At 36.0% G+C, this 144,179-nt stretch overlaps 1 protein-coding gene and 1 pseudogene across 1 annotated transcript; both read right to left on the bottom strand.

Moving 5' to 3' along the window:
- Window positions 1–5,262: 5,262 nt before the first annotated feature.
- On the bottom strand, window positions 5,263–5,381 carry LOC149805514 (5S ribosomal RNA; annotated as a pseudogene).
- A 20,682-nt stretch (window positions 5,382–26,063) lies between these two features.
- On the bottom strand, window positions 26,064–125,657 carry LOC149805513 (major vault protein-like). Its single transcript, XM_089950118.1, has 13 exons — window positions 125,578–125,657; window positions 116,695–116,854; window positions 114,035–114,230; window positions 111,460–111,583; window positions 109,350–109,576; window positions 94,449–94,574; window positions 84,419–84,529; window positions 83,138–83,263; window positions 76,035–76,423; window positions 63,037–63,234; window positions 58,186–58,327; window positions 44,200–44,411; window positions 26,064–27,014 (listed from the first exon to the last, which is right to left on the bottom strand). Exons 2-13 carry the CDS (start codon window positions 116,835–116,837, stop codon window positions 26,447–26,449), a joined length of 2,562 nt encoding a protein of 853 aa, XP_089806244.1. The 5' UTR covers window positions 116,838–116,854; window positions 125,578–125,657; the 3' UTR covers window positions 26,064–26,446.
- Between the last annotated feature and the right edge of the window lie 18,522 nt (window positions 125,658–144,179).

The following is a 144,179-nucleotide window of genomic DNA, read 5'->3' as shown; positions in this document are numbered from 1 at the left end:
AGTTGCATATTTGGATAAGTCACCTTTGGGTTTGTCTTTATTAGATATTACGTAAATATCTACATTGTCTATTCACTAAGACCTATTTAAAACGTTGGACGACGATGTCGTTAGTGGTATATTCGTGCACGACTTTATACGGAGGCAGACTACCAGCGGACTTTGACAAAGCATCGAGTACAGCAATTACTTCCGGGCCGCTTATTGGGGGATCTGTTAACGTCTGTGTTGGTAATGTTGAATATTAGATCGGTGGAGTGTTTGCAATCTGTTATTATATCGTGAAAATTATATTGGCAGGGCTAGCTCGTACGAATCAAAATAAACAACCCCAAGCGTATCAACTGCATATGCAATCCAGTGAGTACCTGGACTAGAACATACATCGAGATTAACGATACCAGTTTCAACACGGTTTGGTTTCTCCTGTAATTCATCAAGCATAAAAACACCTCTAAACGTTTTGAGTTTTGATTTCTTAGCAGTATCAAGTAAATCAAAACTGGACATGGGAAGCATATTTAGAGAAGTGTCCCGGGCAGACTTAGACTAAATCCTCTTGCGGATTGACTGTACCATGAGTGGCGGGCTCCTAACAATCTTAGACCCCGCCCTTTTTCTAGTAAGTCCTCCGTAGGAAGCTTTATTTCGGTCTGAAATTTTGGTCTGTTCACCCTTCCAGCTACTTCAGTTGCCACCACCGTTTGCCGCCGATGTACAATGCACCACGTTATTGGTTAGTTGGCATTACATACTAAGGGAGGCAACACATGAAATCCAATAGATGTCGCTAAGAAAAAGCACCGATATAGATGTTCAGGCCTCAAAGGTGTAGATAGGGTTGTCGGAACCTTGGCAAGCGAAGATGAGACCAACTGTGCGAGGCACCATCTGTGCTAGAGCGTTAGAAATTTCGTGCAGGGCAGTATCATCCCAAGGCAAGAGTAACGCATGGAAACCGTTTAGACAGCGACGAAACTGACTGGGAACTGACTATTGCTTGGGACTGATTTGATGATAATCTTACCGTGGCGTGACGCTGCTTTGCAAGCATGCGTCGGCGATTTAAATTTAAGGTCTGTAACCTATGGATAAACATGTGTTTTATTCTGACTGGGAATAATACTATAAAAGTGAGTGTTCTGAAGGATCTGATGTCATGGCTGAAAAGAAGAGGGATTTTACTTACCGTCTGCATACAGTCGAAATAAATTTATTAATTACTAGCGAGCTGCACGACAGTCCACGATATTAACAGCAATTGCTAGGGGCCCTGAGTGGCCGTGTGGTCTAAAGCGCTCTCCGTTACGGATCACTGTAATCTCACATCTGTCTGCGTGGGTTCGAGTCTCGGATTCGACCAATGTGGATATGTGAGAAAGCTTGTCAGTAGCTTCTCGATGGTCGGTGGTTATTTCCGGGTATTTCCCGGGTTCTTCCTCCACCATTAATACTGGCCGCCATGTATAGCATATCGTGTGCTGAAAAATGGCGTTAAATCCTACAACAACAACAACAACAACAGCAATTGCTTAAAAAATACAGTGAGCTGAGCGCGAGTTTGAGGCAAAAAGCGTCAAACAATTTTGAGAAAGCTTTTGATTGGGTTGCTTCAAATTGATGAATAACGCTACATTCGGTAAACAGATGGATACTATGAACAAGAAAAAAATAGTAAGAAGGTGTAAAAATGCATTCCGATTTGTTGCAGAGCATTGTGAAAAACAAGAAAAATAAAAATTAACAAAACTGATCTATGGTCGATACACAGTTAACGTTATCCAAAGGACAACGTGTGTGGTTCAAGTGAAAAAGAAAGTTCATGGAATTTTTATGGATGAGCTAGCCGGTACACCAATTAGAGAGTTATATGATTTAACATCCAAACTCAATTAATTACAAGACTAAATAGATGAAAAAAGAGTCTCTTTGGGAGTACAAATAGATTAACACTCACTGCAGCATAGTTCCTGTATTACGACAGGCTTTCTCTATGTAATATCACTTCATAATATCATACACTTTCTTGTAGAACAGAGGGGTAGCACAATCAGATAGGCGTGTATGTGTAATTTTCAATATTAACTTCCATATACCTTCGACAGACAAATCCGGTTTGACTGTATATTTAGACGAGAGTTAGTGGTTACTAGATCGCCAAGAATGTGTATCTACTAATCATAACATGCATATAGTCACCACTGAGTTCCATCTTTTTGGAGATGTGAGCTCAGTCCAGATGGCATCGGGGTTGATACATACAGGCAAGGCGAATGGTTCTGTAACTCGCAGACCCAGGTTCGAATCTCAGCACGGAACGAATTATAATCCATTAATCGTTATGATAATATACTTTTTCCAGCATATAAGCTCTGATCGAATAAATAGCTCATAATCAACCTATCATAATTCAGACTTATAGATATGATAAAAAGCAATGGCGATCTTTGATGATCTGATACTTTTGCTCATCTTATCTGTTGTCTTCTTTTCTCTCTTCCTTTATATTTAATAAACGGTCGAACTAAGCTCCGACTTGGAAAAAGAAAGAACAAAATAAGAGGGAGATTAAGGTTTTAAACACTAAATTTTCTCAAATTTATTAGTAGTTTAGCCTTAACACTGTTTCCGAACGAGGGCCGACAAGAGTGGGATGGGGGTGGGCAACCGGTGATATATCCCTGGGGCCCCGGCCGCACAACACTTTTTAATTTTATAAAAGAAAAATTATGTTTGAGTAAGAACTAGGAGAGGCCCATGTGTTTCTTACCCCAGGGCCATTGATCGCTCTTTACGGCCCTGTGCCGAACTACGTGTATATTTTCTATGATTTATTTACACATGGAAAAAATGTACATATCAACGTTTAAATTAATAACTAATTGTAAAAGTAATTGATGTTTGCTAAATTAGAGAAAGTTTCTCGCACTAGTGATAATTGTTTAGTTTTAGTAATATGCACCCCCCTCCCCACGCAGATGCAAATATTTATGAGTAACATGCCAGTCTAAAGCTACTTTCATTGCATTTTATTAAAGTCTTACCCCTAGGGAGTGAGGAGTAATGATAATTGTTTTGAAGATTATTAATTCTAATGGTTCCGTTGCAACGAGATCGTTACTTCTCAGCATCTGATCTTATTTTATAATTTTTAAAAAACGTCAATGGAAGGAATCAACTGTACATTTTAAATAAAATCGACACTTTTGGTGTTAACGGTCCCGCGCTTTTAGCCTACAGTATGCACTCCTTTCATGGATTTATGAGGATTGTAAGTGTTTGTCAGCGACTTTCTGACCTTGTGGCATGTGTACTTCCAAAGTATTTATCCCTGGTTAAGAAAGAAAACAAATATGTAACTGTGTTCTGTGAATCAGCTTTATTTCTCTGAACGTGACTCAAAATAATTTACCATCATCAATCGCATTCCCAAAAATCTAAGCAGAATTGAATTATAACAATTAAATAACAGTTTCTGAATGTTTTGTTGAAGACAAGTTCTTTCTCTCTCAGTATAAAAGATAGAATGCAAAGGTGTCTCCCGACAAAATATATGTCTTCTATCATGATCAAGTAGCATATACGATACATGATACATTCAATGAGCGTAATACAGGCGTTCATGGTGTCACTATGAAACTAATTTCAAATTATAAGGGAATCCGAAAAGGTTCAGAGGCTTTTTAAGAACTGCTCTCATTTCAAGTATCAACAGAAAACTATGATCTGGTGCTGATTTATGGAATCAGTAAGATGTATAAATTAGACTAAATTTCATGAAGAATATCTAAAATGTTGAAAGATTTAAAGAGTATCTGAAATTAAGTAAAAACCAGGAATCTATATTTGGAAATCTCCCCTTAAGCAACATAGGTCTTGGTCAGAAAATGGATGAGTGACAAATATGTGTATCTGAGGGCAGTTTCGCTTCATTTGGATTAGAACTTTTAATCAGTATACACTTTAGTTACATGAACACAACTACACACACACACGCGCGCGCGCATTGTTCGATATATTAAATTCCTTGAACATGGTGGCATAACTTATCAATGTGATGATAGAATTACCGTCATAACAGCGTGTACCTGAACAGAGCAAATTACGATTCAGCAACATCCTTAGTGTTCATCTACGTATCCAGGCTAGACAACATCAGAAAACCTATTGGACAAAAAAGAACGCTTTAAAGACACAAATATATTTGGACTGAAATAGTGTTAGGCTGAGAAAATATCTATATCACATAGGCAAGTACTAAACAGGCAGAGAAAATGAAGGAAACGCAATGCTTCAACGACTGAACAATATCGAGACTAGTTGTCACCCATTTTCTGACCAAGACCTATGTTGCTTAAGGGGAGATTTCCACGTTGAAATTGACTTAAAATGCAGATTCAGGACATTATTGTTGTTTTTGTTATTATTATTATTATTATTATTATTCCTCTTTCTCTCCTATCATTTGCTTAAAATAAGCGACACCGGCCTATAAGCTAACTTTAAAATAGGATAATATCAGATTTGTAAAGAATATCTTTTTGCAGCTTGGATAAGTTAACATTGTGGAAATACAGAAGATGGAAGCAGGGAATATCTATCCAAACTTACTGTAATCAAAACAGAATTTTACAACCAAATTTATTTTGCCAATGGCCCATATTTGAAGTATTCGCTACGGAATACCAAGTTTCCCACTGGGAGACTGAGGCCCTGCTGTAAAAGAAATCAATCAATCAATAAATTAATATAAAAAAATTCCCAAAATTCATACATTCCATATTTATCAATCAATTAGTGAATAAGAAATACCACAAATAAGTATCCTAAATGAAAGACATCGATCACATATTTTGCAACTCTTCGCTAGAGGCTACACAAGGAATATATAAGAAACTCGAAGGAAGGATTTCGACGTCAAAGGAGGCAGCTTTTTGTGGTTGCAAAAGTAGAGGAAACTGGAAAAATTGAACCGAATTTGTTAATAAGAAATATTGATCACCTATGATCGCATATGACAGTAGTAAGGATCGAAACCAAAAGCAGAGAAGTGCGAAGCAACGTTTGCGATATTCAGGTCCTATACTTGATTTTTTTTAGGATCAGAATTATTGAAGAAAGTTAAGGAAAAAGAGAAAATGAAAGTCGAGAAATTACTCTATTTATAATTTATATTGAAGAAAGTAAATTTAGATACAATAAAAGAAAGAAAGAAAAACTTTAACTGTTTTTAGTTATAAAATAAGAAAAGAAAAAAATTAGAGTCTACAGCACCCGGTATTCCCATGCGGTCACCCATCCAAGTACTAAGCGGGCCCGACGTTGTTTAACTTTGGTGATCGGACGAGAACCGGTATTTTCAACGTGGTATGGCATCATATATTAAGAGACAGGGGAGAGCTCTGCTTAAGACAATACATCGCTGCAGTTTCAATCTGTAAAGAAGCAAGGGCCTATTTGATTGCCGATGTCACTTACATGTGGGTTGCGATATTTGTGCAGTCATTTGAATAGTAGTGCAATGGCGAGTTCCGTGTCACATTTCTTCAAGGTTATCGTTTCCTGTCGTCAGTCAGCTTCATTAACGAAAAATAATGTTATACTCGCAATTATTTCTGAGAAAATAAATCATATTTCTCTCGACTTCATGCAGGTATATCTCGATGAAAGGTCGGTCAAGTTTGCATGGCAGGCTAGTAAGCACAGGGGCTCACATCGTTGCTTACAATTTAACTGACAGTCATACATTTTATACTATATGTACGACTGATAGTTTAATTGTAAGCAATGATAAGAGCCCCCTATGCCTAGTAAGCAGCTACCCTATGCCGATACCGCATGGTGTCGGCGATTTCCAACGTTTTGATAAGCAAAACAAGTATGTTCATACACCCCAATACAAATGTCCAAATATCAAAAATTGTTATTTTGGGACTATTATGAATTCATTCAAGGACATTCTGGATTACATCATTGCCATACGTCAAGATTGTTAGCACATCAGCACATTCAGAATTGGACTTCATTCAGAAAACCACTGGCATTCATTTGGAATACTACCCTTTTGGACTTGTCATATAACTTTTATGGACTATTTGTGATTTCATTAATAATGCTGAAAAGTATTTAAATTTTCACTTTGTATTCTAGGAAAATAAATTAAATCGGTTGATTTAGACTGGCTAAGTTCGCATTAAGGTGTTTTTGTTTATATGAGCCAAGATCACATTATGTCTTTTATTGGTTTAGATGGGCTAAGTTCACATTATGGTATATTGGTTTAGATGGGCTAAGTTCACATTAAGGTGTTTGGCTAAGTTTCCATTAAGATGTTTTGATTTAGACTGTCTTAGTTTGCATTAAAGTGTATTGGCTTATATTGGCAAATTTCACAATGGAATTTGATTTAGATGGGCTAAGTTCACATTATGGTGTTCTGGCAAAAGACTGCTTAGTTTTGTTAGGCAATGAGAGTAGTCTTGCTCAATGGTACAATAGGGCAACCAGCTTGATAGAAATCTATCATGTTAACCATGGGACTGATGTACATTTTAGCAGTGTAATTTACAGTCTGTTTAAACCATTCCGAACCAACCAACCCAACCCCCCCATCTCTCTCTCTCCTCTCTCTCTCCGTTTGTCTGTCTATCTCGGTATATATATATATATATATATATATATATATATATATATATATATGTATGTATATATATATATATATATATATATATATATATATATATATATATATATATATATATGACAGAAATGGTATTTTCAATCTTTCAACTTTGTTCTGATTTTCTGGTTGAATGCTAAAGGTAAGTTTAAATATATATATAAGGAGTTTGCAAATTTTATAAAAGTCAGCTTGCCTAGCACGTAGTAGGTTAATATGAGACAATGTAGAATTTAAGAAAATGTCATTATATGTATTGAAACGTTTGTTTCCTTTGTGTGTGTGTGTGTGTGTGTGTGTGTGTGTGTGCGTGCATGCATGGATGGATGAATGTATATCACAAAAGACACACACATATCTTAAAACACCTTAGCCACCCAAGATATATATGATCCGTTTTCACGAGATAAACTTGGTAAAATTCAGTATGGTATAATTATCGAGTACGATCAGTAAAGTTTTTTCCCTTGTTTGCAATTGTCATAGGATAACGCGTTAAAAATAAAATTACATAGGAGTACGATTATTGTTCATAGCTGATAAAGTTATGCGAGCTTCGTTGCATACTCTCTCTCTCTCTCGTGTGTGTGTGTGTGTGTGTGTGTGTGTGTGTGAGAGAGAGAGAGAGAGAGAGAGAGAGAGATTTGGATTTTTAACGTAGCTTTAACAATTTTTCAGTCATATCACTACGATGTCTGCAGTGTGGCAGTTTATAGTGACGAGCACTGGGGCATCATGCCGCATACATGTAGTATGATGTCACACCCAGTCACATTATCCTGACACCAGGCCGATCAGTCCTAACACTAACCGAGAACTACCCAAAAGGATCGCTCTTAGCAGATCTGATTGGATGACAAAGAAGGTTGGACTTAATAACAATCTTTCTCCATTTTAGCGAAAAGTTTCATATTTTGAAATATAATATTAAGTTGGATACATATGAAGTTAATGATCGATGAAAATGGGCATTGTTTCAAACTGGTTTTTCATTTTTTTAGCAAACAAAAAAAAAACAACCTTTAACTATGAATCATTTTGGGAACACTGAGCAATTAAACTTGAATATATTTCTTTCCATTTGGTCCAGATGATCAAAAGCCAAGACATCAGGTTGTCAGCATTGCGTTTGATCATATTTATTTTTTAGTTTTAAGTGTTATGTATAAGAAGATTGATGATTCCTAACCAAATCATAAACTACCGGGATAAAATATATGGTAAACAATAAGAGAATAAGCAAGAAAGGTAAAAAAATAAATATTTCACAGCGTATGTGTATCGACTCCATGAAACACAAGTAAAATATTGCAGTTATCTCTGATCACTTTAGGTATTTGTGTATATCGCTGAGTAACATAAATCACGTCTTTGTTTTTTTGTCTTCCTCGAGAAAATATTCTTGCTGAATTTGATTGTTTGTCCACCATTATATCATCGTACACTACTAAATTATTGATAAATCCATCAAGGTCATCTACAGATGGGGCTTCATCAATATCGGTGATAAAATCCATAATATCATTACTATCTTCGTCCAACAATTTTGCATTTTCATTAAATATTTTAAGTACCTCATAACAAATCTGATCATCAACTGACGGATCTACTAAATACAACTTATCCCATTCGAGCCATCTCATGATCAAATAAGTAATAATTACGTTTTACCTGACCCGGATGGACCTATCATAATTGCTTTGATAGAATTTGTTAGTGCTGGATGATGTTTTACTGGCTCTTGCTTTCGTGTCGCTGAGAAATCAATGACATCCATGTTATACAAATAAAATTATTAATATGGATTTATTTTGTTCTTGATGCAGAGCATCCACCCCCAAAAGTGGACTAACAGGAATAATAACATAAAATAAAAAGCGTGCCCTTACAGACGAATGTGTGAAATGTGATACAAATAAATATAAATTTATTTCGTCTCGTATGAAGATAGGTGGTGGTATCGCTACTTCATTATGAACATTACCAGGAACGAAATGGGTTAAATAACAAGGAGAACAACATCTTCGTGGAAATAATTAATATTGTCCTGGAACCCGACTTGATATCCGACTTGACGAGAAAGATCAACCAAGACCTGGAGAGTATCCAATAAATGCTATTGATCAAGTATGTCATGTTCATGGTGTAGCTTATAGAAGTAAAGATTTACAACAACGACACATTGCAGATGTGAAGTTGATTCATTCATTAATGCCATAAAAAAAAAATCTTTCAGAGAATCATTAGCTAATTGGTTGGTAAGATCTGCGATGAAAGGTAAACTAGTATTAGTAATCAACCGATTAAAAAATAATGGAATGGATTTATTATAGCCCATAAGGATAATGGGGGGGGGGGGTTAGAGCAGCGATTAGTAAACACGCTGATGCAGCAAATGTTACACATTATGTTGCTGCAAATTGGTTGGCACGACAGGCAATATAGCAAATTTATCCACCACCAACTAAAAAAATTCAGTATGCACATTTTGATGTCATCACTTAGAATGAAGTTCGTCAAGCAGATATTTTATTTTTACCACACGATATTATTAAAATTGGCAGACGTCAATCACGTATATACCAATACGCGTTGACTGTCGTTGACGTTACAGGTAGATATAAGGAAGCAGAACCACTATCAACTAAATCAGCAGCTGAAGTTGTATCTGCTTTTGAACGAATTCGACAACGAGGACCATTGGTACAGGTTGATCATGGCATATAATTTCTTGTTGCATTATCATCTCTGATGTAAAACATAACGTCGAAATCAGACGAGGACATACCACAATTCATCGCGATCAGGCAACTGTTTAACGATTAAATCGAACACTTGCTGAGTGGTTATTTCGATATCAATATGCGAAAGAAATAATTCAGAAAGATATGAGATCTATGGAATGGTTTGCAAGATTACCAAGTGTGATAGCTGCGTTAAATAATGAAATTACTAGTGCAATTTCTATGAAACCCATGAAACCCATTAATGCTATTACCAAACAAAGAACCCACGAATACAACGAAATGACTTTTCAAAACAACCAGTACTAGGTTATGTTACTGTAAGATATTTATATGAATCTAGTGAACTTGAAGGTGGTTAAAAAAAAGAGCGACTGATCCTATTTGGCGTGTGACGACACATAAAATGTCCAGCGCGATTTACGGGTAGACCTGCAATCAACAGATTAGATTCAACTGCTCCTCAACGTGGATTTGTACGTGAACAATTATAAGTAATTCCTGAAGACACACAATTACCACCGCGTTCACTTTTGTAAACTAGCACCTCGACGTCGATTACATTCAAGAAAAATCAGCTTCACATTTTCGCGTGTGTGACCAATACTACTATTAATTCTATATACGGTAAATTGTGTTGGATTATTATTTGAATACTGCCACAACATTAATGTGTTACAGTTCGCACAATGATTATTCTGTCGTTGTTTCAATGTCATGATAAATTAGCATCAAGATCAAAGTCGCGCTTATTTTTTTTTTGTCACACTGTTTATAACTAACCAGTTTTTTTCTTCTTGCTATATCATGGTTAGTTTTCTGAATATGATTATTATTTTCTGTTAAGTCTATGATAACCCTCCGCAGCTGAGACATTCTTCTGACTCGAGACACTGCGAGATAGACTAAGTTTGACCATTCGATACGATCATCGACGATCCAAACATTTGTATCAGAGATGGTTAATCCTTGTGTTGAATGAATTGTCAGTGCGTATCCTAGCGTCCATGGAGCTTTGTCCATAGTTAAAGCGCTCTCAGCAACACTGGTAGGAACTAAACAATATCATTTAACACAAGATTTTGTTACTCTGACGATCTTGGTATATTAACGTCGATATTCTGTCGTCGCGTATCTGCTGGTCGATAACACAACGATACATGTAGATTTTGAAAATATTTCTTTATGTAACAAAAAAAACCCCCAAACTGTCATTGATGTGTATCACGAACTATTTTTCTACATACAACTAGCATATCATTTGGTCTCCATAAATTCCAAAAATTGTTTATAGGAGTTTCTGAAATTATTTGACGCATTATTTCACGTTGAGTTTTATTCGGTTTTAGTCTGATTAATTTCGTAAACACTCTTAATTCTGGATCAAGCTCTCTATGATGATCAGTTATTTCTTCATAATAATCCATGCGTTTTTTTTTTCCAGCCATTTATGTGGAGACAATCCAACAAAAGGTGGTGGTTGACCATGATCGCCACACATTATTACAGCAGTATATTTTGTCAAGCAATCAAGAAATATTCTCAACGTTTCTACGAAACCGTGCATGTTTCATCCCAATCAATAATCATTGGAATATATTTATCGCCCATTTGTTCATGAGTTCATTTATCTCCCTTGCATCGAAATAATTTATGATAAGTGCATGATTTAACATTTCTTTCTTTCTCTTCTCTTGCGAGTCTGCGTGTAGGTGTTAATACTACTATATTAAAATTCCGAAATAACTGAATCACACGAGTTGTTTTATCAGAATCTCCAGGCCCATTGAGATAAAGTCTTATTTCTGGTCACAGGATTATATGATATTTGATTTTTTGGGTAATAAATATCCTTAATTTCAACGTCGGCGGATTCAGAATAATTAAGTATATTTTCTTGTTTTATTCTCCATTCACTCCATGATGCATAAGTGCCGATATGTAGTTGTTCTAGCAATCCTGTATTTTTTATTGATATAAAATGAATCCCTAGCTACTCTGACAGCAAACTCAGAAACTTTATTTATCATCGATATTAGATTTATCAAAACGCAAGCGAGCATTGAAGATCTTAAATGAATAAAGTGCGGTGACTCACCATTAGTATAACTCACAATTGTACATAATTTAGTTCCGTCCGATAAATTAACATTACTTCGACTTATAAATGTGTTTATATTCGTTGTATCAGCAATTATAAAATCGAGTTCAGCATCATCTATAATTAATCTTGTACAATATTGTTTATGATCATACGATCCTCCTTGGATTAATTTACCGGTTATTTTTCTGCCAAGATCTTCTGCGGCTATGTTCACAATCAGTCATATCAGGATTTTAATCATCATAATATTTATTTTGCTGTGGTAAACAAACTTGTTTCTGCGAACTATATGATATAATTGCTTCACTTACAACCAACGATATCAGTATTTTTACATCGAACATATATCGTAATAATACTGTTGACGCACACATTTGTTCTGAAAAATGTTTGCCAAACCAGACATAACAAATCGGACGAAAATTTTCGGCAAACTGAGTTGACTCGACACAAGCGAGTCCTGTCAGCTCAAAATCTGGTAATCTTCCATTTATCGATACTCTGGCCATCTCGTGTGTTGGATGTCCAAATCGCTCAAAATACTTACAACACTCTCCCATTCCATGAAAACTTCCGGGATAACATGCAACCATATTAACCGAGATAACATCCTTATAATCGTATCTGGTATTCCATAATCCACCGTGTCCGTATTCGACACAACTCGATATTATATCACTGAGAAAATCAAACCTTGTAGGCTTCCACGAATTTTTATCTCTAGCAAAATGAGCCGCGACAGATGGAACTGTAAATAAATACTGAGTAGCTTTTCATGCATGACATAGTCATGGGTGTATTTTGACGCAATATCTTTCTTCGTGCAGACATTCTGTGCTAGAAATATCTCCATTAGGTCTTATAAATTGTTCATAGTTTCCATCATCGGAACTCTGAAATAACCATACCGATACAGGATTGTTCTTACTTATTTCGTTAATAAAATCAAATAGATCTCCTTGGTAAAAATTTAACATTTCGATTTCGTAGAAATATTGTTACTGCATTAGTCCATGCATGCGCATTATGATCAATAATTTAAATCGAAGCGCCTTTCGATTTATACTTTGATTCGTACAAAACCTGTCAGGTTATCGTTTTTACCATTATTCGAAAAAAATTTACATTTCTTTCCTAGCTCAGAGACCACTTTCATTGACGTCCCGTTATATTTTACTATTTTTGCCGAATCATTTATTATTTTACGTCTTTTATCCATTAAACCATTTCCACGAGTCGAAATTGTAAAATGTTCCGTTACTCGTTCGCTTACACAATTTATCCATGACAATTTCATCGGTTTTAGATCATGAACGCGGCGTGTATCTTTCAGCGGATATATTACATAAATAACAGCTGTTACAGGATATTGCTATTTCATAATACGATTTGTACATACCAGTCAATATTCCTGGTTTGGATATTTTGCTTAATACGGCTATTTTTTCATCATGAAGGAAATGAACAGGTTTGTCACTGATAATCTAAGTATCGTCAACTTCCTTAATAAACTTTACTCTGAAAAATATCTTTGATTGTCGAAATAATTAATACTATTCGCCGCTCGTTGGTCGTTCGTTGTAGCACCGATAACATCGGTGTTGAGTATAATTTTGAATGTTGACTACACATGAGATTCACCATTACAAATACTTTCAATCAGAGTTTCCGTCGGATCAACCAGAGCTCGTCTTCGTGGGTCAGGGGTTCTTCTATCAAGATCGAACCTATATTCAGAAGGTTTAATCTTAATCCCTGATAATCTTAAATTCATCCATATTATACTCAAGACAAATACATATTTAAATTGAATATTCAGATATGTATAATTCAAACAAAGAATAAATGCAAACGGCTTCTGATATGTTCTACAGCTCCCTGTAACAAAAACAAAGCTTGTGTAAACGAATTATGTGGATTTCACTTACAAAGTGTACGGAGTGGGAATTTAGGACCTAAACCATGTTTGAAATGTGGTGATTGTGTTATAAGAAACATGCAGATATGTGTGCAATGTAGTAAAAAATACAGAGAACTGAAAAGATATTATGATATATAAAAAAACACTGATAATAACGACACAGTCATAAAAATCGCTGAGGATTATCTCGACAAATTTTCAAAATAATCATTTAGACAAATAATTATTTAAACAAATAATGATATTATATAAATGGGGCAAAATGAATTTGTAAAACATCATATCATCAAGAATTATGAAGCATCTGCTGATGGTGTAATCACTAACTGTCAACTAAAACACCATTTGGTAATGTCAATAATACTGGTTATCTCATGATCAATACTAAGAGGAATAAACATTATTCCAGTCATAGGTTTACCTACGAATGTTTTCGCGGGGCTATCGAAGACGGTCTTGTGATCGATCATATTAACTGGCAAAAGTTCGATCACTCATTAGATAATTTACTAACCATTACACAAAGTCAGAACAGCAAATTTGGAGAAACCAGTAAATATTCACAAATTTCAAAACTTGTTAAGTCTGTAAATACAGACACTGGCGAACACATAATAATTCAGCCAAAGCACGCAACTGGAAAATCTTTTGCTATTTCAACGCATTCGTAAATTATGTTGCAGATAATATTACCAGATCTGCTTTTCGAAGAAATATAAACAAACAATAACTTTTCATTATTATTGAAGGGAGATAGCTCTATCAAACTAAGCTGTCTCCGGTAGAAGAATTGAGTTGTTATCTCGTTTGTTACTGCGTCACTGACTCTTTTTTTGTTGTGGTAATCGTAACTATTCACACACACACACACACACACACACATATATATATATATATATATATATATATATATATATATATATATATATTCAGGAATTTAACCATCTGTGTGATAATTAGAATTAGTGAAGAAATATAATTTTGTAATAGTTCCAATTGGTGAAAGGATATTTCCATCTTAATTTCGTCTCCGTTGACGAAGACAAAGTAGAAAACCAGTCGCCCGCTTTGTACTGCAGCAGTTATTTTTGGATCTCTGTTATACAGAAATACATGTATTTTAAACCTTATTTAGTCAAAGGCAGAAATATATACGATATATGAATATTTTAATACGATGTGTTCTGGAAAATGGAAACTAAATCAACGCTGTAGTTATTATAATGATCATTTGTCGGAAATCCAGCATATGTAACTTCATAATAATTTCTGAAACATATATATGTAAAGTTTGAACATAGCACAGTGGTAGCGTCGCTGATTCTCATGCTCGAGTGTTGAGGTTCTAATCCCGTAACTGGCAAACTGTCGACGGTGGAGATGTTTTGCGATTTTTCATTAAAAGATGGGGGCTCTAAGTCCCAAAAGGATTTCATGTATACCTCATCAACACGCTAAACAACGTGGTGAGTGCGTTTCGCACTCTCCCCGGGTATTGATACGGGGTGGGGGTGGTGTGTGCATGAAATTGATAGGCCTAGACAATCCTCTTAATCTCTAAAATTTCGTTTCGTTTAGGGATTCGCTGGAGGGGGGTCTATGCAGTTGGAGCCTCCAAAAATAAACCGTAGCGTCATGTGAGCTCTCTATCTCACTGAAGGGTACCAAACATAAAAGCATTCATAAAGAATGCCAGCCAAAAGGAAAGGCCTCGTTGGGTGCCAAGAAGACCGTGAGAAAAACCTCACAATCGGACCATATGGTAAGGCTCAAAGACAAATATGAAGGTGCCCCATGAATGATAACCGCTACGCTTTATTTTTGTTAAAATCACACACAGACACACATATGTGTGTGTATATATATATATATATATATATATATATATATATATATATATATATATATATATATATATATATATATATATATATATATATAATTCTGCGCTGTAATTCATCATTGATTTTTTGAATTTGATATTACCTGTTGGAATTCAACAACTTTCCAATCAGAAGTTCCGTCATATTTTTTTGTATATGTAAATACAAGCGAATTATTTGCTGTTAATCCACCGAATGATTTTGATCTGATATTTGGCCAGCTGTAATAAACTCTGATTTGTGCTAACGATATATCTTTTGCTGAAATCGCAAATGGAAAGTTAACATTAAATTCAGGATTATTGGAGCTTACCGATATGGGTTTTTTTACGGTCCTGTATTAACGACATTCATTCGGAGTTGACATTATTATTATTATTATTATTATCTAAATCCTGATTATCTAAATCATGCGTGGATTCTATCACAGTCATTAGTTTCTTGTAAATTTTTTAATCTTCTCCGTGAATTAAAAATCTAATATTGTTCCATCACTAAGACTTGTTGAAATTAATGAAGATAATTTGGAGTATGCTAGCGTCGCTGTGTGTAATTTTATTACAAAATCTTGCAATTTCGCATTTGTGCATGTTCATTTTTTTCCTTCTCAATACTGTTAAGAAAGCCAGCAATTGTTGTTGCAGCTGAAACACAAATTGTTACAACTGCTGGTGATGTCATTGTTATTGTTGATAATAATACAGCGGTTCCAGCAGTAACAGCAGATGCAGACTACACAATTATGCCAACAACTACACGTCTGTGATACCATTTTTTAAATACTTTTGCAGCATAATCATCAACGATATTTTTTAGTTTTGTTAGCCATTCACGTGCTTGATTATATCTAAAACGTTGAACGTTAATCGAAATGCTCAGTATATTTTAATTAGGTGTGAATTTGACGACTAATTAAAGACACCAATAGTAAATCAAGCAGTTCTTTTTTCTTCTGGTTCCACCGTAAATGTTAGGTCGTCATTTTTCTCTAACATCAACATAAATCCAGGAGATCCACCTGACGGATTCAGGAGTGGATAACAACATGAAATCGTGGAAGATATTGTAAATGTCGTCACGCCAAGTAATGACAGCCTGTATATACCGGTAACCTCAGCGCGATGTTTGATAGATTTATTAAGTGGTGACCATAATGCTTGTCCAGACACTACTGTATATACTACACTGTCGGTAATTCCTTTTTATGTCGGAGAGTTTAATATCGATGACTGGTGGACTTCATTAATGGATCTATTTATGTCTCTGCTATATTCATAAACAATTGTACATGATTAGAATAATCAGTTCTAAATGAAGTCATTTCATTATTAACTGAAACTAACGAGCTATTCATTGAAAGGCAGTATTTCTTCATTACAACGTCATTGTCTGATTCTAGTTTTCCAAGATCAGTATTTTATATATTAGACATATTGAGAGAACCAGTCATTGTATCATCGCATTTTTGTACTCGACCACAAATATTATCTAATATCACTGGGTTTAATTTTTCCGTTATCATCAGCTGTGCTATTTTCATTTACTCCATTAATTTTAACGATAATATATTTCAATGAAAGATTGCCTGTTTTTAATTTTGTTTGGTTATCTTGAAATACATCAACTTCGTTTGGATCTACATTTGCAAGATTTAATCATTCTGATATTTCATCACTAATCTGTTTACTCACATTTTCATGAGTTATTCCGTCGGTTTTTTGATTTTGTATAAAGATCTTCCGTAAATATCAACCATTTTAATTTAAGATCTGTTTCAAACGACGCGTCTACTTGTATAATCGTGAACGTTTTTATGAGGTGGTAATGTTGATGATGACACAGCGTGGAGTACAGAAATTACTTCAAGGCCACATTTAGGCGGATTTGTTATCGTCTGTATTGGTAATGTTGAATACCAGACTGGAGTTTATTGTGTAATTCATAAATTCTTGGAGCCAACCCATACGAATCAAAATAAATAATCCCACATGGTTCAACTGCGTATGCCACCTAATGAGTACCAGGACCAGAACTATTATCGAGATTAATAATACCAGTTTCAACATTGTACTGCCGTTTTGGTAACTGATCACGCATAAAAACACCTCTGAAATTTTTTATATTTAATTTTTAGCAGCATTGAGTAAATCAAATTTTACATCGGACGAATTAACGAAGTGTCCCTGGAAGTTTTAGACCTTTTCTTATCGATAAGGAGTTCCTGGTAATCTTGGACCTCTCACACTTTAAAAAAAAAATCCTTTTCCTGTTGCTTTATCTATTCCTCAGTTAGCAAGTTTGCCAGTAGAAGCTCCAGCAACACCAAATGCAACTGCTTTTGCAACAGCTGGGGCTGCAGAGGCTATTAAACATTGTATAGCTGCAAGAAGTAGAAATATTCCAAAGGTTTTAATAGAGTCTTTAACTAAACCAGCTGAAAGAGTAAGTCCAACACCGGAATTTTAATTTTTGGCGCTATTGAAGTGTCTTGAGTTTGATTTCACTTAATGATAACTTATTTTGACCACCTTTGGGTTCTACTTTTAGTGAAAATTTTAATCCACATTTTTTATTTGCTGATGCTTGAATAATTTTTATCTGACCAGGAGTCAGACTAACACTAACATGATTTTTAGACATTTTTAGAAGTAATATGTTATTTACAATTGTAAAGCGGTTTACATGTTTTCTATCGTTGCGTCAATAACTCTCATTCATCTGCCAGTGCCTTCAAGTAACATTGCTTTATCGGTGAGTATAACCGCAATTGCTCTATAATTAACACCAACTGCTAGGTTTACGCGAGCTTTAAAATGAATATCAACGACATATTGTTTGAATAAACCTTTATGATCCAATGAAAAATAATAAATTGGAGACAATTTTGTAGAATCTGATATTTGTCATCCAGTATCCATAATTTGATCACGTCCCATAAACGTCATTAAACGATGATATGCACATGATACATAGTTCTTTTCAAAATTTAACGTTATATCTTCAGATGGTTCTTGATGTCCATTTATCCGTAAAGAAACTTCCCTAACATTAAAACTGTCAAATATCATATGACTACGTTCTTGATTATTTAGTTGATCATCATTCTATAAAGCAATTAAAATATGCCTTGGTGCAGAAACTCCCTGCTGTGATGCTATATCCATGTAAATAACCCAGCAATATTGCTTAGAGTGCTATCTGTAGTTACTGTCAACCATGATAGCAATGATTCATAAAACTAATGTATCTTTATTCTTCAGCAATTGATGGAGTCTTTAGTGGCATCCACAGCGAAAGTTTCAATAATATTACTTTACCAACAGCAGCAGCAGTTGGTCGCTAAATAGCATCATTATCATTACCCTTTCCCACAAGTACAACTGTATGTTTTGCTCCAAAGACAACTTTTCTGACTTTTCATTCAAAATCCAAAGATACGAGATAATGGAATTGCATATGAAAATCTTCTACGACCATCTTTGAACATTGATTTACGTATAGCAAATATTAGGTTATAACTGTCGTTGGCGCTCTGTAACATACATTTTTTAGCGGCGGGTCTGGCTATCGCTTCATTTGTTTGTGGATCAACCGCAGTGTCTCGTGGAACTTTTACTTTTAAATATGGTCTGTGATCAGGATGATCAGTGTTATCTTTGGCAATCGTGATTTACGGTCCAGCTGATCTTGTATAATCATCTGAATATCTTGCTAAATTTATTATTGTTGTAGCAGCATCAACGTATTTTTGAATTATTTAAATAATTCTTCCGTCAGTCATTTGCGTAGCGCTGTCAAACAATGCCATAATACCATTGTTAACAAAACCAACTATAACATCAGCTCCATGTGCTGTATTAAGAGGGTCATCTGTTACACGTTCTCCTACTTCAATAAAAGGTTTAGCAGGCAAAAAATATCTGCTTGTATCTTGAACTTATATCTCAAATATCACGCTGATTTGGTATACATGCTTTATAAGAATACTATTGATAATCACGTACAGATTCATCTTTAAGAATTGGTGCGTCCGTATCAAACGCTGGATCGGATATATACTTAAACATTATATTATAACTATCTTCGTCTAACACGAGGACCACTCCCTGAAGAAGAAAAAAGCTTGTATTGACCGGCATAATTTCATTAGTCAACATTGTAGGAACAACTTCATTAGCAGCCAATTCTGCTAGTTTTTGATGTGCAGCTTGATTTACTATTTCACTAACATTTGCAGGCATAATTTCAGTGCTAGGTAATTTTACTGGTTGTGGTATGCATACTAATCGAGCTAATCTTTCTTTTATTGATGAAATGCTTTACCAGCAGGATTAACAACAGAACCTAATGCTTTTTCACCAGCAGCTTCAATAGCTTTCATACCTAATTATTTTGCAATCGGTACTGCTTTTCGAGCCATCCTTCTGAATAAACCCGTAACGATAACATCAAGTCCATCTCAATAAATCGCTTTGTACATTGGTAATCGTGAATTTACTACCATAACTAGTACAGGTCCACGTTGAGCAGTGTGTATAATCATTTTTTTAAATTACAAGTTGATTGAGTAGATTTCAGTCGCTGTAATAATCATCGACAATTTCATTAATGAGAGTGATATACATTATTATCCATAACACCGTCTGTAAATAATCTTCGGCAAATAAAAGATATTTCATTAATAATTTCTGGAAAATTATTTCCTGCACGTTTTTCCCATCAGAGTTTCTAATCGATTAACATCAGCAAAAACACTGTCTGGACAAATTCCTTGAGTAACAAAACCACTTCCAGTAGCACCAGGAGGTGTGCTAGATTCTCTTTGTCTAACATCATTTTAAATTGATTAAAATTCGTGTCATCTTCAGCAAGTTTATTATTATATATGGAATATATATCTTTAACCCAATTATTTTTTGTTTTCCAAGATCCAATATATTTAGGTTTTGCATATTTTTCTGTCTGATTGTATCACAGTGCGGAAATATCTACTGTGTCTATGTATTTTGATTTCATGATATTGTCTAAACCACTAGTTGTAAATTTATTCTTAGTATCAATTAGTAGAAATTGTGATTTAGGAGACTGTAGCTTAAAAGATTGTAGTTGAGGTTGTTTTTCAACTTTTTGTTTTAAAAATTTGTGGCTCAGGTTGAGAAATTTGTGGCTTAGGAATGTTGGGGTTTTGTGGCTCAGGTTGAGAAATTTGTGGCTCAGGTTGAGATTGTTGTTCATGTAAAAATTATTTTTTCAATATATTCTCTATATTTTGGGTCATCATTTCTAGCATGTATTTAATATATACGATACATCCATTTAAGAAAATTATCAATATTTACGCTAACATATCCAGGTTTTAAACATTCAGACTTTCGAATAAAACTCAACACTGCAGTACTAGGTAATTTTTCCTCTGTAACAATTTCTTTATTAGTAGATTCTTCACTAAAATATTTTCGAAATGTATTAATCAATACCCTATTTTTTCTTACTTATGTGAGAAGACCTTCAGTAGCTCCTGAAACTCTTTCAGTAACTTTTATAACAGGTTTAAAATTCTGCATATTCAACTTGTGGTTTTTGACGTTCATGCAGTTTTCATTTGAGAGCACGAACAGGAATATATATTTGATTGCTTCTAATCTTTCTCTAGCTCATATACTGTGCAAGATTCCATTATTAATATAATAGTGATTTAATTACTCTCACATTTATAGCAGCAGAGAGGGTGCTAGTACAAATGAGTGTCACAGTGGGTAAACAAAATTTTGAAAAACACACGACAAAGATACAGTAACAACAAAAAAAATAAAATAAAAAATAACCCAAGTACATAAACTCTCGGTTTTAGTTAGAGGCTTCAGTTTGATGTTATTGACCTTTTATTTTCATTTTTTTCGTATGAGGTTCTATGTTCATAAATGGACTTTAAAGCAAGTGGCCTGTTCACCTTCTCTGCTGCTTGCTCAGCCGCTCTAAAACTCGTGGCATCCTTAACTATGATAATGACGATGCACTTACTATTCTCGCTGATCAGTAAGAAGCTGCGGTAATGACATCTCTCAGGTCCACCCCTTCATCTCGGATACACAAGGAATTGAAGGTCAGGTCCTTTGATAATGCGGTAAATGTGGTTTACCGTATGTTGCCTCCAGACTCTTGCGCCAAACCATCGGTAACGATCTCCTGGGTACCAACTCAACCAGACCTCTTACTTCACCCACGACTGGGGAAATATCAGGAGGTTTTAGCAAGGCCAAACTATAGCTGGTTTGATCCTCGCTCAATGAAGAGGCTTCATGTTTCTTCTTCCAGTTACCAGGTACATTTCCAGAAGTGGCATATCAACCTCCTCTTTTGGACGCCGATGTGACCAAAGTGAATATGATGCTGTGGCCATTATCGGCGGACTTTCTGCACATCCGCAATAATGCTGCAGTAGACTCATCGAAGGTCTTTTTTAACCACAGTAAAGACCTGCTACTCTAAGAGTCGAGGTTCTCTTTGGAGGCCTCATTCGTACCGTGGCTTCTCCAGACTTACTGGATCACCGACATTACTCTTTTATCTCTACTCCCGGTCCAACGTAATCGACCAGGAAACGAGATCAGGCAAATCGCCACAGGGGCCATCTAAAATTCTTTCAAGAATACACAACCCCAGTCCAATCCTCAAACTCCTGCTAGACCACATCCTCCATCATGAGGTCCATGTCGCCCAGGTTGCCGCAGATCCAAGAGGAAGTTTTCTAATCTTCCTTCCTTTCTAATAGGGAGGACAGCCCTAGCTAATTAACCCATCTCCTGCCGTGCATCCCCTTTCCGCATGTCCCATAAGATGCTCATCTATGCCTCTTCTCAAGGGCTTGGTCAAGCAGGAACAACTCACAATATCAAGGACTCACATTTTTTCCCCCATTCCAATATGGTGAAACAGGGAAGTGGTGCACACCCTTTTGCAGAAAGGAGCAGTCGAAAGGGCCTTGAGAGATCAGTCTCGCTCCTACTCACCAATCTTCCGGGTCACCAAGAAATGGCAGCCGTTCGATTGGGCTGACTTGACCGACCTTCAGGATGCTCACCTGCATATCCCGATTTTTTCCCTCCACACTGCCGATAACTCTGTTTTTGCCAAGATCTGAGTTTTCAATTCCAGGTTATGCCATTCAGAATCTCTTCTTCATCTAGAGTCTTCACCCAGATCATGAGAACTAAAACAGCCTACCTCTAAATATGGGAACATCGATTCTCTAGAATTTCGACGACTGACTGATTCACAATGTCCATGTTTAGTTCCTTCATCAGGATCTATTCCGCTCTTGGTCCACCATAACTAAATTGTATCTCGTACCCAACCTCTACAAGTCAGAACTTGATCCATCTTAGGACTTTATGTCAGGATGAACTTTCTCACGAACCAACTTGTGTTCCTCTGAATCAGGTAGATCGAACCCTGGCTCTCCTGGAGACACTACAAGCATAATCCTGTTATATGCTTGCCTTTATCTTACCCTGCTCTGAACCTGGAAAGCCACTGCTGATTGTTTCCTTACACTGTCTCCATATGCATCCTCTAAAGTTCATACTTCTTTCAAGGTGAAAACCACACACAGATTCTTTATCAACCCCAATCCCTTTAGGACCGGATTTTCACCACCATGTGCTTTGGCGAATAAACTGATTCAGATTCCTGGTAGGGGTTCCCATGCACTCACTCAATCCCACTCCAATCTGTTCGCTGATGACTCAGAGTCCGGTTGGGGTACTCAATTAGAGCCATAATTCTCCATGGTTCTTGGACTCGGGACAAAATGTCCCTCCACTTCAACATCCTAGAAATGAAAGCAGTATTTCCATCATTGACAGAATAAGGGGCCAAAGTGTTATTGCCTCCTCAGACAAAACATCTCTCACAACATATCTAAGATGTCACAGAAGCACACATCCCCTTCTCTTGCATGTAGGTCTGAAACATCTTCCTCTTGGTAGCCTCTGAGAATTTTGCATACCAAGTATGCCACATTTCATGCAAGATAAACATACTCACGGACGGCCTGTCCAGAACAGACCAAGCCATCCTCACAGAATGATCTCTTCACCACTCAATAATAGCATCCCTGTTCTCCCTCTGGGGAAGACTCCTTGTGGACCTGTTTGTGACCAGGATCAACAATAAATTTTCCTGTCCTGGATCAGAGAGCATGGGTAGTAGATGCATTCAGCTTCGAGTGGGATTGCCTAATCGATTATGCACAAAGAACTTCCACTGATCAGATCATCCTCAATGCCCCATTGTGGCCCTAGCAATCATGGTTCAATGATCTCATAGACCTGTTGATTGACTGACCCAGGTCTCTGCCTCATAGGAGAGATCTCCTGTCCCAACAATGGGGATACCTCATCCACAACAACCTACACATTCTCTACCTTCATGCCTGGCTTGTCTCAAGTGATCTCTCTGCCAGGAAGAGTTTTCGGGCAGAGTTGGCAGTTGCATCAATCAGGCCAGGAGAGCTTCTACATTCAATAACTATGATGCCTGGTGGAGAATCTTTTGTGATCCATAGGTTGGAGGATGATCACCGCATCAGAGGGTTGATCACACCCATTAGGGAGGTAAAGCACTGTAACACATTATGTTTTTGTTTCTCTCTGAGGCCCATTGTTACAGCACAATATCTTGATTGGAGACCCATCAACCTTCTATGGCTGAACCTATCCTTCTTTGGCAAGTACAACTCAATATCTGTTTTTAATCAGTGATGAGAACATCAGCCTACCCACCTGATAAATTCAACTACACAATAGCAGCATGATATATATTTTGTTGCTATCAAAATGTAGTTGGGGGGATTGTAAAACTAATTTTAATTATGCAAAACCTACCTGGCACCTCTACCGAGTGCTCTCTTCCCACCCTGCTCTGATGTCTTGAATAATCATTATTTGTGAAAAGATGAAAAGTAATATCATTTAATTTTTCTTCACTCTGTGGAAGAATGTATTCACACTGAAAGGACAGCGAGTTTTCAGCATGAAAATAGATTAGCTATGCAATATGGGCAATGTTTTTGTACAGTAACTGAAGACAGAACTTGAATTATATATTCAATGAAAAATAAGATTCAAAAAGCTACCAATTCCAATGTTATAACCACTAAAAGTTAAGAGCATGGCGGTATTCATTCTTGATGATATAGATAGGCAAGCTAATGTTGTATTCTCTTGTACACTGTTTTCAAAACAACTATGTTTAGACTTTACTTTTACTCCCTCTAAACTAGAAAGTAAATGTCAAGAAATTATATAAATGCTTTTATTTATTAAATGTACTTGGGTTTCGTTTTTTGTGTACAACGATACCCAAGGGTGATTTATGTATCCACTATAAAGTACAATATTTTCAAACAGTGAGTTCGGTTCAACCTATGCCGCATGTGCAAAGTGCTTTCAATGGGAAAAACCGAATGCTTCCAGCACACAGACAATGTATGACGACTTTGTCTGTGTATAAATGCCTTACCGTAAGATTAAATCTTCACATTACGGAATGTCTTGTCAGTGAGCAGTCTACTTTAAGGACTTGCACATCTTCAGCTGTAGAGCTGACCCAAGTGATCACAGAATGACCAGAGTGACCGGAGCAATCCGAGTTGTCAGAGTGATTGGAGTGTAAACATAATATAGGTCAGATTGCTAGGATTTCAAAATATGAATCCATCATTGATTTAACCAAGGATATTTTAATACTCTCCAACCATCTGTCTCTCCATTACCACATCCAATACTCCACTAGTCGGGAATTCATGAAAATCTGTAGTCATATTGCCCTTGGAGTAACACGAGACTGTAACAAATGTGCAATTCTTGACCCACCCCAGGTCGCTGGGTGGGGGTATGAAAGATCAGATAGACAAAGATTTCAATTACAATGTCATTTTCAAATGTCTTCTAATCAAACTTTATAGATGTGGTCATAGCACCAAGGCACATCATTTAAGTGGCAGAGATTGCATTATGAGTAAGGGTCACTGTCAGGATTTGTGGTTAGCATCAGAAAATTGGGAAGGTATGGAGGTGGGTTGGAATTTATACTGATAAATTTCTTTCCTTTAGAATTTGCAAAATATTTTAGGCTATAGACAATTATCAATACTATTGCATAGATTATTTTTGTTTTATTCATCAGTAACATTAATAAACAGAATACATAACATAATAAGTATATTTTAAAAAACTGAGGTAACAAAACAATTTGACATTGTATACTGAAGAAAACTAACAATTTTATGATTAAATGCACAATAAAAAATAATGTATTTGCTAAGCTGATGCTGCATTTTTTTATGTTTCTTATATTTCCTGTCTTTGCCAAGGAATAAAGATATGCAGAATAAAGTTCTATATGTTTGTAGAACTTAACATTTGTTGATGCAACTAAGGAATTTTATTATTATTAAATACAATTATATATATATATATATATATATATATATATATATATATATATATATATATATATATATATATATATAATCGACAAAAAAATGTATAATATATTCTGCAAGAAATCTTAAATCAAACAGGATAGTATTCATAGTTAGGTCTATATGCATACCACACTACCCAGTAGTGGTGTGACATTAAGTAATACTGATTTACAATCAAACAAATTTAAAATCACCTATATTGGTTGTCTATGGGCACTATTTTCATATAAGACTAACTAGATCTCAGAAGAAAATGATGCCAAATTTAATGATTTTAATCCAAGTAGTTAAGGAGAAATAATGACAACAAATATCCAATAATGGACAGAAAATGAATGCTGGATAATTGCATAAGTTCTTCTAGTCTTTGACCAACAGGACTAAATCTTTATTATGTCATTTTATTATAATGTCTTTTTCATCCCCATATATCTTGTTGAAAGCCTCAACAATGGCCCAAACAAAGTTTTCCAAACTCCCATTATCTGGTCCAATAATATTCCTAAAACAATCTTTTTTTCTACAATCATCATGTTGAAAATTAAATGTCAGCTATTTATACCTACTAAAATGTTCCTTTTAGGTTAATATCAAACTATTTTCATCATAAGTCAAGTTTCTGAGATTTACTCATAATTATGAGGATGTTTAATTGGCATCAATCCCCCAACAAGCCCTGAGGCTGTGTTAAACAGGTTGATTGGATTGTTACCATCTGTGATGAGTGTGGATTTTAGGCCAAGTGCCTGCAACATCTTCACCTGCATCTCAGGTCCAGCACTTGCTATGGCCTGCAATGTGCTGGCTCCAATTGCATCAACTATATTTCTGAACTTCTCAGTCTCAATTTCTGTCATTTCTCTGCTTTTGTTTATTTCAAGCTTGTTCTGCTCTCTGACATAATTCAGTTCTGCCTCTCTTGCTTTTTGTAACCTGTCCAGTTCAGACTCTGCCTCAATTTTCATGGCCTGTGCCTTAAGCTTCGCTTGCTCAACAGCTGCCTCACCCTCAATCCTCGCTGACTCAGCCCGAGACTGTGCTTCTGCTTTGGCTTGACCTGTGCTTTCCACAGCATTGCTAAGGGCCTGCAGCTCCAGCAGACCTTTACGAGCCTTCTCTGCTTCAGCCTCATCACTGATCTTCTGTCGCTCCAAGCGACCTTTAGCTTCTTGTTCCAGTCTTTCAGCCTCATGTCTAAGTGAAACAAATTATTGCATTAGAAAATATGTGCAATTTAGCTAGAGACATGTATAATCGAAATATCTTTCATTTGGGGAACTGATGAGTCAGTAGTAATGCCTCAGTTCAATACAAATGAGACTTGCTGCTCCCATCTTCAATTCAAAATGGGTAACTGTTACAAAACTAATGACAGCCTAATCAATGGTCCGTATGCACATCTGCATAAGATGACCATGATACGTATCAAGTTATAATAACAGAAATAGGTCAATAACTGCATGATTAGTTGAGTTTACAAGATTCTGTCATATAAATGCATCTAGATGTAACTTAAGTGAACAAAAAGAATCGTAAGAATTATCTCTGTTCCAGCATCCCAACTCAATCTCATGATGGAGATAAATCTATAGTAAAAGAAAGAGCACAGCTCTGCCGAAAATATAATACCATGATTTGTCAACAGGAATATCTTCTCATGATGATCATAATCTTAACTAAATATAACAGAAATCCACTAAATACTGCCAGAATTCGCATTCAGAAAATTCTGTCATACAATGTATACCACTTAAACAACAGGGGCAATAACTCTTACCAAAAATGAAACAAGCACAAAAATGTCATAGCAAGTTTCACAGCAATCCATAAAAACCTACAAGATTTTCAAGATGACCATTGTGGCAGCCATTTTGGATGTATGATTGTCACCATTTTGATTATGCACTATGTATCATAATAAGGCCCTATCCCAATAATGACTTTCCATTTTGGTTGAATATCTAGAGTTTTAAGATTGCTGCAAAAGTGGCCATATTGGATATCAGATTAGCACCATTTTCATTGAGGTCCAACTATACATTATAAAATGTATTTTGGTGAAAGCAAAATGCTGACATAAGAAGCAGTGATAACAAGATTATCAAGATGCCCATTGTGGTGGCCATATTGGAGGTCAGTTTAGCACCATTTTCATGTTTGACCAACTTTTTTTTAACACCTCCCTTGTGGAAACAACTATAATTGCACCCAGTTACATACCAATTCCAGTTTGTGCAGTCTGGTACTGAAACCTTTCAAAGATTAACAGCAGGACTCAAAATTACACTAATCCACTATCCCACAGTTAGTCATTTTGCAGACAGATCACCAAAACCCACCCATCACTAATCCAGTTAAGCAGTGAAAATTACTGTTGCTTGCTATTGTTAACAGTTAAGATGTGGACACTAGTTATTTCCTTTAATTGGTTAACTGATCTGTTCATTATATTAACTGCCCCACTAATAGCCTGTTTTGACAAAGTACATTTAATGATTGCAGCACAAATTGACAGATGTTAAACTACTCAAGTATATCAGTGATTAATGTTAAAATAGTCTTTGTTCACATGGAACTAACCTGGTGTATAGCCACTAAACATGATTGTATTACTGATTATAAAAAACTGTATAGGGTAACAAGCTAGTACTGACCTATCAGAAAAGGTAGAGTTAGCCAACTCAACAAAATATCCAGAATTATAATGAACAATATGTTTTAATATTTATATTGTTACTGATAAACATTCAAGCATTGTGTAGTGACTATTGTCAACATATGAAAATATTTGCAAGGTATGCAGTTGCTACTGAAAAAGCAGAAATTATATGATAAGAGAGTGCAATCACAAATATGATCAAGAGAATATGGTTAAAATTAAGTACTAAAAATGCTGGGAAAATGAACAGGAATGGCTGAAATTTATCCCCTGAGAGTCTGATGTTCTGAATATTCTGCAAAAAGTTTTTTTTTAAAAACTAAGAAACTGTAATAGGTACCTCATTTGTGAGTGTTGTTGGTGAAAAACAGATCTGACTGTTTTCAGTTAATGTTATTAAACAAAGATGCTGAATTAGAAACTGAACTAGCTTGTTTTATTTTAGCAGAATCAGTGAAATTTAGGCAAAATCAAAAAAAAATTATTTTGTTAATCCTCAGAGTTAGTCAAAATAAAACCTTGCCTAATTTTGAGCCATGTAATAGCAAACTAAATTATATTTTAATACCTGAAGATCCCTAATATAAAAAACCAACAGGATAAGGATCTGGATTTTTGGGTATTTTTGTTTTTAAAAATACATTACATGTAACCAAAGCCTATATGTGTAACCAGTATGTAACCAGATGCAGGTTTTAGTATTATCCACAATACAGGTATTAAACAAACTCTTTGAGATGACAACACTCACATGAATGCCTATCTTTTTGAATAAAGGGTAACACAGTCTTCATTTTTTAGCAAATTTACATCAACTCAGGATCATATGTGTTACTTATCAAGATTATTTCTGATTACAAGCAAGCTATGCACTTTTGTCCCAACTTACGAATTAGGCTTATGAAGTAACAAGCATGATATTTTGACAACAACGGGGTGCAGCAGTTTTAATATACTGCCATGGTAACAAATTATATAGTAGATAAATTTGTTCATAGCAGATTACTCAAATGCTTTAATAACATTTTTAAAAAACAACTAATATGAAATTTTAAAGCAATTATGGTTCATTGTTCTTCTATGACCAAGTGTCAAACAAAGGAAAACAACATACCACTTAAAGAAAACAATGCACATTTCCTCTGTGGATTGATTTTTTGATTATTATAAGTGACTTAAATAACATGATTAAATATTATTAGAAGTGATTTAAACAATAAGATTAAATATATAATGAAGGAAAATCACATAACCTAAAAACAGTATCATTTAAATATGAAAATATCATAAAGAATAAGTGTTATGAACATCAGTTGACATAGTAACAACAACCATTTCTTAAATTCTTTTAATGATACAAATTAAGACTTGAGTCATTTTCCTTAATAGAAATTATCAATTTATTTTGCTATGTCAATTAGAAATATATTTGTTTTAAAGTACCAGCTTTCAATCATATATTGAAACTCAATATACCATAAAAAATGTCTGTTCTATTCAATTCAAATGAGATATGAATGTTGCATCAACTTTCAAAGACTTGTTAACAGTATAAACTCTATAACTGTAACTTCATATATATGAATGCACATGATAACTGATGGTAATACATTGTGAAAAGTTTCTTTCCATTGAAATAATTCAGCTTAGACTGGCCTTTAATTTGTACACTGCAAGAGGTTGCCATATGTATGCATGACATTCCTACAAATTTACAGATAATGAAGGAAAACTGTATAACTTTAACTTTGAAAATGTTAATTTTGGTGGCCAATACAGTAAACCATCAGGAAAGTAAATGTAAATACACAAAAGTTCACTGACAATTTATAACAAATAGGTTAAAAAGACAAATAAATAAAACAATTGTAATAAACTGCTATCAACACTACTCTTTCTGTACACCTAGCTGCTGGTGGTATGCCTGAAAATACACCAGGGTATACGTGTACATCACATACATCCATACACTGCCAACTTGTTTCTGTTTGACTTTTTGGAGTACTGCATGCAATTACCCATGTGCCAAATCTAGCCTTACAGTGTCAAAAACACAGGCTGTACAGTAGGAACAATGTTTCTTTGTTTGCACTTGGATCAGTTTCCAATCAACATTTGGGCATCATTAATGTGGGAGTCAAGAGAGGTGAACTTCTAAGTTTTCTTCAGGCAAAGATTCATGAGGAAGTGAAAAAAATATTTCCAACATTTCTAGCTAGGTCTTCCAACCAGTTACTTGGAACTAGCATGATTGCTGTAGTCAAAACCAAGCACATGGATGTGGTGATGGTCGACTACTTGTCAATAAGATATCTCAATCCATCCTTTTGTCTATAAAAGGCTATCTCCATTCCAGTTGATGTAGAGCTAGCTGTTGGACAGAAAATGGAGCTGTAAAAAGAAAATTTAGACTTTAGAAAAAAATACTTTAATGTATTTCCACCTGCCATTCTTCTGTGTTGAGTAGCATTTACTCCTGAAGAAACATTTTTGTTGTATGTAAAATCTATCTCCTAAGAATTCAAAAGCCTATCTACTATGTTTACATCTTTACTTCTTGCATAATATCTAATCATAAACTATGTCCTCATATTTGTAGATGAGTCAGTTATGAAACATAAACTGTATGAAATGTATATGATTGTACTTCAATAACATTATTGATATGATTAGCCAATTTCTGTCATCAATTAGCAAGGATTGTATTTTTTTGTTTTACTTTAAGAGTATTGATGTGTTCATGTATATTTAAGTATATCCAAGAATGTCTGAAATTAAGTTGGCCTTGAAAGACAGTCAACTTGAAGAAAAGCCACCCTATTTATCTTGCACTGCAAAGAAAACCTCAAATACAATACCTAATATAACTCGATAATAAATGTGTCTTGTTAACATGTGGAGAAGCTTATCTCTTCAGAAAAAGGAATGCAAATATTATCAACTATATGTGAATATCTAACTGTAAAACAATGTATCAATTATGATAGAACATGTTATTCATTGATTCTGGATTGAAAAACACAATTTATAAAATTATTATTATTCCTTTTAATGTACGGATACTTTACAGATGCACACAAATCATTGTCCTATTGTCTACCAATAATTTTACTAGAAATAAAGCATAATCCCTGAAAATAAACCGAACAAAATTATTAATGATTAATATAAACTGCTGCATATTTTTGCCTGTTCAGGTTATCCACACACACACACACACACACACACACAACATATACAAGTAGAAAAAAGAGATAGGAATGTGCAAATGCAGATATACATAAACATGAAGAAAAAAAATTAAATCTCAACAAATAAACTTGCCAATTTAGAGTCCTTCCTAAAAGTTGAAAGAAAGCTGCCATGCTGGCAGAATAGGCTGCCTCTTCTATGTAGCCTGCTGCAAGAAGTTCTTGGTGAAAAATATGTCCATGTGACATCTCCATTGGAGTCCTTAGTGCTTTTACTACTCTAGATGCCAGAGCTTGACCTCTGTGTTCATCAAATGATTCCCATGAGGATAAGGAGTCCAGTAAAAGCCTGCATTTCATGTGGGCTCATTTCTGTCTATTGCTACTCACTTCCATGCTGCTTGGATGCATAGCTCTTGGTCTGATCTGCTAGTAAGTGGAATAAGTCCTCATCACACAGCAAATAAAAATAATCCAGTAGTATGGCACCTTCCAGGAGAGTTGCTGGTCCATTGGGCTCAATAAACTCTCCATTTACAGCTCGTGACAAAAACTCATCATCAGAACAGCTGGACTTATTGTCCAGGCTGATTGCTCTACCTCTCTCTCTCTTTAGGCTGCTATCTCTCTCATCATGAAGATCATGACATTCTCTATCTCTGCCCTTTCCTAAATCAGTATCTGACACCTGATCTAGCAATGGTGGAATATGGCTAGTGTCTTCACTATCAGTCTGAAACACTCAACTCATTGTCTCTGCATTCCATTAACATTTCTACATTCAAGAAATAGAATGCCTACTTGTGTTAATTACCATAGTTCAATTCACTTGCTACATAAATCAAACTTGTCATTTCTTGTGTAGTCTTGAAAAGACAAGTATAAAAATTACATTATTTAAATATATATGTAAAAGCCTTTAATATGCACATGTATATTGAGCAGGATCAGTGAGACCATGAATAAGTAGAGAAAACATGCTTTTGTGAAAATGAGTTCACTGTGTTTGAAAATTCAATAAGCATCCAGAACTGCAAATATTTTCAACCTCTAAATACTCTAAACTCTGACATTTGCATTGTTGCTTATAAAACATCTCCACTGATATTCATCGATGATGAATTCAGGCATCAGAGTCAATATATAAATAAACTATATTTTTCTTTCCAACTGAGTGCACAGCCAATAAGAAAAATGGCACCACCGATGTGTGCATCTATTTTCACAAATAAGGATTTTCTCAATATGACCACTCACACTTTCCTGCTTCATTACAACAATCCAGATAGGACTGCAAATATATGATGTACTCGTAATAATATTATGCACAGGATAGCTATTACTTGCTTTGCTGCTTTTTCATATTTTCACATAACTTAATCATGTAAGAAGATGACTTTAAGCTTGACTTTACGGCGATTTTTGAATCCCATAACACAACATTGTCGAATCCCATAACACAACATTGTCCTGTAAGTTTCTGATATAAAAGTTCTTAATTTTAAAATAAATCTTTGATAATGTAATATTTAGATTTTGTTGTCCATGAACTGGATATCTTTCTTAATTTATATGCCCAATGAATCATGAAAACAGACTAATGAAGAGGTACTTCCAGACATAGCAATGTCTGCCATTATTAGACCAGCAAGTTTGCTCTTACAGTTTCAGACTGATTTTATGATGAAAATAATACATGAATGTCAGTTAAGAAAACAAATATACTTTGAAACCCTATTATATCATGCTCTATTATAGCAAGAATTTGGATATAACACAATCATGGCCAGGCTCCCAAAATTTCATGTTTTTTCATAAGTACAAACAATAATGTTTAAAAAGTTCATTATCATTTAGGAGAATAGATCGTGTATGAATTCAAATATAATAATAATAATAATAATAATAATAATAATAATAATAATAATAATAATGCTTTATTTATAGAGGGTGACTCATTAGTCAAGGACTATTCTCCCGTGAGGCCCTCTTAAGGAGAGTATAACAATGCACATTAAATGAAGATAGCAATAATTAGTGTTTATTTTAACATGTTTAGTATTAAAATACTAAATTCCATTATCTATTAGAAACATATATGCTCATGATATCTTTTCTTAAATACTCTAATATTTTCAGCAGATTTTACATGTAGTGGAAGCTTATTCCATAGAACTGTACCAGAGTACTGAAAACTCTTTTTAAATTGCTCTGTTCTTGGTTTTGGTATTAGAAGGTTTCCATGTGATATTGATCTCAACTGGTATTGTGTTGAAAAGGCCTGAATAAGTCCTGAAGATACTCTGGTGCAGTTCCATGTAGACATTTATATAAAAGAACTGCCTTGTGAAAATCTATCCTGTCATATATTGTGAACCATTTGAGTTCTGTAAATAATGCTTTTGAGGGATGATCAACAGATGCATCTAAAATTACATGTGCTGCTCGTTTCTGAAGTTTATAAATCCTGTCAAGCTCAGATTTAGCACAGTTTCCCCATACATTAGAACAATAATCCATTGTTGGAAGAATATATGACTTGTAGTATAGACTGCGAGTTTCCATAGGTAAATATTTCTTGATTCTGCTGAGAAGGGCAATTTTGGATGACAGTGTTTTACAAAGCTTATCAATATGGTCATTCCATAATAAATTATTATCTACAGACACACCTACAAACCATTCATGTTTTACATTTTCTAATGGATGATTATTTATTGCAAGAGATAGTTTTGGGTTCCCTGACTTGTGAAGCTTTTGTGATGTCCCCAGAATCATACATTTTGTTTTACCTTCATTAATTACCATCCTATTTTGTTGTGCCCAGTTTTAGACTCTAACAAGGTCTGAGTTTAATCTCATTTGGATAACTTCAGTATCAGAACTAGATGTATACAAGGTTGCATCATCTGCAAACAAATCTGTATTTGTGGATTCATTATTTAATGGTAGATCATTGATATAGATAAGGAAGAGGAGAAGGCCCAAAACTGAGCCTTGAGGGACTCCTGAATGAATAGTGCGAGTTTGAGAGCTAATATTGCCAATGCTTACTTGTTGAGACCTTTGGTTTAGGTATGACCTAAACCAGTTTAAAGAAGGATTGTCAAACCTGTAACAGTTCAACTTTTGCAGCAGAATTTCATGATCAACAAGATCAAAGGCTTTCTTGAAGTCAAGGAAAACAATCCCAGTAATATGTCCATTATCCATTTCCTTCAGCCAAAGATCAATTAATTTGGTAAGTTCTGTTTGGCACCAGTGGTACTTTCTAAATCCTGATTGCGCTTTTTGAAATAGAGAGTATGTTTCAAAAAATTTAAAGACCTGAATGGCTACATGCTTTTCAAATAGTTTTGACAATACAGGTAGAATTGATATTGGTCTGTAATTTCCTGGATCCTCCTTGTCTCCTTTCTTAAAGATAGGTGTAACCTTTGCACATTTCAGTGTTTCTGGAAAATTACCACTCATTATACTTAAATTTATGATATGCATTAGTGACTTTGTTATTACTGGTGCAGCAATTTTAAGAATTCGTGGACCAATACCATCCAATCCAGAGGATTTATTAATATTAACCTTAATTAGCATATTAAAAACATCAGCTTCACTAACATTAGCTACTGAAAAATAATTATCATCAGGAATTTTAGCTCTTATAAATAACAGAAGAGCATCAAGTTCAATTGGAATGTTAGTCTGGTTCTGAATACTGTTACTGGAGATGCTTATGAAGAAATTGTTGAACATTTCCACAATGTCTTGTACAGATGTTGCTATATCATCATTTTGCTTATTTCTAGGGGGAAGACAACTGTTCTTGGGTGGGTTCAGCTCTTTTAGATGCTTCCACAATGTTTTGGTACTCTTACTTTCATTAATAGCATGTTTATAGTAGTTCTCTTTTGCCTCATCTATCAGGTGCTTAGTTTTACTTTTCCACTTTCTATAGCTTTTCATGTCTTTTTTCTTGTGGAAATTATCTCTTAGGTGCCTTGCCTCATTGATCTCAGGGGTAATCCACTTGGGTGTAATTTGGTGTTTAACCCTTTTTGTTTTAACTGGGGCATTCTTGTCTAAGGCTGCATTGAACATCTGATACCATTTGTCCAAGGTAGTGTTGACATCAGCTATAGTGCAGACTGATTGGAAGGGTTTGCAAACTAAATCATTTAAGAACATTTCCTCATCAAACTGTTTGAAGTCCCTGTATTGTATTTCAATCTGTTGGCCATTTTTAGATGATTTCGGAACATGTCTAGTTATACAGACTGGGTAGTGGTCACTCAGTGCATATACTGGCACCTTAATTTCACTTATGTTTTCAGGTTTATTAGTACAGACATGATCAATGATAGTAGCACTTTTATCCGTTACTCTAGTTGGGGTATTGATTAACTGAGTAAAGCTGTAAGTTTCAAAGCTACTTATCCATGTTAATGGTGGAGTTTTCATGTAGTCAATGTTAAAATCACCTAATATGATAATTTCTAAATCTTCCTTTAGTAATGCTCTTTGAATTTGAACCTCAAATCTATCAATCCAATCAGCTGTGGAACTATGTGGCTTGTAAACCGAACATAAGAGTATTGGCTTTGATTGGGCAAGGGTTACTTCGATCAAGATACTCTCTACCCCAATAGTCTCTAGATCAACACGTCTGTTATAACTAATGGAACTGTCTACATAGAGAAGAATACCCCCACCCCCCATGGATTCCCTATCTTTTCTTTCAAAGTTGAACCCCTGTATTTGGAGAGCCAAATCATCAGTATCATCAGAAAGAAAGGTTTCACATAGACCTAGAATACTGACTGATCTAGTTTGCTGTAGTATTAACTTTATCTCATTCAGTTTAGGGAGGACGTGTTGAATATTTAGGTTGATTACATGCAGACCTCTTTTGAGGAGGCCAAAAACATGACAATTTTGATCAGAGGATCTTCAGACAAGGCTATTGCAATGTATTGTTTTTAGACTTGACCGATTTCTTTACATTGCCTTGATTTTATTTACATAAAAATATGAAGAAGATAACATACAAGATCCATCTGTTGTACCATGACCACATGTAGTGGATATTTGAGAATGTTCAATATGAGACTGATTTACATATATACAAGAAGACACTGACATATTAGACACTTGGGGGGCCTCAGAGGGAGAAGTAACTTGAACAGTATCACATAGTTGTTTACATGTTAACAAGCTGCACTTTGTACACAAATCAGATAGTGCCTGAAACCTGTTTATAGAATTATAATTATTACTTTGAAAAGTATATACATATTCTAATGCATTTTGTTGCTGGATATGTGTTGCATAGGCCTGTACATCATAGCCTTCTACCTTTTGGCATGTGCACAACTTTTGCTTATGTCCTAGTTCGTTACAAAGATGGCAACAAATCTGTTTTCCATGCAGACACCGCTGTGTTACATGACCGTGCTCTCCACAATACAAGCAGTTGTCTGACTCATGCCTAACCCCTTTTATAAGTCTTATGTACTGGTCTATATTCCTAAGGATCATGGCAGTACCTCTGTTGGACAAGTGGATTTGGTCTCGCTGGTATAATTATTGGTTCACTCGATTGTCTTTGAAGAAGGTCCAGTATTGCGGAACAAAGAGTATTTGATCTTAGATTTTTTTTAACATTTCAGCTCATAAGTGTTAATCTTATTATTACTGATCACAAACAATAAGCCATTAAGTCTTTTTTTGTTCAAAGTCTTCAAAGCATTCTATGTATAATCGTTATTCCAACAATAGCCAACAGATATTTGCTCATTAACCTGGCACGCAGCCAAGCACCAAACAATGTGGTGGTTGATAAAAGATTCTCACCTGAATTTATAAATCATATAAGTAATTGCTAATCATCAAAGTCTATCTTGCAGCTATATGTTGTTGAAATTAAACATATAAAAACTGAAAGCCACCAACATGTGTGTGTGACTTGGCAGTGTTGTTAAACAATCACCATGCAATCAGTTGACCAGTAAATAGTGTTGTTCACTCACTGTAGATTCATAATAATTTTTGCTGTAGTTGTCCAAACAAACAGATGTCAAAGTGTTGCATGGAATTGTAAAGCTTTATTGTTAAAGAAAAACTTGAACCCCTGGACATCATTAAGTCTGGTGTTAAACAAACATAATTAGCTTGAAATTTAGGTTTTCATGAATCAATCAATCAAGGATGGAAGAGCAGCTGAAAATCAATCAGTTTTTCACAATACAATAAAGCAATGCTGTTCAACCCGTGACCTGATTTTAAATGGCCCACCAGAGCTTGAGCAGCTAGCTATACAGTCATTGCTTTTCAGTTTTCTGCTGCGGCCCTTGGCTTAAAAAAAACTAATTATGTGGCCCATGGTGTCAAAAAGGTTGGACAGCACTGCAATAAAGTATTCTGATTCACAGCAGAGAAATTCTAGCGGTATGAAATTTATACCTACACCATTTATTGACCCAAGGATGTACATGTTCACACATACTGAACCCTAGATGTGCTTCATCTTTCCTTATGTAATTTTGTTATTTGTTTTTGGCATTGAATTCAAACACCTAATGATCTATGACAAAAATTACTAAATATTACTTCTGTGTACATATGATGATGTGCTGCCATTAAGTAAAACAAGTATATTTTCTAACACTATGGAAAATTTTGATTAAATAAAGACAAAAATTTAAAATTAGTCTGATATACACTTGTATATTGACAACTTACATTTGTGTAACACAATCCATAATGAGATAATTACTGTATATGGATATAAAAAATCCATGAATTCGAGTATAGGTCACAAGTCAGAAAATTCTTCTATTAGTCATATCCCATTAGAAAACAAAACATGAAAAAAGAAGTCCTTTTTTATCTATATTCCATTGCCAACAAAAAAACACGTCACTAAATAATGATATCCATTGTCAGTACTAAGTGGATGCATAGCTGTTGTTTACACGCTACATTAGTCTGATAAATCACCCCACCCCCCAAATCTGTATTGATACTGATAAATGATATGTCAATCTGACCTGTTGATAAATGATATGTCAATGTGACCTGTTCATTAAAATGTGCAATTTTGCTGCATGCAAATCTCTTTCTGTAACAAACCTGCATACACTTTAGACACATACTGGTAATTGGTAACAGCCATATCAAGCGTGAAATTCAAAATGGACACAGGACAGATGGTTGTGCTATTCCAGGTGGATTTACAAGTCATCAAACATGATTTGCTCCAGAAATATAATGTACATGTCACCAAAAGAACCCTTCAGCTGACGGTAGCTAGATAGCCATGAGAAATACTAGTAAGTGTATAAAATGTGCACTGATGTATGCAGCCAAATTTGGATGCACATAATTGCAGCTTTTAATGACCAGTGATATCAGCGCCATACCCGAAAATCAGTCACATCACGGGTGAAGGGCTGATTTATTGACCTAATGCTACATGTACATAAACTGGTCTAGATTTTGATCTGTGTGAGAAAACTATTGTCTTGCTTAGGCTATCAAGGGATAAAGCTAATGAAATGTTAATAACATAACAAATTTCACAAACATCTTTGCAAAATATACCACCTTCAAGTAACTTGATGGCCAAATATCCAGTTTCAAAAAGGATTGTTAATTTGTGTTTGTACTACTTTTGTTAGCCATTGTAAGCATAAAGTAAGTTTTCCCCTGCAAAATGGATACTTTAGCAGCACAAAAAAATGTGTTCCAATCACTTTGGAAAATGCAACAATGGATCAGATTCCATTGCTTTTATTCACATTTGGTGCTGAATTCCTTTGATGAAGGGTGCACGTGTTAATGAAATCTCAGCCAAAGGCCAAATTTGAAGGACCAAACAAATGCCTCCTTGTTATTGTAGCAGCAACAACAAATAACTGAAGAACAAAGTATGGCTCAGAACTGGCAGCTGACAGACATAAACAATTAGAAAACAAAAGATTTGTTCAATTTGAGACCTTGATCTTCTGTTGACATATAAGTTTATTTTACATTGACATAAACTGTACCATGACAAATTTGGAAGTCTTCATTCATAAAGGCGATCTATTTGTTGTGGTTCTTCTTTTTTTCCTCTTTGTTAAGCATGGGTATCTTTTAATAAAGCATAATCAAAACAATTGGCTTGTTAAAGGTTGTTTTCATGCATGTTGGAGATTTCAATGTGGCTAGGTGATAATTGTTAATAACATAACTTGTGTGATTTCTTTGACAGGTGTGTTTGGAAATAAAAGGCAGCCACCTGGTTTCATAAATAGTGCACTAGATGTACTGACTATTTAGCACCCACAATCAATGTTTATCATCTGCAAAGAGGTTGATTAACTGTATGTGAAGGAGCAAATGTCTGGCGATCTATGAAGAATACATTAGTTTGAGACTAGATAACAATTAGATTTATGGGGACAGGCACGTATCGAATCGCCATACTGCCATGATCGGTAATGTCTTTTCGAGGGAAGAATTTAATTCTTAATTAAGCATTCGTTTATTTAGCCAATAGAAGACTGGTGGAGACAAAAGTTAACTTTAATTCCATAGTGTAAATGTCAAAATTGAAAGATCGCAGAACACTGTTACTCAAACTACATGGTCAAGTTGACCACGACTTGGGCGCCTGTGGAAAAAGGCGGCAGATATATTTGATTCTGATTGGTTACACTAAATAAGGGGCATGTTTCCCACACTGAATTTCCTAGTATTAATATCGCCACATAGAATATTTTAATTAGTCTAAGCTTTTCTGCAAGAGAACACAATTGTAAACTGTTGTCCAAGAGGATTATTGTTGAGGAAAACCGACAAGCAAATTTGGCAGCAGAAGTGAGGAACATTGAAAGCAAAGGGAGAGAATAGCTTCTGCCACGTATTATTTCTGAGACGTATCCTGTGACGTATTATCTCTGAGACGTATAGTGAGATGTACTTATCCTGAGATCCAGGTATCTGTGAATCTACATGCTACACATAGAGTTGAGGACTGAAAGAGGCAAAATAGAGGGAGTTCAAAGGAACAGCTACATTTGAAGTGGAGTGAACGGAGAAGCAGGTTATGCAATTGTACAAGGCATTGACTTTGATTGTTCACTCGATCCTATGATGAACTAAATCTATCAGTAAAACAGATCAGCTACTTTATTTAATTATTTTTGTGTTCTTTGTAAATTCGGTGAATGTTTTATTTCTAGAAGCAGAGTATATTCCTGATGTAATGAATTCTCACAATTGTTTTATGTAATTGATTAAATTGTTGTTTACATGTACGGGGGCTCGTGTTGGTCAGTTCCATATCTCTGCTCAGATCTCTATCTATTCCACCTATAAGTTTCACCACTTATATTTATTCCACCAACCCACAAACCTCTTGCAAGAAGAGGGGACTTTGTATAAGGTTTCTACAAAGTGGATCATGGGTATGCTGACCCACGGTCCACTTTGTTAAAACCTTACACTGTAGAACAATAATTATGCCTCATCTGTGGTCCATAATGCCCCAGGGATAATGGGTTTGTTTTGTTACATTATGCCAGTGAATTTACAAAATGTACTGACTCTTTCATGCTTTGTTTCATGAGAAAAAGCAGGGTTCATGGTTTCTAATTATAGCCATAAATATCACACCTGTTTGAAGTAGTTCCACGCATAATGATGTCTACACTGACAATCAATCTTATTTTGTTAAATGAATGAATGTAGTCAGAAAAGAAACTCTGATAAATAATTATCCAATACAGCACATTTTGATAAGCAACAACCCTTGGAAAAATAACATGATAAAATATAAATAGGATACCTACCACTATCAAAATTTACTTCAATGTATATACTGGCAGCTATCATCATGAAACTTAATATTGTTAGTACTGATAATATTTCTGATGGATAAGTATATCAAGCATTATGCAACAACTGAGGAGGCACTACCTCGTTCGTGGAGGGACTGTCCCTTGCCAAAATTATCTCCAAAGAGGCCAGTGTTCAAAAATATAATTTCTATAAAATAAATTATAGTTGAACAATGTCCAAATATTACAAGGCATTTAAATATTATTTTTAAAAGAACATTATGGTGTCTGAAAACATACCATGGATTTGATATACAATCTCTATGGTTTCATTACATGTGAATTTCTTGTTTAAGATGGTTTGATTTAAGATGGTAACTGTTCCAGTGAAGCACGAAGTTTTACGACCACTTTTATAACCACAATGCCACTATTTTGGTGCATACGTCAGTTTCTTCAGCTAACTAACTTGGTTGGATAGAGCACAGTTTAGTAACTAATACAATGACATTTTGTGGACCCAATCATTGTGCTATAGTGGGCTTATACTGTATATATATTTAGAAAGTATTTAACTGATTCTCATTTTCAAACACAAATTGTTATTTAATATCAACATTTTAAGTTCTGAAACACAAGTTTGTATGTTTTCTTCATGAAATAATAACTAATGATAACTTGCAGAAATCAGACAGTGAAAGTAAAAGATAGCTTGCTGGGGAACAGGTTCACATGTATTCCTACACTATTACTTCTTTTTAACGGAGCAGTAAGTATTTACATATTACATGTGTGAGAGGCTATCAAAAACTAGAAATGTTTTGAAAACTGACCCAAACACAAAACATAACCGACTAAAAAAAACAAAGGTGACACTACATGCCCCACCAATGGCATGGTGGGGCATTACAAATCTAAAGGGCATACGAAAAGAAACGCAATATTCACAATGGGACCAGACTGTAATGGTCAAAAGACCAAAAGTATACTGGGACTGCCATATAAAATTATCACCCAAACAATACATCCAAGAAGTTCAAGAAAAAGACTCTTGAACTGCATGTAGATGGGTGCACATCTGTAATCAGCTCATTTATTCAGTGGAACCTATCAAGACCAAAAGCTTAATAAACCAAAATCCCCTTGAAACTAAATCATGTTTCTTATTCCAGATATTTCTTTGATACTAATTTATATAAACTGTAACCTTTTAAAATAACATTTATCTACTCTGCAAGTCAAATTAAATTATCAGTCCCATATTTAAACTTTAAACTAAAATAAACTCCATAAAACTAAAACATAACCAGAACACAATGGTGAATCACATTTCAGCAGCTTAAGTAATGAGTAGAACAAAACCTTAATTCAGAAACACATAGAAATGCAATGAAATTCTAATTATCACATCCATTTATAATACAGATTGGCATCTGATGTTTTGTCAAAATGTATTACATGTACCATGTACTTGCATGTGAGAGGAGACTTGATCATATTTCATTTTTTTTGGTGTAAATAGAAAACCTTAATAAATGTTAAAAACACTCAATGCCAACATTTTAATTTGGTCACAATTACACATCAATCTTGACAAGATTTTACCATAATATCTGATGAATACAAATTTAATCTTGTATTTTTTGAAATGATACAAATATCAAATATACCTATCTGACAAAAACATTCAAACACACATGTCCAATAAAAATATGAAATACACGTCTGATAAAAATACGAAATACATGTCTGATGAACAAGTTTATATAATTCATGATCATCAATGAACTGGTCTTGTTCAAGGCTTCATGGGTCCTGAGTGGCCAAGTGTCTAAAGTGCTCACCATTCTGGATCAATGCCATCTCACTACTGTCTGTGTGGGTTCGAGTCTCTGGCTCAGCTACCGTGGTTACGTGAGAAAGCTTGCCAGTAGCTTCTTGTGGGTTGGTGTTTCTTCCTGGGTTTTTCCAGGGTTCTCCCTCCACCAGTTATACTAGAAGCCATGTATCTATCTTGTGCTGAAAAATGGCATTAAACCCTACAACAACAACAAAATCATAGCTTCATAAGCTGAGGTGAATTCACTTTGGTTCAAGTTTGACAGCTTTAGTGATGTCATAGTTGCTGCAAAACACAAATTTTAGTGTTTTGTTTTATTTGTTTGTTTTACAGCACATGAATATTATCTACTGCCAAGGCAACAGGAGTAAAGTGCTTTGCAGGGACACAGTGACAGCAACCTGGGCTGATCCAATGGTAAGATCTGAACCTGCACCAGTTTGGTCAGGAGTACAGCATTCTCACTGCCAAGCCAACATGGCTCCCAGTGTCTTTGCTTTTAAATAATGAAGCATATATAAGATTTTTAGTCCAATTAAAACATAATTATAGCACAATGATGCTAAAGAAAATACTGTTTGTTTGTCTTGTAATTTATTCATCCTATAAATTTTCAAACAACATCATATTAAGAAAAAACATTTATTTACCATCTACTTTTAGGTATATAGAACATCTTCTAACTTAAAAATATTCAAATTTTATATACCAAAGAAATGATAATTCTTTTTAACCTTTGCTCTAATTATTTGTACACTGGAAGAGGTAATTAATAAAAGATTACCCAAAATTACAGACAATACAGTTGATGAATTCCCAGTACAAGAGATTAAATTGTATTCAAAATGATCAATGTCACCATAGTTACCTGGCAGCAGCTTCCTGTGAATTGGTAGTGATCTCGATAGCCAGCTGTACAGATTTCTGCAGGGCATCCCGGGTCCGCTGGTCAACTGGTTCCACAGACTGGATATCAATGCTGGTGATGTTGAGATTATTCTGGGGAAAAAATAATTTGTCATGCACTTTTTTCCTGTCTTCGAGCCCAAACACTGAGGAATGGATAATTCTGGCAGAGTTCTGAAAAAAAGAACATAAAAAATATTAGACTGATAACAAATTAAGGTTTATTTTACATTTACAACAGTTATAAATGAAGCTTTTAGTTTTTTTATTAAAAAAACATTTACATCCAAAACATTCAAGAAATCAAATGTGAAAGGTTTCAAACAAATTTTGGCTCAGAATTGTGCAGATTTTGTTCATAATAACCTGGCCACTGTATATATAAACAAATACACATATACAAACACACTTACATACTGCATAATAATAGTATTTAAATTTAAATGTGATCACTTGTTCCAAAATTTACTATTTTGCTTTCAAATATATATTTCAAAATATAAAAATAAATTCACTAACTTAAAAAAGGCCCACATGGGCTTGAAAATGATCACCTGGGAAACAGCTGCCTAAGAGTCAATATATATAAAAGCACTTGTTCATGAAATCTGAGTCAGTAGGATATACTTCCTGTTGAAAGGGGTATGCACTGTAAGAGTAATTTATGGCCCATTATCAAATCCAGAAGAAACGTATGTAGACAAAATATGCCACTCTCTCTTCCTTCAATATGTATTTGATTTTTTATCCAAGAGCACTTTTAATAAAGGAACTTGGCAATTAAATTGCCTATGGTTTTTATCTATGTTGTGGAACCTATATTTGTGGATTATAAATATGTATCTTAAAAAGATCCATTCATGCCTATTGCCAAAAATTATATATCCTAAATTATGCATTTGAACACAATATGCATAACAATGATTGCACATGATTGTCATATTCTTGCCAGAATCACACAAGAGAAAGGGTAGTTTTTTGTATTTGTTGATCATTTTTTTTTATAAAAATGAAGTGAATGTACTTACTGTACATTAATAATGGGCTGAATGTTGATACTGTTTATAGAGATGAAGTAAATATGTTCAAAATGTCAGTGACAAATGCCATTTTATTTATGATTCATTTTGGGGAAAAACTTATGGTAGTTTACATTATTAATAATCCTGACAAAAATATTCTTTCTGATATTGACTGATAATAAAATTGATATATTTCTATCAATTTGATAAAGACAGAGAGAGTACAAGTACAATAGCTGTAAACTATACAGCGTGAGGCACTAAAGCATGGTTTTTATTACTTCACAAACTGAAGATATCAGCTTTTGATACATTTATTGTCAATACAATCAGTGAACTGGCACTAGTTTCTTATTACAAATTAAATGGGTTTCTAGAATGGATTGTAAAAAAAAAAAATTTACCATAAAGACAGACTAATACAAATATGTTTGTCCCAGAGCTCGATGCCTCCCCTACCCATGTTATCACTGACATTTTTACTATGTCATACCCAATTAGAAATCAAAATGTTGTTTTTGTAGAAAATAGTGCATTCGTGTCCCAGGAATACTGAAATTTTAATTTCAAGGACTTTTAAATCAAGTATGATGCATTATAAATATGCAGATATACACCATAGCATTTTATCGCTATGAAGTCTGTATTCCCGAACCTTTGTACTTCAAATAAGCTAGGTTATATGACAATGCAATTCAAGCTGACATAGCAACTTGTTTCTTCTAGTAAGCATGTAAACATAGAACTAAACTTTGAAAAGATATACACCAGTTATGTATTATTGTTTGAGCAATTTTAAACAGAATTATTAGCATAATCTGTGGTGTGAAAAATGCCCAAAATGTTTCTTGTATGCATCAATAAGGAGTTCATGCATAAGTAGAATTTACATACATTCACAAGTCTGAATACCCAGTTAAGAGGACAGGTGAGTGCACACACACACACAGACACACACAGTCCAGGGACACCTTAAAAGGTGTTGTTCACTCAAGGATAAGGAGATTTTTCCACCAGTAGTGAGGCTCACAATCAAAATATTTCTTTATAATCTGATTTGAAAAAATGGAATAGCTATGGTAATCCATCGTGCCAGATTTTGACAATCCACAAGAACATATACAACAAAAATATGTGCATTTTAAGTTATAACATAAAAGAAGATGGGTAGATGACATTCAACATCCAGCAACTGAACACTGGCAAAGATAAGAAAGATGGACCCCAAATGGCTCTGTCCCATCAAGTTTCTTTTCTACTGGGGTGTCCTAGTCACCCCCGTCCCTGACCAGTTACGTTGCTATATAATAACTCATCAGAGGAAATAATATGGGTTGATTCATTTGTTCAACTGATCACTTTGTTAAGTCAGTGTGAGGTTTATATACCCCTTTGTTGCCTTTGTTGCTGGTGATGCCAATGCAGCTGGTATAGCTACTTGTAAAGTCATGTATCTAGTATTGTCTTGACTTACAGCTGTAGCATCTGGGTTCCAAATAAACCATTGTCCACAGTAGCCAGGTTTAGGATACACAGAGAAATATGATTGAAAGAGGGATATAAATAAAGAAATGATTAGCAAACTCTTACGATTTTTTATTTTGATTTATAGAAACTTAGTTCTATCACATTAATTTCTGTAATGCAAAACATAATACTGCCATGCTGTTGTATTAGACAAAGAGCACTTTAATTTATGATGAGATTGATCTTAATTTCTTTAAAAGATTTTTTCGCTGTCACTGTAAGTTATTCTGCTACCAAATTGTGTGATCTTGACACGTCATGCTAAAGATTGGCAATGTTTTAAATTTGGCATCGCAGCACACATATTGGTAATTCATTTTACTGTGTAGTAGTTGCATTGCAGAGTGATTACATCATAATTTGTGACACAATCCGAAGCTGGGGCAGCATTTTGAGGGTAGTAATTTCCTCAAATAAGTGGAATATTCAAGTATAATGACTATGGGGCTGAAACATCTTAGTCTGCATGGGAGGGAAAATAATAATAAATTAAGTTAAAAATGCCTGTATTTCCATTTAGAACAAGATGTTGATCCCTACCAGCTACAGAGTATGGACTGGTATATCCAATAAAGTTCTCCATCTTTCCTAAAAATAGTGCTACTGGAGAGCCCTAGATCAGATTTAATAATCAGATTTAATAATCTCTATTGTCTGATATTTAACACAATCTATGTTCTTTTCCACCAAATACTGGACCAAAATATTTTTTATTTCTTGCTTTGCTAAAGAAGCATTTGCCTCAGAGAGATCATACTGTATGGCTAGCTGGAGTAATTCATCATTTTTCAAGGTGTCTAACCTTTCCTTGGCAGGATTTAAAATAAAGTTCACCATTTTTAAGGACACTGTGAAAACTTGTTGGTTTCACTATTGATTTCTGAAATATGTGAAATACCTTGCACTTAGAAAATTCTGAACAAAGACAAATTTAATTAAAAAAACAAAGTTTTCTGAAATTTTTTAAAGAAATTCATATTCCGGATGAACTCTTCTGTTACATCTATACGATCTTAAACTAAGTAACAGAAAAGAGCAAAAACCAACATGTTTTGTACAATTCAAAAAATAATTTCTTTCCCTGGAATACAAAGTGAAAATTTAAGAACAACTTATAGTATTGTGAATTAAATCCCAAACAGTCCTAAAATTTCTATCACAAGTCCAAATGTAAAACATTCCAACTGAATTCCAGTGGGAATCCAATTAAATTACAATATTGAATCTCTTGATATGCATGTTGTCTTGAATGTGGTTATCTGCCAATGGCCTGAAGTGTGATGATGTGCTTAGTCATTTGATAGATCACAATATAATCCAAAAATCTTGTCTGAATTCACTATAATTCCAAATTAATGTTGCAATCCAAGAATACTACTGATGAGCACTTCGTATTTCCAGTGAATAATAATCTGAATTAAGATGCTAATGCAAGAATGTGTGTGTGTGTGTGTGTGTATTATTAGGATTTTTAACATAGCTTTAGCAATTTTTCAGTCATATCGCTACCAAGTCTGCAGTGTGGCAGTTTAAAGTGATGTCTAGCACTGGGGCATCAATTGCTGCCAACATGTAGCATGATGTCCCACCCAGTCACATTATCCTGACACCAGACCGACCAGTCCTAACACTAACCTCTTAATGCTGAGCGCCTAGCGAGACAGCTGTTAATACCATTTTTGTAAGTGTTTGGTATGACTCAGCCGGGGTTTGAACCCACGACCTTCCGCTTCCGAGGCGGACGCTCTAACCAGTAAGCCACTGGAGCGGTCAATGCAAGAATGAGTACGTTTGTAAGTAAACAACATTATATAAGAAGCTAAGACACAAAAACAGAACCAGAATTAGGGTAAAAAGTTAATTTCTAGAACATTCTAAGTTGACAACAAGACAAGGTTTTTTACAAAAATTATAGCAAAAGAACATGACAAACATCAAGCACAACAGGTTTTTCCATGGTGAAATTCCAATGTCCTAGACTCAAATTAAGATAAATATGTTAACTTCCATTAATAATCTCCTAATATGTAATCTATTTAATCTATTCTCATAGAGAAATATTAGCTATGTGTTTATGTTTACAAAATCAATGGCCCTATTCAAGTACACAGTGAACCTGATTTTGGACACAGTCAAGTATACAAAATACTACTATATATAACACATAATCATTAGAAAATGCAAAAACATGATACAAATTAGGTATCCACAACACTCCTGTCAGAAATTATGCAGCTAAAATACGGCTATGCTGCTTCAAATAATTTTCAGAATCACAAAAGCACATCACTGAAATAAGCAGGCTTCTGAAAATAATTTTAAAAAACTGCCCTGAAAGAAAATAATAATTCCAAACCTATCCACAATATTGGGAAAAAACCTACAGTCACTCAAGCTACAATGGAAAACTCTCTACCAAGCAATATCACAAATATCAATAAAATGTCTCCCCACCATAGTTATAACAGCTTTAGATTGCATAATACAGTGGACTATACCAAAAAAAGAGGAGAAAACATCAAAGAACATGATAATTAAAAAAAAAAACACTCTCACAATTGTTGACTCTATTATTAAATATGTTAATGAAAGAGGTCTGAAACCCTGGGTTGAAGTTAAGTACTTACCTGGGGCAGAAACTGGTCACATATTTGATGTCATGGGTAAAAATGATCATTTTCAATATGACACCATCATAATCAGTGTTGGTGGCAATGATGTAAGTAACAATGTTCATATTAACCAGATTGAAACCAATTTTTATAACAGCCTAAACAAAATATACTTGGATAATCCTAACTGCTCAGTCTTTCTATGCAGTACATGCTCAAGAACTGACAGACATTCCTGAGTTGAATGCTCTAACTGAACATCTCTGTCATGAGTGGAATTACAAAATAACAGCCATTCACATGGATTTGTGACCAAGTAAGGAATAGTTCTGGAGCACCCAATGGCAAAAGACAAAATTCATCTGAATAAGAAGGGTTTATCCCACTTTCGCCATCAAATAAATGAGATTTTCCTGATACTAAAGGACAGCTATAGCTCCTCTAAAAACACTGAAATGTAAATCAGAAAAATTGATTGGGACCATGCAAACTGTTGTAACCATCATGAGAAATCTAAATCTTTCTACTGTTTTGAAGGAGGGTATGATGTGTAAAATAGTGTTGTGATTGTCTACAATATAAACACTGAAATGTTCAACTCAAATATGCAGTATCAGAATAATGGCAATGAAGATGGTGCCATTAATTTAAAAATGAAACACATTTTTTAACAAACTTCAACACATGCTATAAGATCTACTGAATGTGATTCTCCCTATCATGACAGAAAACAACCACAGATACCCCACTGAGTGATGATGCCCATGGAATTACCTCTGGTGCAATCCTATTAAGTGTCTCCATCAATCAAAGTGACCATAAGGTGTTATTTGCTACTGAGATATCTGCTGAATGTGCTAATGTTTCAAGATTCATTACAAAATCTTCTGAAAAAATAGGTAATAGTCATGATTTAGGACACTTTATAGAAGAAAATTAAGAGGAATATCATGGTTCATATATTGATAGTGAAAATATCAATTCAGATATTCCATATCATTCATCTCAAAACCATCAAAACTTAGAATTGTCTCAAAATCAGTGGCTTGAGCAAAATGGTCTTCAAAATTTGCCATTAGAACATCCATTATTGATTTCCAAAACTAGAAAGAAAAAAAATCAAATTACTCCTTTCAGGAAATAATTCAGTAATTGATATTTTTGCATTCAGTGAAGCCTTCTTACATGAACATTTCATGCTGATGAACATAAAATTCCTAACTACTGTTTTCAAAGAAAAGACAGACTTTTCCAGAAGAGTGGTGGACTTCTTGTTTATATTAAGGATGGCGTTCCTTTCAAATGATGTGATGATCTTGAGGAAATTGGTATGGAAATAATTTGGGGAGAAATGAGATATAATGTCCAAAAATCATTTGTGTTAGGCTGTGTATATAAATCACAGAATAATGACAGTGCTTGGTATACTATTTTTCAAAATAAGCGTAAAATTTTGTATAAAGAAGACAAAGAAGTCTGTTTAGTGAGTGACTTCAATTATGTTTTATGACATGAATCAAAGTTGGATTAAAACCATGAATTCTCTGAATTATCCAAAGCTAGTTAATTTACTGACTAGAATAACAGAGGTATCTGAGTCACTAATTGATCACATTTATACTAACAATGCTGACAATATTATAGCAGTTGCAGTTAATTAATATTCCATAAGTGATCATTATCCTATATGCTGTATATGAGAATTAAGTAAAACAGTAAAACTTATCATTACATATATATCAAGTATGGAATGATGAAAAGATTTAAGTCACAAATATTCCTTAAAAATCTTTAATATATCTCTTGGTCAGTAATTGAATCTTTCAATGACCTATCAGGTGCTCTTGACATCTGGATACATATATTTACTGACACCCTGAACACAAATGCTTATATTACTTTCAAGAGTGTCCTGAAAAATAAATCAACCCAACTGGATTGCAGGTGATATTCTGAATTCTATTAAGACCAAGAATAAATTTCATAGATTGAAAGATACAGACAATTACAGATTATGGAGAAACAGAGTCAAGTCAATTATTCAAAAGGCAAGAAAAACTAACTATTCCACAGAAATATACAATAGTATTATCAAAAAGAACCCTGGAAAACCTTAATGACTCAAGCTGCAAGTATGTCAATAACCTGCTGTTAACATCTATTTGTGATGAAAATGGTGATACTCAACAAGAACCTTGTGAAATTGCAAATGCACTCAATGATTACTTGTGAACATAAACGAAGAACTTGTGGATCTCACAGCTCATAAAGACTCTCCAGTGATGAATTAAATGGGCACATTACCTCAAAATATAGCAAAGAAGAGTGCTACAAAATACCTAAATAAATCCTGAATTCATTTTAAATGAATCAGACAAACTTGATGTCAGAACAGTTACATGTCTAGATAATGTAAGTGCTAAATTCCTAAAACTCTCATCACAAGTGATTGCACCTTCATGTATGTATATCTTCAACCTACATATTTTCACTTGTATTTTTCAAAACAGGCTAAAACTAGCAAAAGTAACTCCAATACATAAGAAGAGAGATATTTCTGAATTGAATAACCATAGATGTATATCAGTTTTTATCAACACTTTCAAAGATATTACCATATTTCGTATCATTGTTTGCACCCTATAATTTTGTGCACACCATCAAGGTATAAAAATAATAATTTATTAAATGTATCATATTTGTTTTGTATTTTTTGTCAAATCCTCTTTTTATCATTCATAATATGTTCTACTGTGAAGATTTACATTTGCTGAAGTGGTCAAAAATTTTGCTCTTTTAAAAAATAAGAGATCAAAATCATTTTTTGCATTTCTATTTATCTATTATTTTGGGTTTTTTTAAAGTTAATATTTAAGACAGGTTCCCATTTCAAACAGCTTTAAAAATATACTAAAGTACAATTTAAGTACATCCAATGACCAGGGTATTGTTTTTCTTAGCAAGTTATGAATAGTGATTAACTTTGGGTAAGTTCTTAACTAAGGCATCAAATAGTGAAAAAGAAGATTAACAAACTACAATAATCATCATTTAAATTCATGCATAAAGGTTACTGATCATTTCTTTCTTTTATTATTGTATTGCACCACATATCTTATGTTTTTTATTTCTATCAAGAAATGAACTTCATGTTTCAAACGGCTTCGAAAATACATCAATTTATCATTCAGATATGCCAAACAACCAATACATACATAAAGTCTTATTAAAGTCATCAGCCATTCTTTCTTTTTTCAACTGTCTTCAGTATAAGTATCAGTTTGTTAATACTGTTTTTGAGCTAATGGGGTTGTCTGACACCTTTTCAGTGGATGGCCTCAATTCCCTACATACAGCCACACTAATTTGATCTGCTGAGGTGAATCTGGTCTTCATTCCAGAATTTAATGAAAAAGACCAATCTAAAGGTCAAAGCAAATTTAATTAGCATGTATAATGTGCATAGCCATGCGGCCAAGTGAAAATGGATCTTGTAATTAAAACAAGAACGATTTATTTATTCAGGTTTTAATTGCCAATGGAATATAATAGTGCCCTTGTAGTGTTTGCATAAGGAATAACACAATCATCAGGTAACTGAACAATAAAGAAAACAATCACTGTGTAACCCCCTCTCTCTCTCGTTTGCACGTATACATAGACAGATGCACTGAAACAAATACCTAAAATTGCAAGTAATGTTATGAGATGATTTGACCTGGATCATCTTCATATATGTGCCCACTACAATAAATATTTTTAAAAATACACTCAGCATAGACATAATTTAACACATTGGCTCATTATTGCCCCCATAGACACACTAATGCTCACCAACTCACATACTCATGCAAACATTAATTTATAATGTATCTGAGTACCTAAAAAAAAAAATTTGGTGAAAAGCAACATTAGACAAAGCAATGTTATGTTTATTTTTGTTTACGCCGGTGCTGTTAAGTTGCCAAGCATCATGTGTCACATAAATCTTGTTTAGGTCCAAATACTTTATTTTCATACACAGTCAGTACACCAAAAAAAAGAAAAATATTTTACATATAATTTCTCATACTCGGAAAAGAATATTATTTTTGGGTGCACAAAAAATATACCTGAAATATGGCAGAAAGACATGCTTGTCATGAATTTAAAAACTAACTTGAATCGTTTAGTTTACTACATTCATGACAATCAGGCTTCTGTGAAGGACATTCATGCCAAACTACTCTAACATGAATGATGGATGATTGGTTAACAGCAATAAATCAAAGTAACCTTGTAGGTACAGTATTTCTTGACCTTACGAAGTCTTTTGACCTTGTAAATCACAAAATCCTGCTGGAAAAGCTCAGCATATATCAAGTTAACCATGAAACCGTAACTTGGTTTCAAACCTATCTTGAAGGCAGACAACAAGTTTCTACTTTAAATAAACTTTCAGATAAGAAACTGATAAAGTCAGGTGTTCCACAAGGACCAGTTCTTGGAACTTTACTCTTCCTGCTATACATCAATGATTTACCATATCACACTGAGCTATCCACCACCATCTTTGCAGATAACATAAAATTATATAACATTGGATCAACATGCCATGAGAGTAGTACTATATTAAATCAAGATTTGGTAAAAATAAATAACTGGTGTGAGCATAATGGTATGAAGATAAATGCAGCCAAATCAAAAGCCATGATCATAGGTAGTCGAACAATAGTAAAAGCTGATAAAAATTATTTCAAAGTAACGATAAATGGAATGGATATTGAACAGTCTGAAAATGAACAACTACTTAGCATCATGATAGATAATATTTTACAATGGAAAATGCAAGTTCATAAGATCATTAAAAAAGTTAACCCATTGCTTTATCTTTTGAACAGAAAAATCTTTTCTCCCTCAAGAACAGAGAAAGATATATTGCAATGCATGTATCATGCCACATCTAAAATATTGTTCTATCTGGGGTAATAGTTGTACAGAAGATAAAGAAAGAATATTGAAATTTCAAAAAAGCACAACCTGAGTTATTCTTTATGCTGAATTAGATGCATCATCAATAAATCTTTTAAAAAGTGGCTTCCATTTCAGCAGAGAACCAAGTTTCAAAAGAGTTTACCAGTCTATAAATCCTCACATGGATTGCCTCCTGATTATCTTAAATTTAACTTTATTTTTTTTCAAAAATATACATTAAGTATGAAGATCAATCTCAAACAACAAGTTATACTTACCTAAACCGAATTCAGAGAACAGAGAGATAGTAGAGAAAGATATACTACTGGTTTTTCTGAAGCCAAACAATAGAATTCCATACTACCTTACATAAACTCAGCTGACTCAAGCCAAGCTTTTAAACAGCTTTAGTCAACATCTACAGTAACAATCACTTATATGATGTTTAATTCATTCTACTACTCTTTAAAACATTTGTTATATCATGTACTCACATATAATGTTTTACAAATTTGCTACTACTCTTTGCATGAATTGTGTATGTACTCATCCTTGAAGCCGTTTTACAAGTTTGCTACTAATCTTTGGATGAATCATGAATGTACTCATCCTTAAAGCCTCGTACATATTTTATTGCTGTAGATCTAGTTTTTAATAGCATTTATTGTCTAAAGACACCTCATCTTGCAAAAATTGTGCATTGTATGTATGTGTATATATGTATGTATGTATATATATATATATATATATATATATATATATATATAGTGGAACCCTGCTATAATGCGATAATTGGGGTCCAAAACATTGGATCACGTTAATATCGGGTTGCGCTAATGCAGGGTTTTACAGCATTTTACTTTTTTCAGAGAACAACTCATTGGCACATGTACGTGTATTCATCTCTAATGTACATGATGAATAGGGTATCAACACCGTTTACTATCGTGCTGTCGTGGCATTCATTTCATCTATAATGCATGTAATTCCTTATAAAAATCGCACACAGATTTACAATATCCAATATTTTTTTCCCAGAACATTGTGTCTGAATTCAACGTCTAATATATAGCATGAACAGAGTATCAACACCGTTTACTTGCCGTCTGATATCGTAACGTTGGGGTTTCAAATTAATCTATAAAATATGTAATTCCATTGCAAAAATTGCATACATGTTTAAACTATTCAATAATTTTGTCTGACATCATTATGTGTCTGAACTCAAATGGGAAAAATTAACAGCAAAATTAGGTTAAGAAAGACGAAGCATGCATATGGTTCATTACGTTCCAGGGTCTATAAACGGTGTCTGTACAAATTTCATACTGCTAAAATTTTCTCATATGCGTTTCCATTGCAAATTTCCAATAACTAATGCTTGTACGCCTATTCGTTTGAACGATTACAACAAGAATAATTACCAATAAACAAATGCTTTCAGCGTGCATATAACTTTTACTTCAGATTTTGTGAATATCGAAAGAAACATGCGAAAACTACTATACTAATCGTTGCGCAAAGTACAGAGAACGATTCGAGTTTGTGAACTTGCTTTTCCATAACGGTAATTTTTTAAATAAAACATAGGAAATTAATAATGAGTTCATAAACTAACACCATATCCATGTAAAACCCGAGAACTAAGTGCAATAGGCCTGCAATGGTCATGAGTCACTTTAAAAAAAATTTTTTCAAGCTGAACACATGTACAATTTCATACCCTTTTAATTTGCAGATAATAAAGTGGACATTATTTACTGGTCAACTGATTGCATGTAATAACACCCCCAAGCCCAGAAAACATGTTGGCAGCTTTCGTTTTTTGATGTTTATTAAATTGTGAGAATCTTTTATCAACCACCACATTGTCTGCTGCTTGTTTGTGTATGCAGTTAAAGAAGAAACACATGTTGGCTATTGTTTGAGCAACGATTGTATACAGAATTAATTGAAGACAATCACAAAGATGACTTACTGGCTTTACTCCTGGATCAGTAACTAGTAACATTTCTGATAATGTTTATTTTGGCATAACACTTCAAGAACCTGGTGAAATTGTTAAATTTTAGAAGCCAAGCCACGATCGTATTATATTCGAATTCATAATCGAACTCTTCCCCAAAATGATAATAAACGTTTTACACACTATTTCTCGTACTTTTGTGTTTGTGAACTTGCGTTTCCATAACTGTAAAGTATTTTTATAAAAAAAATAGGAAATTAAGAGTTCATAAGTAAACCCCATACACACGTAAAACCTGAGAACTAAGTACATTAGGCCTGCAATGGTCACGAGTCACTTCTATAAAAAATTTTTTTTAAAGCTAAACGCATGTACAATTTCATACCATTTCAATTTCCAGCTAATCAAGCGGACATTATTTACTGGTCAACTGATTGCACCTAATAACTCCCCAAGCCCAGCAAACATGTTGGCGGCTTTTGTTTTTTGATGTTTGTTAAATTGTGATAATCTTTTATCAATCATCGCATTGTCTAATGCTTGGTTGTGTATGCAGTTAAAGAAGAAACACATGTTGGCTACTGTTTGAGCAACGACTATACAGAATTAATTGAAGACATTCACAAGGACGACTTACTGGCTTTACTCATGGACCAGTAATAAGTAACATTTTCAATAATGTTTATTTTGGCATAACACTTCAAGAACCTGGTGATATTGTTAAATTTCAGAAGCTACACCACGATCATATTATATTAAAATTCATACGTGAACTCTCCCCCAAAATGATAATAAACGTTTTACACACTATTTCTTGTACTTAAAAAAAAAAAAAATAAATTCCGGTACAAGAAATATACACATACATGTATTTAAAATTTCAGGAACCACGCCACGATCATATTAAACTCGAATTCATATGTGATCTCTTCCCCATAATAATAATAAATTTTTATACATTATTTCATGTACTTTGAACACAAAATATTTTTTCATGTGCAAATGAATATACAAAATTTCGGGAGCCATGTCACACCAGTGTTATATCCGAATTTGCATTATAGTATGGTTGCACTGTGTGCGTGTATATATATATATATATATATATATATATATATATATATATATATATATACACATACACACACACACACACACACACACAAAAATGTAATTGGAGAACGCCTCATGGAAGATTGGTCAAATGACCACATGAGCTTCTTTAAAAAGTGTCATTACTATTATTATTATTAATGAATATTAATACATAAATGATACAGTGTAAATTAAGATTGGCATGATTTATCTTCTTTCCTAAACCATATACATAAAATTACTTTCTCTGGATAAAAAGGAGATTAATACAACTAGTATTGCTGCCTTGATCACTCAAGACCTGTGAGACTTGATTCCAATTCATAATTTACAAACTGTTCATAGCTCCACACTTACTTGGCAATATAAGGGGAGTTGATGTCCTGACCCTAAATGGACTACATAATAAAAGATTCATATTATGTTAGCACAAAAGTGTGTGTGTGCATGTGTGTGTGTGTGTGTGTGTGTGTGTGCAGGATTTAATGGTATATCAACACAATCATGGATCTACAGTACAGAGTAAATTTAAGTGCCACCAAAATGATCAAAGTCCAAATCTGGAATCAATCACATACTTTTAGACCTTCTCAGCTGAAAGATCACCATGGACATAATGGTTGTTGCCATTAGTTGCCTCTTATGACATGCAGAAGGGCATACTGGGCCTATTCTACATCCCCAAGCCCACACAGGGCTAACGCACAACTTTGACATTTGATAAAAACATAATAGATATCATAATAAATATAACATTCACTTGATATGCAAACCTTGTGGAAGTCATCAAACTGTACTTGCGCCACAGCACCTCTCACACAAGAAGCAACTGCCTTACAAAAATCGCCAACAAAGTCTGGTACATTGAAAATCTTGTCAGCATCTTCCTTGCTTGTTTTGTCGACCTCAAAATGCCTGAAATCATTTATCATGCATGTCATTTACAACTGTCCTTTACAGAAATGTGACCAAGTGTAAAACCATAAAGCAATAAATTTATCATTAAAACTATATGTTGTTTTTCTTGTTAAATCAAGGATATCCATGTATTTGAGTAGATACAAGGAATATTTCACAAGTGAAGTGTAAACATACATATATTGTCATATGTGAGGAAGCCATGAGTGACAGTACATATGTTTCCACTTCACAAGTGAAATATTTCCTTTAAGAAAAGTAGATTTTAGTTTTACTATATATTTTTAAAAGGTAAAAACCTTTGATTTCCATGGGTTTGTTTCTCCATTCTGTGTTAATGAGAAGAATGGCAATTACATCAACAGAATGAAGTTCTATAATTTCACAATAATTTTTTGACAGCATTTTTTTAAAATTTAAATTGTTGTAGATTAAAATGCTTAAAGTCGCATATTTTGTAAGATTCATAAATGTTTTTATGCAAAAATGAGATTTTTATTTTTGTTCACACATTTCTTGCATAGATTGATACAGGGAACATTGCTTGGGTGGGGGTTCTATAGCAACATGACAAAATGCTCCAACATGCTTCAGGGTATAATATCATTAAACAATAGATTTTAATGATTGCAAGTTTACTTGTAAGGATTTTGGATGCTATTTTTTAATTATTTCTGCATTCATGTGTGAATTTTGTGTGTTGGCAGGCTTGCAGTCTATTTCAGTAGCAGATGCTGCACCCAAATTTCGACTATCACTTAATTTCTGTTTGCAATCAAAACTAATCAATGTCTGATCTCTCCATCATTTTCAGCCATAATATGACTGTGATGATGGTTAAAATCACTACTTAAACAAGTTTATTACTATATATTATCAAGAGTTTTTCTTAAAAATGTATACTATTTGTTGTTGAGTGCAAGTTTTGTAACTGGTATATGATGATTTATGGGTGATGTAATATGAATAGCAACAGGTCATGTAAATTTAATCACTGACAATTTACATGATTCATTTGTAAAACTAATTATAAGAAAGTTAATACAGAAGTCAACTTTCAACTGTTGGTGGTTAATTTTTACCTTTTCATAGTTTATGTGAATGCATATAGAGGGTCAAAAGTCATGACACATTTTAAAATCCTTTCATGCCGACTGGAAGAGAGGACGAGTGTTGAAAAGAGATAAAGAAAGTAACAGGCCTAAATATGGAAATGCAGTTCTGCATAACATACATTGGCCAGATATATTTATTAAATGGAAAATGTAAGAACCAAAAGTGACATCACTACTGTGTCAACAATATTTTTGTCCCACTGATATATTTCAATATCTCATTACGAAATATGTAAGAAAACAGTAATATATCATTCCTTTTACTAATAACGATTCGTATCTTTGCAATTTACAGTTTATCAGTTTTATATATTTACCACCTTGATCTTGAAAGCAAAGCATGATGACTTCCTAAAATGACAATGATGACTATTTAATAACTAGCTACTGCCTATATGATGGGAATGATATAGTAAAATTACAAGATAAATAAAATGTTAAAAAAGTATTAAAAAAATAAAATAATGAAAAGGTTGGGATAAGCAAGATAAAAAGAAAGATTGAACATAAAAATTTTAAAAAAATATTAGAAAAATTGGGAAGCTGCTGCAAGTTTCAAACTGTGACCTCTTTGTTTGGCAGCCTTGACACACAGAAAGACAAATGTGGGTGTTGATATAAAAGATAGTTTTTATAACATTATTCTAAAAATACTGGAATGAGGACCATCATAAACACAAAGTAAGATAATTAGTACAATAAGAAAAAAATGTAGTTTTGGGAGTTATAATTTATTTTAATGATACAATACAACATGCTGTTATTACTTTTCGATCTCATTTCTTGGTGCTAGTCCCCAGTCCAATGTGAATATTCCTCCTCCAATTAGTAACTGGAGGTCTACAACCAAAAATAAACAAAGTCCCAGTCTGATGCCTTAGTCACTTCCATCATTCAGAATATCATCCCTTTTTGACTTGGACCAAGATGAAAAGGACATTCAAGTGGAAATGGAGAAGGGAGGATGTAATCTATAGCAGGGAAGTATTATATACTTAAATTTATTTTGATCTCCAAACACATTTTAATTGCAGTAATACATTACTTGATATTATCACTCTGCTTGCATTTCAAGCTCAGGTGAAAACTGATGGCCCCGTGATTAGTTAGAAAAAATGTACCATCTATGTCCAGTAGGATGCTTTAGTGCAGACTGGAGGATGACTTGTTGACACAAACCAGCCTATGCATTGATATCCTTACTCTGGTGCAAAATCAAACAATGGTAGAACAGAAAAAGTGAACTGAAACCACCACAAAGTGACTTTCATGATACCATCCAGACAGGAAAGAATAGGAAAGACCAGAGATGCAGCAATAGCTCTAATCTTACGGTTTTTGATTCTAAAAAAAAGAAATATCTTAGTATGAGAATGATAATCTCTTCTGATCTAACCAATAGAAATATAAGCCTCAAACCAGACAAAGAAGAATCTTGATCATTCCTAGCACAGATGTGACCTCAGCAAGATATTTCAATTAATTCAAAACCTACTGAAAGAAGCTTACTCTTGGTAAGAATGATTGCCTGACAAAGAAGAGAAACTGAATAAATTGCCACTGAAATGTAGGAAACTCTCTTCCACCAATAACACATGATTTTCACTCATTCTCCTACCTGATGCTAAAGAAAGGAGGAGGATTATCTATAAGGTAAGATTGTCAAGATGAGCATCACTCAGAATTTCATAAAGAAGTTTAGATAATGACCAAAGAACACATGAAAGGTTCCACCTCAGTCTGCATTAATAAGAGACTCATCTCTGAAGCTTTAAATACCTGATCAGTTGTGAAGGACAAGGGTACAACCATATGGTGGGACTGAGAGATCTTAAGGGCATTGGAGAAAGTCACTAAATACTCCTTAATGGTGGAAACATGGCGATCTTTATCGCTGAGATGAAAAGAGAACGTGGTGTAAGTTTCCCCTTGACATCTGAAGTATGCCATGACAGTGACTGATGTGTGCTTAAAGAATTTAGGAAAGGGGCCCACACTCTCAAGACTTGGGAGTTAGTTTAGTCAGACCTAGAACCTTGGCTAGTAATTGTATTGTTGATCCCAAGATATATGCCAAATAATTATTTATTGCATAACAGTGTTGTTCTCAATAGATCCTTGCTGTGGGGTAGTTAATGCAAGAACCTTAAGTTCCACACTCTCAAGACTTGGGAGTAAGTTTAGTCAGACCTAGAACCATGGCTAGTAATTGTATTGTTGATCCCTAGATATATGCCAAATAATTATTTATTGCATAACAGTGTTGCCCTCAATAGTTCCTTGCTGTGGGGTAGTTAAGGCAAGAACCTTAAGTTCCACAGATTTGAATGATTTGGCTAGGAGGTTGGTATGGATCCCCTGTTGAGATCTCAACCTGGAAATGCTCTCAAATCCAGGTCAGCAGACTTGAGAGCCCAAGCAGGTGAACACAACTTTTAGCTAGCTGCTCAAACATGGGGTTGAATAGAAACTAACTAAGTAACAAACCTCATCTGTTGCCTGGATGTCTCCTGGCCTTGTACCAAATTATGTGCTATACTGCTTACCTTAATTGAGTCAGAAGCAGCTGAAGATTTATCTTAAAGTTTGAAGACCTGAAATGTTTTGAACATAGGTCATGGGGAAGATGGTAAACTGCATTATCAAATGTCCACACTTCTTCATCTCCTGACACCTGTCTAGTCAAGGACAGAGATGGTGACAAAAGATGCAGAGAATGTGCTAATGCAATTAGGGCTTCTTGAATTCATTCAAGTCAACTAGAAAATATAATTTTCTAGTCCAATCTCCACTGACAGAGCAAGACAGGACTATCTAATCCTTTCTCTCACTAAGGATCAGTGTGTTGATGAATTCCTTACACCTGGATATGCCACTGACCCCTCTCAGAATTGGCATGCTGGTAACTACATTACACTGTGGAGTGACTTTTATTCCTCCCTGGAATTGGTCAAGTGCACATGAGAAAATAAGGTTACTTCCTTCTTCCACCTTCTACAAAAGTGACATTTCTCTGTAAGGACCCATGCTTAATCAGACCACATATGTACTGAGAGAATATCTGTCCATGCAAGCATCCTAAGTACAAGCCACTGATGGGGTGGGTGTTCAAAGAAAACTTTTTATGGCTGCATTTGTCAATTTCTTGTGGCATGCTAAAAGGCAGAATAAAAATACCAAAACAAACAAATGACTGGAACATACTTGCAAATAATACTTTCTTTAAAACTGAAATTAACACTGGAGATAAAACTGTGGAAGAATTGCATGTGTGCAAAATTTAACAAAATGACAGAAAGAGACACCAATAACTATAAACAAACATATGGGGGGAAAAGGTCACTGCAGAACAGAAATGGATAAGATTCAATGAAAATAAGGCAATAGATACTTTCAATGATTCAATGAATAAACATCTTGATCATCCAGGGAGAACATTTGTTTAGGATTATGGACTTGAATAAAAAAATGATACTGCAAAGCACTAATAGTATGTGATGTACCACTGCTATTAAATATCGCATTTTCATCACAAAAATATACTTCCCTTACTCAATAACAGAGTCTTAACTGAAAATGTAGTTAACTTACCAATTATAAGAAAGCTGTAGGGAGAGCCGGGCATGGTCAGCAGTTTCTACAACAACAATATCAGTGCAGAAGTCAGGACCCAGGAGTAAGCACAGAGATTTGATTTGGTTTGGTTTTTTAGGCTTTCCTCCAGACAGACTGAGTTGTGTGAACTGTTCATCTGGTCCCAACATGACCAATTCTGGACCAAATACAACTCTGAATAAAACAAAGCCCATGTAAGTCAACTGTAGACAATAAAAAAGAATTTAAAGTTGCACTATGCATCAGTCCCATATAAAAAGAGAATCATAATGTGCATGTAAATTTTATTTTTATGATCATTCAAAATTAGGAAGATTAGAGTCCCGTGATATGATTTGATTCAAATCTAAATTTTCCGAGGCTAGTAACATTTTATCAGCATTTCTGTGAACAAGATCAGCTTGATGAATTTAAGCAGTTATGCAGAAAAACAATTACACTCATTTACATGATAAAAATTTGAAACAATTATTTAAGTTTTTGATCAAGCAAATATGGTATCAAGATAATATCAAAATAGAAATAAGTTTTTTATTCCAATACTTTGCAAGATGATCACTGGAACAAGCTGCAAAATGTTATTTATTTATGTACACTAATATGGATAGAAACAGTAGTGATATTATTTTCCCATACTTAACCCCTTATCTCATATAAGTCCTTTTAGATGCCTTCTATCCACTCTTATGGAAGCACTATTGTATGCCTCCATCCTATTTGCATACAAACATGTTTGGATTGCCCATGCACTGTTCACATGGAACCATGTCTGGATGGCATACAGTAAACAGAAGCCATTTAAAGCTGGTGTCAAAGCTGAGGAAAACACACTATAAAAAAACTACAGGCATTGAGGCAAATGACAATTACGTCACATCACATCACATTACATGGTTGCTATTTAAGATCTAGTTTTAATCTATTTATATTAACTGGTTCAGATACTCCACTCTCCAAATGGAGGACACAGATTTCATTCAGCACTCTCTTGAGTTTTGATGTTCAAATATTACTAACATTATTTATAAATTTGTTGTTCTAGGGTTTAACGCCATTTTTCAGCACAAGATAGGCTATACATGGCGGCCAGTATAACTGGTGGAGGAAGAACCCTGGAAAACTCAGGAAGAACCACTGACCCACGATAAGCTACTGGCAGGCTTTCCCACGTACCCACGCTAGCTGAGCCTTGGACTCAAACCCACGCAGACAGAGGTGAGATGGCAGTGATCTGGAACAGTCAGCGCTTTAGACCACTCTGCCACTCGGGGCCCCTTATTTAGAAATTTGTATTAATCCAACTCTCAACTTATTCAAAGTTCCCATTTTACACAATTGGCACTGAAAAAAATACATGCACACAAACTTGTTTGTGTGTACATATGGGGTCTATTCTCTTGTGTTCTCTAATCTCTTCTCAACTAGATGAGTCAGTCACTTCACGTCATAAACTTTGACTTCTAATGGTATTTCTAGTACATGTAGATGTTTTGTTTCTTTCTGAAGAAGACCATTTTGAAACTCTGGTGCATTTCTTATACAATTTAGTATTATCTTAAAATGAGTCAGGTCTTGGTAAAAAGATATGGGATTCTTTTTTCCATCCTTTCTGCTCTCTATATTTGTTAATTAAGTTTTTTCTATATTGTTCAGAGTGGTTCCTGTGGTGAGAAAATTTGTTTCCCCCACATAGGGTTATCATATTGCATTGGTTATTATTTTCTGTGTTCTCATTTCTCTCTTTTGATGTTATGGATTTTTATTCATTTTCATTATTTTTCAGGTTTTCTTTCTCTATGCCTGTAATTTCTTGCTCCTTGTCTTCTGCTTCTTCTTTCTTCAATTATCATTTTCTACTTGTCTAGTGACTTTCTTTTTCCTTTCTCTTATTCAATTTTAATTCTTGAGTTTCCTTTTGCTGTTTTTTCCTTCTCCCGTTTCTCATATTTTACCTTTTTTAGTACTTCTCTTTTCCTTTCTCTCTATTTTGTGTTCATTCTTGCCAAGTCATTGCTGCCTTGTCCTTATCCAATTTTTTATTTTTACCTTTGCTGGCAATTTCTCTAATCCTTTCACTTTCTCCTCGCTTAATGTTAACCTTTGTTCTATTAATTTGCCACTCTCTTTCTCATCTTCCTCATTTCTACCATTCGTAAGTGATTTATCCTTTCCTTTTTCTTTATTTGACATTAAATTTTGTCCATTTCTGCTTGTTTTGTCCTTTACCAATTTTCCAATCTCTTTCTTTCCAAGTGGTTTCTTTGTTCCTTCCTCTTTCTCTTTACTTGCTTTTAATTTCTGTTATATTAAGTTTCCATTTTCCTTCTCCAAGGTCACATTTTCCACCTTCCCCAATGATTTTTCTTTCTCATCTTCTTTCTCTTTTCCTATTTTGTTTTGGATTGTATTGGTTACATTCTTTAATGGTTCCTCCAGGTATATATCAGATTCTTCCAATTCTTCAAAAGGGATTTTTGTGGAGGAGGATAATACTTGAGCCTCTTGTTGTTGCTGCTGCTTCCTTTTGTTGTTCTACTTTTTCACCAATTTCACTTAAACATCATTCATTTTCTGATAAGGAGGTCCAATTGTCATATGATGAAATAGAAGAGGTTTTGTTGTTGAGTTTAATTATAGTGGCATGTGCACAATTGTGCATGTGCCACTAGAAGAGGTTGACGAGGACATAGAATATATGGATTTACTTGAAGGTGAAATGCGGATACTTCTCAACTTCCCTGAAAACAAGGGCATTAGTAATATTCTTTTACTTCCAGATTGGCTATAAGGTAGAACTTTCTCATACTGTGACAGGTGAATTTCTTTAATCAATTTTCCTGTTACATTTTTCATGAATTTCTCCAGTTCTGCTTTCTATATGTTTGAACCAGTTGAGTGTGAAAAAAGATGAAAGTCCTCATTTTGTGCTCTGCAATTATGAGGGTTGTCATTTCATATGAATATCTTCATATATTTACTGCATTTGTATGCTACCCCAGAGGGTTGTTCTCTATGATGTACTATACAACATGACTTAAGATGAAACGCAAAGCCTTCACGTATGCCACAATGGTAGGATATTATCTGTATATAAAACATCAAAAACATATTTGCAAAGAATATTTTAGTGACAAAGCAACTTTTATGGTCTTTTGGAGGGTGGGGTTTTTTTGTTGTTGTTTTTTTTTTACAGTAGTTTGGTAAACCATTGAAGTTTGCACCTTCATACAGCCTTAATTTGTCATGGTGAACCACTTGGTTTTTATCAACTTTCTTTAGGATTTGATATGGACCTTTTCATGGTCTTTGTAAGTTTGGGCTTAACCCAAGTTTTCTCATTGGATTGTAATATCAAACAGTATCACCTTCTATGCATTTACTACAATTATTTTGTGTCATAATTTCTTTTTATACATTTTGCTAGACAATTTCAGTCTTTTTCTTGCAAACTCATGTGCTTCTTCGATTTTATATTCGAGATTATTTGCACACTTTTTTGTATCTTTGTTCATCATCATTCCCATTTAATTCAGGTTTTCCAAGTACCATGTCAATGGGAAGAGTTATTTCTCTACCAAATGCCATCATACCAGGAGTTACTCCAGTTCATTCATGTACTGCTAAGCTGTACGCCATCATCACCAAAAGAACTCATCCCAATTATCCTGATGTGAGGACACAAATGCTGAAAGCATGTTATAAATGTTCTGTTAGCTCTCTCTATCATGCTATCACTTTGGGTCTAGCAGTAGAAGTTCATGCTTTTTCAATCCCGAATACTATACAGATCTCTTCATAATGTTCTGACTCAAAGTTTTTCCCTGATCTTTGTGAAAAAGAAGAGGTATTTCAAATCTTATGATGAAATTCTCGATAAATTCTTTTGTAGTAGTTTTAGCATTAATTCTGTCTAAAGGGTATGTCTCTGTCCATTTGGTAAAATAGTCACTTATGACCATTATGTTTTTTCCTGTTTGATCCTGGGGAGTGGACCTATAAAACCAATAGGAGCACCTACATGTAGGTTTTCATGAGTGCTTTTGGTTTCCTTAGGGACGATTTTCTACTGGCATACATATTACTTTTCTTGCACTAATTTTCAACATATTTATTCAGCCCATGCTAAAAGAATCAAAGTTGAACTTTTTGTCAAGTCTTTGCTACTCCTAAGTGTGCAGCTGTGACACGGCTATGTAACTGTGTAAGTATACAGCTTTTTAAGCATTCCGGGACAAGACTGCATGGTGACTGTCTTTCCATCATCACTTTCCCAATTCCTATACAAGATATAATTTTCTACTGCAAAAGAATCAACCTGTTTCCAGTAATATTTTATTTCAGGGCAGCAATGTGAAATATCTGCCCATTCAATTCTTTTCACTTGTGAATATCCCCATTACAAGTTTCAGAGCTGTGTCATCATTTTGTAAATGGCGTAATCTGGACATATCCAAGCTGTCCATATAATCTTTTGACTGAAAAGTGATAGTTCTCTCCATACTTATGCTAGTCAGGAGATGGGAGTTTCTTCCTAACATCTTTTGTAATATAAGAGTTTATCACTAATATTATTCAAGTGATTAAAGCTTTCACTCAATACTCTTCATTTTTCTGCTTCACCATGTAGCATCTTTAATATATTTCTCACTGAGTATTGTCATTAAAAGAAGAGTATCCAATTACCACAGAACACAAACTCAGCATGAAGCAAAATAACAGATATCGGTTCTAATGGGATAAAGCATAGTAAAAATACTGTGATGAGTGATATGAAAGTATCCCTTTTATATTCCTCTTTGTTCATCTCATTTTATTTGAGTTTTCATGGGATGGAAGAGACAAAGAACCAATCTGATTTGGGAGCTTAGAAATACAAGCTACCAGTTCTCTATTTGATTCACTTTCAGCATAATTTTCAACTTTTCCACAAAAGGCACAGTTCATTTTGACACAAGGACATCTTGACAAAGCATCTGCATTAGAGTGCAGTCTACCAGCTCTGTATATAAACTCAAAATCTTAGGTAGCCAGAAAAGTCAACTACCTAGCTAACCGACCTTCTACCACTTTGAAATTTATATGCTGTTTCAGACTCCTCACTGTGAACTTCTTTCCATAAATATAGTGATGAAATTGTTTGGCTGCATTTACCACTGCAAGAAGTTCTCGTCCTGTGACACAATATTTTCTTTCAGTTTCCAATAAACATTTACTGAAATAGCTGATTACTTTTCTTTCCCATTTTGGATTTTGGAGAGCACTGCTCCTTGACCAACATTTGAGGCCTCACAATCTAAAATAAATATATCAGTTTCAGCTGGGAATGCCAAGTTGGTGCATTTATCAGTGCATGTTTTATATCCTTGAAGGACTGCTCACATTTCTCAGTACATACAAATTTTCTACCCTTTTTGGACAATTCATGTATAGGTTTGGCCAAAGTATAAAACTGATAAACATATGATCACTAGTAACTTGCCAAAGAAATGAAGCTTGTAGCTTCTTTTATGTTTTTAGGGGTTGGTCAATCTCTTATTGCTGTAATTTTATCTGTACTGGTGCCCACACAAGCTTCACTTATAGTATGACCTAAAAGTGTAACCTCTTTCTGAAATGGGTTCCATTTCTTGGGATTCAATTTCATGTTTGTATTTTTCAATGTAACCTTTCTTTGGATTCAGTTTCAAGTTAGCATTTTTCAATATCTCCAAATTATTCAAGTGTTCTTTGAATGTTTTTGAATAGCAGATGATATCAAGGTACAAAATGACTATTTTCTAAAAGAGACCTGAAAATGCCATCTGCACAAGACAAGACAAAGTCACAGGTGCATTGCAGAGTCCAAACGTCAATCTGCGCCATTGCCCTGTTTCCCCTCCTGGTATGGAGAATGCAGTTTTATGCCCGTCTTTCTCCTCAATTTCTACTTGCCAACAGCCTGATTTCATATCCAGACAGACCACCAACATGATGCAGCTAAAGCATCCAGACTATCATCTATTCTAGGCAATGGTTGAAAATTTTTGACAGTGATGTTATTCAACCCTCGAAAATCACAACAGAACCTTACAGAACCATCAGGTTTAGTCAGAGCATTCCACGGATTTTGTGAACATTTTTTCTATAACTCCATCTTCTGCCATCTTTCTAGTTTCATTTTCAGCAACTTGTCTTTTAGCAAGTGGTATTCTGCAGGGATAATTGTTAACAGGTTTGGCATCTCTTGTAGAAATTTCATGTTTTATCAAGATTGAATGACCAAAATAACCTGATAATACAGAAAAGATACATTGATGTTTTATCAAAAATTCTTTTAACTGTTGTGTTTGTTCTTTATCCAGATTTTTAGAAGACCTTACAAACATTTCTGTTAGATGTTCTGGCAATTGTTGAACTCTACCCCCTTTCTGGTTTACTGCACCAGCAGGTGTACTGTGTACAATCTGAATGGGTTGAAATTCTGCAATTAAACTGGTTTTTCTCCTAAATTTGCTATTCGGATAGGAATGTATCCATTTTTAGGATGTGCTAAAACTTTGGCTACTAGCAGACCAGTTTTCTCCACAAATTTTGAGAATGATTCAATTAAACCCCTTGCTTCCTTATCATAGTGGTCAATTGGTTTGCCATTTACAATCACTTCGTGCACGAAAAAAAAATTCTTTCTCAAAAGAACGAAAAAAAAAAACAACATAAAAAGTTTATTAACATTTTGGTTAAGAGATCGTGCATGAATAATACAAGACGATCATGGTGTGGCTCCTGAAATTTTATATGTATTTTTCTCGTACATGAAAAAAGTTTTTCTTCTTAAAAGTATGAAAAATAAAGTGTAAAACGTTTATTCTAAGATCGCATAGGGCTTTGCCAATGTCGCAAACTACGATTTTATTTTCCTTATTGGAGGCAAAGTATACCATCTGCCAATTTTTGTATTGCCGACATGGTTGGCTGTTTAAACTTGTATATACAACTATTGGTTTGGAGGGAAGAAATTCAGAGGCCCCATGAAAGGAAGCCACAAATTTGATATAAAATGCACTGAAGTTTATCTATTGTTATGTAAACAATTTCTTTGTCCATATTGACAAACCATCTTAACAGTGCATTATTATATCATAATCCACTTATGTTGGCATCGAGCATGAGTATTGTATGTTGCGAGATATCCGCTTTTTTTTTTGTTGTTAACATTTTTGGTAGCGGAGATCAACCGGAGGAAGCACTGTCTCATAATCTATCTTTCATTGGATTTTCAACCACTTTCTAGTAATTAATATATTTACATAGACAGACATTTGTATGTGGATGGTAAGTAAAATTCCTCTTCTTTCCACTCAGAATAAAATCCTTCAGAACACCCACATTTTCTGCACTAATCCTTGTCATCAGACCAGAACACCTGCATCTCTATCGACCACTGACCCTTTGTTAAATTTCTGACGCATGAATGGTAGGCAGCAACACTCCATTACCACAAATGTTTAAAAAACAAAGCAAAAAAACCCAAAGAACATCATACTTGTTGGTGTATTCAATAGGCAGGAGGAACTGTAACTACAATTGACCAAATGACGGCCAATTCCTTTTTTTAAAAATGTACCCAGATAAAATAGTTTGCTGAAATTTCAAGAAAACATTACCTTTGAAGCACTGACTGTTATGAAAACGTACTAAGCAAATGGAAAAAATCAGTCTCAATCATGCAATACAATTTTTTGATGTTGCCGCCACAGTAAGAAATGGGTCTTTGCTTGAAAGCCAACTACACTCTTCAATAAAAACAAAGAACTTTTCTTCAAAGAAGTCAGTACCAAACTTAAATAAAAGCTATGAAATCTGATGGATTTTTTCATTTTACAACGTGACTGGAACACTTTTACTGTGCCATGAAAGTTTCCTTTTTGCAGGGAAAAAGTTTGTGCTTACGAAAACTACCAACAGCGGCTTAAAACACAAACTAACTATTACTGACTTGGGACGTACTGAAAAGTAAATGTGCTTCATCATTTGTTATGTGATTGTGCTATGTTTATCCACTGAATTCAGACCTGTGACAAACTTATTGAATATTTTAAATCTCCGTGTGTGCATTTTTTTATGGAATTACTTGATTATGGATACAATTTTTCTCAATTCAATTATAAAATGAGGATTCAGCCATTAAATAGCCCAGCCCTCCCCCCCCATCGGCAATTTTCTGGATGTCTAGTGGGTTTTAGAAGGTCCTTCCATTAACTCGTGCCCTCACTTATAGTGTGATCTGTGTTTCTGGACCCCGACCTGCACAAGTTATTGAGGGAGAAGTATAATGTACAATTTTACAAGATGAGGTCTCTAGAAACCACAGAGATCCCCACCCAAGGCATCTACAATGGCTCAGTGTGTTATGGTGTTGGACTCTTGACCAGAATGTTGTAGTTTCATTCATATCATTGAATAAGCTTGGATCAACTACCAAATTTTTCAAGATTTGTTTTACCTCATGGGTTTTTATGCTTTTAGCAATTAAATTTTAAAAGTGTTTCAGGAGGAAAATATACTTCTTTCTTTTTCTTTTTTTTTGTTTAAGCTAAAAACACGAAATATTCATTATAAAAAAGACTTGTGAGAAATGGCACTGGATATATGAAACACCTTAAAATAATACACAATGCATGTGATAACAAATAGCACACGGTTTAGGCACTTTAAAATTGTAATACTAGCAACTGTCAAACTCTGTTTAACCAAACGTATCAAATTAGCTTCAAAATATCACGAGTTTCAAATATGGTCAAGTTTTTAGCCATAATTCACAGCAAAATTTTTTTTTAACTTGGGCATGATTCTTGCCAAAATCATGTTTTTAAACCAAAATCTTATTCTTGCACATAAAATGTAAAAAAAATTCTCATGTCAAGATAACATTTATTGGTATGCATCAGAGACACTCTCAGTCATGCAGCACAAAGGCTATACTATATGATTGGTATATTCCCACAAAGCCTTTCTCCTTAGTAAAAACCTATTTATCCATGAGATTGTAATAATTTATTGTTATCTTACAAAATAGTCTATTACAAATAATTATATTTTCAAAATTATTATCAACTTGGAATGTTACATTGCTAATTTATATGTTTTCAGTTTGAATTATGAATCATTGCCTAAAATGTATAACTTAACGTTTCTTTTAATACCTTGTTTTACTGAAATTAATCATCTTGTATTGGAAAATTATCGTTCCGTTTAAAAAAATTCTGCAAAAGGGAAGAACTTAACAAAAATCCAAACATGTGATCATAATAGTTCTAATCATACATATGATTTTGATAAAGACCAAGTAGCTGATGTTTAGGACAAATGGATGAACTTGAAAGTGGTAAACCTTGTTGTAAGTAAAACAGAAACTTTCATTGCACCAGGTAGATAGGGACATGAAAATATGCTTCAGTCAAATTGAGAATGATGGCATACCTATCCCTTCTGATGGCAAATCACATCAATTTTGCTGCATCCATCTTTAACTTTCAGTGGAAGAATGTAATGACTGAGATGCCTTTTTATAAAAAAAAAAACCCTTGAATAAAACCCCTGATATTTGGGGAGGGTCACCATCTCCAATGCATCATTCTCCTGATCTGATGGTATGTCCATTAGAAGGGGAGAGGAAGAAGTTACCTGGATTACCAATTGGTTTTGAAGAAACAAGTTGATTCAACAAAATTTTAGTTGTATGACTTGGGTACCCACTGGTAGAGTGTCTGCAGGTGGTGGGGTGGTTAGTCAGCATCATGAGCTAAGAGGTTCAGAGGAGGAGAATCTTGGTTTCCCCCACCCACTCAACCCCCATTGCAAGGTTGCCACCTAAACTGATTTGGTTGATGCATCCTGGAATTTGACTGGAATCAGAACTGAACCTATGATGCATATCATCCCTCTGGCAGAAGTGAGGAGAGGAACTTCAAAAGACAGGTGGTCAGCCTGTTATAGGGGCAGTTCCTGAGCTGCTTGCCTCCGAATTTCTTGTTGTTATAGGGTTTAATGCCATATTACAGCACAAGATAGGTTATATATGGTGGCCAGTATAAATGGTGGAGGAAGAACCCAGGAAAACCTCTGGAAAGAACCACCTACCCACAAGAAGCTACTGGCAAGCTTTTACATATACCTACATTAGCTGAGCCTGAGACTCAAACCCATGCAGACAGAGGTGAGATGGCAGTGATCCGTGAGCGCTTTAGACCACTTGGCCACACAGGGCCCCCTGAACTTCTTTAATTTTGCCCTGTTAATGACCCAAGCAATTCTGGCTGTTGCCTTCCAGGCATGCTCATTACATAATCTTTTGGCCAGTTTGAAAATCTCCACTAAGGCAAACTTTATCACTGAAGCCATAGAGACAACACTTCAAACTCGGATGCAGCATGAAACACATTCTTGTCCACATTGTAAAAAGTTGGGACGGACATGTGAACCACCACTAAAATTTATTCTAAAGCTGGGAGTTCAGGATGGAAAGTGTCAGAGTTTGTGTCAAGCATGATGAAAACATCACTTGTACTTGGCTTTTGGAAAAGGAAACATTAGTATTCTATGGATTACTGATTCTTCCCAAGATGGTCATTATTCTCTCTGATCATGACTGACTTGGGAAGAAGTTGGAAGAATGGAATCTCTTCCTCATTGTCAATATCTATCAATGCTTTACCTTATAGTCAGGCAAAGCAGTAGAGAATGGAGGGCATTCTCAAGCTGAAAACACCTGGTATATATCTTTGATGGCAGCCTTAAAGCTGAACTCACCCTGTGCCATGGTTGGATCTGAGTAAGGCCGTTATTCAGGAGTATCGTCACACATTTCAGGTTCTGCCTCCATATCCTGATAAACCATACCTGCTTGCATAGATGACACTGTTGTCATCTCAATATAAGTCAAGGTAACTTTCTACAGGTAAGCTATGAAAATAAGTTAAGCCAGCTCTGCATGATGAATTTGTCAGACTGGTATTGATGGCTGGTTTGCCAGAAGCAAGGTATTCATGGCTGCAGTCTGTACACTAGGCAGTCAAGTTGATGTCATTACTGGCCAAGCCATAAGCATGACCGGATGGATAGATCTATTATGAAACTTTCTGTCATCATACATATGTGCTGCTGAAGGCCTGACAAGATTGACGGAACTAGCACTAAGATCACCATAGTTGTATAAATATGAATCCATAGGCATGGATAGATGGATGGACCTATCAGTAAGATCCCTGAATTGAGACTACTGGACTGGCAGGACAACCCAGACAGCAATAATGTGGCACAGGACAAAATAAATGGATCAATTAAAAAAAAAAAAAAACATGCACCTGGACTTATGCCAACTGGGCTGCCTATATGGGGGGGGGGGGGGGGGGGGGAGAGGCACTCCCCCAATGTGTAAAAATTACCTGTGGAAATAATAGTGGGAAATAAGGGCAAAATTTGCCCAGAATTTGTTAATTACATCATCGTCTCATGAACCGGAACACAGCTTTAATTCAAAGGATGTAACATATAGCTTTGACTGAAAACCTCATAGTGATGCTCCCTGGTGACATTTCTGCAGAAGTGATAGTAGCTGATGATTGTATATGCTGCACTTTAGCTGAGTGGGGTGGGGTAAAATGGCCAGCAACATCTTCCACAAGGCTTCCAAGAGATTCTGTCTTCAGATGAGTGCCTAATACATGTGTTGTCCTTGTGAGATTTTCCTCTCCTGTCCTTTGGTTGCCTTCTGCAAGACAGTGGCCTAAATATACTCTGACCATATGCCAATATGGCAAACACACTGCAAAGAAAGGATGAAGTAAACTTTGACCATGCCAGACACAAGTCATGCATGTCCCTCTGGCCTTTAACTTCTAGCATTTATTGCTCTTTGTTGATGTTTCACTGAAATGACACAATAATACCCCCCAAAAAGGATAAATTGTCATTGCAGTTAGTTAATAAATCATTACAATAACACCAGTTACAAAGTAAGCGAATAATAGACAGTGCTAAACACATGAATCACAAGATGCATTAACAAGTGTGTTGTGAGTGTGATTTGGACTTTTGATGTAGCTTTAACAATTTTTTAGTCATATCGCTACGATGTCTGCAGTGTGGCAGTTTATAGTAATGTCTAGCACTTGGGCACCATGCCATAGACATGTAATATCATGTCCCACCCAGTCACATTATCTTGACACCAGGCCAACCAGTCCTAACACTAACCTCTTAATGCTGAGCACCAAGCAAGGCAGCTGTTAGTACGATTTTTATAATTTATAAGTCTCTGATATGAGTCTGTTGGGATTCAAACCCATGACCTCCCACATCCAAGGGGGATGATCTAACCACTAGGCCACCAGTGCGGTAACAAGTGTGTTGTTACATGAAGTACATTATAGATTCAGTCTTTCAATTCTTTTCTAAACAAATCAATAATGAAAATTTAAGCACAATTTTAGAATAATAGAATGTAGACCTACAGGTGTTCCGTTAAGAGCTTTCCCTACACCACAACACATCATCTTCTTAAGTTGATTATGTTTTATTGGTGATTTAAGTTTGTATATTATTACACACCTTTTTTTATTTTACACATTATTTCATCACCAGGGACTGCATTCTCACATGCTTTTTTGGAAACTTGAGTTAATATAGATTCTCTATTGATAAGTTAAGATATATTTATTTCATTGAAACAACTATGAACACATTGCAATGCCTTAATATCAACACTAATATCAATGAATCTGATGATTTTGGATAATATGTTTACTTATTAAAAGGATGGAACCCATAAGATCATAAGGAAAGAAAATCCACCAAAGTATTATCAATATAAATTTTATAATCTGGTGCTAGGAAGAGATCTTTCACTCAAGATGAGCAATGACTTCATTCTTTTAAATCCATAAGGTCTCCAAACAGGACTTAAAATAAAAACAAGCAATGCAAGCTTTTCATACCTTGCTTTTTTCTCTTTGTAGTCATAAATCTGCACTGCAGCATTATGAGGCACACGAAAGGTGATAACCTTTGTCTTGTCGCGGGGTTTGGTAGTCTCCTCACTCTTTCCATGATCTGCTCGATCAGCCAAAGGGTCTTTAATCCGACCCAAAAGGTTCTCAACTGATGGTGGTAGCTCCTTCTCCCATAATTCTTCATCCTGGTTAAGCATATAGGTCTCACCAGCGACACCCCTAACTTTACCAGTCTTAATGTCACGGACATATATACCCTCATTCTCATCCAAGGGGATTGCTTTCCTCTTCATCACAACTTCTACTTCAACTGGTGGGACATATTCTTTTGGCCCTCGAATCATCCATCGGTCTCCTGGGTTACGTTCCTGATCCTGCAATACCAAGATGAATGAATACATACCCAGCTTCAAATACATCACTATTCAAAGACAAGAATAATTTTGAGATGACACAATTGAAATGATATATTCCCTCTGCCAGTTCACCACTCATGTAAAACATACTGGAAGAATCCTATGTTCAAGAAATCTTTATCTGTACAGTACTACTTAAGATAATAACTTACTGTACTAATTATTCTACATTTTCTTTCCAAGGTAACATACAAATTACCAAGTCCACTGTGGTTTTGAGGGTAATACTAATTTTAATTATGTAACACCTACCTGCTATGACTATGGTGTTATCTCTTTTCCTGGTGTTTGTCCCCAGTCCAAGTCAAATTTCCTCCTCCAATTAGTAATGGGAGGTACAGAACAAAATTAAACTCAGTCCCAGTCCACCATTCAGAATATCATCCTTCAACGACTTGGACTGGCACTAGAGGCAATCAGAGAAGGGATGGAGGAGGGAATTTGTTAACAATAGCAGGGAAGAATAACATAATTAATTTTCCCCCTGAACTGCATTTTAATAGCAGTAAATATTTATCTTTTATTATATTACTAATTTATCCAGCCCAGATGAAGGTTGAATAGCCCCATAACTGCTATTCAAAGAGAAATTACAATCTGTTTCCAGTGGGATGCTGCTGCAAACTGGAAGTCATGAATCCTGAGAACTTGCTAGGCCTAATAGGGCCTAGTGCATAAATGTCATTGCTCCATTAAACAAAGAAAGAATGAAGAAAAGGTGGACTGAGACTGCCAAAAGCAGCGTTATGATATCATCCAGTGAGGAATGGTGGCTTAAGATACAGCAACAGCCTTAACCTCATGGGATTTAATTCTCATGAATGGAAGAGCTTTCTCAGTGGGAAATTTATGAGGTCTTATATAAAGTGACTAATCCACCTGAAATGATTGCTGGCAAAATATCAGACTGAGGTACTTCTTATAACGATATGTTTCCAACCATTTCTTTTCCCATTTGATTTTTCTAAATAGAAATGTCATGATCTTACCAAACAAAGAAGTCTATCTTGTTCAGTACAGTTGTAACAATTTAAATCTGAACTGGTCCAGAGGCTACAAAAGGTAGACAATTCTTGGCTAGAAAGCTGGGCTGGCAAAAAAGGGAGAATGAACTTAAGTTGCCAGTGAAAGATTCCTCTTCCATCAATAATGCATGAATTTCATGCCTCCTTAACTGATGGCAAGGAAAGGATGACCATCTACAAGGTAAGATAACTAAAATGAAGCCTAACTCGGAGGTTCATAAGGAAGTTTAGACAATGACCAAAGGTTCATAAGGAAGTTTAGACAATGACCAAAGAACACATTAACGGTTCTAAGCAGGCATTAATGAGAACAAGACTGGTTTCTGGAGCTCAAAGTAGCTGATAAGTTTGAAGAGAAAATGGTCTCACCTTATAGTGGATCCAATTGAGAACTTAAAGATATAAGAGACAACAGCTCTACAATCGTAAATGATGCAAACTCAACCATCTTTTTCTTCAAAAAGAAAAGAAAATATGTGAAACTGCAGTCAAAGATGGGCATATTAGATCAATGCCAATTGCATCCATTATATAATACTCTCCACCTGGTGTTGCAAACCTTGAAGGCTGACTGCCTTCTAACCCAGCAATGCAGTCTCTTGCTGAGAGATTGTTGCATTGAGCCTGGCATGAAAGTGGACTATCTGCACATTGATGGCACAGTTTATCTCTCAAAAGCAATAACTCCCTAGGATTGTCCACCAACAGGTCAAGGAGATTAATGATTCACAAATGTTGGCACATCGGGGATTGCAAATAAGTCTACATATGGCTTCATCTGTAGTCAAATGAGACTATGCTAATGGTACAGGGACTATTCTACAAGGACTGTACATCCCTGCCTATACAGGATGTTTTCTAGAACATTTATCTTGCCTGGAATGCAGCTTACTCTAAGAGTGTGTCATCCCATCTGAAATTGTTCATGAGGAGAGGTTCCTGACTTTCAAGGAAAGAGAATGGGCATGAGTGCCTCCTTGGTGTCTGAGGTACACCACAAATGATGTGTGATCCATGGTGACCATACCACAGATGTATCTTTTGAGGTTGATTCACTCCTGCAGTGGTAGAAAAATGGCACACTAGGTTGTTAAAATGCTGGGAACAATCTTGCCTGGATCATAATTCCTGTAGGACAACTCTCTCTGGTTGTAGGTTAGCACCCCATGCTGAATATGAGGCAATGATACACAGGAAGGAGTGAAGTGGTGAAAAAACAGATCCCAATAGAATCCTATCCAAAAGGGGATCCTAGTGAGGTCACCTATCTGCTAGCAGTTGAAACTGATGAGGCGTAATATGAAGTCTTTTTATGGGAACTAGATCAGCTGACATGTTCAGGGTCCCCAGAACAGAAAGGTACAGGTAAGCATCCAATGAATTCTCAAACTTCTGCATTGTAAGGGTTGTGTTGGAAAGAACACAATCTGTCTCTTGATATGTGAGAAAATTCATCTCTGTGTAAGTGTTATTCTGAAAAGGAATTAGATCAAACTCTTCCTGGTTAGAAATTAAGACCAGATGATTCACTGTCTTCCAAGAGTGAGACATGTCTCTAAGTAAGACATGTCTCAGAATATTTATCACCCTATCCTTGAAATACTAAGTAATGGACAAGCCCAATAATCTTAAGTTAGCCTCTAATATTAGTCCCAACACACTGGTAAAGACTGGGAATCATAGCTACACTGAAAGAAGTAACCAAAATTGAAAAACTTCCCTGTCAAGATAGAACCACAGAATTTTCCTGTAAGACAAAGATGTGGATGTGTATGTAAGCATCCTGGAGGACTATGAACTATGCTCAGTCATTTACACTTATGGCATTCCAGAGGCCAATGTCTCTCATCATGAAGCATTCTTCCCAAATAAAGTTGCCCAATTGGGAAAAAGTTTCCCCCTTTTTTTGAAACTAGGAAGATATGGCAACAGAATCCCAGGCTTTACGTGTTTATTGCTCTCTTTATTGTCCCTTTCTTTAAAAAGATGTAACAATTGTAATAATATTAATAATTCTTTTTTAAAGAGAGTAGCTCACTTAGAATACTGATGTATGTAGTCTCCTCTGAGGTCCTCAGCTACTTTCTACAGTACAAGTCACAGAGGTCATGTAGGCATTCAACACTGAATATTTCAGTATTGAGTGTAATTTTTTTAGAATTTGATTGTACATACCTTTCAGTGGCAAGTATTTACTTCACTTGGATTCTTATACACCCACATTCCTTTGGAAGGTCATTATTTACATGCCCCAAGAAGTGCATATGGTAACATCAATGTTAAAGTACACAGACATCTTTGGATGAAATTAATCTAAAGGTGGGATCCAGAACAATCTGGATTGAATGTTGCGTGCTGTGATGTCACAATGAAAGCTACGCATACTGATAAACAAATTTGTACTACCATATATTGTAATGATTACACTCAATGTGCCCTTTTCTTAACCAAAAAGTTTAGTACATGGCCACCATTGTAAAAGATCATAGAGATCGATAATTTTCATCTGGAAGTTTCTTGATGACAGTTAAGGTGCAAAGCATTCAGTAATCAAGATTTAATAGACTTTGGTTAAAGAAAACTTGTCTTAAATTTTAAAAGAACAATTTATATTTAATTTAAAATTAGTAAATGTGCATACATGACCCATGTGACTTTTATTATAACAGTCTATACCCATGCATCTTACTACCAAAAACTGTGTAGGCAAAAGTCAGTCACAATATTTAAGAAAGGATAAATCAAGAAATATGACTTTACATTACTCTAACAAATCAATGATAATGAAACAAAAAAACATACTGAAACTGAAGAATTATGAATAGCAGAAGTCACATATGAACTTTAGTCCAATAAGCATACCAAGTTTGACAGAGATACATTCAACAGCAACTGTTTGCGACTTGTGTTCAAGAAACAAAAGTGTTAATAATGGTCAGATGGATTGCTGAAAAACAAATGAGACAAAAAATACTGAAACAAGAATTGTAAAAAGCATAAGGCACATATGAACAACAATGCAATAGGTGTACTAAGTTTCATCAAGACAAAATGAACAGTTTGAGTTGTGTTTACGAAACAAAAGTGTGTATAAAGTATGGATGAATGGATTGACCAAAAAAATGAACTGGACAGAAAAATTGTTGAAAATGAAGAACTCTAAGTAGAAGAAGGCACATTAGGACTACTACTCCAATATTTATATCTTGTTTCACAGAAATACCTTGAATAGTTTCATAGGTATTTCTGAAAATGAAAATATTTAAAGATGTACAGATAGACACAGCCTACAGACAAAGCAATAGCTATATTCCAATATCAAAATACAGACACAAACTATCAAATTGAATACAGGATGAAGAAGAATGAAACATAACCTCAATGATATGAACCATCAAAAAGTAAGCATTTTCTTGATCCCTTCAAATTCAGTGAACAAAAGGACCAGAACAATAAATTTGTCTTTCTATGAATTTTTGCCAGAGTTATTTAATTTACTGGATTTTTATTGTTCAAATCCCTTTGCAGATTTTAAAAATGTTGTCTGCCAGAGTTGTGTGTTCTTGACCAGATGAACATATGAACTAACTTCAACATTTGTATCAAAGTCTAATTTGGAAAAACAAAAATTATTGTTAGATGATGCATTTTGCTCAGAACTCCTTTCAATTTCAACATTGTTCATACTTTTCCAACAGTTAAAACCCACACTGAAATAGCACTCCTGTAAAGATCGACCTGCAGAGCTGAGATCTTGAACACAGGCAAAGACTGGTCACATCAGTTTTGTAAAACTGGATACAGTTCATTATAAACTACTTGTTATGAATTTTATACCTATCTGCCTCATTACACTAGAAGCTGCTTTAAACTTTTGATTTTGTGAGTTAAGTTACACTTTATAAAAAAGAAATACAATTTTGTTTGAAGAAAAAATTATCAGTTGGCAGAAGTTTGTATAATGGCACTCATTATTATAGCAGTGTTACCCAGTTTTACATGATCATGTGACCAGTCTTAGCTTCTGTTTGAAATGTCAGCAGTATAAGTCAATTTTCATTAAATGTGTTTCAGTTCTAGATTCAGCTGCTAAGAAAGTAAGAACAATATCAAAAATTTTAAAAACGTGGACAAAAAATGAATCATATAATAATCATTATTCTGTTATAGACTTTCATAACAAAAATGAAGTTTTTTCAAATGCTAATTGCATCGAATGCACACAATTTGTGAAAATCCCTAAAAGGAATATCAACAGGAATACAAACTGTGTCCTTTTATCCATTATACCCACCTACACACTCTTTGAATATTCAAAGAATTTTAGTTTAAGATAGTGAACATAATTTTTAAAAGTATTCTTTAAAAATTAAACAATGTAAAATTATAATTATGTCAGGTAAATATTTATTCCATCTGAGTATGTTCTGCATTAGTATTAGTATGCTAGTGTATAGACTGATTATATTAATCAACCTCCCCATAAATGCATATTATATTCTACTTCAACAAATGCCCCCTGCTTTTAATTATAAGCAAGAGCTTACCTTTGTCTCAGATAAATTAAAAAGGAATTAAGAAATGTGTGTGTGTGATTTGGATTTTTAATGTAGGTTTAACAATTTTTCACTCATATTAATTCAAAATCTGCAGTGTGGCAGTGTATAGTGATATCTAGCACTGGGGCATCAAACAGCAGACATGTAGCACCATGTCCCACCCAGTCACATTATTCTTACACCAGGCCGACCAGTCCTAATACTAACCTTTTAATTCTGAGCAATGTTTTTATTCCCTTGCTGTTTATAAAAAAGCTTGACAATAACATTTAAATTGCTCATTGTATAATTGTTAAAGTGGCATCAAGGTGATTTTTTCCCTCATGTTTGGAATATGTAGAGCTGGATATCACCAGGCATTTTGTATCATGATACGTATCCTGATCCTTGCCTTTGATACATTATGTATCATGATAGTACATGTAAGACAGATATATGAAAAAAAAACTTGAAAAATATGCAAGTTTTACCATGTTCTGCAAAATAAACATCTCATGTACAATTGTATCAATCCACTGTAGAATATGCGAAATTCCAGAAGAAAAATCTAGTTAATGGCCTCTTCCTCCCCTTACAGCCATCTAGAGTTCCACCACTTTAACACTAAAGACCAACAAATAAGTAAGGGGAGATTTTCAATTTCTGGCCATATTCCATTACTTTTCCATGACATTTTCCCCAGGATTTAGGTGACCCTGTACCTTTATCCTGATACTGTTATTTCCTTAAATACTGTTTGTTCATAATACTGTAATTCAGTTTTAATATAGAGTTGAAGTTGTTCTATGTGTGAGTGGTTATTGCAAACAACACTTGGAAACAAAGTGACAAAATCACAACATAATGGCTCAAGAATGGCATTAATTATCACATTTTCTTTTCAATAATCATGGAGTGCTATTTAGTTCTATAAGATGCTCATTAAGCAAGAAAGTAAATGGTGCATTTCTATTCTTTACCCGAACATGTAACTGAGAGTTCCATAATATCAATCAGACCGTGAGCAAAAATGTGTAAATATGCTTTATTTGCTGGATTTTATTAATGACACTAAAATATTATGATTTACATTGTAAATGTGCACCTACATAATCTGTATCAGTAAATTTCTCATTCGCCCGAAGAATTAGACCCTCGTCCTCACCCATGATGTACACATTCTGAATTCCCCTCTCCAAGTTCTCACCAGGCATCAAGAAAAAGGACTTCTCACCCTGCAATAAAGTTTCTAACTAGTTTGAGAACTTATTTTCAAATACATTTAAAAATCACATGCAGGAAAAACATTACAGTTCTCTTTTTATTATTTTTACAGTCAGCCATACACAGCAAAAGGTATGACATGATGTAAAATAAATGACAATGAACAGAAATATTCCTAAACTGCTACAGAAAATAAGTATATCAATGTTATAATTTTGTTTATAAACAATGAAATGTGAAATATGCTATGATGCATGAGATTTTAAGAAACATAATGCAAATCTGTAACAAAGTCTTAAAATTGTTGACCAAGCATTAGTAGCTGGCAGTAGTGGCTAAGTGATATTTCTGACCCCCCAACCCACTTTACCATTATCTTGCACGAGTGGAACAGTAGTTTCTGAACATGCTCTTTTCTGTAAAGTTAACAACATAATAAAATTTCAAATAATCTATTTCACATAATTCCCTATGATTTTCTTACAAATCACTGCAAACACATCTCTCAAAAAACAAACGATACTCCTTTTGTATATTCTTCATTAACAAAATAACATTGATAACAATGCAAAACCTGACTTAAAAGACCAGACTTGTTATTTAGAACTAGATTCTTTATAAAGGTTACTTTTGTTACATAATGTGAGCCCAGAATAATTAAACTTTCACAATACACTGTTCATTGAGGAATTATGATATGCTGCTGTACCCAAAAACCAAAAAAAAAGAAAACCAGAATTTCATCTGAAAAAGATGCCAAAGGACGAGAATATCTCATGTCCTGATGCTGAGCAACAGTTTTGTCTCAACAAAAAGTACCACCACACCATCAATGTGGTTGCTGTTGCTGACAACTCTGTTGTGGCTACAATGTCAGCATTACAGGGTCAACCTATTATCAACAATCCTTGCCAACCCCATCACAACAGTTCTCAAAATCATGTCGCTGGGCTGTGGTCTGCTGTTAATAGTTCGGGCTTTCATCTGTTACTGGATAAACATGAAAGCCAAAAAATATGAGGAGATTCACATGATGGCCCTAAGAGAAGAGAATTTGAGCCATTTAGTAAAAATGGAGTCAGGTCTCTCAACACAGGTTTGAATTTATTATCAAAAATGTATGGTATTTATTCTAAAGAAATATGATTTTGATAAGATTAAATTACCTTAACCAACCTTTTCTTCCCAAGCTGAGGTCGCCCTTTGTCATCAACCGGATCCAGTATGACACAGTACTGACGATTAGTCAAGGTTGTGATGTTGACAACTCCAACTACCTACATATAATTTCAGAATGTACTTTAATAAATTATGGAAATATCATGTGCAACCTCTCACAAATGTCACCTACCCTCAGCAGGAGTCTCTTATATCAATCCTGGCACCTATTTTCTGACCTTCAATACCTACATTCAACAATCACCTCCATTAAATAATAAATATAATCTGTTTCCACAGCTGGCTGCTTTAAAGAAAATGAACTCCACATTTTAACTTAAAAGTTTCTGAGGGCAACAAATTAGGTATTTTTGACAAAAGACATTTATAAAAAAATTAATGAGGGAAGAACAGGTCTCCACTGAGGTACAAGAATCTTCCTGATCATAAAATATTCAAGGCAAACTTTCTCCTTTACACATGCATTTTCAGGATAATGCATGTCTTTTCATTAATATATTCAAGAGCTCTACATATTGTGTCAAAAGAGAATCTGGAGATATTTAAGTGTCAGTCTTGTTACACTGTAATGAAAAAATTCTTCAAAAGGATCATTTAACACACACCATAACACTATCAGTGTTTAAATTTAGAATGTATACAGTAAATTATTAAAATATCATGGCAAAGTACAAACTCTCACAATGGTTATTTCTCAACAGTTGTCTCTTATATCAATCCAAGCTCCTGTTTCCCCTTCAATATTCCCTTCAAAAGTTACTAGGGGTGAAACAATTAATTGATATATCAATGGACCAATGTGTTTGTTCATATCAATGCAAGAGGTGAAGAATCGAAAGAAAATGATACTTACCCTATGTAAGTTGCTTTATTCTTTAGCAGTCATGAATAATTATTGATTTGCCTTTTTTTCTTTAAATTATAATTCATCTGAGACAGCTGTAGCAAGCACATGCATTTATTTATGTTAGTAGCAAAGAAAAACCAACAAAAAAGTTAGGTCTAACTCAAGTGGTTTGAAATTTGCCTCCAACCCCACAAATATTCTATGTTGATTATTCCATCCTATCAGCATACTCAGCCACTGAAAACATAAAGATGACATTTCAGATTTGTTCCCAATGTATGATTTAAGTACTCTACTGATCATAAAATAATCACTTTTATTCAACGTTTTCCTGCTGCTTCATGTCTTGTCTACTTGTACTGAATATGAGAGCTACTTTCAGTGTATCACACAGTAAAATATGTCATATTAAATCCTGATTGGTGGTTATTGTTTCTTGAAGTCCTGAGTAAAACAATAACCACCAATCAGAATTAATTGTAGCTTATTCAATGCATGACACACCAGAAGTACTGGCAAAAAACAATAGAACTAGATACAAAACAACAGGACAAAAGTGGCTATTAAATGATCTGTAAATGTACATGGGAACAAGTTTGGAATATCTCCTTTTATGCTGATATATGCAATCAGTGAGTGAACATGAGAAAAAAATAAAAATTAGCACAAGACGAGCAAGAAGGCAGATTTTAATCTGCATGAGTTAAAGTCACCTTCTTAATTTATAGAAGAGAGTCTGTGTTTTTAATAATTTCATTTTTCACTCACAGAAACAAATGTCTGTGTCTGCGGCAGTTGTTTTGCATCTGCAGAAGTACAATGTGAAGAATTTGTCTTTTGCTCATCTCGAATCACATTCTAGGACCTGTTCTGGATAAGATTTTCTTGCATGAGGATATTGCAAAATAAGGCCTTAATGCCTTCCGAATTTAAGTAAAAGCATAAAATTAGTAATACAATATTTTAAAAACATTCATGCAGGACAAAACAAAAGACACGGTGACCAAGATGAACCCTGCACTTTGGAACAGCCTAAAATAACTTGCAGAGCTGAATAAAACTCAATGACACTGAACAGGTAGTCTGTCTAAAGTATTTTTTAAAATTCTTGTCATGAATGAGAATGGCATATGAGCAGATAAGTCTATGTCTGTCTGTAGTCTGCATAGCATTAATACATCCAGTGTCAACACAGATAAAAATGGCACCACCCTACTGCTTAGAGACCATCTAAACCCGAAAAGACCATCAAATTGATATGTGATATATTCACCCATTATAATTACCTCTTTTAAATTTAAAAAAATCTGTTGCCGCAACTGGCTGCTTTAGTGAAGCTGAATTTAACTTTTTATGAAAAAAGCTTGTGAGGATAGTATATTTAGTATTTCTGACCAGGGACATTAACAAGAATCTCTTCAGAGGACCGATGTTCAAGTGACTGAAAAGAAGAATGGAAGACAGACTATTTACTCTGTCCTTTTATTCTTTTAAACTGCTGAGTAATGAATCCATCTCTGATATTCTTTAGAAACTTCAACATGCCAAATTTAATTTAAAATAATATTTTCTTACATTTCTGAGTAAATACATTCACAAGAAACCTTTAAGTTCAGTACAAGATTCTTTGCATGACCACTGACCTTGAACCAGATATAAGAACAGAAAATCGATGAAAAATCAATCAACATTAGAATATATCGAGATATATACATGCTATATTAAATCTATAATCAATAATTTAAGAGAACCAACACAACCCCCAAAGTCATTTAAATGGCATCAATCAAGGCACTGATCAACAATAACCACAAGCTATGTTTGAATTTTTTTTACTTCATACTTGTTTTGTGCTATTATGTTCACAAACCAGTACATCTAAAATTAAACCATTCATAACTTTTGACTTTAAAATTAATATCAGAATCCTGATTGTCAATTTGTTTATTGTAATGCATCTAAATACAATGGTTTAGACCTAATTAAACACTGCATGAAGTGTTTTAGTTAAAACTCCATGTGCAATTGTCACCGCTCATGCAAGAGGCAGTGTTTCTGATGGGTGTCAGTTCTCAGACAATGACAAATATTTCAGTGGCGAGTTTGGACAGGTTAAAAAGAAATCAAAATCATATTTAATCACAACGATTTGTGGCTAGGTTTCTGATGCAGTGTAAGCTACTGCTCCCAATACTTCTTTACATATTTGATTGGTTACATAAACTAGCTTATGTTTCATTGAATCACCTCATGCTGACCAATGGAAGTACACTTTAAAAGCAAGGATAATGTTTTAGCAAAATGGTGCTGCTCATCAAAAAGTGAATTGAGTAACTCTCAAAAAGTAGCTTTAACATTTTTAGAATTTATTCATGGTCTCAAAGTATTTCTTGGTCAATTTTCCACATAATTGCATTCTCAGGTTAATGCTGAAAATAATAAACTTGTATCTTTCATTTAATGTTTATCTTATTGTGATTTTAAATAATAATTACTTTCTACTGATACTTTTAAAAAAATTATTTTCCAATTTATTGTCACTATGAAAGTAAAAAAGTCATGGGTCAATTTAAACTTTATTCAAACAACAACTGCAAAATATGGCATATGCAAGTAGTTTAATATTTTCAGTAAGAACTGGATAAAAGAAAATTTCTACTGAAACAAATACATGTTACATGTATATGGTAAATCATATGTAGGTAAATAATTAAGTCATTAGTTACATCCACAGTAAAGTATTCCTTCCTGGAAAACAGCCTGATAATAAGTCATACAGATAAAAAACCGGTCTCATTTGTTATCAGATTTAACATTCCTTTGGTTTTAGTTTTGCCAAATTTCTGAATAATAACAATTATCAGAATAAATATAACTGGGTTTAAGACAATGGAGAAAATAGGATTGTGTATTCTGCAAAAAACACATTAGAAACATTTGTATATTGCTGAGTTTATGTTATAAGAGAGGAACCCAGTGTATAATTACTTCACCGTCTCCAGTATGTATTTGGTATTCATGATGCAGCCTTACTGTGGTTCAAGTCCTACTTGGTCAACAGGACACAAATTGTGACTGCAAATGGAATACACTCCAGCCCAGTTAATCTATGTTGTGGTGTTCCACAGGGGTCTGTTCTTGGACCTGTTCTCTTCGTTCTATACACCTAACCGCTCTCAAGTGTTATAGATCATCATCCAGTGTCTCACCAATTGTACGCTGATGACACCCAAATATACAAATCTAGCCACCCAACTGAAGTTGATGCTACCATCCAAGGTGTAGAGAGGTGCATTTCTGATGTGAAATCATAGATGACATGTAACAAGCTGCAGACGAATGATGATAAAACTGAAGCCATTCTGATCACAACACAAAGACTTTCTCAGTCACATCCTTTACCTCAAACAATAAATATCAGTAACACCAACATTAAATTCACACAGTCAGTATGAAACCTAGGTGTTACTCTGGACAGTACTCTCACATTGCACCAACATGTCATGAACATATGCAAAGCTGCATATCTTGAGCTGAGACGAATCAGCTCCATTTGCAAATATCTTTCAGCTGATGCCACAAAAAACACCAGTGTGTTCATTAGTACTTTCAAGACTGGACTACTGTAACTCAATTCTGTCTGGTTCATCTCAATATCTACTCCAGAAACTTCAAAAAGATCAAAACACAGCTGCTCGGATCATACTTAGAGTACCACGATCAGAGCACAGAGCGCTGCTCTGTACCCTACACTGGCTATCCATTCGATCCAGAATCAAACACAAAATTTGTTCTCTGTGCTACATTTCACTGTCGGACTCTAGTCCAACATACCTATCTGACCTCACCCATGTGTACACACCAGCAAGATACTTACGCTCCTCTTCTGACAATCGTATACTCATCATTCCCACTACGAAAACAAAGTTATATGGACAGAGTTCTTTTACATACCAGGGCCCAGCAACATGGAATGAATTGCCCACAGAACTTAGACACAAAGACACAGTGATCCCATTTAAAAGTGCCCTTAAAACTCACTTATTTCGACTGCAAGAACAAAACTTAAGGAACTAATAATGTTTCCTACCTTAAATATTTTCAGCATGTTTTTTATGTTTTCTAATTTCATGGTGTTTGTTTTTGTAATCATATCATTATATATGTTTTTTATGTCATAGGTGTTGTCTAATATTGTAAAGCACTTAGAGCTTCTAAAGATTAGGCGCTATACAAAGTCCTCATTATTATTATTATTATTATAATATGGGCCTTATAATATGGGCCTCTGATGTTGTGACCCTGTCACATTGGGTTTCTGACTGGTTTTGTCCAGTACAAGGCCAGGAGGAGACTGGAGCTTGGCTGCAGAATGTTAAAGTGCAGTCTGGCCAAAATGGGCATTTTCACATCAGCTGATCTCCACCCTAGTGCATACATGAATATACAGTCTCTGATTTTGTATTGCATCTTTTAAAAAAAGTCACATGAACTGTTTAAGCTGATGCGTAATGGGATTATTTTAAATGCTGCAGTTGTTCCATACTGCTTACTTCCAGAAATTTGCAATCAGGAGAGTTAGCTGTGTGAACAAACATTGGTTTAATTTCAAATTTCCTATTACATGTCTTCATAAATAAATTTTAAATGTGTGGCCAAGATGGTGAAGGGTTTAAACCCATGGATTGGTTTGATCCAGAGAAATACATAGGGTCTAGAAACTCAACTGGCTTGTGCCTGCATATAACCTTACCAAGTTTGCATTAGGATGGAAGGAGTAAAGTGGAAAAAAGGGTTACCTCTGTCATCAGGATCTGATATCAAGAAAGAATAACCGAGGAGGTAGGTGTTTGTACTGCAGGTATGAGTAATTAGTAGGGTGAAGCGATACACCTGCGCTGCGTATCAATATAGTTCACCATACACAGCCTACAATACGATATATTATCGACACACATATGAACTTGATGGTTTTTCCTTCTTTGGAAGATCTGTCAGTGGTAGGTGGTGCCCTTTTATGTAATTTACTGGATGTATTTCCAGTATGCAGATTACAGACAGACATATACTTAGTGCCAATTTATTCATTTTCATCCATGATAAGGTAACAAAAATACTTTCAAACAGACTACCTGTTAAGATGTCTGTGATTTGTATTCATCATTTTAGGCTGTTTCATCTAATCAGCTGCAGGACTCACTGTAGCCACCAAACAAAATATTATCTTGATCAAAATTTCTTTGCTTTTTAATTTAATTTTTTTTCATTCTTATTTATTCAGTTTTTCTTGACCCCAATAGGGAAATATGATTTTGTAGCACATGATCCTGCAGGGTTAAACTGTTTGAGAAAGTAATGAAATTTTTAAAATTGAATTTATTTTAGTTTGGCTCGGTATTCTGCCCTTTCTAGACCACTCCGGTGGCCTAGGTGATAACAAAGACTGATGAAAATGGTACTAGCAGCTGCCTAGCTTGGCATTCAGCATTAAGAGGTTAGTGTTAGGACTGGTCGGCCTGGTGTCAGGATAATGTGACAGGGTAGGACATAATGCTACATGTCTGCGGCATGATGCCCCAGTGCTAGGCATTCATAGCTGCCAACCCCCAAATATAAAAATACTGACGACTTATGACAAAAATACTGATTTTCATGAACAAATACCGATTTTTAAAACTTTAATGCATATGTAACTATTTACAACATCTACAACCATCAGTAAAGTAGGAAGGTATCTAACTTAATTATTTAATGTCAAAGTTGCAAGTGTTGCTCTCTTGCACCTTCTGAATGGAGGGAACCTTGTTCCATTTGAATGCCCATTTAGAAGGTACAAGAGTGCAACACACACTCAGGCACAGGCTGTTTACAGAAGCCTTTTCCTTACCTTGTTTGTTTGTTTTTTTTTCAATCATTATCAACTCCAATGTACCTTTGTGATTTTCTTTCTGAACTGTTTTTGTTGTAGCATACAAGTAATCCTTTCCAATTTTACTGTCTGGAAAATGTGTGACAAATAAATCATGGCAACATTAGTGACTAAAAGAGGAACGTTAATTTCTAAAAGAAATTTAGTAAACCGAACTTTGATCAAATTACAACAAGGTTCTCTATGGTATTTATATACATCGCAAGTTAAGACCGAGTTGTTGATGATGAAGCAGCAAGCAGATGTTTATCAGCTTTTTCATGCTGTTTTATGTCATGGATGCCTCCATGCCCAGTAGCTAAATCACATTACACAATTTGCAAAACATAAAGTTTTTTCTTTTACTAGATGGTTTCAAGGATCTAAATAAGATGGCATAATTGTCCTTCCAGTTGTTTTCTTTTCTTTTCTGGAGAAAATTCTGAATTTTCTGCTTTCCTTTTCTACATGATTAGAAGTTGAATATTAAGAAAATGAGATACAGTGATAGCGGCAACTGTTTGCTTAATCCAATATGGCAGTTAAAGACAGGCATGGTAGCCTTGATTTCAAATGGACCAATCACATTTTAGAACTCTATTCCTATCTACATGCAATACATTTCTATCAGAATGAACCAAATGCCCATCCTAAACAGAAAATTAAAACAAAATTTTTTATTAGATTTTTTATTAAGAAATAGATTGGTGGGGGGGGGGCTCAAAATCACCCACTGGTATCTTCATTAACATTTTTCCCAGCTCCAATAATTTGATATACTTCATAATTTTTAAAATTATTGTCATCATAACTATCATTAGACAGTATTTGACGAATGAAATCCTCATCTGAAAGATGAACCACACTGGGAATCAGGCATTATGAATTTTCTAGGCAGCCCTTTTTTAAACATGTGTTTGTAAAACTTCCTTGATGCAAGTTCATATTGCGACAAAATGCTTGTTCCAGAGTATAATGTGCCAATTAAATTTAGCTCAACTACCATTTATGTCATGTAAATAGCAATACAAATGTCAAGTTCCAGGTCAAATTTCATCAACACTGTAGTTTCATCTTGTTTGTCAACAGATTAAAGACATATAGAATGTTATACCCAATATTTCTGAGAAAATAAATCATTTCTCCTATCAATTTCATGCAGGTATGGCCCAATATAAAGGCATTCAAGTTCGCTAATTTGGCTAGTATGCAGCTACCATATGCTGACAACAAAATGCGTCAGAGAATTCCAACTTTTCGATAGGCAATTAGGCAAATGACTGATCTTACACACCAACGTAAATGTCCAAATATCAAAAATGGAGTGACAAAGGTAAGAGGAAACTGAGACTACTTTATGCCAAACAAGCTGTTGCAATAAAATAATTACCATGAAATTGGCCCTGGGGATGGGAGGAATATTATATTAAACCACATTAATTAGTGTTAATTTGTAGATGGCCAGTGAGTACTGAAACTTTCTTTCCATTTTAACTAACAAAATTAAGTGCATGTGCCTGTAACAGCTGTTTCAGATGAATTCTCGCTTTAAAGAATAACAAGGCAAATTACTAATACAATTTTTTATGAATGCTGAAGATTAAAATAAATTGCATACTGTATTGTTATCAGTTTTCCACCATTTGTATCAATATGTGTATCATTACAGCAAAAGAATCTATGCATCGATATATCAATGAATCATTTCACCCCTAGTAATCTGATACTGAAAGTATATCTGATCCTGTCCAATGTGTGTGGCCTAGACAGACTGGTTACCTTAGTCACCAAAGAGAAACTGCCATTCCCAGTAACCTTAGAGCTTGTGCTTCAGTTCATGTTCCAGTGTAGCAGGCCAAATTAACCCCTGCCTAGATTAAACCCGGGTATAGTTTGGTCCAGGCCAGAGTATACTCCGGGGGATAGTGTGTCCTAGGCTAAACTATGCCCGGAGGGTGTAAAATAGCTGGGCCAGACCATATCCCTTCAGACCAGAATATGCCCCACTTGTATGTTAAATTAATATTTACTTATCGTTCTGGTCTTTACTTGTAGCAGGAAAACATGAACAACAATCATCACCGCCTTTTCTGAGTTTATTGAGGTATGTTTTAGCTTCAGCTTAAAGAAATAAGAATACCATTATGATTTAAAAACTTGAACATATTGATGGGAGTGTTGGAAATATAACAGTTAATCAATACAATTGGACTGGAAGAATGTAAGGTATATATTGTATCATGATTCTTGATTCCTTCTTCAAGTTTTCCATAAAAACCTCAAATTGTTGTGCATTGACACTACCATGATAGTGTACCACATGATTAACACTGTCTCTGGACATGAAGAGTATGCATATATATATATATATATATATATATATAAAATCTTACCTTGACTGTATATACCTTGACAGACTACGAGTACGACTGAAACATGTCACTTAACTTACCTGACAAAGCTGAATCCTCAATAAAATGTTGAAAAATTAAGTAATTCTTGTGTATATTGCTCAACACTATTGATATCATGGGGGTATAATTTGGCCTGAGGGGTATGAATTGGCCTAGGCCATAATATACCCCAGGGGTATAAATTGGCCCAGGCCATAATATACCCAGGTAAAATCTAGCCTAGGCCGCTTTAACCCCAGGTATACTCTGGACTGGGGGTATACTATTGCCTGTTACACTGGGATTTACAGTTACTGAACAACTGGGTTCATCAAGCTTGTGGCCAGACTGAATCACTATTAGTGTTTATTTTCTTATTTCAGAATTAATACCAGATGTGGACTTATCAAGGTCTGCCATTAAAAAATACAATTAAGTACATGTACTAAAACTGTACTGGAATTTATTAAGATAAACATTATCTTTAGTTCACAATTACACATTTTGTATTACATGCATAAACAATAATCAATTATCAGTAGAAGTCACACACATAAATGCCAAGGTCATTCACTAATATGTTCTTAAAATTAAGCTCCCTTTTTGTTGAGCCAGAATTGTATTTAAAAACTTCAATACTGCATTAAATCTAAAAAGATACTAACATTAATTTATGATGTGAATGGATATACAAATACACAGAGAAAAAAACAGACAGATGCATGGATATGAACACTGATGCCAAAGTGATTGCTATACTGAGCTTCTGCCAAAGTTGTCTAGACAATGCATAAAAAATAAATTGATTACAAAAATTTTAATTTGTTACATTTCAATGAAAGCAGTTTAGAACTTGTACTAAAACCTACCTCTTCATACACTCCAGGAATATGGGTTTCTGTGTCATTCATGGTAATCAGCCATTCCTCACCATTCTTCCTGGTCACACCAAAGTCATCCTTAAATGTTCTCAGAGACCTCAGGTGAAGAGCTTTCTGTTTATGTAAAATATACAGGGTATGTAAATCTTAGAATTCTACTTCACAGCATGCTCTGAGTTACTGCTACTGTCACAGAATAAGGACCACAGCAAGTTTTAATTTTTACTTAATAACTTTTACAGCATCAGGCAAAATTAAATTATACAGGCTAAAATAAATCTCACATTTCCACTCAATAACTAGCTCTTTCCTAAGGATGTTAAACAAGTTCTATAAATGAAATAATGTTTGACTAGAACTTAGTTTTAATTAACATTTATTGAGTGCAATAAGTTTTTAAGAACCAGTTCTGCATAATGGTAGCAGAGTGTCATTGCAAAACTTCACTGTTACCATTGAATACTGTAACAGTTTAGCTGTATTAAATCATGTGTCTGCAAATTATTACTTTACAATGGGACTGATTACCTATTTTATTTGAGTATGTTTAGCTTATTATTTATATATGACCTTATCAATGGAATTATCATAAATCTGGTAATGGCCCTTCTTCCATGCAATATAATTGGTTGCTTTGGAAATGCAGTCTAAGAGTTCGCCCTTTAGAACAACCAACTTTGCCGCTCTTTAAGTGCAGAAGCAGTCATGATGTCACAGATTATTTGTGATAAGACAATCACAAGTCTGAAGGTATTGTTATGATCACACAAAAAAATAAACCAAAAAAACTTAGCACTGTGCTTGGGTAATTCTTCAGATGTCTTTAAAGACCACTTCAAGAAATCCACCAAATTTCCACAAAAAAGATATCTTTTTTTCTGAAATGATAGAATCTGACAAGAACTTAAGAAGTGAACCATAGCAGTAACTTCTTTTTACTATATAGCCTCATTCCAAAGTTGGAAGTTGGATCTAACATTCCTCTTTTTTGGTGCAACTTTGATAACAATCAACCAGACTAGTTCAAAGAGTGGCATACTCCCATATATATTAACAAAAATATTTTAATTGTACTATTCAAATTTTTAAATGATTTAACATCACAAGTGCAAGATGCAGCACAAAGAACAAATGTTACAAATGGTGGATACATTGCTACATACAACAGATGTGTGGAGAATGAACTGCGCAGTTGCTTTAATCCTGCAAATAAACTAACAATTTGCTTCTTATTTATTTTTTTAGAGTCGTTCTCTCAGCTGTATAAGCGTTAGTTATGGGAACAAAGATTTAATTTTGGTAGTACTGATTATCCTGATTGGATTTCTCAAGAAAGCTCAAAAGGCATCAGAATGCAGTAATGGTGTTGATGTCAAAAGCCATCATTATGTAGTAAAGGATTAAAAGTCATCCTGTCAATTGTTCAATTTATTAATTGTAAAATGGTCATTTCATTTAATGTATGGGGAAAATTCAAATGAGTTTTGCAATGACTAGTACAGTTACCATTCTTAGCAGGACAACAGTGCCACTTTTCATTCAGTAATTATCACTGATTATATGTATATCAACCAATAATAATGTCTCTAAATGTCTGCATACTTTTAGGACATGATAAATAATGTGCATTACAAAGAGATGTGACTTTGTATCCCAGTCTTATTAAAAAATGGCTGAAAGTAAACATGGCAAATGATCTCCAGTTTAGAAGTGTTCAATAATGGTTGATGCCAACAGTAAACAGAAATCAAAATGTAATCTATGCTCAATTAAAACTAATTTCTTCATTGGAAGGTACACCGGTGTGTTGACCAACAACTTGAAATGTATATACAAGTCTCTTAAAAGCAAGCAAGAGGTCTCAAGCAAGAAGTTCCCACTCAACAGCCGACTACATATACAACATCTGAATCACTAAGTACATAACCACAATGTCCAAAATGAATTATCAACTAGCCATCATATGACTGCATGTGCTCTCTGATCATTCAGTTTAGTCGAAGGAAAAGGATTCAACAGATTTTATGCTGAAAAAATACCCCCCAAAATTTGTACACAGTTATTGGAAAGACAATAATTTCCAAATATGATTCTGTATGCAAAAGACCAATTATTCTAGAAAGTAACTTTTGATACAATACACAGTGAATTATGCAAGAACCAAGCAGCTGGCTATACTGGTGGGAAAAAAAATATGTCTCTTTGTATTATTTTGGCGCTGGATGCATTAACATTTGACTTCATTATATCTGAACTGTTTTTAAAGACCAAAGGAGAAAATTCACAAAGTGTCCTCAATTGTTCACTTGTAAATTCTTGGTGACTGACTTTGCAAGTTTCTGCATTCTGTCTTATAATGTGGTGGATAATACTGTTTTTGTTGGGGATTTTTCTAATGGTATAGCCATTTAAAAAAACTGTTTGTAATATTTGGTCTACATGTACAACTCAGCTAAAGGAAGTACACATACCAAAACAGACTCAACTCAGCTGAATATGAAGCTTAAGTCTGATTCTTGCTTCGATCTTGATAACATTACAGTCATTATTGGAATAATTGGCATATTAGAATTATGTGACAGTCTGTATTTCATAATAACATCACCTTAGCACACTAACCCCTGGTGAAGAGTTTACGTGGCAGGAGGTAGTAGCCTACTGCCAAGCTCTGTAGCATCAAAGTCATGTATGATACACTAAAGTCGGTGGTATTATAGAAAGATAGACAGATGTAGCTCTACAATGATACCAAGTACTCTGGAATTTCTAGTTGCACTACAAAATACAGAGGGGAAAACCGCATTTTTTGGACCCAATTTTTTCTACCCAAAATTCGCCCGTGGTAGGAATCCAATTGTAGACTTTTTGATCTCAGATCTAAGGCAGACCGGTATGAACTGCAAACAGACAGATAAACCTTTGCAAAAAGTAGGATAAGATGGGCATTTGGAATAAAGAGTGGTCTCTATATGAAAATAATGGGTCTGTTAAGCAAGAAAAATATAATAAATAAACTCCAACTTTTACCCTTCTGCTCATGAGCGAGCCAAATAGCCAATGAAAAACGATGTCTCTAACACAACTAGGCAGTATGTTATTGGAAGATCACCCTGTAGATAGTGTTTTAGGATGTATTCAGAAACAGCTTTCAAAATGTGTTTCCTACTCAAATTTCTGAAGAAAATGACAAAAACCTCCAATGTGTTAATGAAGCCGCTTGATACATGGAGCTGTCATTGTTGAGTGAAATTTTAGGTAAACAGTCTTAATGGGTAATCTGGAATATGGAAAATACTTCTTTTTGGATTTAATTAAGAAGACTTAACTTTTCGATTCAATATCCATAAAAAAAACCTCACATTTTGTCACAAATTAACTGTTCTGGCATTAAATGGTTTCATCTTCCAATGGACTTTTAAGCATTTCCAATTTTTTTACATATGATGGTTTTCCTTGGAACTCATTCACTCTCTTTACCACTTTCTCCAGTATTTATTTTTATAAACATGCTGTTTTGAACATACCAATTTAACCTGTTAATTAAGTTAATATTAGACGTGAGCAATCTACTGGAATACTTTTTTACCACGGTATATTTTTTCGGTGGTTCATACCACTGTTACTGTAGTGGTACTTCAGTAGTTTCCATCAGATAATGTCTTGAATATCCTGAGTAATCTTGTTACTAATTTAATGATATTAATAGAATGTTCTCATTTTTCAAAAATAATTGTTTGTATAAAATAGCTGCATTTGTCAAATTAATTTTGAATGTTATAAGTATAATGAACCCTGAAGTCTATGTTTGACATGTATCACACATACCAACATGGCAGTTGAATAGGATATTGTGAAAGATATTCAGCATAAATTCAGCTTTTTGAATTCGAAAATTTCAAAAAAGAGGGGGAAAAAATCTCTCTTTCATTAAGTTATCTACTGGCATATATTATATGAATTCCTATGTAAAATTTATAATCATCCATCGGTTTACTGGAGAACAGTTGTATTGTTTGAATTCTACATAATTTCACTAAGTCCATTCAATATTCTCTTATTTATTGAGTCATTGTTTTTTTATGTCTACTGGCCCTCTCTGATAAATATCCTGCCCAGGTGTTGACATCCCACTCCAAGTTTTCCTGCCTATTACACCAATAGTGTAGCCAGTAAAGTGTATACTTCTATGAGTGTCAATACTTCGAATTTTTATCAACATGCTATTAAATGTAAGCAAAATGACTTTTACAGGATGATAGCTATAGTGTAAGTTTAATTATCCCCCAGATTTCAGATGACAAATTACACAACAATTAACATTTACATAGCAAATTCATCTGCTCTAAGGTACTGGCAATTTAATTCTGGGGGATGGGAGTGTAATTATTGAGTGGGGGTGTGGTTGTGAATTTATTTCTAGTCAAGATATTTTATTTCCCTTTATCTCAGGTAATTAAAAAAAAAATTCTACTAATATGGATATAATATGATGTTATTTTGATATAAATCAGATCAAGATATTTTTTGTAGCTATTTGAGAGCCATGTTTTTTTTTAAATTCCCAGGCCCAGGCTCCAGAAAATTAAATTGTTGGTCTCTAACATAATAGTGGTATAAAGCTATGGTATACCATAGGTATAAATATTTCTGGTACTCAACTCTAGTTAATACAAAACACATTCAAAGAAAAGATTAATGGTCATTCTGAATAATTTTCTGGTGACTTTCCCTTCATATCAAAGTTACCATTCCGGTGGCCTAGTGGTTAGAGCATCTGCCTCGGATGCAGGATGTCGTGGGTTCAATCCCCAGCAGAGCCATACCAAGACTTACAAAAATGGTACTAACAGCAGCCCCGCTTGGCGCTCAGCATTAAGAGGTTAGTGTTAGGACTAGTCGACCTGGTGTCAGGATAATGTGACTGGGTGGGACATCATGCTACATGTCTGCAGCATGATGCCCCAGTGCTAGACATCACTATAAACTGCTACAATGCAGACATCGTAGAGATACGACTGAAAAATTGTTAAAGCTACGTTAAAATACCAAATCACATCACAACACTTCATATCAAATTATTCCTTGATTATTTTATTTTTTATTATTACTGTAAACCCACTTATATTAACATCACTTAAGTCAACAAGCTGCCTACGTCAATGAAAATACAATGTAACAGGTCCATGGTCTATTGTTGCCACCAAATTTGTTTTGGTTATGTTGATATCGATATAGCAAATAAAGGCATATGTTGAGAGAAACATTAGGTCCCAACATGAGCAAATCCTTTGTTATCTAATGATTTATGTCAACAAGCAACCAGTTCCGGTCTATACTTTGTTCTACAATTGTTTGATGTTGCAAGCATGCTTTAATGTTGCCATTGCATTAATGGGCATTTGTTTGGTCCTCCTAAATTGGTCTTTTGCAGTGACATCAATAATTCATGCACCCCTCAGTGACGCAAGCCACCCACAATCTTTAATAAATACAATGAATCCTTTATCAAAGAAAGACGGCAACAAACTTGAACAAATACAAGGGAATTTGGTCAATTCTTGCATTTTTCAAAGTGATTGGTGATTGGAACACATTTATTGTGCAGTTAAAGTTTTCTTTTCTGCAGTAGCAGAGTAAAAAAAGTAACTTTTTTATGCTTATGATATCTACCAATGGTGGCGTTAAATGCAAAATTAAATTAACAATCTTTCTGAACCAAATAAGTGGCTGCAAAGTAAGCTGAAGATGGGGCATCTCACAAAGATGTTTGCAAACAAATTTCACTTAACAGGTTTTCATTTCACTCTGAATAGCCTCCTCATCTCAGTAGCCTCAGTAAGATGATTATATTTGTTGTCTCAGGCAGACCAAATGAAAACAAAAACTAAACAGCCATTTGCTATTGGCAATAATGAAAAGCATGGTGAACTGTTTAGCGAGACATGTTTGTCAAGAACAGGATATAGATTAAACAGGGACTACCATTTTTTATATATACATGTTTATACATGTTTTCTGATGCGATGTGACTGATGTATGAATTTTGCAACATATTTCCTATACTGGAATTCATGTATTTTTCATATACTTGTATATTACTTAACAGACTGCATTACACAAAGGTAACAGAAATATAAATTGTCAATATACAAGTGTTTTTCAAACAGTTTTTCCCTTCATTTTATCAAAATTTCTGTTGTCTATTATCTCTAGGTCTAAATCCTACTCACTAAAGACAGGTCACCCATAAAAGATGAATTTCACTTGCATGCAAAATCTGAATCATTTGATTGTTTGCCCCACCCCACCCTAACACACACTTATGACATCCGCTCATGTCAACAATATTTCCTCAAGAATTCTTCTTTTATTTTGTTCTAAAACATTCTCGCAACATATTTCCTTTATTGTAACCTGACACAAATAACTTACTAGGATATTTTATCTTTTGTACATATATGTTACAAGATGGTGTTTTTGTATACTATGCATGGTTTCTGTGCTTTGCCCTCAACCTGGAAGTAGGTCAAAACAATTTGGTCCTCTGTACAATGAATATGTAATTACACAGTTCACTCCACCTACTGTTATAAAATTCTGTTAACCTGAGAACAACATAAACATGCATGTGGTTTACTCATTTTAAGACCATTTTAAAATTATTTCTTCTTTAACATATTAACCCCTGGCGACGAGAATACTCGTCGTACTTTTTCTCCCTGATCTCCCGCGTGCCTCATTAACGTGGCTGAGTTTACATAGCTTGTATCCCGAGTGCCGAGTTTGTGAGGCAGTATTTGTCAAGGCCTGTATCCCGCACGACGAGTTAAATCGGTGCAAACCATTGGTTGATTTGAAGCCATTTCCTAATTATACAAGCAGTTTAACCAATAAAATTGTAGCTTACATAGATAAGAGTGAACATTGCTGAATGGAGGGAAAAAAATTTGACTTCAATGGCAGCCTCCTTGGCATCCATCCGTCTACGGGAGACGATGGCATAGCTCCAAAGTATGCTTTTGCTTATCCTTCTTTTTAGCTCTCTTTTCAGCTTGTTTTATTCTTCTCTTTTCCTCTGCGTTTTGAACTCCCTGCCTGACAGCTAGACGCCAGCTGGAACGGTTGTTTGCACAGCTCTCCCAGTCCTTGACATTGATGTTTTGTAGCGCAGATGTGGTCGTCCAGTTGGTCGTGCACCTTCTGCTAACTCCCCATATAACAGGTCCTTGGGAATGCGACCTGGGTCCATTCTCTTGACATGGCCGAGCCAGCAAAGGCGCCTCTCGCTGAGTATGGAGAACATGCTGTTCATGTTGGCGCGTTCTAGAACCTCTGTGTTGGGTACTTTGTCCTGCCACTGGATGTGCAGAATGCGCCGCAGACATCTCAGGTGGAAGCTGTTGAGTTTCCTCTCGTGTCTTGCATAGGTGGTCCATGTTTCGCTGCTGTAGAGAAGTGAGCTGAGCATGCAGGCTTGGTAGACACGCAGTTTGGTCTTCTCTGTGAAGTTGGGGTTGTTCCAGACCCTCTGGTTAAGTCTGGCCATCACTGCTGCTGCCTTGGCAATCTTGCCGCCCAACTCAGAATCAATGGAGAGTGAGCTGGAGATGTTAGACCCGAGGTATGTGAAGTTCTTGACAACTTCCAAATTGTACCCATCGATGGAGACAGAGGGAGGGGAGTCTGTGTCCTGTGCCATGACATTCGTTTTCTTCAAACTGATGGTCAGTCCAAATTCCTTACATGCATGGGAGAGGCAGCATGCCAGCTGCTGAAGTCCATCTTCCGTGTGTGATGTCAAGGCTGCATCGTCGGCAAAGAGCAATTCACGGATGAGCACCTCTGTGACTTTAGTCTTAGCACGGAGATGGGCGATGTTGAACAGCTTGCCGTCAGCCCTGGTATGGATGTACACTCCCTCGCTGCAGTCCTTGAATGCGTACTGGAGAAGCATGGAGAAGAAGATGGAAAAGAGCGTCGGTGCAAGGACACAGCCTTGTTTGACTCCGCTAATGACTGGGAATCCTTCAGATGTTGTGCCATTGAAGCACACTGTGCTGTGCATGTTCTCGTGGAACGACATAATGACAGCAAGCAGACGTGGGGGGCAGCCGATCTTCTGCAGGAGTCTGAAGAGTCCACTCCGACTAACCATGTCAAACGCCTTCATCAGGTCTATAAAGGCAATGTAGAGGGGCATCTGCTGCTCGCGACACTTCTCCTGCAGCTGACGTAGTGAGAAGATCATGTCTATAGTTGACCTGCCAGCTCGAAATCCACACTGGGACTCTGGGTAGATGCGGTAGGCTAGGATCTGCAAGCGCGCCAAGGCAACACGGGCGAAAGCCTTTCCGACGATGCTGAGGAGGGAGATGCCCCGATAGCTGTTGCAGTCGCTACGGTCTCCTTTGTTTTTGTACAAAGTGACGATGTTGGCGTCACGCATGTCCTGTGGGATGTATCCCTGTTCCCAGCAAAGGCAGAGGAGTGTGTGTAGGGGCTGGAGCAGTGCTGGTTTTCCGCTCTTGAGGACTTCAGGCGGAATGCCATCGCTTCCAGGAGCCTTCCCACAGGCAAGGCAATCGATGGCTTTTCCGAGCTCTTCCAGGGTGGGCTGTGTGTCTAGCTCCTCCATGACAGGCAGGTCTGGAATGGCGTCCAGGGCAGTTCCAGTAACATTGTTTTGGGTTGCATATAGCTCGAGATAGTGCTCAACCCATTGCTGCAGTTGTTTCCCCTGGTCTGTGATGACTTCGCCTGTCTTGGACTTAAGGGGGACAGTCTTGTAGCTGGGGGGGCCTGTCGCCTTTTTGATACCCTCATACATTCCTCTTGTATCCCCGGTGTCAGCAGCTGTCTGTATACTGTTGCAAAGGTTCAGCCAGGAGGTGTTGGCACAGCGGCGGGCGGTCTTCTGGGCGTTATTCCTTGCAATCCTGAGGGCTTGTAGTGTTCTGGGGCTAGGTGCAGCCTTGTATGCCAGGAGGGCTTTCCTCTTTGCCTCAGTCACGGGCTCCATCTCCTCCCAGTTTGCCTCATACCAGTCGACATTCTTTCACTCCCTCTTCCCGTAAGCTGTGATGGCTGAATTGTACAAAGAGTCACGGATATGGGACCACTTGGAGTCAATGGTGTCATCAGGTGTCACTTTGGTGAGGGCTTCCTTCAGTTTGCTGATGAACTGCTGTGTTTTCTCTGGGTTGCTTGCACAGCAGGTGTTGATACATGGGTGACCCTTCTTCTTGGCATGGTGCAGCTTCTTGGGTAATATTCGCACCTTGCTGGCCACGAGGGAATGGTCCATGTCACAATCGGCACTGTGGTAGCTGCGGGTAAGGAGGACACTGGCCAGTTCTGCACGCCTGGTGATGACGAGGTCTAGCTGGTGCCAGTGGCGTGAACGTGGGTGTCTCCACGACACCTGGTGGATCTCCTTGCATTTGAAGAAAGTGTTGGTCACACATAAGCTATGGGAGCAGCACATCTCCAGCAGTCGCTGACCATTCTCGTTGATCTTGCCCCTTCCGCTAAAGCTGAGACAGGTGGACCAGGCCTCATGGTCAGCTCCCACTCTAGCATTGAAGTCTCCTAGTAAGTAAAGGCTTTCATTGTTGGGGATACTGGATATTGCCTGATCCAGACCCTCATAAAACTTGTCTTTCTCCTCGTAGGTGGAGTAGAGGGTTGGGGCGTACACACTGAAGATGTTGACCGGGCCTAAGGATGTTGACAGCCGGAGGGCAAGGATTCTCTCAGTACCTGATGATGGAGGTTCAATGAAGGTGATTAGCGTGTTCTTGACGGCAAAGCCTACACCATGCTGCCTAGGTTCATCCAAGGGCTTCCCCTGCCAAAAGAATGTGTAATTGGCTTCCCTGATGGTGCCGCTGTCAGCCAGTCGGGTCTCCTGGAGGCAGGCAATGTCGATGTTCAGTCGGAAGAGTTCTCTGTCAATGACGGCAGTCTTCCGTGCATCATCGATCTGCTGTAGGTCAGTGGTCAATCCAGGACACATGGTCCTGATGTTCCAGGTTGCAAAACGAAGAGTTGGAGTCTTTTTATTTCTTCTTTTAGTATTTCCTGGTGCAGAGTTTTGTGGCCCACTTGTCGAAATGGTTCTCTAAGCTCCACGCACCCAGTGAAGCAGGCAGGCCATGGCGGGCAGCACCTTACTGACTGGGGGCTGCCCAGCTCGAGGCGGGCGGTAGCTGTCCAGTGAGACCTGATGATCTCTCACACCATCAGAAGTAACCCCTGGCGCCAAGCTCTACGCCAATCGAGCTTTGACTTAGAAACGGTCAACTGCTACTTCTCGTGTTGTGCCAACGCCGTACGATGATGCTGAGTGTCCTCTCCAGTGGAGCTATGAAGCCTGGGCAGGGTGGTATGGAGAATCAGCTGTTGCCCATGCAGCAGATCCCCCCTCTCCACGCAGCTGGTGTGCCCAAGGGAACGACGAATGCCGATACTGCTTGGCACCAACGGCGTCGCAGGAGTTGCCAGAATGACGTTGAAGTCAATGTCATACCGCCTTAGGGACTCCATCTCTGGATTTTCTGTCGGGGATTACTCCCTTAGCCTTTCCCATGAGTGGGTATAGCCACAAGACAGCAGAGGTTTGGAATCGGAGTTTTCCTTCTCCTAGATGAGCTACCATCCAAGGTTTACGAGTCCCATCTACCCAAAGCAACTGGTTTTAAGGCACCAGTGGGCCGCCTTCACCCCTTCTCCTGTTAGTAGAAAACATGGTCTGCCGGGCTTCAAATCTAAGCCACTCGCGAAGGCCAGGAGCTGGATTTTAGTTGACAGAGGCAGTAAGAGACGCAGGCCGTATGGGGCATTTTGGAGGATTGGGGCGCTTGTCTCCCACTCCCACCCCGGGCAATGTCAACCTTAGACCACCAATGGCAGCAGAAATAGTGAAAATATATACATCTGAAATATATATATCTATATAAGAGGCTATGTATAAGACTTTTAAACCTGCTGTCTTCAATTGTTACATTATTTTCATGATTGGATCTATTTTATTGTCAAGTTTGCATCAGATACCTGTAAAGGTGTCAACTGTCAATGGGTACCCACCTGTTCATAATTACCTGGGTAATAAAATTAGCTAGAGGGCACCTGTTTAGTCCATGTAAAAATAAATAAATAATTATAAAAGAAAATATACAAACAAACATATTTCCAAGTTTACATCAAAGATTATATCAGGTGAAGTCAGGAGCAAGTGAGACACAATGAGTACATTCAAGGTTCATGTTGTGTGACAATGATCCGTCAGACTTCTGTCTACTGGCTTTGTATTTTCGTTGTGTGCATCCATTTGGCTATATATGTCAAACAGTTTCCTTATTTTCTATTCATAGCAACTGTACACAACATTCCAAGAAACAAGAAAACAGATGGGTTTCTTGAATTTGAAACCATGTGCTACAGATTCATTATAGTGTGATAGACACTTAAGCAGCAGACCAGTCCATGGTCTATGTTACAAAAAAACATGGCACCAAATAGTAAGTGAAATGGACTTTATCAATGTGACTTGTAGATGTTATATGACTAAAAATATATTAGAGGAGAGGGATTTTGTTAAAGTGAATAACATGTTGCATCAGGAAAAGGAAAAATCTACAGTGCTTTACAAATTTTGAAAGTGGAATTTGACAGTGATGTAATACAGCATTCAGGATTGGTGGACTTTTGACTTTTCAGCAAAAGTTAAACATGTGATGTATTCTAGTTAAAGTGACTGTTATGCATAAAAAAAATTATCATTTTGTGTCTGTATTCTCGTACTAATCCATATGGATTTAGCCGATTTGTGACAAGAATTTTAACTGACTGCAGATCCTGGTAAGTAACAAAAATGATTATGCATTTTCAATATAGTTTTCTGTAATTATGACATGTAATGTATATAGATTGCTCTTTTTATGCTCAGACTGTGCTTTTTTGCCAATCATATTAGTAATAATTACGCTTATACTTCTCAGGGTATTGACATGTATGAACTTACAACAAAGCAGTTCAGTTCACATTTAATAAAATTTCCCTTTGATTGGGTGCCCAGGTAGCCAATCATTAGGATCAATGGGTACCCAGGTGACTTTTTCTACAAATTTGGCATCTATACTTACATGAAACAAAGGGTAAATTGAGCCTCCTTTACAACACATTCTGCAGGTACACAGCTAGACCATTTTTTCATATATGCAAGTATAGAATGATAAAGGCATTCCCCTCATCAAGTAGTGACAAGTGGGAGAGGGTTATCCTCTCTCGCTAATGGGGGTTCAAGGTGGTTGCACATATTCAATGTAAACCATGGTCATGAAATCATGGAGTGATTTTTCTCATATCAAGGTTGATTGCAATGCAAACAAATCATTAAAATAATAGGTTTGAAATGATTGGGTTTTTTTGGTCAAAAGTTCTGTATGCAGCTGTATATCTGCATATAGGGAGCTACATGCCTGCTTTGGACTGACAAGTAGGTAATGGTTTTAATGCCGATTTGAATTCAGCCTTGTTACAAGTATCAAACAGAAAAAGGTTTATTCTGTGAGTGTGAATTTGCATCTATTCTGGTCAGGACAAGAGGATGAGTAGTTTTCCTGAGCCCCAATTAATATTCCATTCACTATAAAATGTGGTTTAAAAAAAAAGTATTTATATTCCTTGGGCTCTGGAGTGTAATATTATATAGAAGCATAGGTGGAATGTGCTGTCACTGATATCACTTTTTTTTTATAAAGTGTCCAGAAAAACCATTCCTGTTTACCTATTATCTTTCAAGAAAAAGATGCTGGAGGTACTCCAAATTTAAGGTCTGTTTTAAGTAAAAAATTATGTTACACCAAAACCAAAGAAGGAATTGTTTTAACCCTTTAGCTATGACTAACGCATCCAAACGTCATCTGAAAATAGCTCCTGAACCCCACTGATGCATATATGCAGTGTTGATAAGCCTAGTTTACTACCCCAGTGTCACTTATGTGCATATAGTTCAGCAGTACTTGAAACCCCAGTGTTGCATCTATGCGTACATGACCACTATGTCAACTAACCATTGACTGGTTGAAAGAACAGAAGTTTACATATTTCTGATTATCATAACCAATGAGAGGACTGTTTACTCAACATTCTGATACAAGTTTGAAAGGTGACAGCTTAAATTTAGACACACTGTAAGGGCTTTTCTGCACTTTACGAAACATGTGCAGTTAAGATAAACATAGATGGATTCCAATTTAGATATGAACAACTTTAAAGGGTTCAGTGCAAGTGATATCAAAGAGTTTAATGGATCATTTTTAGAAAGTGGATCAGATATTGATGTTAGTCCCATTTCAACACCAGATGTAAGTGATTTTTAATCAGATGACGAGGCAAACATAATCCCACTTGCACAATGGAGTGATGACCTTGCCATGTCCGAGATCAATGATTTTGATTCTCATGTTTTTTCCTGAATGTCTGGTAGAAAAGCTTGTGAAAGAAACAAACAATTATGTCAAGAAAATAGGGGACCAAAACCAAGACCTGAAATGGTATGAAATCAGCATCATGGAGATGTGGGCCTATCTTGGAATATACATCATCATTTATGTGTGGATAATGACTGTTTTGATAGGTACCACTCTCAACTTTGTAATTAGAGTGTGGATTTCATTCATGTTTTTATATGTACATATGTAAATATAGGATTTATTTTGTGAGATTCAAAACTGTTTACATGACTGGGATTTATTGTATGATGGGATGCAGGAGTATATAAAGTGGAAATATATGAATAACAGACACTGTACAAGGTAAGCTGTTTTTTATTTCACTGAAATCTAGAAAACACTAATGAAATAATGAATATAAATGTAACCGTGTTTTTATTGTCAGTTTCTATAGTCAGCCTTGATGATGCTCTAGTATTCAGCCTAGCAACCAGACTCGGTAGTTTCAGTAACTGGTATGATAGCACTCAGCAGTAGTGAAACTGCACAACAGCTGTAGTAGCGAAAAAGTTAAAGAGCTTTCACTATACTGGTCAATGGTATGGAACACCATTTCCCAGCTCCTGACATTTCTTATTTTTATAATCTATGTATTAAAAGGGATTAAATTTTAACAAAGTCAGTTCTAAGTAATATAAATATCTCCATTTTTTCTCTGATTAAATATTTTTTTCACAGACGAATTTTCCAAATATAATATAATATTTTATATACTAATATGTGCTCAGTGTTACTTGTGCATATGTTACTGGATTAAAACTTTGATTTTCAGAATAACTCAATTATTTAGTGCTAAGCCAAATCTGTGTCACACTGTACTGTATATACTGCATATATTGTACATAATAGAAGCCCTCAAGGTAGGTTTGCTCCTCAGTGTAACTGAGTTACTTTCTCTAGTTAAAAAGTTATTATTATTATTATTATTATTATTAGCTTACTGTGAATTCATACAATGTTTGGGATTTACTGATTCAAGGATTTGTGAATGGATTGTATCGTTTCAAATGATTATTTGTTGGGTTTTAAAATTTATGGCTTTCAGCAACTATGAAATGCACAACAAAATGGTAACCAACAAACACCCCTTGAAGGGATTCGTACTCGAGTGGCAGAAAAGGGCTTCCAGAAATCAAAGATTGGACAATTTTTCATTTTAACTGCTGTACTGAAACCCTCTCTGACAATACTGAATAAAAAGAAAAATTCATTGTGGCCATACTGGATGTGAGATTGGAAACAATTTCTTATTAGTTACTTACTTCAGTGTATATGTCATCTTACTTATTAATAGATAAGAGAGTTATGTTTGTGAGACACAACTTAAAAAAAATACCAAACAGGCGTGAAAACATCATTCTATGTAATCACTTACTTTCTCTGTCAGAACATATGCATTCACCATAGCCATGACTTCCTCATAGGCTCCTGGCAGGTAGGCACCAGTCTTCTTTACAAGCCACTCCTCACCAGTAACCCTGTTAGTACCACTGCGGTCGACACATTCTTTACGGGCACAAAGACGAATTGCCTGGTTTGTGCCAATAACAGTTGCCTTGATTGTTTCCTCTATAACTACTTCCTTCCTGGGTATGTATGTACCTAAACATGAAACGTGTTATACTAATATGAAGACAACATCCTATATGCTACCACTGCTGTAGTAAAATTCGCTGATTTATTCCAGTTAGGAAAGTTTTTATATGATGAATCTTTTTATTAAAAATACAGAGGTTTAATATGATAAATCTTAAACTGAAAATTCAGTCTGCTTGGCAGATAATCAAATCTGAAGTCATCTAGGTTAGACACGACACAAGTCTTATTCCATCTGGTCTTTAAAATGACAACATACTGGGCACATAGAAAATCTGACGCTATATTTAGCCAAGCAATTCAGAGATAAAAGTATCATATTTTACATTAGTGTAACATAACTTGGTAAAAGCAAATGTCAAGCTTGGTCTCAGGTTTAACTTTTTTTTATAAAAATATGAAGATCTTAGTTCCCAGTACTGGCAAAGAAGCCAGATTGGTTTGCCCTGTATGTGTGAAAACCAACTAAACAACTGATTTTCTAACTTTCTCATAATTCTCTCACTTTGTTCTTTTAATTTCATTGCTATTAGACCTCTGTACCTTAAATCTTTGCAGGTTAAATTCTTTTACTACCACTGATGTGTAGATCTGCTCCATACATGTGCCTAAAGCCTCTGCAGTGACTGAAAAATCCACTTGTAAAGAAGCACTGCTATCCACCATAGTGGATATATCTGCTTGCAAGTTATGTGCTTTCAACCTTTCGATCTGAGTGACAGACAGATCCGTTCTGTATGTTCATGTTACAAATGATCTAATTTCTCTACAATGGACAGTAAAATATTCATCCAATCAAAATAGAGTTTACAAATGATGTTTCTTCCCGTTAATGACATCATATACTAAATATGCTACTAACTATGGGGATTTTCTGGAATTTTGCAAGACATGATAGTTAATACATGCAGCTGATGACATGGAAACAACGGCTTTTGTTAGCAATTTGGAATTTTACTTTTACCTTTTTCAGAGGACAAGATTAATGATATTGATTTAAGAAATGTTAGCAATGACATCTAATTATCGCCTTTGTCCAGTCTGTCTAAAATCAAGACAGAATCAGACGATAAAGACAATGCACTGTGGATAACAGAGCCATGTGCTCTTGAGGTCAGAGTTCAGTGGAAGCACTAGCCCACCTTTTATTGTGGTGAGAAGACTTTTTTTTTAAATAGATTTCTTAATTAAATATTTCCCCATGGTATTAAATCAAAGAATTGTGGCTGAAACTAACAGCTATGGAATACAATGGATAAAAGAGAAGCATGACAACAAAGTTTGAAGAAACAAAATGCAGCATAATTTTTAAGCAGCACATTGTTTGTGTAAAACAAATCTGCTGTTGCAAATACCACCAACAGCAAATTAAGAATAGAACATAATGACCTTTTAAACATTTGTAAATAATTATGTGAATGGCATTTAAATGTATAAAAAATAGTGTTACAAATAGTGTGTTCTATGTACAATACTCTGAGTTTTTTGATCAACCTTGTGGAGGTCAGTGGGATAAAAGAATCACACAGACAAAAGGTAGTTATAGCTTTTATAGATTTACATTTTTACTATATTAAACAGCCTATAAGGAAAATAACTAAAAACAATTGGCCCATATCCCCAAATCATCAACTAAAAGTTATCATTTAGGCTGCAGAAGCATCATACTCTGGTAGTCAGCCAACAAATCAGATGCAGTAGTGACCCAAGCAGCCAGGTAGGACAGTTAACCACTACAGCAGCACTAGTAGTTAAACAGTTAAATTCTCCTTTATAATCTAATCAGTCATCATTTTATGCCTACAATGGAGTCTACCACTTTATAACTACCAAGTCTGACAACTCATGATATATCAAGATCGATGCAGATAATGGGGTATACAATTTACCTGGTCCCTCAAAAAGCCATTCATCTCCAGCTGTCCTCTTCTCACCAGTCTCATCTTCAAAGTCTAGAATAGCACGCAAATGAAGTGCTGAGTTAGGGGCAACAACTTTCAGCGGAGTCACAACCTGAAATGCATTAATGCTATTATATCCAATGATACTTTCCAAAATGCACAAGAGCCAAGTATGCATTCTTTTATCCCAAATGAATTTCATAACTGTAATATAATCAAACTGCTACTTTTTTCTTATTAAAATCTTTAATCATACTCTGAAGCACAATGCAGGAGTGCAAAACTCTATAACAGCATTTAAGAATGCTCTAATTCATAAAAGATTGTCCTGACCAATACCTATCCATTTTTTAAAATATATTACACAACCATGGTTCTATAGGCAAATCAAAAACTTTAAATAAGAGAAAATACATCCCAACTCCCTTAATTGTTTTGGGACTACCCAAAGGTGGAATTCTGACCCTCTCACACAAGTTGTTATTCATTGGCAAAAAATTAGAAGAAGAGAAATGAAGTCAAACTGTATTAAAAATCTTTCCAACTGAATTTAATGCAAATTAGTTTTAAATCTAAACTGAAAACCCCTATTGTTTCCCCTAACTATTGCTTCAAGTTGAAATAAAAGGTAAATTTCAAAGATATTACAGCTATAAAATGTTTCTTGTTTTGGTTAAAAAAATATCTTCAAATATGACTTGATCTTCCCAGCTTAGTAACTTCCTTGAAACAAATATTTTTTTACAATTCTGATCATGTCCTCTTCCTCTCCAGAATCAGCCAAGGTCTTAATTCATGTCCATTTACTGCTCATTATGAAACTTACACATGAAGATCAAACTCACTAACCTTTCTAAAAACTAAAATTTTCTGGAAATCTGACCAGTTTTCATACATGCCAAGTTTTCTGGAACCAAATCAGGGAAATTGGGCCCAAATCTGGGAGACTAGTGTAACAACATATTTTTGTCGTAAATTTAAGAGTGAAACTGCACACTGTACCAAAGCTAAAACAATTAACTACAATGAATAATAGTTACTTTCACTATGCTTCACATGTTTAAATTCGTCTATTCAAACACTGCTGAACATGCAAATGCAATATTTCTTTTTTCCAACAGCATATTTTCCATCTAATCCTTCTGCATATATTTCAACATGGTAACAAAATTATTATATTTCCAAAGCATTCAAAAGCTGTTTTATGCTCGTCAGGTATCCTGCAAACTTTTATACACTACACATTACTCAATACTGAAATATTGACAAGTAAAATAATTATGTATGTACAATGTGCATCTGTGCATATCACGAGTCACGATCTGATTGTTTGTTAGGTCAATAACAACTTTACTGACAGATAACAACAGTCATAAATAGTCATAAACCGTCTGCTGAATGTTGTTTTAGCTGGAAATACCTATGCTTGGCAGAAGTTGTTTTAGCTGAAAATACTTATCCTTCGCAGATGGGTTTTTTTAAGCTTAAAATACCTATGCTCTGCAGATTTGTGATTTTGAATTTTAGCTGGCCATTCAATAGATCAAAAGATTTGGGCCAAAACCAAAAGACTACCAGACAATCCGGGAGACTTGGCATGTATGAGCTTTGCTGTTTTAAAGGACCTCTCTTATGGATATCTAAACTCAGACTCTCTTATGATATCATGATTTTAAAATTAATTCTGATCCCAACCTAACAGTCTGAAGGCCCATGGATAAAGGGTGCAAAGTATCCAAGGCCAGTAAGCTCTGGCCCAAAGATTACAAATAATTCAAAAACTTAAACTTAGATTCAACTCACAATTCCCACATCTAATTTTTTCATTATCCTATCAGAGGTCAGAATACTGAGCAGAGAATGAGCCTGAATATGTGAAGTTTTGCAACCCTGGGGCCTGCAAGGTCTTGAAATCTTGGAGCATGAATTCGGGATATCCACTGGGACAAGAGGAAAATGCTTAGCACATAAATCTGAGTTACACAGGTGGTGTAGAGAGTTTAAGCACTCAATAGACATGCAGACTTTTGATTGAAGTTGGTCATTTTGACACTGCTCCTTGATGGGAAGAAAGTCAAAGGTTCTCATCTTAATTGTTGGGTCTCCTAAACTAGAGGTGGAAAATGTTAGGGATAAAAAAAACTTTGGACCCCAGCTTATATGTTTAAAGATAAATTTGGCAGAAGGCATAATACATCTTTTATGAGCTTAAGAATTTCCATAATTAATGGAGAATGGATCCTGATGAAGCCAGATATGGATGGAGGAGCAGTGTTAGTAAGTGTGGGAGGCATCTAAATTTGACCTTTTGTTTTTACCTGAAAAAAGTCTTCCCCACTTGGAAAGAAGAACTGATCCAAAGTCATTTCTAATTCCTTAACGTAGAAGTCAGAAGTGATAATTCAGAGTACGTTGGGAGTGCCTGGTGAAAGGGTGGAGTGGGTAGCATAGCTATAGACTTCTTTGTTTTAAAAGGTTTTTCATCAATGTCTCCTATTTAGGACAAATTGTTTTCCTGGTCCATGGCTGGCAGATTGAAAGAGATATTTGACCAATTGTTTACCTGTTTAAGGACTTCTCCTGGATAGAGGGGAAATGGGTCCTGAGCAAGTCTGATTTCCTGATCAGCATGAAGAAGCTTCACCTGTCCTGAACTATCAATAACCACAGTGCCATTCTTGTCCCGCATGGCTGGATTCTCAATGATACAGTAATGTCGTGGTGGTACTATGATCATCTTCTCTGGCCCAAATACCACCCTAGAGGTGGAAAGAAAATTAGTGTATACAATATGGCAATATTTCTTCAACTACAACTTTAAAATTTAAAATAGTCTTTTAGAAAAAAGCTCAAAACGTTTGCAAACTGTATAAAAACTAGGTAATGAATTTTATCTTCCTGACAGATAATGTACAGCTGACTGGTGATTAACAATAAAAGACATCATGTGAAACAAAAGGCCCCAGCAGACCTGGCATTGCTCACCTAGCTGATATCTGCCTAACAGCCAAATGCAAGAGCAACTGGTCAAGAAGTTTGGTGACTGTGTGTTATGAAAATAGCTATTTCAAGTTTTCTGTTTTTCATATCTTCATCCATAGTTGATGGAATATCACAATTACCATACTTGTTTAATATTAAAACATTTTTTAGCCAGGATACTTTCTGTTGAAGGTGGTCAAATTCTGTTGAATAAGGTCTTTTTTGGATACAGATGTTGATATGTTTTTCTATGACCATATCTAATGGGGGATCAGCACAATTTGTGTAATTCTGAGATGCCTTCAAAGTATGATGCTTGCTGTCACCTTTGGTCCAATTCTGTTTAGCAGTTTGGAGAGACTGTTAATGGGCTTTTGCTTTTTAGTAATGGTAGCCAAATTATCTGGTCAAGTTAATTCAAACGTTAACCGGCTTTTGTCAACCACTGTCTGCAAAGCAGATTCTGCAGGGATCATCTACCTTTGATATATGTATGACTTTTGTACCCCCTTCTACGGATGCCAGGGTAAAGTGGAAAAAATCATAGCCTTCTCATAGATGCAGACCTGCCAACCCTGACGAGTCCATCTCAGTAAGGCAGTTGATTTTTTTCTGTAAGTTTGACCAGTTTTCAGTAAGGTGTAATAAAATAAACTGCTATTGTAAAGCTGGAAAATGTAACTATAAGTTCAGTATTTGGAAAGTGCTGTGACAATAAACATTATGTTCAACTGAAAAGTTTGTAAAGTAAGCATAGACTTTATTTACCACTAGTACAGTGCACAAATTTTAGTTCCGAACCCTATGCAGCTCAATGGCTTGTTGCTGTCTCTCAACTTGATGTAATTTCTGGAAATTCTTTTTCCATTTCACATGGCGATGGCAATCATACTTCCCGCCATGAGTCATACTCAAATTGGCATGTGATGTCCAATAAACATAATTGTGTCCATTCCAGCTTTTATTCACAAGAATCTGAATATTCCTTTTTATTTTTCCTGAGTTGATTATTAACACTTTTCAAGTAGCTTAATTTCCCTTTTGTCTTAAACATGCATCACTTGCTGGACACCATTTTTAAAAAAAATTCTATGATCAACAGTTTTATCATGCAGACGCTTCACATAAACAAATAGGTGCAGTTTAAAGGCCTGATATGCTGCTGTAAAGTTAGTCTGGTTCTTGACCAATTTCACTACTTCTAATATAAAACCCAGATCCCAATCAAACACGGATGAACAAATTTTCTGGATTTTTTGGCAATGATCATTTTTCCATAGTTTTTGCTTTTATGCCCTAAGTCCGTATTTTTAGGGAAATTTTCATAAGACTTTTGGCAAAATCATAAGAGTTGGCAGGTCTGCAGATGGTCACCACATTGGCAGCTTACGTGCCAGGTATGATGGATTTCTAGCCAGTAGTTTAATATGAGATTGAGTTAGAGACAGACAGTACATAGATAACTCTATATTCCCTAACTAAAGCATGGTGATGATGAAGAAAGAAATATTTCCAGAGAAAATACAAATATCTTATGACAATATCCATAAATAATAACCTTTCAAACAAATACATAGATTTCATTCAATCAGCATGAAAGCATCAGGTTTACTCCTCAAATATTGGTTGTGCTACATAGAGCTATTTTTAATGCTCATCAAAAGGCTACAAGTTGCTTGAAAGTTGCCCAAATGAGATATTTCAGAAATCGTCAGTTGTCCAAAAAATGAAAACCTGATTTTTTCCAAAATCATGGCATAAAAAAGTATCAAAATTTATGTGCATCAGACTAAGCTGAAGGTGCAGGAAATTTATAATGCATATTATATATAGCTAGCTACTGATACAGGTTAGTTGAGTTTTGTTTCCCAAAATGCAAAGACCAAAAAACACAAGACTGGAGCTGAGGTACAACCTGGTCTCATTACTATTTTTTTCTTTTACAGAATTGAGATAAGCCATCAAAAGTCAACCTTCAGGCTTTCAAAATTTTTATTAGTTTTTCTTTTCTGAAAACCCAGTGGAAAATTCACTGCAAAGGGAATTGACTGTGATAAATCTAAATTTGCTACTGAATCAAATTTGCTTTCTGCATAGAATTATAAAAGCCTCATGCTCTAAATATTTAACTACAACAATGCTTCAGTAAACTTGGTTCAGTAAAGACAATGTATATTTTCACCATAAAAAGAATATGCTCAATAATCAAGATAAATCTACCAACAGCCAATCAAAACTCACCTTTCATTGTCCTGTCGAATGAAGATCTGTGGACCAATCTCTAGCCTGGTAACACTCCTGTTTTGGTCCAAGACATGGAGATAAAAGTAAGGGGGAATCCTGAACAGGGAGGAATCATCACAGCTTTTCCTCAGGGTTGCCATCTCTTTGATTTATATATCTGGAAAAACATGTAACAGATTTCTTACTTACAAAGAGAACATCATTACTAGAACAGAGTTCCATATAACTAATTTTTATTAATCTTTTTGAACATAGAGACTTTAAGTATAGGTATAGTACATGCATCATGGATTAGGAAACTTACTCTGTCCATGCTGTTTCCTTCATGGACTGGATAGTGGTCATTATGGATTATCCGTATTGTGGCTCATTGTGGATTGATTAAGTATTTTGCTCCAATTAGAAAGTCACAGCATATAATTATGTAACAGCTGAAACTGACATCCACTACATCATGTGGAACATACATGTTGACTGAGTTGCAATACACAGTGCAATGTTCTCATAGTTGTACATAAAGCCAACAAAATAAAATATATTTCCTAATGCACTGGTTAGAAAATTAGGGTAGATTGGTAGGTTTTCATTTTAACATTAGATAATAATGGTTAGTATATATTTGTTGTTGACCTACCGTTTTTACACAGATTCTACAAAGCATGTGATGCTGCATTCTATAACCAATAGTTTAAAATTTATACTAAGTTTTGATTATCTGACAAGGTTAATATTATCAAATGAATGGATCAAAGTGATGAAAATGCTTAATCACTTCAATATATTTGGTAGGAGATAAACTTGTATTTATTATTTTCACTTACCAGTACTTCAGATTCAATTCATTTGGTAAAGTTGATTCTTTCAGTCCACATAACAAATATGGCAAAACTGTTTCTGAATGTGAAATGAATATTATTTATCAGTTTAGTTACTAATTTTTTTATACTTCGACTCAATTATCTATTTCAAGAAGTTGATGGTGAATACAAATAAAAAAAATTGTCGCTAAAAAACACAGACCAATTTCATATTTAAACATGGTTTAGCAAACAGGCCAACAATGTGAAAGTGTTGAAAATATATCCATATATTAACTGAATGGCACTGAATTTTGGGAACCAAAAACTAAGCTTAAAGTCACATGAACAAACTTTGGATTCCAAGATGAATTGAAAACAATAATAATCCAAGGTTAATTGCCTGAAAATATACATGTACATAACAGAGAAAAAAGGGTGGGGCCAGTTAGTATGTGTGGATGGGGAGGAAACAAATGTTTTTTTCTGCCATATTGCAGTAGCAGTTAATTTCTCCTAGCCATCCATCATATCATGATCATCTTTGCAATTCAACTGAAATGCCACCTATTATGCAAACTTGGATGTGAAATAGGTATCTGCAGTATTTACTGTAAAATAAACAACCTCAAGCTTTGCATGTCACTTTGGTTTTAGCTTTATACAAGTTGAATTTCTTCTTATTTATGCAATTTCCTCCACTTATTTCACCTGTGTGGTATTACAAATAAGCTGAACACACATTTATTAATAATGCCTTTTATACTGCCTGAAACTGCTAAACTACATGTTTGCCAAGGCCATAAAATCTGTCTCTAATTGCAGTGGCATCATACTTCAAACATGTATCGCTAGTAGAACTTCTTTATCTACTATGAACTGGAAGTAGAAGAGGTTTTGGCTTCAAGATTGTAAATTCCAAATATTTCCTGTTTATTTTAAACTGTTAATATTAATTCTGAGGTTTTCATAAATATTATCGTTGTATTCCAGTTTTATTATATCAGTAATGCTGGCTCATTTGATTTTCAATATATTAAACTTATGAATGTTTCAAGTTCATAACAGTTAATTACGACCAAATTCTACAACAGAAAATATGAACAAAAAAGAAAAGCACACTAATAGTAGGTTAATAACCCAATTAATAATATAAATTGATTGTAAAAACAAATGAACTGCTAACAAGCATTTTACTTATTTACTTATTCTGAATAGAGAGTGGTATATTTTGTCAGTCCACAAATTCCAAAATGAGGACAATTGCAGCACATAGCTCTACTAGATTGAGTGGGCAATCAGTTATCTACCATATTTGTACTGTATATCACAAATTAATCTAGGCAGAGTAAAATCATTAGATAAATTAATCTTTGGAATTCATTACAATTTTGAAGTGTTTGAATGATGACTCAGCTGCACTAGACCATAACACCATTTCCTACAAGTCTAAACATATCCACTTTCCACCTTCTGCAGATTGCTTTTTTTCTTCTCTTCATCATGATTATAGCAGTAATCACTTTTCTTCTCATCATCATGATTATACCAGTAATCACTTTCACCCAGTCTGTTTGCATGTGTATTTAACTATGGTGTACTTTCCTTATGATTTTTTTTTCTCTGCTAACTACAGAGATCTACTGCACTCAAGAGGTATAATAATATTAATAATAATAATGATAATAATAATAATAATAATAATAATAATAATAATAATAAAGGTTTATCTGGGACTAGCATGACATTATTATTTTCCGATTTCATTGATATAGATTACAAACTACATGGGCACATAATTGTTGATGAAAACAAAGCAATAAGCTTTAATCACTTAATACCTGTTGTTGTTTGGGGATTTGTTTACATCATTCTTGTAACAAAGATGTTTACTAAAATCTGAGTGCACGTCTTGGTGCAATTTTATATCAGAAATTTTAGTGTTGCAGAATAATAATAATAATAATGAGGACTTTGTATAGCGCCTAATCTTTAGAAGCTCTAAGCACTTTACAACATTAGACAACAAAGATAAAAAACATATAATGATATGATTACAAAAACAAACACCATGAAATTATAAAACATAAAAAAATATGCTGCGAATATTTAAGGTAGGAAACATTATTAGGTCTTTAAGCTTGTTCTTGCAGTCGAAATAAGTGAGTTTTGAGAGCACTCTTGAATGGGATCACTGTGTCTTTGTGTCTAAGTTCAGTGGGCAATTCATTCCACGTTGCTGGGCCCTGGTATACAAAAGAACGCTGTCCATACGACTTTGTTTTCATAGTGGGAATAATGAGTATATGATTGTCAGAAGAGGAGCGTAAGTATCTTGCTGGTGTGTACACATGGGTGAGGTCGGATAGGTATGTTGGACTAGAGTCCGACAGTGAAACGTAGCACAGAGAACAAATTTTGTGTTTGATTCTGAATTGAATGGATAGCCAGTGTAGGGTACAGAGCAGTGCTCTGTGCTCTGATCGTGGTACTCTAAGTATGATCCAAGCAGCTGTGCTTTGAACGTTTTGAAGTTTCTGGAGCAGATATTGAGATGAACCAGACAGAACTGAGTTACAACAGTCCAGTCTTGAAAGTACTAATGAACACACAAGTGTTTTAGTGGCATCAACTGAAAGATATTTGTGAATTGAGCTGATGTGTCTCAGCTCAAGATATGTAGCCTTGCATATGTTCATGACATGTTGGTGCAATGTGAGAATACTGTCCAGAGTAACACCTAGGTTTCGTACTGACTGTGTGAATTTAATGTTGGTGTTGCTGATATTTATTGTTTGAGGTAAAGGATGTGAATGAGAAAGTCTTTGTGTTATGATCAGAATGGCTTCAGTTTTATCATCATTCGTCTGCAGCTTGTTACATGCCATCCATGATTTCACATCAGAAATGCACCTCTCTATACCTTGGATGGTAGTATCAACTTCAGTTGGGTGGCTAGATTTGTATATTTGGGTGTCATCAGCGTACAATTGGTGAGACATTGGATGATATCTATGACACTTGAGAGTGAGTGAGTGTACAGAATGAAGAGAACAGGTCCAAGAACAGACCCCTGTGGAACACCACAACATAGATCAAATGGGCTGGAGTGTATTCCATTTGCAGACACAATTTGTGTCCTGTTGACCAAGTAGGACTTGAACCACAGTAAGGCTGTATCATGAATGCCAAATACATGCTGGAGACAGTGAAGTAATATATCATGGTATATTGTGTCAAATGCTACTGACAAATCAAGGAGGGTGAGGACTGTAATCTTTCCGCTATCCAACGCAAAGAGAATGTCATTAACTACTTTTAGAAGAGTAGTTTCAGTACTGTGGCAAGGGCGACATGCAGATTGTACATTCGTAAAAGAACTGTATGAATTCAGATGAGATACAAGCTGGGATAGAACAATCTTTTCTAAGATTTTTTATATGAAAGGGAGATTAGAAACTGGGCAGTAGTTCTTTAAATCGTTATGGTCTAGTGTTCATTTCTTCAGCAGAGGCATTACAATGGCTGTTTTGAAAAATAATGGGAATTCACCGGATGAGAGAGAGGTATTAATAACAACTGTGTACAGATATAATTTGAGAGGAATTGTTTATTGAAACTATTCACTAGAATGACAAGGTGCTCACTGACATTTAGACTAACATTTCACTTTGGAATTATTGTGAATACATTCAAGACTTCGTACATCAGGACTACTGGTATATTGGGACATTAAAGGTTATTGGTACACCAGGACATTCAAGACTATTTGAATTCATTCAGAACATTCATTATTTTTGGACTTGTGATAGAACATTCAGGATAATTTGGGGTTTAATTCATACTAGTGTAAGTATCTCTTAAGCTTACACTTTGTAACTTAGAGAAATAAATTATTTGTTGATTTTACTAAACTTGTTGGTTTTGCACCTTTCTGTTACATATTTAATACCAAGAGTCATAACACTATACAAACCAAATTATGCTCAAATGATAGTAATGAGATATTATTCAAAGATTTTAAATCACTTTCATATTCATAATATATCTTGTTTTCAATGACAGTGTTAAACCTTAATTTTGTTCAGTAACTTAACTGTAACATGGGGCAAATGATTTCAATTCATGTCATCTTGGTTGGTTAGGGACTGGCCATTTATTCTTTAGTGGGGTGGATAGGGAAGAGAGGACTGCAATTTTCTTTTCAACAAGTGCATTTTTTCATTTGTGTCAATAATTTTTGTTTTAAATTTTCTATAAATCAGAGTAAGAATAATTTGTTCAAGCTATTTCAAAACTTCCCAGCCATACCAACCCCACTTTAAATTGTCAGTCCCATAATAACCAGACACCAACACCCCCTCATCCCTATCCAATGTGAATCAAATAAACTTGGACTCTCTGAAAGGGACTCTGAAGTAATCATAATGTTCCCAAATTGTAAAGTTTTTTTGTGAACAATTATAATGGCATGTACAAAGCACAGATTCTTATAAAATTATAGATGATGCAAATAATAAGTGATGATGTTTAAATAATGAAATACCAGAAGAAATTATTCATTTTCAGCAGCCTTAAAGTAACGCTACATTGCTGTTACTGATGACACATCATCTAGTGATTGTAATATCAATAAAGTCATTATAACATAATAACAATTACTGGATTGAGGGCAATTCAAAATGGTGATTATTTACATACCATTCATAACTTTGAGGTCAGTCCTACACATCATGCCTCAAATGTATACCAACAACTGATATTCAAGCCATCTCAACTATTTACAAAACAAGAACTGACAAAGGAGCTGGAAAGCAACAAAATAATATGGTTTCATTTACAAGTTCTTTCAGTCCAACAATCCATCCAATCACAGAAATAGCCAAGTAGTCCAAATATATTGCTGTTATTTCTTTATGCAAAAAAACTGTATACTGAACAACATTTTCTGTAAAATACTGCACCTACACACCTGCTAAAGCATTTTTTGTTTCACAGAAATAGCTGAGGTGGTCTGAATGTTACATCTGAGGTTTCTTCATACATGTGATGGGAAATGTTAAGGACATTCTCACTGCAAAAAAAACAAAAAAAACAATCAGAATGTCCTCGGCATTTTCCATTTCATCCTTAAAAAGTTATTTGACTTGCATCAAAAAGACACAAGAATGTTCTGAATGCCCCCACCTAATGCAACAAAACTGACATGTCTTGGAGGTCTAGGTAATGTATACAGTATCATCCTGTCCCCTGTTTTGATGCCACTTTGTTCTAATACAGTATGATAAACTCCCAGTTCTCAGGAGAACATGTCTCTTGATGACACCATGACCACAACATTTTTTTACCTTGGTCAACAAAGATTCTCAAATTATGGTTTTTCATAACATTTATCATATATCAATCAGGGTGTCCATAAATGCCTTATGCTGATAATAAATAAAGTTACAATAATAGTCTTATCTAATTGTAAATAAGTAATTTTACTTTAACAATAAACGTTTTGAATATTATTTTAATGAATCTGGATATTTAACTTACTTTGACCTATTTTGTCTTCTTAATTTGTAGAGACTGGTAAGAATGATGCTAAACCATTCTCCTTAATTTTATGTCTGATTATTTTCACTTCAACAGAAACGAGTTTGATGCTCTGCTTACTCATATCCTCGATTACCTTTTGAGAAATATTTCACAAGCAAAGTTAGATTATTTGTACTTACAAATAATTTTCTTATAATGTCATTATGATTGTCCCCAACTTTTGATTATTTTAAAATGTATGTGGTCATGTAAATGCACTTATTCAAATTAAATTAATAATTGTGGTCCTAAAATAGTTTTACCAGCATCTATTCAATCCTGACTGTTGAATGTTCAGTACCTTCAGTGTCATCAAAATACATCCAGACACAACTTCTGATCACTATGAACTTTTAGAACGGTAGCCAGGTACTAAACTGGATCAAGACTAGAGAACATCAGACCCATCATAACATAAAGCACACAAATCTGTTTTCAGCAGACACTTCTTTCCCATGACATCAAAGTGTGTGACATTCAATCTGGTTTGTATTGAATCATGCCTTTTGGTTGACCACATCCAAATATGTCCAAGTAATTTTTTTATGTTTTTTTTCCCTATCAATTTGCATTTTCTATTTGCTGTTAATATTATTTTGTGACATAATTTTGTCACTGCTGGCATGTACAGTGTAAAAGAAGTAGGCCTACTCTGTTGTTGTTGTTGTAGGGTTTAACTCCATTTTTCAGCACAAGATAGGCTATACATGGCAGCCAGTATAAATGGTGGAGGATGAACCCTGGAAAACCCCGGAAAGAACCACCGACCCACAAGAAACTACTGGCAAGCTTTTTCACATAACCACATTAGCCGAAGGCCTACTCTGTAGATCATAGACTAATTTTAAACGAGTGAAAACAAGTAAAGTAACAGACAAACTTTCTGATGCAGGGTCATCTGGTTATAAGCAGCATACCAAAATGGGTATAAAGAAATGTATCATCCACATTTGATATGCCAGCTTTATTACAAATTGCTAAAACTGCTTGGTATTGACATTGCCTATCAACTCTAATTTGATTCATATGTGAAAAACCTCTGTAGGAAAGCTTCAAGACAACTATGTCTTGAAATGACATAAATGAAATGACTTATTGGTCATAAGCAAATTAGACTTAACAATCTAATATATCTGTCATGTCTACAGCAACATGAACACTACTACTTTAAATAAATACATGAGCATGCTCTGAGATTTGTGTATGATGATTTCACAAGCAGCTATTATAAATTTTTACTTACAGCGAAATGAAAACTCTAAATGTGCACATTATTTGGATTATGGCTCCAGAGACTTTCAAAATACTGAATAATAATGTTTGTATGATTTAAAATATTTTAAACACAATAAATTCTCTTTAGATACTCAAATATTTTCAGATGTTCTAAGAATTAAAACCTCAACATACAGCACCAAAAAAAAACTTTTGACATGCAACTGCCACTTAATGAAATGAGCTAGCAAACCATTTTAGAGAGCAATCAAACTTTAATTCATTTAGATCTTTAATTTTATCTTGGAATGGTATTGACTATAAATGAATATCAATAATAACCACCCCCACCCTCCCATGTCAACAGCTTAGAAACATTCATACAGGTAATATAGCATTTACTCATCCTAAATGTAAATTTTTAATGATCTGCACCTTATCTCTCGTAAAGAAACCTCCAGACAAACATAACAGACCACTATGGACTTTTACAATCATGGCCTGGTACCTAACTTGGTAAAGAAAAGAGCATGTCATGTCTAATCATTGTAATATAGGTATTATGAATTTGTTTATCAACATGCATAGATTTCATTGTCACATCACCACATGTGATGCTCAGTCGGAATGTACTGGATCACATCTTTAGTTTAATATCATCCCAAAACGTCAATGTACTTCAACATTGATTTTGATGTACGTACTTCTCTGGACATAAAATAATGACATTCCAAAGGAACATGGATGTATGAGGATCCAAAAAAAGTGAATAACTGCCACAAATTAAACCCATTATTGAAATAATCGGCGATGAACGTCTATATCAGTCCTGACATGACTTTTACTTTAAAATGCCTGTGCGCGCGTTCGTTGTTTGTCTGGCCTCGTCTTCTGTACTATTCAATTACCCTACTGTTAGCTCCTTTCTTTTAAGTATGGCGTAAGATGCATCGCAGCATGAATGTTAGTCCTAATTTGGTGCTTCTGCATTTATTTTACATTTCAGTTGCATCTCATAATTTTAATTTTTTAAATTCCTAAAACGTTTGTTTAAATTATCCAGATACTAAAGTCACTTCTACTCAATGACGTTAAAAATGCTTTGCTTGCTCACGTCTCAAGCCATGTGTTGTTTGTTTTGCATGTATTACGTGCTTGTTGTAATGCCCAATTTGTTTTATGTCGGTAAAAAGCTCACTAGAGATTATGTTGAATTGTTTTAAATCATGCCAACATTAAATAAATCTTATCTTATCTTACATTATGTTATCTTTTATATTTTTACCGTATCTTCGATTAGAAAGCGGACCTCTATTGTCGTCACCGTAACTTGTTAGTTCGGTCGAATTTGCAGACGACTTCTTGGTGCTATCAGTTTTAATCGGAATACTTCGTATCTATTTTTTCAAAATGTGAAATGATGGGTAAAGAATGTACGATAGAGTTAGTCTGGTTCCCTACTTCGTATTGCTCCCTGTCTTACAGTCCTCATTAGCTTCCTAAATTGACCCCTGTTACATTTCTTATTGTGTGACTTTTTAAGCTGTAATTGTCTGCAACTTAAAGATATGGCTATATTTGTGAACTAGGTGTTTCGGGTTTGTGTTGTTCTAGAAAATGATATGAGGCATGTACACCTTCCATAGTTACTTTAGAGTACATGTATGTAGACAGTGAAATACCAATAATGGGCTCATCTTCGCTAGCTAAAGTTCCGACATATTAACACTAACTACACCTTGGTGGGTCGAGCAGATATTTTGTGTTTTGTCCTAGCGAGATCTGTTGGATTTCATGAGTTGTCTAACTTAGTATGTAAGGCCAACTAACCAACAGCGTGTAACAACGGTGCATTGTACGTCGATAGAAATGGTGGATCCAATTGACTTGAAAAGGATTTTGTTGTTGTTGAGTTTAATTATAGTGGCGTGCGCACAATTATGGATGTGCCACTTTTTTCTGACTGCACCGCAGCCTGCTAGTTGTTCCTGGGGAAGGGAATGGTGCCACCTCCCCCAGGCTTTTATGGATTGAAGGAACCCAGATAATTTGGCCTCAATATGTGGGTCCATAAAAGGTCCTTTACAGTTGAGTGGTTGGCTGTCATTAGTGGGAGGAGAGCTCGGGAACGGTCCTGCTTGCTTTACATCACTGGTTTCTTGTTGCATTTACCTGGTGTTTCTTGCGATTTTTTATTCGATTTTTTTTTCTTCTTCTTCAAAATGTACTATAAAAAAAGGGGGGGGGGGATGTTCTATGCTGTTTATAGAGGTTCTTAGTAGAAATCGTGTATGAAGAGAGATTTTCAAGGTTATTATGGTATTACTAGTCGAGGTGTTTAGGGTGTGCTTCCTACGTTATGTTATTTATAAGTTTTTAGATATTGCCTCTTTAAGTTATTTATTAATTAATGTTTTTAGAGATTGAATGTTATTTATACTTTATTTAGCAAGAGACCGGAGTCCTAGCCGATTACACGGTTCGTTAAGGACATCTAGGACATCCGATTTTGCCGTTTCCTTAGTTTTTTTTATAGGTGTTTGGTAAGTGAATTATTTATTAATAATAAAATTGAATGATATGTTATGGGTTTTTATGTGGTGGTTTCTAAATTTATTTAGGTAGTTACTGGGTCTTTTGGTTTTGTGGGGAGCAGCAGAGGAGGCGAACAAACCGACTTGGGGAGCGTCCAAAAACCGAAATAAGGCTTCTAACTCAAATATTTTTCGAGCTGAACATTTGCTTGAAATAAATGATTGTCTAAACAAATTGAGGATTCTCCGGTTAGTTAGACCATTTATTTTCGTAAATTGTTTAAATTGTTTTCCTAATCTGTAAACTCATCAACAGCGAGTATATTACAAAAAACGAACCAACTTGAGATCATGGCCCCCTCTGCTGCTATAATTAAGTCATTATGTTATAATAAAATGGTACATCCGGAATCTCATACTGCAAGGATAGCTCAAGAACGATTAGAAGCAATCAAAAAATTTCTTCCTGTTAGAGATTCATTCAGAAAAAAAACTACAAGCGCAGCAGGAAGCACAAGTTGAGTACGAAGAAGACACTGAAAAACTATTTAAACCCGTCAGTACAGCTACTAAGAAAGCTGCAGCGGCTGCTGAAAAAAACTATATGGGGAGATATTGAGGAGGAAGACGAGAAGAGAAAAAAGGGTATTTTTCCCGTATTAGAACAAACTGCAGCGCAGACTGAAAAAATAGCAAGAAGAACCAAACAAACAAAAAAGATTTTACGAGATCTTCCAACTGATATAGCTGCAGCTCAACCTCCACCCGTTGGTGAAGATATTGGAGAACTTCGTACTGAAGTCGCCGACGTGAGAAAAGAACTTGCATCTGAACCCGAACCAGTAGAAGTAAACCCAGAATTGATTGCAAAATTTAACGAAGTGTTTGTTGAAGATATTAGAAATACTAAAAGAGAAAAAATTACCGAAATAATGTTATTTGGTATATTTAATAAATCTAATATTTTAAAACCCAGTCGTAAAAAAGTGAGTAATGATGATCTTATTAGATGGATATATCGCGTATATAGAAACAAAAAACAAGCCAGAGGTCCAGAATTCAAAAGTATTTATGAAGAAGTAAAAAGACTTTATAGAGAGAGACTGGAACAACTAGAACAAGAACAACTCTCACGGCAGGAACCTTCATATCAACTTCCTCCACCGCAGCAAGAAGAACCTTCACCGCAGCAAAGGTTGATGTCGGAACTTGAGAGGTCTGAGAAGATACTTGAAAAAGCAAAAGAAAAAAAATCACCCTTAAGACTATTTAAGAAAACAAAAGAAAGAGAACGGATGTTGGAAGGGGAGGATGATGATGACCCTCCGAGCGCTGTAGGAAGTGGTTTTTTGACTGCATCAGGAGAAAATAATTTTGTTTGTCCTAATAATATTCTCAATGATGTGTCACGGTTAGAAGTTCTCATAGGGGAGAAACGTGCCGGAAATAATTCACCAGAAATAACCAATGAAGTAGCTGATATTTGTCGGCGATTATTTCAAGGTGGTATCATGGATATTGGCGTTTACCGAGAACTTATTGATGAGCTCGTTGATGATTAGTCACCGCGATTAGATAAATGGTAAATAAAATAAGATGATCGTACACAATAATCATCGTAAATCCGTATCGGTCATAGCGGTAAACTCACGATTACCAATCTATAGAGTTATTTACGGAGATGGACTTGGTGATGTTATTCAGGGATTATTTACAAGGTTAGCCCCAAAAGCAGCGCCTATTGCAAAACAATTATCGATGAAAGCTATTGATATTGTTCGTGAAAAAGCTCCTGGTGCAATTGTCAATGTTGCTGGTAAGGCGTTCTTGGCGATCAAAGATAGACTAGCACGATTAATAAGACGAAAACAACAACCAGTAAAATTACCAAGTACTGAAATTATGCCCGCAGACGTAAGTAAAATAATAAATCAAGCTGCAAATAAAAAACTAGCAGCGTTGGCAGATTGGGGACTCGGTGAATCGGGAAATAATATCTCAAGTTTAATATCAGGAAGTGGAACTTCTCGAAGTGGAATTTTCCGAACGCGGTAATCAACGTGTTAGACGAAAATAATTACAATAAAATGTTCAAGCGCGTATCCGACACAGCATTTGACATGGAAGCACCTGTCCTTAAAGATGAATCGGTACGTGATTATCAGTTTTATTCTTATGACACACGAACACCAGATCAACGTGGAGGAAGAATTGAACTACAAGTTCATGACACAAGTAGATATTTTCTACCCGCTGAGGCTTTTATTGAGGTAGAAGGTACCATTATAAAAACGGATAATACTAATTACGGAGGTGCAGTAAAAGTTGGTTTTGTCAACAACGGAATAATGGCATTATTTAGTAGCGCCACGTATATGATTGATAAAAAAAATATTGAATCGATTCAAAATGATGTCGACGTTGCTACAACAATAATAGGGTTGGCAAGATATTCTGATGATTATACAAGATCAGCAGGTCCCACAATGATGTTTGCGAAAGATAATTCTAATAACCCTGAAAGCGATCCTATAATATAAGACAACCAAGAAACAATGCCAATAACGCTGACGCTGATGTGTGGCCAGTGGTTCATGGTTCTAATGAAAATTTCAACTTGGGATTTTCAACGCGTAGAAATATGTTGATGGGAGCCAATAGAAGTTTTTCATGTACAATTCCACTATCGCATATTTTTGGATTTTGTAGGAATGTTAAAAAGGTTATTTTTGGAGCTAGACACACGGTTGTTCTTGTAAGAAAGGGTGATGATAACGATAGTAGTAAAGGGGGTAGGATTAGCGTCAATGGGAATTAGCATTAAAAACACCCTTGGGTCACTTTAGCGTCAAGGGAAATTTAACATGGAGAAAAATCGTGGGTCTGATTAACGTCAAGGGAAATTAACATGGAGAAAAAATCTTGGGTCGGTTTAGCGTCAAGGGAAATTGAACATGGGATTTTTTTTTTTTTTTTTTTTTTAAAAAATTTAAATTTTAAAAAAAGGGGTAGGCAATTCAAAGGCTATCTCTTTTCGAGAAATATGGAGGCCCTGAAAAGGGCCTTTGGGTTTTCTTCTTCTTCTAATTTCTTCTTTTTCTCCACCAAGTTCTTATTTTATCTCCTACACTCTTCTTCCCTTTCTTTTTTTTCTTCTCCTCCTCTTCTTTCTTCTCTTCCTCCTCTTCTTTCTTCCTCTTTTCATTTTCTTCTTCTTTTTCAATTTTTTCGTTCCATTTGCGTATTCTTATTCTTTCCTCTTCATCCTCCTTCTCCTCCTTTATCTCTTTCATAACGCAACTAATCTTGTCCTTTGCTTTTCTTAAGTTATTAATTTCCATCTTTACACGATGGGGACTATAGGAATAATGGTCTTCAACCAGTCTTATTAGCATCTGTTCCATTATTCCTAAGTTGTCTAAAACGTCTTGCAAGGTTTGTATTTTGTCCATTTGGTTTGACGCCATCTTCTTTTTATTCTTTGCAGAATGGTTTGAACGACGAACACTGTGGGTTCTTATAGTGAAAGCGCGGACGTGATGGAAAACATCCCCCTAAAACATAAAATTGATCTTACCTAGATCATGACCCAACAACGCGCGGACGTGAAGGAAAACATCCCCCTACTTTCTCATTTCATATAATATAACCCTAACTATACTCTCTACATACGCTAAGAATCAATAAATAAACCCATAATCTATTATTCACACAAACTTACTTCAGCATTTACAAACACAAACACACAAACACATACACTTCCACTATTAATAAAGAGTTAGTGTTTATATTCACACTACTCTACCTACACACAATGGCAATTCGATCGTTATTTCTTTTCTGGAGTATTGGGTAGCCCTTAAAAGGGCTGTTTTTTTGAACTCCTGATGCACCTATCTAATGGTTGCACCTTCCTGGCCTGGCGCCACACACGCATCTTCTTCCCCAGTCTTCTTTCACCTTTCTTCTGGGGAGCGCAGAGGGAGGATGATTCGCTTCAACACCCCAATCCTCTGTCTCGGGAATATTGAACGACATCCTCTCTTCTCTTTTCTTTTCCTCTTCTTCCCTCTCTCTTCTCTCCCCCTCTTCTTTTTTCATTCTTGCTTCTTCTATGATAGCCTCCGCTGATACTTCGTTTACTATGCGCCTGGCATATTCCAGGTGCATCTGGAGTTCTAACAGTTTCACTATTCTGCTATTCATTCTTCTGGCTGTGTTGATCAATCAACAAGGGTAGCTGGACTGCCCAGCGTGTTTCAATTTATACTGAAAGCGCGGACGTGATGGAAAACATCCCCCTAAAAACATAAAATTCATCTTACCTAGATCATGACCAAAAAACAACAACAACGCGCGGACCTAAAAGAAACACTCACTTTTTTATGCTACCCATCACTATTGTAAAATTTTTTATAAATCACTTCAATAGACTATCCACATACGCAAAGCAATCCAATCTAACCCCAAATATACACCTCTAACAGCCAAAAAAAAACAAACAAACATCATTTTAATCTACTATCCATACCAACTTACTTGAGCATTTACAAACACTAACACACAAACACATACACTTCCACTATTAATAAAGAGTTAGTGTTTATATTCACACTACTCTACCTACACACATTGGCAAATCGATAGTTATTTCTTTTCTAGAGTATTGGGTAGCCCTGAAAAGGGCTGTTTTTTTGTTTGCTATGGCATTCTTTTTTAGTTTCTAAGAATGCGATGTCCTCTGAGGATAGACTTTCTGGCGATAGGTCTGCTTCTTCGGAAAGAGAAGAAGAACTCTTTGGTGTCGATACGACAATCGACAAAGCCTCTGTCAGCTTCAGGTTGTTGCTGCTGCTGCTGTTGTTGCTGCTGTTGCTGCTGTTGCTGCTGTCTCTGAAGTCTGTACTTCTCTGTCCATTCTTCTTTTTCCCTGTTCATTTCTTCTCTGAAGAGTTCTTCTATCAGGTCTTCAGTGATTTTTAACATTCTCACATTCTCTATTTCTTCTGGCTTCGGTATCAGACTGTGTCTGACCCTATGCAGATTCACGTAGGCTTCGTTGAGCTTAGCTAGTTTGGAGCACATCTTCTTTGGAGGATGAGTCGACAATGGATGGTTAGACTAGAAACAACCCCGGTTCTTAAAGTCAAAGCGCGGACGTGAAGGAAAACATCCCCCACACGGTTTTCGAGTCGCAACGTTCAATGAGTGTCATGAGAGGAATAGTAAGAAATGAAAGAGCATCAATCCAACATTCTTATAGCTAAACAAAAGACAAAAGCATTTTTTCAAAACACAACATTTTTATTCAAAAATCACTTAACACTAAACAACAACTCTAACATTTTTAACAATAATCCAACAATATAACATCAAACAATTTTTTCAAATCACTAACAATTTTTCTTCAAATACAATCTACTTTAAACAGGGCTGACAACGTTGTGAATGAAATTGTGATTTCCACTGTTGGAAATCATTAGGCCATTGATGGACACTACGTTTCCTAGCTTGAGACAAAAGATAAGCATAATGGTCACAAAACCATCGATCTACTTTCACATCGTTTCTAGAAGAAGAACGAGGATCGAAATGAGTCACTAAATGTTCTAAGGAATAGCCCAGGCTGCGATGATGCAGAAAATACACACAGTACTGTCCACACACCAAGGAATCTGTGCCTTGTAATTTCACGTTATTGAATCGGGTGGTTTGAGCATTTCTTCTCATAAAGTCGATGATATCGTCTTCCAAAGGGGGCAATCCGTACGAATCGAAATATTCCACACATCCTTCTTGAGGAAAGTAGACGGCTACCCAGTGGGTTCCTGGGAGATGACTGTCGTCCGTGTTGATCACGTAAGCTTGATGGTCTTTAGGTTTGCGATGAGGGAGTTCATCTTTAGCACAGACGACAGGATTCCAAGAAGCCGTATACGAACTGTGGTTCAAAAGGTAATAAAGTTCCCAGGTATCCATTGTTTTGTGTTTTTTCTTCTTCTTCTTCACAGGTAATAATAAGTCGTCAATTCGATCCTGACTTTTTGCTTGAAAATGTCTGACGAATAAACGGTTATTCGTTCTGTTTCCTCACTCTGATTCAGGAGAGCTTCGATACGATGGATCTCTTGAGTGGTTAATGGTGGACAAGAATGTTCACGCAAGTCTTTATACCACTGGTGCACGCGTCTTTGTTTGAGATGAGACTCCAAGCTTCGTCCAGATACTCGTCCAATTTTTCTTCTTGACTCAACATCAGGCATTTATCGTGTTGAATTTGACTGGGATGATCGTTTTGACATCCATAGCAACTTTTCTTGATCAATTCCGTCATTTTGTCGACCAAGTGTTTGGCAAAACAGGAGACTAAATGGGCTTCTTGTTCTGGCCATCTTGACTTCATCATGATCACTTCTTCTTTTGCCACAGTTTCCTCACATTCTATCTCCAAAGTTTCTCCACTTTGTAAAGAGGGATAACAGTCTTCCATGGTTTCTAGTAATCTAGAATGACTTCTCTCAAACTGTTGATTTCTATGGTATTATCGAATTCTGCATACAGGATGACGTTCACCGTGTCTGGTAGACCACTCGCAAACTGAAGTTCCACACGAATCTGGCCGGATTTTATAGGGTGGAAAGGTCCCTCGTCGCTGCCCTGGTCAGGAGTGAAATCAAAAGCCCACAAAGCATAGCCTCCGTCATAATCGTCGTACGTAATGCCGTGACTGGTGTTGGTTCCTAACTGTCCGGTGGCTTCGTACAGGGACAAGTACGATCTCAAGTAATTCGACTTAGTTCTATCGGCGGTATTAAAGACAGGTTCCAAAGGTCGGGTACACAAGGTCTTGCCGTCGCGACTGACTTCGATCTTGGACACTTTGTAATGTTGAAACTCAAAAGGATTTTCGTTATAGACACCATTGAAAGCTGAATTCTTGACGATACCAACAATCAAACGTTTGGGTAACTGTCCTTGGAACAGATGATCTTCGATCTTGGATCGGAGTCCAGAGGCAATGGTGAACGTTTTCACTTCCACGCGTCGTATGGGATACTTGGCGGTTGTTCTGCTCAATGTCTGACTGATGTCGTTACCTACTTTAGGTAACACTTCCACACGACGCACGTAGAGTCTGGCTTCTTCGATGATGGTTTTGTAAGTGGCATCAGCAGTATTAGTCATCAAATGGAAAGCAGCACTACTGCGATTCAGTCTCAGGCGGACATCCACCCCGTTCAGCAAATACTTTTCTTGCAACCACATGTCCAAATGCAAGCGATCCATCAGTTCTAAACTACGACTTAGATGAGTTTTCTTTCGTCGTTCTACAAATCCCGTTGGATTTGAAGCATCCCCAGCAAGTACAACGCCGTTGAACTTAGTCGCTTGGTCAGGTTTCCATACCACGCAAGCATCCAGATGAGTGTTCTTGGCTTCTTTTCCGTACGTCAAGAGATTTTCCAGGTACGCTTGGTAAGGGTAAGTATCCATGCTGCTGCTGACCAGTTTGTTATTCAAGTACAAGTCCACTTCGCTAAACAAGGAATGCATGAAATTGTTGACGGGAGCTACTACATCATCATTGTCTATGGCACCGTTGTTCGCTTCGGTTACTTTGACTTTCAAGTACAGGTAACTGCTATTCAGATCGATGTAATCTTCGGGTTGTCCTTTGATTTCGAACTCGATGGGAGCGGAATCGGTCAATGAGGAGACGGGGTGAAATTCCACCCACTGGGATTCTTGCATGGTCATCATGGTAGGGGGCATGGCAAACAGATCCAGTTCCGTCTTGGAACAAGCGCAAGACTCTCGGTGCATCATTTTTTTTTTGTTCTGTTCTCTCTCTCAATAATCGAAAACGTCTAAGTCTCGAACGGTTCTTCTTTTCTTGGCCTTTCTCGCTTGAAGTCTAGTGAAAGGGTGTTTTCTTCGTCGTCTCTTTCTGCCTTGTCCTTGCTGAATGCCTGACTCGGTAGCGTGCAGGGCATTTATAGGTGTGTCTCGTCGGCCCAAAATGTCTTTGCCCGTTTGTAACAAGACATTTTTGCCAGCCCTCATGAAGGCTTCTTTAGGGTTTTGTTTGTCGATGATGACATTTTGGAGAAATTCTTTGCCTTGCGTCAGTGCCGCATCTTTCAAGGCGTGCAATCCGCGTGTCACCATCGGTTTCAACACCGGAGCCACCGAACGAAAGGCCGATTTTAACATGTCTCCTAAACCGTGTCCTCGCTGTCGAGCAACCCCTCGGTACACTGGATACATGACTTGCTTACGAGTCGTGAGAGAACCGTTTTCGAAAATGGAGTTTCACCGTGACTTTTCCTTTGGTGAATGGAATATTTTGTCCCAAATCTCCTTTTATAGTAATGTTGACCGTGTCCAAATACGACTTGCTGACCGGCAAATAGTGAGGATGGACAAATTTGCGGTGGACGTGGTAAGTGTTTCCACCTTCCTCGTCAGCGTTTGCGGCAGAATCCACTTTGAAAGGAATGACACGCAGTAACGGCACGGAGGTGTGTCCCACCACGTTGTATTCCACCACATTGGAATACACAAACATCAAATTCAGTCCTTGGTTCAGTTCTACCGGGGTACGAAAATACTTGACAAAATTATCGTTGTCGTAAATGACGGTTTTTTGGACTAGTGTTTCTTCTGTTTTCTTCCTCATCTTTACGTCACCACCCAACATGTCAAACAATTCATCATTAAAATAGAAACCCATGATTTCATCCCCCTCAGGAAATTTCATCAGGAAGCGACGAGATGTTTTGTGGTATTCCAGGGTGACAGCTTTGGTCTTGAAAGTCTTCAAAGCTTCCCCAAACACGCCATTAAACTTGGTGGCTATGGTGTTGACCAAATGTTGACCACTAAAATAATAGGTTGAGGGAATGAACAACTCATAGTCGGTCCACTTTGGATTGACTTTGTTAGGTTTTTTATGGGGATATTTGCTATTGTCATTCATCCACTTTTGCAATGGTTCGTCATAAACTTCCACCTCAAATTTATTTTGATGGGTAAGGACATTTTGGACTTGGGTCGGGTGAATCATTTCTACTAAAGCCACTTCCCAATGGGCTTCGTGATCTAAGGGGATGGCCTGAGGTAATTTAGCCGTGTAACAACACAACGTGTTGTTGGGAAACACCTCCATGGAACTGTCACTGGGTAAGGTTAAGTAAAATTGGTTTTCGTGACTCATAATTCCAGAGTTCTGTGGCTGTCCGAGGGGTTAGTGGACGTCAGAGGCGTGTCTCCGCCCAAAATGGGGTTCTGGTTGTGGTTGTTGTTGGAGTGGTGACTGGCACTGGCACTGGACACAACGTTCCCGTTCGAGGAGAATTTCAGGGAGGGATTGGGAAGCAGGTAACCGATGCAACTGCTCAATAAAATGGTCCACAATTGTTTGTCTCCTTGTTGCAAACTCAAATTGGCGATGGCTGCCCCGATGACACAATACACCACGAAGATTTGGCAGAAAAAGACGATTTGCGTTTTAGGCACACGTTCTCCACACCACACCCACAAGGGTTGTTTTTGTAAATCTTGCACAGAAGAACTAGGTGAAGAAGGACTGGTCGACGTAGCTGCGTCTGATGTGTGAAAGGGCATGATGGTCACTTCTTCTTTTTATAGTCGATGACTTGCGAAGCGTCGATCCAAGAATCGAAACTGGGTGGATATCCTTTCCAACGTACTTTGACTTCTTTGACACGTCGTTTGCCCACTTTACGGGTTCTGCGTTCGAGAATGCTTTCGATGTCGTACACGTCGTCTTCTTTTTTGGTGACACGTTGTAACTCGGGCAAATAAAACGTTCCTTTGAGCACTTCTCCGTTCATGTCTTCCAATTTATAGACGGTAGGATGACGGCCCATGCACTCGTCCAGTGACGCGAAACAATTCGGTCGTCCAGTTAGGTAAGTAACCTTTGTCGAAAGTGCGTTTGGTTTTGCCAATGCGCACCCAATCTCCTACGGCCAACTCTCCACTTTTCTTGGGGACAGCCCTCGTCGGGGACGTACCGAACAGGCGCTCGAACACCAGCACTTCGTTGTCGGGAGTCACGTCTTGCGGGGCACGTCCGATGCTTCGATGGTAAGATTGGTTGTACGCTTGCACCAGGTGCGGTAAGATGTCGATGTACTTCAGAGTGTGGTGATGCGTAAAATATTTCCACATGCGTTCTTTCAAAGTGCGTTGAAAACGTTCCACGATGCTGGCTTTGGTTTCGGGATTCTCGGTGGTAAAAAAATGAATGTCACGTTTCTTTAATTCTTTTTGGAAAGCTTGGTTCAGAAATTCGGTGCCTTTGTCCGTTTGCCATCGAAGAGGGCGACGACCGCTTTGTTTCAACACCCGTTGCAGGGCTCGCACTAACTCGTTGCTCGATTTGGAAGTCAAGGGCACGACCCAGGCAAATCTGGAAAAGACGTCGATGACACAAAACAAATATTTGTAACCACGATTGTAGCTGGCCAAATGAGAGACATCGGCTAAATCGGCTTGCCATTGATGATCGATGCCTTCCACTCGGGTGCGACTTCTGGCAAACTTGCGTCGAATGGGTTTGTGTAAAGTGTAGGTAGCTTGTTCTTGTAACCATCGTTGCACTTGAGGTAAACGGAGACTTTTCAGTCGCGTTTTGGCAGCACGATACAATTTTTGAACTCCTGCGTAACCTGCAGGATGCGAGGGATCGTAGTAAATGCTGGCTAAGACTTTTTCCATTTTTTATTTTGTGTTGGTTGGTGTGTTAATAAGTCACCCACTCTTCGGTGATGCTACTTTGGGTGGGTCGAAAGGGTGGTTTGGAAACGGATTTACGTGTCCGATGGGCTACGGGAGTAGAAGTCGAAGGTAGAGGTGGTGGTGGTGGAGGTGGCAATGGAATGGCTTTGGTTTTCTTTTCTTTTTTCGGTTCTGGTTTCCCTTCTTTCTTTTTCACTTCTGTCGAAGGAGGCGTGGACATCATCTTTTTAACCCAAGCTTTCATTTCTTCTCGTTGGGGTGTGGGGGACGGGGTCAACAAGGATGCTGCAATCTTACTCGAAATGGGAGCTGCTGACGGTGTTTGAAACACTTCGCGCATCTCTTCTTCCTCAGGTCTTTGTGGGGTAGCATCTCTGGTGACCGTTGGGGATGGTATTGGTGGTGGTAGTGGTAATGATGATGATGGTGCTGGACTTTTCATCAAGGTCTTAAAATCTTTCAGAGTGGGTAAAGCTGTTTCGTCTAAAGCTTTCTGGTGAAAGAGTTGCAGTCTTTGCAAGAGTTGACCGTACTTTTGCTATTTTTCTGTTTCGGACAAATCTTGGCGATCCATCAAGGATTGCAATTCATGTTGTAACTGGGACATCTCGCTCAAATTGGGATTGGGAGGTAAATGCGGGGTGCGTTGTTCTTGCCACCGATGGTATTCCATCCATCGTTTGTAAGGCACTAAAGCTAGTTTTCGTCCTTCCATGGGGTTGTCAGGGGTGAATTCTGAGATCTTGGGGCTTCCGAGGGCCTTTTTATCTTGCTCCCACCAGTCCTCCCAACATGGTTCCCAAGACTCCTTTCAGTATGGGGCCTAACAAGAGAGGTAAAATGCCTCCACGCTGGACCAACATCTTCTTTTTTTGACGAATGGGAATTTTCTTTTGAACCATTTTCCGAAGAACGTGACGATGTTTGCCTAAGCATTGTTTCTGGTGTTTGGACAAAGGGATCGTGCCTTTCAAAACGTTCAAACAACATTCGCACACGGTATCGATGACCTCTTTGGAGGCCGTTTGAATGAGTTTTTTTCGTAGGGGTGGAGAAGCTTTGGACAGGACAGATAACATGTCCCCATGTTTGGCTAAACGTGGTGGCAGTCCTTTTCTTTTCTTTCCTTGGGGTTTTCTGAAGGGTGACATCTTTGCTTGTGGGTTCCGGGACATTCACCAAACAGACACTAACGTCGATGACTTAACACACACCCTTTTATCTTTTTTTTGGGACTATCGCTTTGTCATAAAGGTGACAATGTTTTTCCCAAAATCGCCAAGGAATCCTCCCCTTTGTTGACGCCTCTTTTTCTTGGAACGACTGTGTCTTTTCTTAGGGTAACGTCGATGCTTGGCTAAGCGCTTTGTCGGATGACGCGTCTGCCTTTGTCTCTTTCTTTTGTGGCTTCTTGGAGGTGACATCTTTTACAAGTTCACTGATACCCCGACTTGGTCACAGGTCTTTTTATACTGGAACGCGTCGCCACTGATTGTCTTTACGTCGTATCAGTTTGAGGACAGGCATGACACGTCGTGCAGGGGTACGCAACGGACTAAATCAGCCAGTTCTTGCTTGGACAAATCCAGTAAACTTTGTAACATGCCCGATCTTTCATGGACTTTGATTTTGGGAGAAGGTACTTTGTGAGCAGCAGCCACTGCTACTAAATTGGAAGGTCCTGCCACTGGGGAAGTTCTTTTGGGGGTCATCAACGGAGAAGTTCTTGGTGTGATCAACGTCTCCAAGTACTCTTCAGTTCCTGGTGACATCAACGGAGAAGTGGATAAAGGTGAGGCTGTCGGAGACGCAGTCACCGCTGTGGCAGGTCGTGGTTTGCGAGTGTAAGGTTGCGTCCTGGCCGAAGTGCCTCTCTTGCGACTAGTTTTCTTCTGTGGACTTTTCTTTTTCTGGGGACTTTTTCTCTGTTTCTTTTTCTGGGGGCTTCTTTTCTTTTTCCGGGGTGGTGTCTGGTAAGAGGAGGGTCCTGCCACTGGAGAAGTTATTCTTCTTGGGGACCTGGTCTTTTTCTTTTTCTTCTTGGGGCTTCGTTGGACTTTTGTCTTGGGGATAACTTTGGGGGCATTAGGATCCCATCTTAAGAGTGAGCGAATGATGACCCCTCCTAGAGTACCGCTCCCTCCAGGTTTCGAAATGATTTGTTTTTTGGTTTGAGTGTCAATGCGGGGATCGGCCAGTTGGACCAAAGCGACTTTGTTTCGATCGAAAAAGCGTTTGGTTTGATGAGGAATCTGAATGATTCCTTGGAGTAATTGACGTGCCGTCACCGTGAACCATCGTAAGACTTCTTTGAGACTAGCTTCTAAGACACGAGCTCGTGTTTGTGGATCTTTTTCTCGACTGATGCCATATAAGGCACGAATCAATTTGACGGGAAGATGCGACTGAAGGGACGTCATGTTTACACTGTGTGAGACAGACGAAAAAGGGTCTGAGGTTTTTATAGATTTTTTTTATGGGGAGTGAAATGAAGTCGAGGACGGAGACGTGTACAGGACAGGCCCTCCGTCTTGGCACCAGTCGTGAAACAAGTGGGTACGAAATCGCAAATCCTCGGGGGTCGTAGGTTTCAAATCGACGAGTAAATAGGCGTGTGGCGTTTGAGTGGCATCGTCGTACGCCTGAGTCAGCCAAGGCGTTCCTAACTGTTTGGCTAAGACTTGCACTTGCGATTTATCTCGAGGGCTTTTAAACAAGACCACGTAATGCGCATTGAGACTGATGGTGCGATGGGCTTTACTTTGTTGAAACAAATTTTGGGTGATGTAAACGACACTGGCATTACGGTGATGCCCTTTGCGCGTGAACCACAGTTTAATTTCTTCTTCGTCTTCTCCTAACATGTCGTCGAAAATGACCAAATGGGTTTGACGGGAGTCAGAGACGATGCCGTCGTCTTCTTTAGGAATGCCTTCCACAAACACGATGGAATCGCCTTGACTTTCTCGCAAGAGGCTGTACGCCGATTGCCACTCTTTGTAACACCACACGATCCGTTGAGGGGGCCGATCGATCAAATGATGTTTATGTTCGATCAAACGTTTGACGAATTCGGTTTTGCCAGAACCGCTAGGTCCAGCAATGAGCATGTTCAAGGGATGGCGAAGATACAAAGCCTCCCAACTGGCACGATCTAAGTGTTCGTCGATGACTTTGACAGTAGAGGAAGAGGGAGCAGAGACAGCAGAGGTAGCCATGGTGTGAGAAATGTCACTTGTGACACGAAAAACAAACAAGACGAGAGTTTATATACTTTTTCAGAACACGTTTATTGAATGTTTTTTTCAAACATAAATACGAAAGACAAAAATACATAAAAGCCAAAGGCTTAAGTACAAGGATAAAAGGCACATGATAACGATGAACGTGGAGTAAACACAAGTGTCTGTACAACAACCACATGTTTTGGGTAATGTTCTAACCAGTTCTATAGTAGGGGGTAAGGTCACACAAGTGTCCTCCCGAAAGGGTCTTTCAGGTCTGTCCACGACAGTCCTGTCCTGGGTGACGGGTTCTTCTGGCACCGTCACTAACACGGGTTGAAAAGTAACTTTTTTCCTTGAACAACTCTCGTGCATACTGGGCCACTTCTTGGGTCCAAGCCTCAAAACCCCATTCTTTCCAGGCACGGACATCTGTCCAATGGGGATGTAAGTCACAAGCTACACACACATCGTCATACACGTCTTGGGTAGCTAAAAGTTGACGAATCTTTTTTTCCTGTTGAGGTCGAGAAGTATCCAGATGAAAACGCAAGGCTTTGAGCAAAAGGAGTTTTTCGTGACCATTTAAGGCCATGGAGGTGGTAAGTACTGATCGTAAAGAGTCCACAAAGAATCGGCTGGTAAACGAAATCCCAGAAAACAAGTCACTAAGACACACACCACTTGTCGTCCCAAATTGAATGGATAAAATTCTTGTAATAATTGATGGTAATGATCCACGGTTTGAATATGGTCATTGAGTTCCTTCCACGGAATCTGTTGGATTACATACGACATAAGTCGTGGCATAGCAGCCTGTTTTTATATTCTCTTTTTTTCGGAAGCAGTACACGTACTTTCTAGCCAGTGATGTTCGCTTTCCAGTTGGGAATGTAAATCTTGCATACTGTAACCTGAACTACAGATTTCGATTAGAAGTTTCCTCTTCCGCTAAGTAGATTCCACGTAACAAATGTTGGTAATCCTTTACCTCGTCTTCCTCAATGCGTTGCTCTAGGTGAATCTCGAAGTAACCAAAATGATCAACACGTGGATCATCGGGGGCCTGGAAGTATTGAACAAGGTCTGACCACTGAAACAATTTCTGACGAATCAGTTCTCTTATACCATTCGGGTACCAGTGCTTAAAGATCTGGTGACGTAACGGATGCAATTGTTCTTTACGTTTCACTTGTATTTTGATCAGTTCTCGGTAAATGCATTCTCTCAATTCCACAGGCAAGGCACGAATGTTCTCTAGCAAAGTATCCATGAATAGGTCATACTAAATCCTCTTTGGTCTGACACAAGAAATGTACTCTTTGCACAAACATGGTTTCACTTCAGTGTCGAATTTAAATCGTTGAGTCACTAATCTACACATTACAATTCGTTCAGAAGTTTCCTCTTTCACTAAGTTGACATTGTGTTCAAGATGTTGGTAATTCGTTAACTCTTCCTCTGGAATTCGATGCAGTACGTTTACAATGATGTAACTACAATCGTCCATACCAAACCAATCCTTTTTAAAACTAGAGGATCGTTGATCAATGTCTGTCCGATGGAACACTTTCAATTGAATCAATCCTTGTATAGCCTTCAGGTACCAGTGGTTCAAACACCGGTGACGTAACGGATGCAATTGTTCTTTACGTTTCACTTGTATTTTAACCAGCTCTCGGTAAATCCTTTCTCTCAACTCCACAGGCAAAGCACGAATGTTCTCTTGTAAAGTATTCATGAATAGGTCAGTCCGTACAATTCACAAAAGTAATCCACATAGTGAGTAATTTCTGACCACTGCCATTCAGGGTAACGTCCAAGAATGTCACTGAACTCTTTTGATGTAAACGGTCTAAAGCGATACAATAGGAGGAATGCACCCTTGACCCAAAGAAATCTAACACACTGGTTGACTTTTTTCACTTTCCTCTTATGAATTTCTCGACACAAAAGTTCTACAGTGACCCATTGAGATTTCACTCTGGCAAACCCCTGCCAAACTTCCTTGTAAATCTTCTCTTGTAGTTCTTTAGGTAATGATTCAATATCGTTTTTGAAATGAAGTTTAAATACTGGTCTCGGTGATGTCCAACATTTGACTCCTAACCAATCTGGTTTCTTCTTCGTCAACGACATGGTAAGTTACTTAAATGTCTCGGTCCCACTAAGGGTAAGTAATGACAATTCGGTGACCATCGAGCATGTTCAACGTAGGCCGAATCTTGCGGTTCCCAGTGGTGAAGTGACACACCGCAACTGAAGCACTTGACTTTATCTCCTTCGCCCAAGTAGAAAAATCCGGCTCTGGCTAATTCTTCAGGGGTCGGTCCTCCCAGATACTTTGGCCATTTTCCTTTGAACGATTGAAGACGATTTTCAAAGTCGCAGTATTCCGACAAACGCACAGGAAACGAATATTCGTCTTTCACAGGTTCGTTTCGATGAGGGTTGAGTGACATGGGTAGGAGTTTGCTCAGGGCTGGATGACATCCGTAGGGGGGTAGACGTGAAGGTGAACATTCCCCTTTAAAACGAAACCCAGTAAAATGTCCAAGAGGACGAGCAGCATCGCTTTCGCATCCCACAGGTTTGACACGCACAGCATCACTTTCCATGATAGGGGTAGGGACACTAAAGTTCCCATGATGCTTTACGGCATCGCTCAGATCACAACGTACAGCATCGTACCCATCGCAAGGCTCACAATCGCATTCCACTTCCGAAGCCTCACACTTGAATTGTGCCCTTCTTTGTTCTGTGTTTCTCTGAAAGTACTCATCTTGTTCGTTCGGTCTTGGTAGTCACAATGAACTATCGATCTTGACCATAGCCCCCTTTTAATACTAGTCGCAATGCAGTCTCCAGCTTGTACATCTTTCCTCTTTTACGTTTTTTATGTCCTGTTCTGGAAGGTACCGTCTCTAAGGTACCGTCAACATTGTACCGTAGTGTGATGGGTGGAAAGGCCATAGAAAGGTAAGGGCAGTGCGGAGACCATTGAGTATGTTCCAGAATAGCTGAATCTTTATAGATACATAGATCCATTCGTAACTTCAGTCCGCAAGCGAAACACTGTACCTCGTATCCCAATCCTGACTCAGGTCCCAAGTAGACAAATCCTGTTCTAGCTAAAACATGCGAAGAAGGTAATCCTTCCCTATCCGTAGGCCATTTCTGAAACGTGTCCAATCGACGGGCACAATCACAATAGTCAGGTAAGAAGACTAGAAAATGGTAGGGTTTGAACTTGGAGTTCTCATCGGGTTTCTCACTCGATTCTTGCTGTGGCGAAGTCATCGTTCTGGTGGGTGACTATCCTCTTACTACCAATGTTTTATACCAACGTGTCCATACGGTAA

Source organism: Sinohyriopsis cumingii, chromosome 2 (genome assembly GCF_028554795.1).
Source record: "Sinohyriopsis cumingii isolate HCF-2022 chromosome 2, ASM2855479v2, whole genome shotgun sequence".
Taxonomy (NCBI): domain Eukaryota; kingdom Metazoa; phylum Mollusca; class Bivalvia; order Unionida; family Unionidae; genus Sinohyriopsis; species Sinohyriopsis cumingii.
The sequence above is the reverse complement of the archived record's forward strand: the minus strand, read 5'-3'. Positions and strand labels throughout refer to the sequence as shown.

What these genes read in the sequence shown, in the direction of transcription:
- LOC149805513 (XM_089950118.1), bottom strand. Translation starts at nt 116,837, where the DNA reads ATGGCAACCCTGAGGAAAAGCTGTGATGATTCCTCCCTGTTCAGGATT. An exon ending in TTCCTGGAGTGTATGAAGAG is followed by an intron (nt 84,530 to 94,448) that starts GTAGGTTTTAGT and finishes AATTATATGTAG; the next exon opens with GTAGTTGGAGTTGTCAACAT. An exon ending in AGTTTGATGACTTCCACAAG is followed by an intron (nt 44,412 to 58,185) that starts GTTTGCATATCA and finishes TCTTTTTTTCAG; the next exon opens with AACTCTGCCAGAATTATCCA.